Source organism: Lycorma delicatula, chromosome 7 (genome assembly GCF_047948215.1).
Source record: "Lycorma delicatula isolate Av1 chromosome 7, ASM4794821v1, whole genome shotgun sequence".
Classification (NCBI taxonomy): domain Eukaryota; kingdom Metazoa; phylum Arthropoda; class Insecta; order Hemiptera; family Fulgoridae; genus Lycorma; species Lycorma delicatula.
The window spans coordinates 114974129-115118307 of record NC_134461.1 but is presented as its reverse complement, the minus strand read 5'-3'; the positions used below and the strand labels follow the sequence as shown (position 1 = coordinate 115118307).

The 144179-nt window shown below is 32.5% G+C and overlaps 1 long non-coding RNA gene and 1 pseudogene across 1 annotated transcript in view; one reads left to right on the top strand and one right to left on the bottom strand.

Moving 5' to 3' along the window:
• The window catches only part of LOC142327888 (uncharacterized), a 5707-nt gene extending 2748 nt beyond the window's left edge, over nucleotides 1-2959 (top strand). The window contains exon 2 of the long non-coding RNA XR_012757116.1: nucleotides 2654-2959. This is a non-coding gene — a long non-coding RNA (uncharacterized LOC142327888). The remainder of the gene's footprint in view (nucleotides 1-2653) is intronic.
• A 19935-nt stretch (nucleotides 2960-22894) lies between these two features.
• LOC142327717 (charged multivesicular body protein 3-like) lies at nucleotides 22895-117561 on the bottom strand (annotated as a pseudogene).
• Between the last annotated feature and the right edge of the window lie 26618 nt (nucleotides 117562-144179).

Sequence of the window (144179 nt, the reverse complement as noted above, 5' to 3'; positions counted from 1 at the left end):
AAATAACAGTCCATTCGGTGATGTCATTCAAATTCATCAAAGCTAAACAAAATACAAGCTGAGTCGGCTCAGACAGTTTTCTGGCCCAAAAATAGTGCCCTACTATTAAATTTCACAGACTCGGGGAAACAGTAATCAAAATGGAGATGTACTGTGAAATTTTTTTAAAATAAGGTAAATACTTAAAAATCAATGCTGTCACCAGGATTTCTTTTCTTTATGATAATGCATGCCTGTGCTGATAAGAAGTTTCATTAATACATTTGGGAAGTTTTTGATTTAACCTCACAGCTCAATCCAGTGGTTTAAAATCAGCACCATTGTAATGAAATCTTGACAGATTTTTTTTAATAGGGTGTTAAAATGCTTGTTTCTTTCTAAATATTATAAATACATAAAATATTTAGGTGACTTACTAAAAATAGATGCGTGTACATATATAGACAGGTAAACCTTTATTTTTTTTTTTTACTATATTTTCCGTTTTTTTGGCTATATTTTTTCTAATGATTTATTGAAATGTGGCTCATATTAAATACAGGTATGAAAATTTAAATAATTTTTCATGTTCAAAGTTGTGTTGTTGAGTTTTACGGGTGTGTCATTTCAACTACAAAAGTTATATTCATGTGTGATTATGCAAGAGGCAAAAAAAAAATGGGAAAATTTAAAGGATAAAAATGAAATGAAAACCTTTTTTAATTAATTTTATTTAAATCAGATTTAGGAACAAAGTTATCCATTCCATTTTCGTACTAGGTTTTAACAATTATTACAACTTAAAGATTATGTATTCAGATGTCAACTTCTTATAAGTATTGATTATTAAAACCTTTTTGCTGAAGTTTCATTTAATTATCTGTGACATTTCAACAATAATGTTTGTGATCTCTTTACTAAAGTTACTTTTAAGTCCATCAATACTTCAAGGTTTATATTGTAGACTTTAAAAACCTTACAAAAAGTAATTTCATGTATTTAAATCCACAAATTGTGTTGGCTATCTATAGCCAACAAAGAACTGTTGTACTGTCTTGTTGAAATCAAGGTGACACAATGATTTGTTGTAACGGATTAATTAAAACTATTTTGATTATATTGTAGAATCGGACTGCATTAGCAATATTTTATATGATCATTCTTGTTATGGTCCAATTTTTAGTTCCTTGTATGAAAGAAAGGGAATTGTGATCTCAGAAAATTTTGGTTTTCAGATTTCAATGTAAATTTCCATTTTGACCATCCCTGAATCCATTTTGACTAGTTTTGGTGTAACCCCTGTATCTCGCATTACTCAAAAATGATTAGTCGTAGGATGTTGAAATTTTGGACTTGGACTGTTGTAACAGCTAGTTTTGCACCTCACCTTTTGATTGCAATTGATTAATCAAAAGTTTCCAAAAAAGCAAAAAATATTTGTATTTTGGACTTTTTATTAACTACAATAATAAGCCCTCATGTAGTTTTTCAACGATATGAAAAAAGTAGGTATCATAAGTAGTCTTTATTTTCATCGGTTCCAGAGTTATAGTCAAATGATTAATTTTAATTAATGAAATATTTAGATCTTTCAAGAGGAAGGCACATCAGTTCTAATCAGATTTCATCTCCATTTTTTGTATAACTTTTTTTTTTTTAATTTAAATATATTAATTTATTAATAATTATTAACCTTTGATTGTAAAAAAATTACAAGTAGATAATTACTCAATAACAATAAAAAAAAATGAAAAAATATGAGGTTATTTATTAGTAAAATAAAATTTTATGTACTTCTAATTTAAAAAAAATGCATATATGTAATTTAATAGATGTATGTACAAGGAACTCATGTAGTGTTTACATCAAAGTTTTTCAATTATGATTAGGTAAAACTTATGAAATTATGAATACATTTTTTGTGTAAAAAAGCTGCTCGTGAAGCTGTTATAGATTTTCTAATGTACAGTATTGGAAAATTTAATTTACTTACAAACCATTTAAGCCAAAATTTGCTTCATATGACATACATAAAAACATAAATTGAAAAGAAAAGTTTACTCATTTTGCAAAAACTTAACACACAAAAATTTTTAATGATTTTTAATTAAGTAATTTTTAAATAAAGTAAAATTGATCAGCTAAAAATGCAAACCTTTTGATAATATTCTTCGTAAACTTTATATAAAGTTTTGTTAACTAATCTCGAATGACTTTGGTCATCAGGTTGGATTTAACAAAACAGGTGTGTAAACTGTTTTTGCCTTACTGGTAGGAATTTTTATGCTGAGGATGTTCTTTCAGTACTAATCCAGGTATTTATTACATGACCGGTAAGTTTATGATTATGAAGATATGTATCTGTGTAAACTCCGCATAAATGACTTAAGAACAGTCACCATTTTTTAATATGATTTGCTGTAAATCATATAAAAAATTTTTTAAAAATGGCAAGTTGTGCATCACTCTTCACGTCAAATAATATCAGCAATATGGCTGTGCAGTGGTACATATACAGACACACCTCCATAATCAGTATTGCCAACATTGCACGTACAATGTTGGCAAGACTGAAAGATTACCTGGTTTTTTGCTTCATCATGCATAATATTATAATTGTAATTAATTTATTTTAGTTTCTTAATGCTTTATATTTTTTTATAATTATTTCCAGGCTGGATATCAATAACACCAAATGAAGGACAACTTTGTAAATTTCGATGTTGGACACCGGATGGTCGTGGAATATACGTTAGAAAAGTACCGTTAATGAAATACGCTGTTACCATTCACGGTCAACGCATTCGAAAAACACCAGCGTACTGTAGAAGATACCTTAAGGAAGCTGCAGACGATATTTAAATTAGAATTAATTTTTATAAAATTTAGTATCATACATATAAAAACTTTTTTACAAAATAGTTTACAGATTTCATTTGTATTATTAATTTTGTTAAATAAATTTATTTAATAAATAGAATTATTAAATAAGTGTTCATTATTTTTCAATTAACATTTACATTTTAGCCTGATTATACAATTACTAGATACATTTTTTAATGTACGAGAAATAATGTTGAAAGCCTTATCAGTAATCCCGATCAGACTTTCAGATGAAAGGCTGAGAGATAGAGAGAGTGAGAGGGAGTGAGAGAGATGCTACTGCTACAGCATAGAGGTTTGAATATATTGCATACATATTATTAACTTGCCAATATCTTTACTAAAAAGTTTTGATTAAAAGAGCAACATTATCTATCTATCTCTCTCAAAACGGATAACAGAATTGTTTTCATGTTGACTCAATAATACATAATAAAATATTTCATGTTTTACATGCATCATGACCACAAGAAAGACTGTGACAGATACTGTCACAGTTAGAGTTAGTACGTTAGAATGTACATAACAAAGTTATGTACATTCTACCTTATCTTTTAAATGAAAAAACCCCGTAGTTTTTATAACATTTTTGAATACACAATTCTTAAATATCCTTCCCAAAACCTAACAGTTAAAGAGCTATACCTCATTTCAAAATGTACCAGTCAACAATATATACGATGTAAGTAAAACTTAAGTCCACTGTTGTAATTTTACGAGGGTAAAGTCAGTTATTATCCGCAATGTAGTTATAAATTTTATTGCAATAAAAATAGGAAACTTACATGTACATCATTTTTCAACATAGTTGCATTTTAACGTATTTGGTCTATCGTTGCACAAGCTTCCTGATACCCTCATAAAAGGAAGTTTTCGGTTGAGCTGTAAGCGTGGAATGCACCATTTCTTTCACTGTTTCGTCTGAGGTAAATCGACAGTCCCTTAATGCCTTTTTGAGTGGACCAAACAAGTGGTAGTGAGAAGGGACAAGATCAGGACTATGCAGAGGACGAGCCGGTAATTCAAAGTTGAGTTTCTGGAGCTTATCAGCAGTGTGTGGATGGGCATTGTTGTGCAACAACACAACACTTTTGGACTGCAGTCCTTGGCGTTTGCTTCGAATTGCAGGCTTCAGCTTGGCAGTGAGCATCTCACTGTAACGCGCACTGTTTATTGTCGTGCCCCTTTCCTCATAATTTTCCAGTTCTGGGCCTTGAGTCCTAAAAAACCGTGAGCTTCAGTTTTCCTGCGGACGGTTGGGTCTTGAACTTTTTTTTTGTGGGGCTAATTTGGATGTTTCCATTCCATACTCTGCGGTTTACTCTCCGGCTCGTAATGATGGATCCGTGTTTCATCACCAGTGATCATTCTGTCTAAGATGTCCCATTCATTACCGTAGCAAACCAAATGTTTTTGGCAGATGTCCAAGCGCGTTTGTTTATGCGACTGTGTGAATTGTTTTGGAACCCGTCTTGCACAGACTTTATGAAACCAAAGTCTGTTGTAGATGATTTCATATGTAGAACAGTGACTAATTTTCAGATGTGCCGCTTTATCGATAGTTACTCATCTGTCTAAGAAAACCATGTCACGTGCACCTTCAATGTTTTCCTAATTTGTGGTGGTAAATTCTTAATTAATAATAATAATTAAAGAATTTTAAAAAACCTGAATTTTCTGAATCCTGTTTAAAATGCTTTATTTTATATATTTCATATCTTCATGCATTCATTTTAAACATAATTTTTTTTACGTTTACATTTTAAATGATTATGTACGTTGTGATCAACATTTTACTACAATATCCCTTGATCCATCCAGACAAATAACGGGGCAGTTTATTTACTTTGTGTAATAACAAATCTACCCATTCCTGAGGCGATCTGAATTGAATAAGCTTGAATATTTTATATATTTATTAGAGAAATTAGTCAGTAAATTTGTGGAAACATGTGTACCTATAATGATTCCTCAATCAGATCTTAAGATACTATTTTTCTTTTAAAAAATACAAAATTGAAAAAAGAAAGAATTTTTTATTAACATTTTTTGTTCTTTTGATGTGATGTAGAATACAAAATTGAATCAGCCAGGAATATTATTATTTCAATATGTATGTATGAAAGCCTTGGGAAAAACAATTTTGACGTAACACTAATATTATGTTTTACATGCATCCTGACCACAAGAAAGACTGTGACAGATACTATAAAGAACAAAGTTATGTACATTCTAACTTCACTTGTAAATGAAAAAACCCCAGTTTTTATAACATTTTTGAATACACAATTCTTAAATATCCTTTACAAAACTCAACAGTTTAAGAGCTATACCTCATTTCAAGATGTACTGATCAACAATATATACAATGTAAGTAGAACCTAAGTCCAATGTTGTAATTTTACGAGGGTAAGTCAATTATTATTCGCAATGTAGTTATAAATTTTATTGCAATAAAAATAGGAAACTTAAATTTACATCATTTTTCAACGTATGATGATTCTGTCTAAGAAGATGTACCATTCATTACTGTAGCGATCCAATGTTTTTGGCAGATGTCCAAGTGTGTTTGTTTATGCGACTGTGTGAGTTGTTTTGAGACCTGTCTTACACACGCTTTATAAAACCCAAGTTTGTTGTGGATGATTTCGTAGGCAGAATCGTGACTAATTTGCAGACGATGTGCCTCTTCATCGATAGTTACTCGTCTGTCTAAGAAAACCATGTCACGTGCACCTTCAATGTTTTCCTCATTTGTGGCGGTAAATGGTCGTTCGGCTCCTTCGTCACTTAATGACCATTTTTGAATTTTTCAATACGTTCGTAGACACTCCGTTGCGGCAACACGCTGTTCCTGTACTGTACCAAAAGTACAAAGACAGATTATTTATATTAGTACAAGACTAATGAACGTTGCATCAAATATTTTTTTTTAAGATGAAGTTATCAAATAAACAACTAATAAAGAACGAACAAAATGAATTAAAAATATGTTTTATTTAATATAGGTAGTTTATTATTTATTATTAAATATATTTTACCAGTTTACCTCTTGGTTGTTTTTTGTCAAAACATTTAATCTTTCAATTAATTATTTCAATTAATAAAATTGCAATTAATTGTTATAATTTTGTTTTGCTCATGAACTAAGTATAGTATTTTCAATGTTTCTCCTTTTATTGTATCAACTTATATGTCTGATCTATTACTTGTTGCTGGGTTGCTACGATGCCATGTGGCACCTTATAAATTATCTGGTAGCCCTAGGAAGGGTCATTGTGCATTTGATAAGGTAGCTCTGAAAAGAGCTGTTGAGTCTGGTCGCTGGTGATATTGGCTTCAGCTTGATGGGGAGTAGCCGGTCCCATTGGAATTGGACTGAGCATCCCCTCAGCGGCTGTTGGGTTAGCGTCTTGCTTTGGCATGGCCGAGGTGGTTCTCGTCTGGCTCCGACTTCATCACTAAGCCTCCTGGCATTAGCAATCTTATCTTGGTGTTAGTAGTAATAGGCTGGCCAGGCTTGCTGTTCCTGCAGGAGTGTGGCCCTCCACCGGCAAACCCCATTTTGGGCTGCCGGCCAGGGCGGTTGAAGCCAGACAGGTTGGGTGTAGATTTGGTGTCCAGTGGTTTCCTCAGCAGGCCTGCTGCTCTTAAGGGAAAGTTTGCATTCACCAGGAGATCCCATGTTGAGCTGGACATGGGACTTCGTTGCCACTTATATAGCCGCCGGTGTGTGGCAGGGTACTGTGTGCTCAGCAGCGAAGGACTGATTGATTGGTAGGGGAAGTGCATGATAATCAATTATTTTTAAGTATTATATATTAATTATATATAATTTATCAATTATATATTAATATTTTAATCCAAGTGGATTCAACAAGACTATATTTCTTTTAAAACTGTATAATATTTGAATTGTACTGAATTTTGATGTTGGCAAGCAATAAATATAATGAAACTGACAAATTATTTTTCTTTACAATTTAAAAAACAAATATTATTACTTCAGACAATACAAAAAAACTGTAAAAATATAATTTATTAATTTAAGAAATTACTGACAAATAATTAAGTACAGGAATAAAATTTATGAAAATAAGCTCACAACCATCTGTAAAAATAGATTAGTCTAATTTGTTTCAGAAAAAAAAAGTTATACAATGTTGTCAACAGAGAAAACTAGAGATGTGGCATATCTCGTAAACAGTTGTATCCAGGGGAAAATGTCTTATTAGATGTTGTATCATCTGTAAATGTTACAAAAATTGGGTATTTCCATTTAAAAATCATGGAAATATGTCAGATATAAAAATAGGAAACTAGGAATGTCAAAAGAGTACTGTTTAATAATGCATTCAATAATCGAGAAAAAGTTCCTCGTTTTAATGTTTTCTGTAGTTTTTCTTGTTTTCGAAGTCTTAATGATTGTACACTTTAAATTACAATGAATTATACAATTATATGAATTATTGCAATGAATTATACAACAAAATGTATAATAAATGGTAATAATAAAAAAAACAACATATTATTTTTAAATAAAAATTATTTTAATAATATAATTAAATTAAAATACATATACCAAAATATATTTAAAATAAAAGATTACATTAAAAATAAATAAACGACTAGTACACAATTATCCTGTAATCCCTGCAAATAAAAAAAAACTGTTCTCAGCTTTTAATGAACATAAACGTTTATCTTTACCTAATTCTGAATATACAAAATTACTTAATGGAATGAATAAATAAATACCAAAAACCTTATGTAATAAAAATTAAAAGATTAAACAAAAATGACTCATATAATTTTAATTATCTAATAATAATAAAGTATGATGGATAGGAACAGGTGATTTTGAATTGTTCATTACCAAACTGTAATTTCAGCTGGCAACACTGTTATAATGCTACTTTATACCCCAGACAGTGCTAATTGTTTAGTTTCAATGTAATAAATAACATTAAAAAATGTTAAATAAATGAAAAAATAAGACACTACAACACAGTTATAAAACTAAAGCTTTATAAGGCAGCATCTTCCTCCTGAATGAACAATCAAAGACATCAGAAATCAAAAGAAGAAATGTAAAAACCTGCATCAATAAAAAGTACCAGGAAGAACAACAGTGATAAATTGTGCCCAACAAAGTCGTGTACAAAGAGTTAGAACAAGTCACTGATACCATGCGTAATAGGAGACTAGGATTCTTTGTTCATATCATGAGGATGCAAGATTCAAAACTTCTGAAACAGTACAGTACAATCTCGACTCGAAAAACAGAGACTGGAAGCAGAGAAATAAGAGAGCTGAACCAAATTGGACTTACATCACAGATAAAATAAAATTAAACAATAAAACTTGTTTTACACTCACAGGAAAAACTCACAACACGAATATTTTCAACACTAGAAAGGGCACAAAAACTGGAATGTTTGAAAAATTACTGGGGAGAACTGTAAAGTCCAAACAGTTCCATCGAAGAAACTTGGATAATCGACAGACTAATGTGATCCTATGCGGTCATAAAAGATAATAATAACATTAATGAGAAATGAATTGGGCTTTTGTCGTGAAAACATTTTGTAAGTCTGGTTTTATTAGTTCATACTTTATGGGAATGAATTGATCATTTTGAAATAATCGGTTCAGTATCGACAGAGTAAAAACATCCAAGCCCAATAATATAACCTGGGTTAATCAACTTGTTGTATTAATGTTTTGGGCAGAAGTTTTACTAAGATCTTATTTTAAATGATTCAGGAATTAAACATGCAGTTTATAAAGGAGAGGAGAAAAATTCCTTAAAAGTCTTAATGGGTTCAAAAGAAACCTGACTTTTAATAAATTAATTATTATGTAAAGAAAAAGGTTACAAATGTGGTGGTAGAATCATCAAAACAATTTATAGTACTATTTTTTTTTTTTTTAAATTAACAACAGTGACACGTTTGGTACTTCATATGGTTGATAACTTTACAGTGGTAAAGAGCAACAGAACTGAAATATATTTCAAAGATGGAACAAGATAACTAATAAGAAAACAAAACCTTAAAGTTTCTCATTATAATAAGCTGTAACCAATGATGAAAAATATAAATTATCATTTAACAAGTTTTTTTTTAAAAATGGGTATTATGTTCTAGCAGTTAATGGAACAGCTGCAATATGATTTCACATGAAGAATTTAAAAAGAGTTACTCAATATTTTTTAACACAACTTACAACTAAATTTGCTTTGTAATATATAGTACCCTTAATACTTATTTTTATATAAAATTGCTAAAATAAATGACATAGCTTTTGGCCTTTAACAACCGTCAATATAAAAATAGCAATTTTCTGAAAAATCTGTTCCTTTTACATCACTCCAAATTAACGCTAAGAAAAAAAACCAGTATATATTAACAATTCTTTATTTAATAATAAATATAATATAATAAAAATAGGTTTAAGATTTTTTCTTGTCGGTTGGTTTTGTACTACCTCCCCCGATGATCTTCTTTCTTTGACTAACCATGTGAAGATATAACATTGGGAAAACTGTAAATATAAAAAAAATTGATATAACAATATGTGAAAAATGTACATATATATTCAATAGTTAACTTATATGTTACACTTAATGAAAAAACTTTACTTTAACATTTACCGTAGTTGTAAGAAAGAATCGTTATAGTGAACATGAATAAACTAACGTAATTCTATAAGAAACAAAGCATAATCCAAAACAACCCAAAATTTTAAAAATATACCTCTTAGCAGTATAGATCCTGACCACCACCACTAGCGATAAGTCCCCGACGGGGAGACTTATTCTTTAAGACTTTGGGGGTTGGTGTCCCCACGGGCCTAGCCTCTGCAGCTATTCTTCCCACTATACAGTGAGCAGCAGAACACTTTTCATCATACACATATACTACACCAAGAACACTACATAAATTACAACATACACACTTACACAACAATATCCTACACTGATATTTCTTACATTAGCACTTGGTGGTGTTGCGACATCTTACGAAACGCAACCGTAACCCAAGGTGGGAACAAATCGTGCCGATGGGTGAATGGCTCTACGTAGTGAGTCTCGAACGATTTCCTCTGGGCACCAGGGCGAACCCAGTTGTACTTAGCTCTAGCTCCAGTAGGCGTGCGCTCTGCTGGAGTGGTCCATTTTTCGCCGGTACTCGTGGGACAAAAATTTCTGTTCCTATATTAAATTCCAAGATGGTTGGTGGTCCATCTGAAATAACCACCAAATTAAGTCTTGTGAAGAGACCTCGATCAGCTTTGTCTGACGAGGATAAAAGTCCTACCGAAGAGAACTGCAAATCTTTAGACTTGAACTCTAAAAATATTAGATTTGTTCTCCGAAATAGTCAGGAAGGTGGCTCCCTCCAAAAGGTTTCACCTTTCTTAATAAACAAAACTGTAACAGATGCAAGTGGCTCCCCGAAGAACATCAGGAAATTATGTGACGGATCGATTCTGATCGAAACATTCAACGACGAACAGAGTCGGTCTATCTTATGTCTCCGTAATATGGGTGGGATTAATATAAGTGCAGAAAGCCACAAAACTTTAAATACGAGCCGGGGTGTAATTTTTGGTCGAGACCTTTTAGATATAGATATCACTGAAATAGTTGACGAGCTTTGCCACTAAGATGTTGTTGAAGTGGAACGTATTATGAAACGACAGAACAGAACAGAAGAACCGACACCGTCTCTTATACTAACATTCAATCTCCCTGTTCTTCCAGAGAAGATTAAAGTGAGTTTCCTCTCGGTTCGGGTATGACCATTCATACCCAACCCACGGCGATGTTTCAAATGCCAAGGTTTTGGTCACACTACAACATCTTGCACGAAAACTGAGATCTGTGCTCGATGTGCTAAAGAAGGTCACAATGACACTAACTGCGAAGAAAGTGAAAAATGTGCAAACTGCAGTGGTCCACATACAGCCCGCTCCCGAGATTGCCCAATCTTTAAAGAAGAAAAGGCAATTCTCAAAATCTGTACGGAGCTAAAGCTATCTTTCCCGGCCGCACGAAGAGAATACAAAAAGTTAAATAATTCACGGAACTTGGTTAAACCAGATGTATCTTTTGCCAGTGCTACATCGAAACAAACTCTTACAAACGTTAATAATCAGCAGTGCGGATCCTGCAATGAACTTAAAAAACTTGTTCAGATGCTTTCTGATCAAGTAGCTTCACTTACAGCCACTATCTCAGAGCTGACAAAGATGAATAAAAAGTCTTTTGTCGCAGTTAGTGAATCCAACAGTGTGATACATACGAAAGTTTTTGTTCCCAAAGTCTTACCGGCACGAGTAGCGACTATCACAGCTGGCAGTAAGCCACCTAATAAGCTCTCCGTAAAGGGAACCCACATAATCATCCCCTCTGGGATGTTAACTGCAGCATCCCATTCAAATAAATCTCCTTCACCATCACCTCATATACTGGAGGATATGGTTGAAGAACCACCCGACCCTACGGCATCGGAGTTCTTTAAAATAAAAACCGAATCACGTACAGCTAATTTTTATATAATTTCCGAAATTTTATTATTTATTTTTTTTACACTTATGAACATTATTCAGTAGAATGTTAGAGGTATTCGGTCCTGTATTGAAGATATTAGAATACTAGCGCTCGCACATGATCCACTAATCATGTGTTTCCAAGAAACTCACCTTCTACAACATGACCCAATTACACTCAGAGGATACTTTTGTGAGAGATACGACTGCCTAGTAGACAGTAGGGAGAGTGGTGGAGTAGCGATTTTCATGAAGAATGGGGTGTTAGCTAGAAGAATTCAACTAACCACTGTCATTCCTGCTATCGCAGTAAAGGTCTCTATTCCCTTCAAATTGCATATCTGCAATCTGTATCTCTCACCGAACACTGAGTTCAGTGCTTTAGATGTCTCAAATCTCCTCACGCAAATACCATCTCCATCGTTAATAGTAGGAGACTTCAATGCCCATCATATTTCCTGGGGCTCAACCTTCTGCTCCACTCGAGGAAATATGATAAACAGATTGAGACAAGACTTTGACCTTTGCCTACTGAATAATGGATCACAGACATTCATGTCCTTATCATCTGGTACTGTATCTAACCTTGATCTCTCCATATGCTCACCGAATGTGCTCCCTCATTTTAATTGGTCTGTTTTTGTGATGACTTTCACGGCAGTGATCATAGACCAATTATTATTGGTTTCGGTGTAGACTGCGAGATTAAAAGAAGGCCACGGAGATGGATTGTTGAAAAGGCAGATTGGAACGGATACCATAAAGCATTCCAATCGCAGTATGACGATGGAGCGAACATCCTCGACCAATATTCTTCTTTTACGTCCATGATACTTGAGAATGCCAACAGATATATCCCACAAACATCGGGTAATCCTAGACGTCCTTTCGTTCCATGGTGGAACGATGATTGCAAATATGCTATTAGGAATCGACGGCAGGCACTATGCAAATTTAATCGTAGGCCTACAACAGAACATCTAAATTTATTCCGCAGGGCTAGAGCGGTGTGCCGTCGGGTATTCTTGGACGCTAAGAAGAATTCATGGACGAAATACGTGAGCACTATCTCACACACTACTCCCACGTCTACTGTATGGAAGAAAATTCGTGCAATTTTCAGATCACCGAAACAATCTATTCTCGGTCTTATTGATGAATGAGAACTCCTTTCATCACCCTCGGAAGTGGAAAATAGTCTAGCAAAATCTTTTCGCTCGGTGTCTCTCACCTCATCATATAATAACGATTTTCAAAGGTACAAGATACAAATAGAAGTATTATCGTTAAACATTGGTGATTCGGTTGGTGAATTAAACACTGCATTCGTATTTAAGGAATTGTTACATGCACTTAAAAACTCACGGGACACTTCCCCTGGACCGGACAACATTCGCCTTTCCATGCTTTCACACCTTCCTAATTCGGCACTACAACAACTTTTGAATATTTTCAACAGTTTATTCTCCGAACAAGTCTTCCCACCCGGCTGGTCAGAAGCATTTATTATACCAGTACTAAAACCTGGTAAAGACCAAACCAACCCCTCAAGCTACCGCCCTATTTCATTAACAAGCATTTTGATTAAAATAATGGAGAGAATGGTAAACCGCAGGCTTACAGGGTACTTGGAGAAACATAGCTTTCTATCGCTAGAACAGTGTGGTTTCCGACAAGGACGATCTTCCATTGATCATTTAGTGTCAATAGAAACAACCATACAAAGCGCTTTCCTAAATCGCCAGCACCTCGTCGCTATCTTCTTTGATATAAAAAAGGCGTATGACACAGCCTGGCGATGTGGTATTCTTAACACTCTCAAAGAATGGGGAATCAAGGGCAATATGCTTGCTTTTACCCAGGGATTCTTAAATCACCGAACGGCTCGTGTTCGTGTGGATGATTCGCTCTCAGATAGTGTCATCTTGGAGAATGGAGTGCCCCAAGGTAGTGTATTAAGTGCCACCTTATTTTCTGCAGCCTTAAATGGTATTACCAAATGTGTGCAGGCTCCTGTCTCATGTTTTCTATTTGCTGACGATTTTGCTATTTACATTGCAAGCCGTTCAACACCTACAGCAGAGAGACTACTGCAGAACACTATATCTCACCTTGAAGCTTGGTCCAGGATAACTGGTTTCACATTTTCATCCGAAAAAACAAAATGTGTAGTTTTTTCTCGGCTATGAAACCCTTCTATTCCGTAAGTTTTTCTGAACGGAGAGACTATTACTATTTCTACCTACGTCAAGTTTTTAGGTTTATTTTTTGATAGCCGACTTATTATGGTTGTGTCGCCTACTCTTCAGCTCGTCAAACCGTACTTAAAATGCTGGATAGTGTACATCATGCTTTCGTTCGGCTTGCCACAGGCGCGTTTAGATCAAGTCCTGTCGCAAGCTTACTTGTAGACTGTGGTGAACCATCACTTTGAAATAGACGAGACCAGCTTTTATTATCTTATTTTGCTCGTCTCAGAGGACAGCTAAAACACCCGCTTCTTGAGTCAGTCTTTAGAAATCCTAATCTAGGAAAGTATGAGGACCATCCACATCGTACTGCACCTGTAGGTGTCCGTACCCAGCGTCTGCTGCAGCATATAAACGTTGACACACCGTCATTCTTTCCTACCTATCCTTGCTCATATCCTCCATGGAGAATAAACCTTATAAATTTTACTTTTGACCTTACGACATACACTAAACAATCAACACTACCTATTGTCTTCCAGCAAATGTTTCTGTGTGTTCTCTCCAAGATGAAACCAGACGCGGTTGTATACACTGATGGATCGAAACAAAACGATACCGTTGGCTGTGCATTTGTTGTCAATGAAAGAACTTATATGTTTGGTCTACCCGGTAGTTTTTTTTATTAATTATTTTAGCTTTTATGTTTTAATGACTCGGTCTGTGATATTAGTTTTAAGTTTTATTTAATTACTTTATTTTAGTTTTAACCTAGTTCTATGTTTTATGTTTGTTGCTTATTTTTTTAAAACTTTTTTGTATCATTTTTGTGCTCTTGTTATCCGAGAATGGGCCTTTTACACCCATCTCGGACTTTGTTTAATTGTTTTGCTTTTATTATTTATTTTTATTTTAAGTTTTAGTTTTATGTACTAGTTTTAATTACTTTTATTTTTTTTTCTTAAAAAAAAAATACCCGGGCGTAAAGATGTTTTTCGCCCTCCACAAAAAAAAAAAAAAAAACTAGCGATAAGACATCCATCTTATGGTGATTCCAGTCATCACATCATCCCCTTACTTTCTAGCCCTGACGATTTTTACTGGACGATTCTTACTGATATGGAAATGTCTTGATAAACGTTTCATCAGTGATTTTAGCTAGCTATTGCCTGTTGTAAGCTTTTTTGGACATCTTTACTCTTCTATCCTACTTAGTAGCCCTCACAATTGTTTAACCAAATCTGGTGAAGTGTGATCCACATGTCACTCTGACATCAAATAAGATTTATTAAACAAAAGCAAACAATCTAGACTGCAATATCAAATTTTACAACTGAGTCTAAGTACCAAAACCTTAGCCTCACACCTAACGAAACTAGGTGAATGCAACAGTGGCAATGTTGATCTGTAATTGTCGCCCCAAGATCTATTGATTGTATTATAATTATAATTAATAAATAGATGGAAACAAGTTGGGAACTCTTTTCTACAAATGTATCTCCATTCAAAGGTAATTCTTCGCAAACTTTAACTAACTGAACCTCCAATCTGATCCGCTTTTAAAAGCGAAGTCAGTGCCTTCACCCTCGCACATCGCATCTCCATCAGAGTTCCCAATATTGATTATAAAACAGATTTATCTCTGGTCGGTCTGGTCTTGTAACGTCAGTGCCTTTACCTTTCTACACATACCTCCACTGCAGGAAAGAATAATTGTTATCTGATCTTATCGGGGCTAGAATGCTAATTCACCTTCGGCAAATAAATGCCAAAACGGATCTCTAGTTACTCGACCGACTACTCTAAATTGAACATCATACCCTTTCAGCAATTCTCTGCAGTGCCAGAAGCCTGAGGAAGCCACCAGCCATTCTCTGTGAGTCTTCTAACTGACCTGCAGATCTAGAATTAACTCTCTTGAACTCCCTAACAATTCTGGTACGTCTTATACTTTGGACAAGCATACAGGAGGTGGTCTACAGTATCATTGGCCCTACAATCCGGGCAAATGCCCTGCATCAACCAAATCAAATCTAGCTAATTTGATAATAAATGCATCATATACAGACGGGAACTGAGTACTATAACGATTGGAAGAAACCCATCTAACAGCTTGCAGACAAGTAACATCCTGCAAAATACCACGTATGCAATGATCACTAGACGATTCATTTTACCTGCTGCCAAGATTAAAAAACTCAACCGCATTAGAAAGTCAAATACCACAAAGAGGAAATTCCCCCTTCTTAGCAAGTGCAAGTACTACGGTCAGGCTTTGTTTGTTAAAGGATGGTATTTCATTGTAGTTACAAAAAATCAAGCAATTTCAACAGGTATTATTTGAAAATATAAATGCAGTGGGAAGCCGATTTTCTTAGGTCCAATAATCTGAAATGTTTACGTCCACACTAGGCAATTTAGAAAAAATTAATGTGCTATTTAAAAAAATGTAAAATACTGTTAAAATAAGGCTTTGCTTCAACAGGAAATTTTATCAATTTGTTTTTAATGAGATTTTAACTGACTTTTAACAATTTGTATAGCATACAACATCAATAAATTTAGGCTGTATTAAACTGATTATAAAATTAGCGTTTGAATAGATTGATGGAAACACACTAATTTATCAAGCATGAACTACGATATGACTTGCATCCAATCCAAGGTTGTCATAAAAAACCTCATGAATATTTGTCTATTACTACGGACTAGTTGAAGAGACAAATAGAATGTGATTCTACACAAATTCTTTGTTTAAAATGATTACATCATCTTGCAGCTCATAAAAGAAGAACATTAAAGCAAGTAAATATTACAGAATATTTTAAGAAGAAATTGTGTTCACAAGGTATATTTTGATTATTGGCTGTAAAAAAGTTTTATTCTATTACACAAGCTGTAATTTTTTTATATTTTTTGTAATATTTTAGAAATTATAGTTTTTGTAATAAGCAAGTTTTAGTTTTTAAATTATAGTTTTTATAATAAGTAAAATAACCCAATTTTTCTTCAGAGAACATTTTTGTAAAACAGTAAGGTAGTAGATCTAAATTTCTTTTGGACAATTTTTGTAAATTCTAATATTTTTATTAGCAAATTTCCACTCTTAATGATTTTTTGTAACTTATTATTGGATCTGTTTTTTTTTACATTGTACGAATGTTCCTAGTAGCTTTTTAATTTTACTACATTACTTTTTTCATATACAATTATTCATCCGGCTTGGCTTTAGTTTACTGTGCAGTTTTGCCTTTTAAAATGTAATGTTTGATCACATAAAATTCTGTTCAGTCCAATTTTCAGAAATCACAATGTATAATCGACTCAAACAATTGTAAAAACAGAATTATGAATGTATACGCATATATTAACGCATATATGTGTATGCATGTATTAAATATGAAGCAATTTCCATACTTTAATATCACTGTGCATTTATAGTCTGAAATATATACGAGGTGCTACCAAAAGTTCAGGGAATTTTACAATAAAAATAAAATACCTTACCATAACTTATAATTTCCACTGTCTCCTTCCAAATAATACCCTTGGGCATTGATACAGTAATCCCAGCGTTTTTCCCATGATTCCATGCATCCGAAGTCTGCAGATGTAAGTGTTCGAAGCACGTTCTGCATTTCTTACTGAATCTCCTCAATTGTGTTAAAACTACGGCCTTTCAATTGAAATTTTATTTTCAGAAAGAGAAAAAAGTCGCACAGGGCAAGGTCAGGTGAATAGGGTGGGTGGGGAATCACTACCGTCTTTTTGGAAGCCAAGAAATTCCGAATAGCTAGCAATGTATGCGCGGGCGCGTTGTCACAGTGCAGAATCCAGATGTTGTTAACCCGTAGATCTAAACGTTTGCGCCTAATGCTTTTACGTAATCGCTTCAAAACTTCACAATAGGAAGTTGCTTGTTTCACCAACAGGAACAAATGCCTTATGGATAATGCCTTTGATGTCAAAAAAACGATGGACTTCATGTTGCTGCGAACTTGGCATGCATTTTTTGGCCGCAGTGAACTTGGCGACTTCCACTGCGACTACTGCTGCTTAGTTTCATTGTCATACACGTACACCCACGTCTCATCACCGGTTATGATGTTGGAGATGAAGTTAGGGTCATCTCTTGCTGAATTTTTCAATTCACTACAGACAGCTACGCGATTTTGTTTCCGGTCACTGTTCAAGTCTCGGTATGAATTTTGCAGCAATGCGTCTCATGTTCAAATTGTCCGACAATATGCGTTGTGCTCATCATCATCGACTGTTGTTCGTCCATCTTTGAATCATTTGTACCACAAAAAAGTTTTACTTTTACTCATAGCATTGTCACCAAATGCTTCCACAAGCATGCGATGGTACTTTGCACCTGTTTTTTAAGCATGAAGCAAAATTTGATGCAAAATCTGCCATTAGATCTCTTTAAAATCTGCCATTTAGAACTTCGCCGAAGCAGTAAAACATAACGTTACACAACCCCACGAAAGTCAAAAATGCAGCCTCTCAACGTCACAGCTGTTGGAACACTGATTCACAAAGAGTACTGTTAGCCACATCTAGCGGCAGCAGGTCATACCAGCAATGGTTCGTGTGCGAAATTCAAATTCCTCGAACTTTTGGGTAGCACCTTGTGTATATATATATATCTCACACATTTCTATATATATATATGCACATAAAAACTTGGCTTATTTTTTACATGAATGACGCTTCATGTGTTCATATCGAGGCAATTTATGAATGAAGAGCTATTCTCTGACTGCAAATTCCCTAATCCTATATTTTTTGATTGCAATACATTGTAAATCAGGCTGGCTCATTTGGGTATACTAATGCAACATGGTTTTCTATTATTATTCTCTCTGGTCATTATTGTAACAAGATACATAAATGTAGTAGGTATCTAGTTTACAAGTATAATACTGTACAATGGTATAGATACCATTGTACAAAACAAAATTAATTAATAAAGTAAGTTTATACAATACCAATTCTAACAGTTGTTTTAGCAAACATAGCATTTAAACCACATTCTTTAGGAATTAACCTTTATAGTGGTCAACCAACTTCAACTAAAAATAATTCAACTAAATAACATAAATAGTTGTATGTGTAATGAAACTTTGTTTATGTACTAACTACCTTTGTAAAGTAACCACACACGTAATTCAGCTCTCCGATCTTCTAGCTAATTTTTGATTAATTTCTTTTTTTTCATTATGTGCATTCCAATTTCAAGGTTCTAGGTGGATTGGAAGTGGTCAGTAGTTTTTAAGAGTATATTTTTTGATGGTACATATTCATATGTCCCACCGATTGAGAAACATGGATAACAATTAAGAAACTATTACAATACAGACATAATCACTTAGTCTAAACTGTAACTTTTGACGAATAATAAAATGACGATAAATTGTTTTATTTACATAATTCAATTATGGTAGTTCATAATTTTAATCGTAATTATATTCCTCTTGAAGATGGTAGAATAGCCGAAAGTGTTCAAGAAAATTAAACTGGGATCTGGTAAGCTGTTTTTTAAAATTATAAATAATATTAATTTGTGCATGTATACAGGTGATTCAAAGCTATATGGTAATATCTCAGAAGGTAATTCTATAGCTAAAAATTGGAAAAAAGTTGATATAAACATAGGCCTGAAAACACTTCATTAGCGTGTTACGACTAGGAAAAGATTTCACCCAGATTTCAGTTTCCATGGGGAAATCAAAACCACCTGAAATTCTGGGAAGGTAAATTACGGGGCGAATTTAGTTGTTTCTTATTGTTTTTGACCTGAAAATATTTTTAAAATGGGTCCCAGAACTATACGAAAAATACCTGACATAAACACAAAAATTGGGGGTAAAAGTAACACGTTTTGGGTTTAACATCAGAAAACTTTGTTAAATCGTTAATTAAGTTGTATTTTTTTTCAATTAGTAATGTAGAAAATTTAATTCTGAAAAAATTCATGTAAATTACAGAAGAAAAACTAAAATTTAACTTAATATCACACGACTTCCTTGTACGCCTATTAAATTAATATACACATTTTTTTTTAAATGAAAAGTAAATTTTTTTTTACAATCACAGGTTAATAATTATTAACAAATCAATATATTAAAATTTAAAAAAAACAGATAAATTTAGTTACATTCAAACCGATGTGCCTTCCTCTTGTAAGATCCAAATATTTCTTTAATTAAAATTTTATTTGGCTTTAACTCTGGAACCAATGAAAATAAGTACCATTTACGATATATCACTGAAAAGTTCTCAATGAGGGCTTATTACTGCAGTTAAGAAAAGGGCTTATTATTGCAGTTAGTGGAAGCAAGCCTGACCCAGCTATGTTATCTATGCTGAGGGAGGATATCAGCAACCTCCTTCTTTTTCTGTTTAGCCTCCGGAATCACCATAGGGTATTAGTTCAGAGAATCAATAAGGTTGCTACCACTTCTGCCACGGAGGTCGACAAAACATCAAAGAACACTGGTATCCATGATCTGGTATTCAAATCTGTATAAAAGTAACTGCCTTTACTAGGATTTAAACCTTACAACTCTCGACTTTGAAATCAGTGATTTCACCACTAGACCACCCCAGTGGGTCAGGATGCCAGCACCTGAAGAGCCAGTGCATTTTTCAAGCTGACTGAAGGACTGTTCTTTGTTCAATGGCTGCACAACAAGCTTGATGATGTATTAATAAATTTTGTTTCTGTTTGATAATTTTATTAGATTTGAATAGTTTCTGTTCATTTAATATTAATGTCTTATTTCTATAAATTTGAAAACTTTATAATAATGTTCAGGTATGTTAGATGTAATAATTTTGCAAAAGTGTAAAATATCTAGTTTCTTGTAAATGTGGAAGTATTTCTATTTTATTCCAACGAAAAAGTAGACAGCTTTCTTACTAAGGGATATTTTCAAATGGAAATTTTATCTGATTGAAGCTGCATTCTTTTTGTTCAATATAGAACTTTATGGTGCCAGAACAAATAATAACTCCTGACTGTATAAAAATAAATATTTTATTCATATCAGAACTTATACAATGCATAAACCAAAGATTTTAAGTTTAGAGTAATTCCAAACCAGTTGAAATTTTGTGGTGCAGGTTGTTCTTATTCACAATAAAATTTGTTTCTTCAAGGAAACAAAAATGGTCAGTGTTTTTCCTTTATTTTTTTGGTTCTTTATTTTTTCTTATAAAATGTCTAAAAAGATAGCAGTTTTGTAAATAGCTCCAGCCATCTATGCACACCATTTTATATTAATATGTTGTACGGAATAACTATGAGGAAATAGATAATAGTGATATACTTGAAAAATAAAAAGATTGTGTTAATTGTGAAATATACATATTAAGTACAGAGAAAATTCAATTTTTTTCTAATTATTATTCAATAATTTGATTACCAGTATATTGCTTTCATAAAAGATTATCCTTTAGTTTAATTAAATAAATTGATCAAAAGATATATTTGCATCATTACTTAATTTATTAAAATTGAAGCTGAACTGTAAAATGGCCCTTTTCTTAAGCTAAGCTATATTATCTTCTATAATAAGAAAATAGTTTTGCTCTGATTTAGTATTTTGGTTTGATCCTTTACAACAGTACCATCTCCGAAGAAGGTAATAATATTTTTTGCTACACAGAGGGAGTTCATTACTCTTTTAATTCTTTTATATTTTAAGAAAGGTTTAATTTGTAAATAATAACAGCTTAGGACTGAACATTTTTTCTGGAGCACTTGTATTTTACATTTGACTGAGAATGTATTTTTTTATGGTTTTATTAAAATAAATTAGGTTTTAATCATTTGCTAATGGTCAGTATGTTATGACAAACAGCTGTAAGCCACCACTCAATAATTATAAACTTTTTCATCAATATAAATGTGGAACTAACAAAATTATTTGTTAACTGAGGTCATAAAAGACAGAAACTTAAAATAATTTCAAAAATTTGGAAGTACTGGAAAAAAATTTCTAGAATTATGCTGACTAATAAATAAATAAATATATTTTTCAAAAAAAATTTAAGTCTACTTTTTAATTAAAAAATCATAATTTATAAATATAAATAGATGGAAATATAGTAATTATTTAAAAGATGGGGGAATACTACTGGAAGTGTTAAGGCAATTGAGAAATACTTTATTAAAAAATAAACTTGTTAAAGAGGAATGAATCAAACAAAAATACTGAATTTCCAAAACTATTGTCAAGTTTGAAATGGGTGCAAATTATTATGTATTAGAAATAACAGAAGATACATTGTGTCTTTAGTGAGGTTGTTTTATTAGTTTTGTTACAAATACAATTTTATTTGTACTGATTCACCTTTTAAATTCACAAACTTTATATTTAAGTTGATACTGTGTAGAAGTACACAGTGAATTTAATGAATCTTGTATTGAATCATTTTTCAGCTGTTAAAAATGTAAGTAACATTACAGGATAAAAGAGCATAGCGTTCATAATTCTTTATATTACTGTTAAATGATTATATGTATTATCTTTATGTACGTGATGAATTCTTTTATTTAACATGGTAGCAGAGAGTGGTAATTAGCAATTGATACTTTTTCAATTTTTCTAACAAGATTTTATGTTACCAATGTTTGATGGTGTGCATTATAATAAATGGAAATTCTGATTAAATTTATTCTTAGAAATGAAAAAGTGCAATGAAATTACTGTAAATGAAGAATGCTCAAAAAATATTAGGGAAGCTATTATTGGGATAAAAAAGAAAATTAATATATCATTAATAGCATCACGAATACTCAACTTGAATTATTTCAGAAACAATTGCTAAAAAAGTGCTTAATTTTTGCATTTAAAAAATCAAATAAATGTAAAAAGAAATTTTAAAGAAGGGTAAAGATGTCACTTATAATTAACAAAAAAAATTAATTATGATTGATTATTGGACACTAAAGAGTAAATTAGATAAGAAATAAAATAAAAAAATAGACTGTTATAATTATTATTATTAATTTACTATTATAATTTATTACTTACATATTTATTTAAAAATAAATAATTATTGTAAATATATTAGTATCTTTATAAATACAGATTTAGTTATATCATAAACATAATATTGTTTTTAAATATGAAATATACACTGTTGTAAGTACAAAAATAAATAAAGAAGTAGAAATAGTGAAGTAAAAACACTGATGCTTTAAAAACAAAGTGAAGTAAAAACACTGATTTTATGACTATGAAATAAACTTCAAGCTGATCATAAATGTTTACAAGTAATATAATAGTAATAAAAAATAAGTAAACAAAAACAATAAATATTTAATCAGATTAACTGAGAGCAATCATTTTTGTGTGTAAGGATTTCTATGAATGATATAATTAATTTATGAACAAGATGAATTTCTATTAAAGCGTAACAATATGATGTTACATGTTATGTAATTTTCTTAATTAACATCCAATTACTTCATATAACAGCTATTTTGTGACATCAATGATAGAATTTATACATACTTAAAACATTCAGCAAATAAAACTTCTTTTAATTTCCTTTCTCTAAAATACAAAAATTCTGGTTTTAGAAAATTAAAGAGGGGAAACGTGGATAGAATAATTGCTATATTGACAGAAAGAAATATTCTGCACGATATAACTACAATTTAAGACGAAAAACTACAAATTTTATAATGAGAGCTTAAATTTCAAATCAAGAAAGTTATATCATTCTCAAGAAAGTTATAAAACTACTGATTCTATTCTAAAATGAAATCATAACAAATGGTATTACTTGTCAAGTCTAAAAAGCATAAAAACAAAGATATACAACTAGTTCTGTTTGGAGAGTCTTAAGTAAAACTGAAACTGCTAATAGCACAACAGAAGGGATAGTGTACCACAACATGATAAATACATAGCAAGAAGCCAATCTCCAGTTGATAAACAGTATGTGCAACCAACTGAGTTTTCTAAACTTGACAACAAGTGGTTAACTTGACAAGACTGGTTAATATAAAAATAGATTATTTCACGAATGAATAGTAACTATGAAGGATATATTCAATACTGTCAAAATAGGAAAATATTTTGTTAAAAGAGGTTATGTATGTTGATCTAACAAGTAAATAATTGGTAAAATTTCTGCTTTTCATTTTGAAGGTTCTTGGGTCAGATACCAGTCAAGCAAAATAGGAAAGGAAAAAAGTAATTGGACATCAGCCTATATTTACTTAAGTGAATAAATACTAACCAAAATGGGCACACAGAAAAAATAAAATTAAGAGTAATATAAAAATAACTCACAACATTACATTAACATTAAGCTATTTTGTCAACAAAGTCATGACTGATTAAAAGTATTAGTCAGATGTTGACTAATAGTCATCTGACAAATAGTTTTAATCAGTCATGACTTGGGTGACGATGTAATTTAATGCTAATGATAATTGTGGTATTTTAATAACCGATGTTGTATCTGTAGCATTTGAAAAGCCTTATTAAATTGAAGGTAAGAGCATTCTTGCTTTAAATGTGTGTATCTGGTGGTTTATAAATACTAATTATAATTCAACACACAGGACAACATGTTTAAAAATTTAATATATATATATAAATATGAAACAGAATGAAATTATATACAGACATAGAAGTCATTAAATACCATTAAAGAGTAATTAAATAAATACAATTGAATAAGTGAAATGAAGAACAGAAACACAATTAACTATTCACCATGTTAATAAATAAATATAATGCATAAAACAAAACTTATGAGTTTGTGTTAATTAATATATAGGTAACAAATCTGAATTAACAATTAATACTTAACAAAAATTATAAATAAATATTCTCACAACTCTAAAATATTAAGCGATAGACATTATTTCTACAAATAAAGATAGAATAAAATATGCTGAAACGGAATAAAATGTACTCTAATGTAGATCACAAGTTTGGCCATTAGCTGGTAAACTAAGGCACAGCAGGATGACAAAAATCTGAAAACAACAAAATATTAAATTGAAAACTATTCCTTAAACATTTATCATTACAGTTAGTAATGAACTGTACAATTTAATGCATGTTTAATGCTGTGCTATTTAATGCATGTTGTGTTTGACTTCATTACAGGCAAACACAATTCATAATCAATTATCATAATATAAAGATAAATGTATATTAAACATACCTACATTGTATATTTAAAAAGAGAGCCAAAAGTAACAAGCCATTTAAGAATTCTCTAACAATCTTCCGCATAATGAAATAGGTAGATTGTTATTGTTCTGGTTTTTCAAAACGTTTCCAAGGAAGTCTGGCAATGTAAAGAACAAACTTCTTTTTTTTTTGGGAAATCAGCTGCTAAAACTATTACTTTTAATGGGCGTGGCAGTGAATTAGCATTTGTAAAGAACAGATGCAGTCTACCATTGATGAAAGGAGAAAATGGAAATATCTCTATCTTGCAACCCTTATTTTACCACATTCATGATAAAAGTGTGGAGCACTACACATTGTGCTTCTGCTTCAAAGTATATAATAAAATAATGAAAGTTAGGTGACCATGCAAGAAATGTTTAGGAATCATTGTAATAATCCTCATAACAATCCATAGCCTTCTGCCCACACAATAAAAACATGGATTAAAAGCTTAGAGGAAATAAGTTCTACATTGAAAAGAACTGGAAGCATTAAAAGCATGTGTATGGCAGGAAATTCTCTGAATGGAGCTGTCTATAACAAAGTTCACCTTGTGTGCATGATGACATGCAGTATCACTAGGTGTTTCTGACCACAGTGTAAGGAGAATTTTACATCAAGATCTACAGTATCATTCGAATAAAATTAGGATTGTGTATGCACTGATGATGTCAATCATAATTTACAACCCTCAACTATTAAATTTAACAATTCGCAGAAGTGCATTCCCTGCATCTTCCTCTAACACCAAAGGTTTCACACAAAAACCTTTCCTATATCTAACTTCACTTAGGATTATGCACCCCAATAATTACTTGACTGAGTCTTTGAACACCAAAAATACTATCCTTATACCAAAACAAGTGTTGATCATAATGACAATTTTGTCCTATAATTAAATTTACTTTAAGTCCAAAAATCAAGAAAGATTCTCAAATTTAATAAGCCTCTAATGAAAACATACCCTATCTCTCTCTCTCTCTCTCCTCTGGTCCGCCTCCAGGAACAAGGCCTATACCCTCCCACATCGCAGCTTCATCACAGAGTACTCCACACATCCATCTCATCCTAACAGCCAACAATTAAGCTAACTGAAGCTCAATGCTAAAACACCTATCTTGGTAAAGTAAGCACCACAAGGTTGGGCCCCTAGCCACCTGGGTAGCTATTCTATAACAGCATCAGTACCCCCTCAGCCATCTTCCACAAGGCTAAGAATCTAAGGAAGCCAGCAACTATGCTCTAATTCCTTTCATTTTTCCAATTAACTAGCACATCAAAACCACAACTGATCCTGGCAACTTTGGTACATTCAACTTTGTATCTGGGGTAAACATACAAGACATGGCGCACATCATCAGTGGCTCTACACTCTGGATGCAAGCATGAATTAATCAAACCAAATCTGGCCATCCTCTAAAAAAGCACCAAGTTCAGAAAGAAACTTTAATATGCCAACTGGGATGGAAGAAATCACCTAACTACCTGTATACTTCTCACATCAGGAAAAATTCTATGCATGTAACGGCCATTGGGCGATTCAGTTCACCTGACCTGCCATAAATGGAAACCCTGGTAATCATTTCTTTTGTGCACCCAGAGGTAAGTTGGCCCACCTTCTTAGCATCATAATGCAATTAACGCTCAGTCACAAGAATATCAAAGGGCTTAAGAGCAGAAATAACAAAGACCACCTCTTGAGAGACAGGACTGTCTCTCAAGGCTTATAAAAAACACGCATAGTTCTGAAATTATGCCCCCAAATGTGGTTAACTGCTTTCCCCAAACACAGAAGAAAGCAGAACAAGCCTTTTTGGCAGCAAACTGAAAGTACTCCTTGAATCAAAGAATCTCGTGAAGGATAACACCTAGATACTTCTGCAGCAGGACATACCTAATTTGATGACCCTGCCATTGATACATGAATGAGGTCATTGTCTAACAGCTAGTCTGCCTTTGAGCAACATCATCATTATTTTCTCTGGGCTAAACACCATCTTATGTTGCAAACTCCACAATTGGGATATCTTGCAAGCCTGGGTTGCCCTGAATTCGATCTCATTCCTTGAATCTCTTTTAACCAGTAAAGGCCTGACATAAGCATACACGATGACACAGCATCTACTGGGTAATCTTGACCACATCAAAAAATCAAATTCAACAACCTAGAGCAGGTGTTTAAAACATTACCCTTGGACAACTTTTAGATAGTGTTTTCCTACTTCTCAAACACTATCTCGAAGAACAACGTTTTGATTGTTAAAATAACAATATAACACATTTAGCTCATTCCACGTCCAATACAATACCTTCTCAAAAAACTTCTAATAACTGGTAGGAGCGTTAGAGGCCTATAAGAGGAACTCACGATGGGGGTCCTTGTCATTCCTTAAACAACAATTTTACAACTTTTTTCCAGCAAAGAGCTGACAAAATAATATTTTTCTTACGTTTATGCCCTGGGACTCTATACACAACACCCCAAGGATCCTTATTTCCTTACTTGCTAACAAAAGTACGCAAAGAATAAACACCCATTTTCCAAACACCAAAAACATATGACAACCAGTATCTTAAAGAATGGGCAGATCCAAGAAGAGATGTCTGCAATTCATGTGCCATTGTGAAATATGTGATGGTAACCTATGCACAAGACTACTGGAATATGAAGCAAAATGGTGACCATCCTTGAGATGTTATTTTTAAATAATTGTAATCAATGTATTTTCATTTCATATAAAATAGAGTGGTGAAGTAATATTTTTTTTTACCTACTTATGGTATCTATTTATTGGCCCACTTCACTGCTGCTCCTTGTGCTTCATGAATTGTCAAGCAAAAGAAAGTGTATACGTGATGCTCATATTATGAGCATGGTAAAATGGTGTATAAGTGAGCATGCTTGTAAACCAATGTCCGGCCAACATTCAACAAAAATGACAACAATAATGAACAAGACGACCACTTTTGAGATTTATGAGATGTCTAGTTTGTTTTGGAATTCATGTCTGTTATTATTAACAGAAGGTTTGAAAATGAAATGTGTTCCTACAAAATCTGCTACTTATTTGTCGACAAAGGATTAAATTATTTGTAAACAAGCAATTATTTGTGCATTTATCACAATCAGAAGGAACAAGCTCAAATTAGCATTTCCAACAAAATTTGTTATCACATGAGAATTTGTGCTATCATTACAACCCCAAAAAAAGACATTAACATAACAGAAAATGTTGAATTTATCAAAATCCAAGAAGGCCCAACAAATCCAATGTTTGACTGGTTTTTTCATGATAGAATCATGCACCATCTAATGTTCTTCTAGGACAAATTGTGAATCAACAATTTTACCTAGAGAAGATGAAAGTTCTTATGAAGCGTTGAAAGAAATTACCAAACATGTGACAAAAAAGTGGAGTAGAGATGATTGAATCCTTCATCACCATAATATAATAATAGTAGCCTCAAGTTGACGCTTTTGTACACATTATAACATCAATTTGATTTGATAACATGTAGGGCTGTTACCTATTAATGTCAACAAGTTTTGTAGGTTCTTCAAAGTTTTCATTTCAAATGCTTGTTGTTCTATCACATTAATCTGTTTTTAAATTTCTACCTGCATTAACAATATTGAGTACTTTATTTACCACTTGTATCTAATGCCAGACTTATGAAATATCTGGTCTGTGTTGCAAACATTCTGTTTTAGCTCACTAGCAATCCTATGTGCTTAATCAATTATCACCTAAAATTTAAAATAACATTCACCTTGTAAGAAAAAGAAGACATATAATTTAGTTAATTTGACTTTTATGATACATCCATTTGAGCAAACAGAGTAAATTTTGCTAGTTATAGAAGGATTTTACTTTGCTTGAAAGGCCGATGGTGATTTAATATTGTAGGTCCTACCTTACAACATCTGGTAATGCACTATGTTTTGTCAGAATTCGTCCCAACTGATCCCGTAATTATATATATATATATATATATAAAAAAAAAAAAAAAAAAAATTTTTTTTTTTATATATTTTTATATATATATATATATATATATATATTATTAAAAATTACAAAAAAGGGTATAAATTTTATTAGTTTATAAATAATAATTTAATTTCTTACTTTGTTAAATTGTTTAATTAGTTTGTTAATTTGTGAATTTTTTGGTTAATTTGTTGCTGCTTTAAGATATTTATCTCAATATTTGGCTGAGCCTTTAATATATCAAGCACCTGAGGCACTACTCACAGTTGCTTTCTCTAGGATTATTGTTGTTTATACAGGCAGTTTCTGAGGATAATAGATTAACAATATTACTTGTTGGGCTGAATATAACTCGCACTTCAATGGGCTCTGCATGCTGATATGAAAGAGTATATCTGACTTAATAATGAAAGCAACAAACAACCACTTCAATCTTAATTTTCTCTTAAAGTCTTGCTGTTTGTAATTCTTAAAATTGACTGTCATTCTTTAGGACATTTCCCAAACATCAATTTAAAAAACTATTTCAACCACAAAAATAATGGCTTCAGTCAACCATTAGAAAGTTCTGATGTTTTTATGTTTTAACAAACACTATAAAATAATTTATTGCTGTCAAAACAAATAAGTAATTTAATATCTACAAATGAATACTGTTTCCTTAATCCTGTTTATTCAATGATGCAAAGTCTAATTCTAATATGTTTTACACAGTAGGAGATTTTTTTCACAAAAAATCAAATCACCAATAAATTTATCAATCATTAATACCATGAAAACAGAATATAAGAGAGAAAATTTCATTCATGACATTCTCTAAACTAAAGATTAATTTCAAATCAGAAAAAATAAAAATAAAAATGGGAAAAAAGGTTCACTTAAATTTCAAATAACATACCTGAATATATTACAGCATTACTAGCTACGCAATGCTTGCAGACGACTTTGCATCTCTTCTAATTCTTTTTCATCTTCTATTTCTTCAACAGGGGCAGCCTCCTCTCTAGAAGCTCCAGGTGGAAGATTATCTGTAACTGCAGCTGGAGCTCAGCCAAGGGCACCTGATGTTAACTCCCATAATACCTATTAGAAAATAATCAAATACTCTGATAAGGACAATGTACAAAACAAATGGATTATTGCAACTAATGCAAAGGTGCATTAATCCCATTGCAGTTTTATGTATTGTATGGTTGATATCAGCCAATTATGGTGGATGACTTCTTTTTTTATAAACTGACTGGCTACTTTTTGATTATTACTTTTACTGTTTAATTACTTTAGGTATGTTACTTCTTAATTTCAATTTACTATATATATATATATTTTTTTTTTTTAATTACAACATTCTGTTTAACTTTATCTTGTTTAAATTTTATTTCTGTTTAACTTTATAATTAATTAATTACTCTTGATTTTTTTTTTATAAAGAAAATCAAATTTTAATTGTATGTTTAATTGCTGTTAAACATTGGTGATTTATAGGTTTATAGATTTCATAACCCAATTTATGTTCCTGATTTGAGCCTGTTCTTTAAAATTTTCTTCAATATAATACAACAAATTTACTGGTCGCAGAAAAGGCCTAGTTTATTATAAGCATACTTATTATATCCTGTTTTCCAAAATTTAACTGAATTTAATCATCTAAAGAAAACGTTAAATTTCAAATTAGTTTGATATTTCAACAGGTAAAATGTAAGTGGAAATTTCAACTTACTATTTAACTATTTCACTCTATGCTGCATCTTACCAGGATAAGGTATAACACAAGTTGCATACAGTTAAGACATAATCCTATTCAACATCAAACAATTGCATGTCCTTGCTTACTTGCATCACAATGTAACAATATCTTTAGGAAGGGAAACGCTTATTCATTCTTTGTAACTAATATAGACATATAATACTTATAATAGGTACTTCAAAATTTACACAACCCCTTTGTTTGACAATGTGAATTTTGTTACAAAGATATTAATGTTAATAAAATACTTAAACAAAAATATTCAAATTACCTTTAATAACTACAATAAATGTTCAAAATGATTTTCTGTGATCCCAATGCAGGTTTGTACATGTCTCATAACATTTGCAGTCACTTTTCATAATGTTTGCTCGTTAATGCCTGAAATCTCACTTTCAATGTCAGCCTTCAATTTAAGTGTATGATGATTGTTTTTAAAAACTACACTTGTTAAATAACACCAGAAGAAAAAGTCTTGGTTTAAGATCTGGATCTTGGAGGCCACAACCCTTCTGATATCTAACAATGGCTAATAAATTCCCGTAACATATCCAGTGTTTCATTAGTAGTATGACACGTTGCGTTCTCCTGCTGGAACCAACATTCTCGTTTGTGTAAATCTAGCATGGCAATATACTGTTAGATTAAGTTACAATAAACCACAGATCTACAAAAAATAAAGGCCCATTACATGACGCCGGGAGATCGTATAACAAACACCAATTTTAGGTGCATGTAATGATCGTTCATGAAACGTGTGAGGATTTTTAATGATCCATATTCAGCAGTTTTGGCTGTTGCCATCCAAGTGAAACCATGCCTCATCGCTGAAATAAACACAATCCAAAATTTCAATACTGTTGTCATCAACAAGAGAACAAAACCAATGACAATACGTTTACATTATTGTCTACTTCTTTCAGTTCTTGAATGACATTGATGCAATAAGCATGCAATTGTAAATTTTTAGTAGCTCTGAAATCCATAGATAGTGAAAGTCCAGCCTGTGAAGATAACTTTCTGAGCGACTTTCTAGGTGAGCGGGTCAAACGTTCTTTCACATCCCCCAGAACTTCTACTGTTAACAGTAATGGTCAATCTGTGCTTTTCCGATCACGTACACTCCAAGTCTCATGAAATTTATTAATCAAATGCGATGTTGTTGACGTATTAGGAACTGAAGAATTCAGGAAATTTTATCCGAAACTTGTTTTTCACTCATTCGTAAGATTTATACGCGCAGTAAATCTCAATATTAATACATATTCATCTTGGAAAATGACATAGTTAACACAATGCAGACAAATTTATACTGATATAGCATAGGTGCATAAGAAGGACATTTCAATTGTTACAAGCTGCTAATCTTGAGTACAGGGTTGCCAACTGACACGTAGGGAGAAATAGAATTTATGTAAGCATGACTTCTACCTTCTTAATCTTAGGATTGCATCCTTTTTGAAACACCCATTATTTAAATTCTATTAAATAAACCACCGTCTACAAAATACTGTAATATTATATGTATATATATATATGTGCTGCTTAAACAGATCCACATGATAAGCAGCCATTGCTTTAGGTTCAAATAATGGGGCAGGTAAGTTGCTAGGTTCTTGTTTATTTTTCTAGGTTCTTATTTGACTACAGTTACAGTACAATGATAAATTTTTAATTTCTGCAGTTAATTAAATTAATTTAAAATACTTTCATCTTGTAAAAAATCCATCCTTTCTCTATTTTTTTATTATCCTATCCAATTTCTATAATTATTTCTGGAGTGATTTATATGTTCTAGATTCATTACAGTGATTACTAACCATCTGTCAATAATTTAAAAAATTTATTTCCCAAAACCAATAATTATTATCATTTGGTTTTACTATTTTATATACAATCGAAAATAAAGTTTAATATGAATTTTTTGTACAAAGATATTAAAAAAAACATTATTGCCATTATTTTTTCTGTTTAATAGCTCATTCATTTAGATAAATAATTTATTCTTAGACTTAAAAATACAGTAAAAACGTATTATTGCTTTAAAAAAAGAAGTCGGCAAAGGACAGAATAACTTAAACCAACTTTATTGTGAAAGTTATGCAACTCTAGCTTCACCCTTGATTGGTTACTATTTGGCAGGAAAATGAAATGTTACATTATAAGAATGTAATGGTACATTATTATAGGATATAAGTATCCAAATAAAGAATTTTGGAAAAAGGTTATTTTACTTTGAGTAAAATTTTGAGATATGATGCACTGGTGACCATATCATCCCACTCCATTGACCAATTGTAACCGAAATTAAATGTTGTTAATGACCTATATTCAGAAGTCACTGTTAAAATTTCATAAAAAGATTTGTACAAAGTCTGACCTCTCTCTTTTCCTGTTTAGCCTCCAGGAATTACCATTCAGGTATTACTGCAGAAGATGAATGAGGATGATATGTATGAGTATACATGAAGTGTAGTCTTATACAGTCTCAGTTTGACCACTCCTAAGATACGTGGTTAATTGAATCCCAACTACCAAAGAACATCTGTATCCACGATCTAATATTCAAATCCATATAAAAACAACTGCCTTTACTAGGAATTGAATGCTGGAAATCTAAACTTCCAAATCAGCTAATTTGGGAAGATGTGTTCATCACTAGACCAACCCGGTGGGTTAATATATATAAAAAGTACATATATACATTAACGTATAAAGTCTGATCTGTATAAAATGAAATTTATCCTTGATGAAAAAAAGCAAAACAATTAGGCTTATTATACCCTGCTCCTGAATAAAATATCTCAAATACATAAAGCAATAACTGAGGTAATGAAATCATCTACTAATTATCACAGAATTGGAATTAAGTCCAGACATGACAAAAAAGGGGTTTTTCCTCCACCTCTTTTAGGTAGGTTTAAATAGGATCAAACACTATCACAAAGTACTAAGAAGCATTAAATATATAAAAATATTTACCTAACCTATATTAAAATTTTGACATCTGGGACATAAAAATATCTCCCAGATCCCTTGACTAATCGTGACCAAAATTAAATGGCATCAATGCCCCATAAATCATACCATCATAGATCCAATTGGTATGAAATCATCATACCAAATCGATCTGTTCAATCTGGAGAAATCAACCAAAAATATGTAAATTTGTATATCCATATTTGTTCTATTATGCTGTATGCTGCACCACCTCTCTGGGCTCATCAAATGTTATAGGAATAATTTGTTGAGAGCCCAGCATCTCTTATTGTTATCTGCGATTGGTGTCATTCTCTACAGATACCATGTCTACTCTAAAACACAATTGCCATAATCATCTGTATTGACATTGTCTATTTATCTTTAACTCTGACTGGAGATGTTATGTGTTGCCATTCCATTGACTGCCGCTTTGATGCTAGTGATGTGAGAAACCCATATCTCATCCCCTGTGACAATGTGGTCCAAAAGTTCATCTCCTTCCTCATTGTACTGGGTAAAAATGTTAAAACACTAGACATTCTCCTTTTTTGGTTGCTTACTTCAGAAAAGAGCCTGGGAACACAATGCAAGCACAGTTTTCTGAACTGCAAGATTTCAGAAATGATTTTGTGTAGTACTGACGTTGAAACTTTTGGGAATATCAGTGACAATGTGGAAATCATGAATCGCTGGTCTTTACGAATTTTTGTATCAACTTCGTGCACCAAATTATCTGTGATTACAGAAGGTTGACCCGATCATGATTCATCATGGACATTGTCCCACCCCTCCTTGAATAGTCTTAATGGCATTTATACAATTTTCTGTCACTCATTGAATTAGGCCTGTAAACCTCACTTATCTGGCAATGAATGTCCACTGCTGACACGTTCCTTGCAGTCAAAAATCGAAATGTTAGATTGTACTTCACAATCGGCAAGCCACTCACTCAATTATTTGAAAATTTCAACTTCACAATATAAACTGTACACAGTGACGCTACAACTGCAAATGGTATCTGCATTTGTGCAAGTTGTTCCAGGAGCTGGGGACAACCATGCTAAATTTACATAGCTACAGCCAATCGGATCTTACTTAAAAAATACCCCTCATACTTAACCTTTATTTACAATATCGCTAAATAACTGACAGAAGACTCATTTTATTTCCAATCAATTTTGCTCTGATGAGTGCAATTAAATTCTAAAAAAGTATAAAAGGAAATGCAAAGAAAATCCTTTTTTCTAATTATGTTTATTCAGCTTAAAACATATGTAGAAGATATAAAAAAATATCTCTCAACTTTAATTTCTAATTTTTTTTTCTTAATCTTTGCTAAATTTGAGTTAGCTTCAAGCTTCACCATTTCATATTTGATTACTATTTTCTGAGTATTGGTAATTTTCAGATGATCTATCAACAAATAAAAAGTTGCAGTGAGCGATTAAATTTCAGAGTAAATTGTTTTACAGGTTAAATCAAACCTCTACCTTAAGAATGGTTACTCTTAAAGTAGAGGTATAATTTCAGAAGAAGATTCTGAAACATATCAGAAGTTTTAGAAAATTTGTTGGACAAAAATTTAATCTAATTAAACTAGGAAAAATTTATTTAAGATCCTTCTACATTCTTAGATGGACAAAGGCACTGGATACATCAGATTTAATTACTCACATTAATAAATATAAATAGCAAAACAATAAATATAAATAATAAATGGCAAAATTCAATTAAAAAACATTGAAAATAAATACCATGGGCAAAAGAACTGAAATCAGTATAGTTTACATTATTTCACAAACTTAAAACGTAAGTACCTTGTCAACTTCCTCCAGTGCTTCTTCTTCCATTTCCTCAGGATCTTCTATAGAGCTCATTGTATCTTCCAACATTTCTTCAATAATACCAGCCTAAAATTTACCAAACAATAATGGATGTAGTCAAATATAGCATAATCAAGCTGGACAATTGATTTCCCAAAACAACTAACCCATTCACTATATTTCTTATTTACATTGATTTTATCTTACTAAGATAACGATTCATTTCTCCTAACCATCATTTACATCACACTTAATAAAAAAATGTTAAAATAGAACTTAGATGACAGTATAGCAAGTTCAAGAATGAAAATGTTTTGACATGCTCTTGTGACCTGATAAACCCTCAATGTTTCAGGGAGAAACATTATAAGAGTGAAAAGAGGTTAAGTAAGAATGCAGACACCAATGGCCAAACTTCCATTTAAAATACCAAAAATCACACATATCATGAAACGTTTATAATTAAAAAGTACTACTGTTATTTGTTTTTTTTAATAATAATGTTAGTAGTAAAGGCATACAAAAGAATTAACGGTCTATTTCTAAAATTAGTTATTGCAAGTATAATAAAGCTTTAATTTCCTAAGCATTAACACCATTGCTGTTAATACAATTGTATAAATTAAAGTTTCTACTTACCAATAATTTTTAATACAGGGCATTTCATAATATTGTTTGGAGTTTTGAAAATTCATTAACAAAAAACTATTTCACTCATAAGAATAAAACAAGTACTGCATGAAAGAGTACTTCCAATAGTTGTTTCCACATATACTAGGCAGTTAGTAAACCATTTGCTCGCTAGGCGTCGACAGTAGAAAAAATGGCTGCCACGAGAAGCGAAAAGTCGTTTTGTGTGTTAGAATTTCACTTGTCAAAGTCAGTCATTTCTGTGCAACGTGCGTTTCAGTTGAAATTTCATAAGGAGCCACCAAGTAACAATTCAATTCGTACATGGTATAAACAATTCAGTGAAACTGATTGCTTGTGCAAGCGAAAATCAACTGGTCATCCATCAACCTCAAAAGTCAATGTCGAACGTGTGTGTGCAAGTTTCATTCGCTGCCCGTCAAAATCGACTGCGACTGCAGGCAGAGAATTAGGAATTCCTAAAAAAACAGTGTGGAGAGTTCTCCGTAAACATCTGTTATGCAAACCGTACCATCTTCAATTAATCCAGCGTCTTTCTGATGGAGATAAAACACGTAGGCTCGATTTTTGTTTACAGTTACACGAAAAGATGTTGTTAGATGAAGGTTTTCTAAACAAGATAATTTTCAGCGATGAAGCTACTTTCCATATTAGCGGCAAAGTAAAGCGTCATAACGTGTGAATTTGGGGAACTGAAACCCCACATGTTTATGTGGAACATATTCGGGATTCTCTGAAAGTAAACGTTTTTGTGCGATCTCTTGTGAGGCAGTATATAGGCCGTTCTTTTTTATGGAAAAGACAGTAACCGGCATGATATACCTGGATATGTTACAGTTATGGATTATGCCACAGGTACTCAATGACTTCATTTTGCAGCAAGATGGTTGTCCTGCCCATTTTCATAACGAGATTCGACAGTACCTTAACACAACATTACCTCGGCACTGGATAGGACGTGCGTCTGAAGAAGATAAACACATTATGCTGTGGCCACCAAGATCACCAGACCTTACGCCATGTGATTTCTTTCTCTAAGGTTAAGTGAAAGAAATAGTGTTTATCCCCCCAATGCCACACCATATCGCTGAGCTAAAGGATTGCATAATCAACTCTATCGAAAATGACATGTTAGAACGAGTTTGACAAGACCTAGACTTTCGTGTTGATGTGTGCCGTGTCACCAGAGGAGCACATATTGAACATTTATAGATTTTAACAAAAACTGTTTGAGTTCCTGCATAACCTTGTACATTTTTCATTTAGGTAAGTGAAATACCTTTTTGTACTGAATTTTTGTAACTCCTAAGAACATTATGTAACGCCCTGGATATATGTCCTAGTACTTTTAGAGTCACAACTCCATCATCAGGGATTTCTTAGAAGATGCTAATTCAAAATTTATATGTGTAACTTCTCTATGTATAATTACATTTTTAATTAAAATTGTTATGTTCATAATAGTCGATCATCCAGAAATAAAAAAATAATTTATACGTCAATAATAATAGTCGTTAACATCTTATGGACATGACGTTACATTCCTATTGACATAAAAATGATTTTTTTGGCAAAATTTAATAAGTTACTATTACAAACACTTCGGACAGAAAACCTAAAATTTATGAATAATTCAGAATACGTAGAAGATTTACATACGCTTCTGAAAAATAGTTTCCTCACTTTCGAATAACAAAGAAGACTCTTCAGTTTTGTTCAGTTGAAGCAATACAATTATAAAACTCACTCTTCAACTATGCACTATGCATTTCAATCTGTCCCTGCAAATCTTGAAATTAGTGGTGAAACAGAAAAACGTTCCTAGGGTGCAAAATTAAGAGTGCACAGTTCAAGAAGAGCTTCATGGAATGGGGCAATGGTCAAACTAAATCCTGACTTCCAAAAGCTGTGATTACCAAACTTCTGTTGCTTCTGCAACTGAGCAGTATACTTTCATAAAATATAATTGTAATAAAAGTAAAATCAAATTATTCTGTTAATAAAATTAATGGTAATAGAATTACCATTATAAAGTGTTTATTATTAGTTCAGTTGCTGTTTATCTACTTGGTGGAAGACCACAGTGGGGTCAATATATATATATATATAAATACATACAGGTGCCAAATTGCATGGCAATCTCTTGAGAGAAGATTCTATAGCCAAAAATAAGAAACAAAGTTCATATAAACAAATATCAGAAAATCATTCGTTAGCAAGTTTTGGCTCCTGAAAAATTTTTTTTTTTTTTTTGTGGAGGGCGAAAAACGTCTGTACGTTATCATCGCCCGGGTATTTTTTTTTTTTTTTTATGAAAAAAATAAGTAAAAGTAATTAAAACTACTACGTAAAACTAAAACTTAAAATAAAAATAAAAAATAAAAGCAAAACAATTAAACAAAGTCCGAGATGGGTGTAAAAGGCCAATTCTCGGATAACAAGAGCACAAAAATGATAAAAAAGTTTAAAAAAATAAGCAACAAACATAAAACATAGAACTAGGTTAAAACTAAAATAAAGAAATTAAATAAAACTTAAAACCAAGTTAAAAAAATAAAACTTAAAACTAATATCACTAGAGTGTTAAAACTAATAGCACAGACTGAGTCATTAAAACATAAAAGCTAAAGTAATAAATAAAAAAACTATATAAAAAATAAAATTTAACAGATTCGGATAGGGAGTGTAAAAGGCTCCCTCCTCGGTTAACAAAATCAAATCTATTAAAAACTTTTCTAGAATAAGTTATATACCCGACAATGTTAAATTTGTTGGGTTAACCCTACACTACGCAGAAAAAGGAACATCCGGTTTAAAACTTCATTGTCGTTGCACAAGACACCACGAATGTTTCTGGGAAATTTAAACTTACGATGCAACGCCACTTAACATATGCAGTCCACGAGTATTGTTGCATAGTCATGCGGCAGTTGCATCGTGTGCATAGGGGTGCTTGTTTTCTTGTCATCAGGTGCCCGTGTGTGACCCTGGTGTGTCCTATCTGCAACCGACAGAGGACTACTTCCTCACGCCGAGATTTTCTACATGAGGAGTCCCATGGCAACACAGAATTTTTAATCTGCCAGAGTTTATTATCTACAGTAGCCGTCCAGTCACCTTGCCACTTTGCTCTTAGTGATTGTTTTACATAATTAATAAAATCAGAGGTAGCAACTCGGGTGGTGAAAGGAGGCTGGTTACATGCTTCTTTGGCAGCGGAATTGGCATGTTCATTACCTAAAATCCCTACGTGGCTTGGGACCCAGCAAAAACTTACTTCTGTGTTGCGATTATTAAACTCAGCGATTGCGTTGTAAATTTCAATGACGATAGGATGTGTGGAATAAAAGTTTTTTAAGGCTTGGAGAGCACTACACGAGTCACTGCAAATAAGAATTTTTCTATATTTTGGGTTAATGATGTTTACAGCCTTATTTATAGCGTATAGTTCAGCGGTAAACACACGTAATACCGGGTAGACCAAACATATAAGTTCTTTCATTGACAACAAATGCACAGCCAACGGTATCGTTTTGTTTCGATCCATCAGTGTATACAACTGCGTCTGGTTTCATCTTGGAGAGAACACACTGAAACATTTGCTGGAAGACAATAGGTTGATTGTTTATTGTATGTCGTAAGGTCAAAAGTAAAATTTATAAGGTTTATTCTCCATGGAGGATATGAGCAAGGATAGGTAGGAAAGAATGATGGTGTGTCAACGTTTATATGCTGCAGCAGACGCTGGATACGGACACCTACAGGTGCAGTACGACGCGGAAGGTCCTCATACTTTCCTAGATTAGGATTTCTAAAGACTGACTCAAGAACCGGGTGATTTGGCTGTCCTTTCAGACGAGCAAAATAAGATAATAAAAGCTGGTCTCGTCTATCCCAAAGTGATGGTTCACCACAGTCTACAAGTAAGCTTGCGACAGGACTTGATCTAAATGCGCCTGTGGCAAGTCGAAGGAAAGCATGATGTACACTAATCCAGCATTTTAAGCACAGTTTGACAAGCTGAAGAGTAGGCGACACAACCATAATCTAAACGGGAGCGAACAAAGGAATAGTAAAAACGTATCATACATGACCGATCGGCTCCCCAGTTGGTGTTAGTAAGGACTCGCATCATATCTAGAAGTTTGGAACATTTTGTTTTTAATTCTTTTATATGTTTGACCCAAGTAAGTCGGCTATCAAAAAATAAACCTAAAAACTTGACGTAGGTAGAAATAGTAATAGTCTCTCCGTTCAGAAAAACTTGCAGAATAGAAGGGTTTCGTAGCCGAGAAAAAACTACACATTTTGTTTTTTCAGATGAAAATGTGAAACCAGTAATCCTGGACCAAGCTTCAAGGTGAGATATAGTGTTCTGCAGTAGTCTCTCTGCTGTAGGTGTTGAACAGCTTGCAATGTAAATAGCAAAATCGTCAGCAAATAAAGAACATGAGACAGGAGCCTGCACACATTTGGTAATACCGTTTATGGCTACAGAAAATAAGGTGGCACTTAATACACTACCTTGGGGCACTCCATTCTCCAAGATGACACTATCTGAGAGCGAATCATCCACACGAACACGAGCCGTTCGGTGATTTAAGAATCCCCAGATAAAAGCAAGCATATTGCCCTTGATTCCCCATTCTTTGAGAGTGTTAAGAATACCACGTCACCAGGCTGTGTCATACGCCTTTTTTATATCGAAGAAGATAGCGACGAGGTGCTGGCGATTTAGGAAAGCGTTTTGTATGGCTGCTGAAACATTTAGTCCTGCTTTCTGCTCCCTCTGTGAAATTAAACTATACTAAAATTCTTTGTGTATAAATCACTTGTTTCTTATTTTTGGCTATAGAATCATCTCCCGAGAGATTTCCATGCCATTTGGAATCACTTTTTTTATAGTTACCCATCTAAATAAAATGTTACATATCTAAAGTGATAAGATTATTATATACTGAGATATTAGTATAATTTTTCAATTCCAAAATATTTAACTTTTTTATTATATATAATTTTAAAAACAGCTTTCCAATTCCAGTTTAATTTCCTCAAGTGCTTTCGGCTATTCTGCCATCTTCAAGAGGAATATTAATTATGATTAAAACTACCAAAATTGAATTATATATAAAAAACAAATGATCATCATTTTATTATTCATCAAAAATTAAAGTTTAAGTCTAAGGGTCTACGTCTGGATTGTAATAGTTGAGATTGGTATGAAAGATTAACTTTTTTTAATTTAGTTTTGACAGTACAGCAGTCAGAATCTGTACAGCACAATTTAGTACAAAAATCCCACAGTTCTTACTGCACAAACTTTAATAAGAAACAAATATGCATTTCATTTTATGGTTAACTGTTTTAACCAATTTTTTATACTTAAAATGAAAAGAGGAAGAATAAACTTAATGCTTACTTTCATCATTTCTTTAGACATTTCGCGCATAGTTGCTGCTACTTCAGGTACTCTTATAAGTCTCTGCATTGCTTGCATTACTTCTGTAGATTTTTGTAGTGAACCAGCTACCCTCAACGTAGCTAATAAAAAAAAAAAAAAACATAGAAAATTAAAAGTATTTTCAAATTAGAATATATGTACGAAAACAAATTATTGATTATCAACCACCAAAACAATAATTAAACAAGCACCTCACCAAATGAAAGGTACCCTTTTAATCCTTAGATCAATTTCAGTACTGAGAATTTCAATAAGGAATTTGATTATTATATAAAGCAATAATAGAATTTTATGAAAAAATAGATTTAAATGTGAATTAAATACACCATTAAATAAGAGGTACATAAATATGTACCTTTAAAATTAATCAATTTTACAATATTAATGCATTTTATACTTACTAATTTTTTTTAAAGTTTATTTAAGATAATTAAATATTATATCTGATGGTGTAGTCAGTCCTCCATTTAAATCTTTATATTCATCATAAAATATATTTGTCACCGGATTGATCTGACAGCATGTGCAACCTTATGAATGACCTGGTAGCCATGAAAATGGCTGTTTGGGGCTCTGTAGTGGTAGCCTGAAAAGGACCACTTGTAAGTTTGATGAGGTAGCATTGAAAAGAGCTGTTGAGTCCAGTTGCAGGTCTCAGCCTAACAGGTAGTAGTCAGGGAGTTGCAGTTCATTCATTGGATTTGACTGAACTTCCCCTCAGCATCACTTGGGTCCTGACTATAGCATGGCAATGGTGACCCCTCCCCCAGAACACTGCAGTGTTGGTCGACTTCTTCGGCACACCCAAGGCCATTTTCACAGAGCGGCATTCATCCAACTCCATCTTCACAAGCTACATCTCCTGGTGTTAGCAAGCTTCGTGCTAGGCTGGCCTTGACACTGCACCAGCGGGAATGTGGCCCTCTCGCAGATGATCCTACTTTGAGCTGGCTCCTGCTGGTAGGCCACCGCCCAAAGCGCTTGAAGTCCAACAGGCTGGGGTGGAAATGTGGTGTCCACATCTAGCAGCTCCCTAGGTGGACCGGCTTGGCCTGTTGCTCCAGTAGGGGTGTAGGCAACTGCAGGAAGGTCCCACGTTGGACCGACCAGGGGACTTCTTAGTTCTTCTTCAAGCTTCTTATTTTCTTGGTGGTGGTCCAAGGGCGAATGCTTTCCCCTTTCTGAGTCACTGCTTATATAGCCACCATAAGTGGTGGGTTCTGTGTCACCGTGGTAGGGTGCTGTGCACTCAGCTAACTTGGTGATGGGAGCATGTGTGTAGGTGCTATGTGAACTCTGTAGCTCCCCCTGACATCTTACCTGCTAGTCTCCTGCCCACCAATATGAACCAAAGCATGTGGCAACAATACAGACGTACTGGGTATTTTTGTATGTATGTATTGGACATGTACATTGTCCAAAAAAAAAACTCTGGGGTTCATAGAAAAAATATAGTTTAATTTTACAGCACTCAATAATGTTTTAATTATTAAGACAACTAATTTTTAATTTACACATCCTCTGTCAGATAGTAGCTGCATTACAATTACACTTTTGCACAGGATAGGCTGTTATGAGTCTAGGCTTCATATCCACAGCATTACCAAATATGACAGTGTATGTACTAGTTCACAAAAAAAAAATCAATGACTGTCAAACAAAGAAATTATATGCGAGTCTACAATAGAAATTTTCTATTAAATAGAAGTGTTTTGAAAGAACACTCACCAGGGTAGGCCTAAAACAACTTAAAAAACACACAAAAAATTCAATCCAAAAATAAAATTAATTAACCATGTTGAATAAAAGAAAAAATTACAACTCTATAAAAAGCAGAAAAAGAAAGAATAAAGGGAATAGACCTACATCTTCATTTAAAAAATCAAATCAGTTTGTTGGAAAGAACTTTATGGTCTTATACTGGCGACCAGAACCAAGAAACCGAGGAAATCTAGGTACAAACCAATGGAAGTTACAAACTCAAGCAATATGATTCATGCTACCTCATCTGGGACAGTTGATGTGTCAGTATTGTGGAGCCAGGATGCTGGTGAGAAATGGGCTACTGGCCACCCCCAATTCAAGTCCAAGGCGGTCATACCAAACAGGATTCGCTTTGCTATGTGGAAAGCATGAACTGGGCACCAAGTTGGCCAAAAAGAGATCATTGTCCAGGAACTGACAAACTGCAAAATCACTACTGCAGCACTATCTGATCTATGTCTCACTAGATCTGCAACAATGCTTGTCTCATCAGCATCCGCCAATGATAACCAGATGATACTTTTCTACTTAGGCAGAACAAAACAAGAGGCTGGCATTGGATTCATAGTGGCCAAACCTGCGGTCCAGAGCACTAACGCATTTCAACCAATATCTGATCTTCTGGGAATTCCTACCAATACCCACGTGTTTGCCATCTATGCAGCAAATGAAACCATCCCACACTCAGCCAGCCAAGGGCAATTTTTACACTCAGCTCCAACATTCATTGGATTCCATCCCACAGACTGATGTGATCCTTCTGGCCAGCGACTTCAATGCCCATACAGGTGTTGATAGAAATAGTTGGGAATGAGCAATGAGTCACTTTGGACATGGAGTGATCAACGACAATGGACTGCGTCTCCTGTCCTTTGTCAACACCAGTAACCTAACTGCTGGAAACAGCCAGTTCCAGGATCCTCAGAAACATCAACTTACATAGCAAAATCCAGTTGCAACAAGTTTTCCAGGGCACAGAGGAATTCAATTGGGAGAGGATAGTTTTCTGACTTGATGTTTGCTGATGACAGTGGCACATTCACCAACATGCTGAGGCAACTGATATTCTCTATATCTCCCGCACTGCCCAATCTTATAGCCTAAAAATAAATGTGGATAAGACACATGTACTAACAACACAAGGCTCACGCGCCATCATCCAACTGGATGGTGTGCAAATTGAACAAGTGCCAGAATTCAAATATTTGAGCTCACTGGTCTAGGAGAAGAAAGTAGCTACTACAGCAAAAATCCACAGTCAAATTAGTCAAGCAACTGCCGCATTAGCTTCCCTAAAGTGGTGCTTGTGGAAACAAAGCAACATTTTGCTGAAGACCCAAGTTCATCTTTTCTGAACCCTGGTCCTGCTAATTTTATTGTATGGAGCAGAAACGTGGACACTACTTAAGACAGACCTGAGCAAACTTAAGTGTTCCAAATGCGACACCTATGCCAGATCATCAGAATCTCACTTCGCAATCACATCCGAAATGAGGATAGTTGCCATCGCTGCAAACAACAGCCAGTAATCAAGGGACAGATTCAAAAACAAAGACTGCGATGGTTTGCTCATGTCTGCAGAATGAGTGGAGACTGACTACCATACTCCTTTGGTATGAACGACCCACCCATTGGAGAGTCCAACGAACAGCTCCAAAGAAAACGTGGTTCAAGCAGATTAATGATGTTACAGAGTGGGCCATATTACTAGGACACATTTAAAATGCATTTATGGAGCATGTTGAAAAAACGTTTATTACCAACTATGTGGAATACATTGCCAAAGGATGTGAGTTTTGCACTGTGTTCAGTGTTTGGAAATTACATCCCTTATGGGCACCACCTTGATGAGAACATTCTTTAACCCTAAAAATCATGTTCACCATAATTTGCCATAAGGTTTCGGCAGGGATGGCTGCTATCTCCCTCTGTATGCTGTCCTTCAATTCATTGATGGCAGTGGGCATTGTGATGTAACCCCCACATGAAATAGTGCGGTGGAGTTAGATCAGAGGATCTGGATGGCCAATGGATATCACCAAATCTGGAGATGAGACGTCCTGGGAATGTCGTCGAGAAGTTGTCATTGACACTACTGCAGTATGAGTGGTGGCACCATCCTGCTGCATCCACATGTCCCTTAGATGAAGCCATCATCAGGATCATTCATTCAGGAATGAAAAATGTTCATAAAATTGTGTTGTACCGCTCAGCGGTGACAGTGTTGGTGTCATTATGGTTTATCTCAAAGAAACTAGAACCTATCACACAGGCATGACTCAGAGCACACCACTCAGTAACCTTGGCACTGTTGTTTCATGCAACAGTTGCAGATTTTGTCTAGCCCAAAATCGATAGTTTTGTATTGACATAACCACTGAGGTGGAAATAAGCTTCGTCAGGTCAGACATGATAAGGTATTGCACAAAGTCATCACCTTTGCTGATTGCCCGATCAAAGAATATGGTTCGTTGAGCCTTATCTTCATTAAACAATTTATGAACCACCTGTAACTTGTACGAATACATTTTTGTAAGTCCTTTTTAAGGATTCACCGCACACTGGTACATGAAATATGCTCTGGATGACAAAACTGCCAAGTTGACTTCTTTAATCTGTGGTCCATGGCACCGGACACACGTTCAATGTTTATTGTACTATGCAATGATCGAGGTCTCTCAGGGGACCGTTTTTTGTTCGCATTTGTGGTCACACAGAAGTTGTGAACAGCATGCTGTATGAGCTTTCAGAATGGTGCTACCCGTTTCTTAAATTGCTGTTTTAAATGCCATTGTGGTGTGATGGAGCTTTTCCAACTGAAGAACGCCTCCACAATGCACAAAATTTCAATGGCGGTCCACAACACAATGATTCCCTGCCACAATAAAAGAAACATGCATCAGTAACTCCCATTCTTACACTTCCTGTTAAGTTATATGAAAAACATGAGTGACTGTTACTGCTCGCAGTATTCAAAATATAAATATATCCCATCAATATCGCCCATCCTATATAAAAAACCACAGGTTAAACTTTAATGAAGCCACGACAACGATCATGGATATCATGCATGGAAGCATGTTGTTAGTGAAATCAGACAACTATTGGCACCCAAAGCAGTGTACAAGCTTAGGAATTGATCCAATCCAAATGTCAGCTAGGAATCAAAAGAAAAAAGAACAGAAATGTCCTATATCCTCTCTTAATGCTTATGAATAATCTTCCTCAAAATATCAGCCCATTCTCTTTTATTCTCTTTGAAAGTAATAATGCAGTTATTTCTGAAGTTATACGGAAAAGATCAGAAATTGCTAACTCCTAATTAACTTTTATAGTGGTAAGTAATTTTAGTACAGACTAAATGGAAAAATTAGAAAAAAATATTCAAAAAACTGAAAAAAAGGTTAAAATTTTTAACCATGGTATTAGTAAGCTTTGTAAGTCTGTTGATCTTTTTTCTCTTAAAATTGATTAATTTATTGTAAAGATAAATAAATTTCAGAATGAGTATTGCGAGATAAAAAGGTAAAACTAGAATGTGAAACACAGGTTCTGGAGCTCCAGCAATATAGCTGTTCAAATAATCTAGAAATTCATGGGATTCCATTATCTAAAAACGAACACATCTCATATATACTGAAGGATACTGCTAAATGTTTAAATATTTCCAGTGGCATTAATGGATCATTAACACTGCTAATAGAATAAGTCCTACTAAAAATAAGGGTAAACCTCCTATCATAGTTTTTTCTAGATTTACTAAAGAGCGATTGCCTATATTTAAATACAGAAAGAAAAAGGTAATTTCTTGATGACCAATATTAATAGAAATACTACTAAACAGTATAATTTTTTTTTTTAATCATTTAACTTGTTATTATAAAACTTTGCTGTAATGTAAGGTTTTTGCGAAAAATAATTTAAAATATTGCTGGGTTAATAGTGAAAGAATTTACATCAGAAGAGATGATAACGACAGAGTTTACAGAATATTTGATAGTGTTTAAAATACATTTGTTAATTCAAATTTTATTATTTCACTGGTTTACTTTTATGTTTTAATGTTCCATTAAATGCTAGATGTTGATAATTTTAACATTCAGACTATCCAGATTAAAGATAATTGCTCTTTCTTTAGGTTGGATGATATGAAATTTATTTGTTGTAATCTTAAAACGATAAATTGCCATTTAGAATAGTTACTTATTTTGTTAGAAGATATTAAATTTATTTTGACATTGTAATTTTTGATGAGACATGGATGAATCACTGCATTATCCAATTTTGAGTTATTGTGAATATATTTTTGATAAAAGTCAGAATAAATGCAAAGGTATGATTATATAAGTTATGCAAACATATTAGTTACGATTTACAATGTTTATTTTTTAATACGGATATTATTCAAAGTTGTAAGTATGTATTTATTAAGTTTAATTCTTGTGGTAATACCATAGGCTTTACAGTTACTTATAGATTTCCTAGCCTTGAACTAGAACTTTTTCTCATCTGTATTCCCATTTGAAATTTACTGTTTTTTTTTTTTTTTAAAGTACACATTCTTTGTACCAATAATTTAATGGAGAATGTTTTAAAAACTTTTAAATATTATGGCTGGTTTTGCTTATATATCCTTTATTAAGAGAACTACTGGGATCACTGAGTATAGAGTTATTGTATTGATCAGCCCAATAGTTGTCTCTAAAGCATAATGGCTATGTTTTAGAGACCACCACTGATTATTTTTCTAATGTAGGATCATTGGAGACTGTAAAAAAAATGCTGTTGCTGGATGTTATAATGGTGATAGTTTTATCTAAATAGGTAGAAATTGTTGTATTTATATTGATGAGATGAAACTGATGGCTGACATTGAAAATGAATGTTGGACTACTATAACTTAATGCTGCGATGTAGATGGGGGCATTGGATAATTTTCATAATGTTTTGGAGAAATATATTAAAAATGCATCTTTCATTAAACTTATAGTCATCATAATTTTATTGGATTAAAGTCATGGATGTCTAAATGTTTTTTAACATCTACTAGAAAAGAGAAAAAATATATAATAAAATTAAAGGACAACCTTTTAATATCTCCATAGTTTATGAATACAAAATCTACGTAAATACTTTGCACTCTGATTAGATTGTCCAAAAACAATAATTATTCTAAAAAAAATTTAAACGCTACAGGCAATAGTAATTTAATTTGGAATTTGATAAATGAAGTTACTAATTCCTCCTGTAAAATAAACAGTATATTTGAATTATATGTGAAGGGTGGAAAGAGCAGGTGATTCTTTTTGTAATGCAAATTTTTTCAATTTTTTTTTGTTAATGTTGGTAGATCATTAATAGTAATCTTTTTACAAATTGTGATGAAAGTAGACCCTTATGAGGCCTTATTTTTCTTCTTTTTTTTTCAGCCAGTTACATCTGATACGCTTTTTAAATTAATTAATGAATTAAAGAATAATAATACTTTTGTAATTCATGGGATATCTAATGACATCCTAAAAAGTGCTTAATTCTTTTATTTGTTTGCCTCTTGTTCATATTTTCAACTAATGTTTTGTGAAAAGCATTTTCTCTCAATTTTTTAAATAAGGAATGGTAATTCTATATTGATAAATGGTGACAAAAGGGACCAACTATGTATAGACCCATAGCTACAGAGACCTTGCCTTTGTCTAAAATTCTGAAAACTAATAATTTAAATTGGCTTCATTTTTTGAAAAATAAATATTTTTAATGTAAATCACTTTGAATTCAGATCAGTCATTGGAACTGATAATGCCTGTTTATTCTTACAAATCTGAATCTGGAAACACTGGATGATGGTTACCATGTCATTGGGTTTTTTTTGGATATAAAAAAGTTTTTGATTCTATCATTTACTTATTTTGAATAAAATGCATAATACTGGGATTAAGGGGAATGTTTTGAATTTATTGAAGTCATATTTAAATAAGAGATAATGTTGTAGATTAACAGATTATGTTTATGAAATTGGTTAATGATTGGTTGTGTAAAAGTTTTTGTGCATTATGCAATTATAGTAGTAGTTTTTTAACAGGTCAGCTTAATATGAAAATTTGTAATTGTAATATGTAACCTTTGTTGATTTTGTTAAGTAATTTCGGATAGATTTTGATTGCAATCTGAAGTTTAACATCCATATAAATAAGGTTAGGAGGCTCTTTTACAAATCTAGAATTCTTAAGCATATTTTGTCTTATACCCAGCTTAGAATGGTTTATTGTACATTTGTCCACCAGGCATTACTCTCATAAAACATTTTGGTTTGGGGGAATGCATTTGACTATGTACTCCAGCCACTGTTAACTCCTTAATAAAAATTTGTCTGGTTAAACCATACATTTTTCTTAGTAATTTGCTTTATTTTTTGTTTAACGTTGATAATCTTGAGATTTATAGCTAAAAAATGTATTATTATTATTTGTTTATAATATCAACATTTATTTAAATTCTATTGCAATCATTCCTATATAATTAAACATTCTTTGATGAGTAATAATTGTATACCTCTTGCCAAAAGAATTCTCTTTAGAAGCCTATATAATGCAGCTAGTCAATTATTGTTAATGCTTGATATTGATTTGGGAAATTTTGTTTCTATTAATTCCTTAAAAAGATATTTGAAGCATTTTTCTGTAAATGATGACTGTGATTTTAACCAAGTATATTAATTAATTTAATTTACGTATTTTTGTTTTTATTCATTGATGAGAGATATTTTATTATTATCATTTATTATACGGTATATGTATTGTATATGATACATTACATTGTGTGTGCATTTTATTTATTATATTTTGTTTCCTATAAATTATTTCCTTTTTAGTTTGAATGTTATTTAAAGGAATATTGTTTTAGATGTAAATTATGATTTTGAAAAGATTTTTTGTTTGTTCACTCTAAGTTTATTATTACTCTTGTTCTTAGCTCAAGTATTTACTTGAGAGCAGGGTTGATGTATTATTATTAGAAATTATTAATTGTGTCTCTTAAAGTGAGTTTTAAAAAATAAAAATTTATGAGATGATGTATATATGTAAAACTGACCAATATTTCTTTAATATACCCCACAAACATATCATATTATGATTTTTCAATAAGAAATTTTAATAAGTAATGATTTTTAAACACAAATATAGCCTCAAATGAAAATTAATTTATTTTAACTACAAATTCTAGAAACATTAATTTTTATATCAATTTACATTACATCATACTGAAAAATGTATTAAATTAAATAATTTTTAATATTTTCAAAAGTATATTATTCAGATATATCATTTTCCACCAAAAATAATTTGCACTGCTAATATATTATTTAACAGTTAATTAATTTCAGTTCTTATAGATGTATTAAAACAAAAACAAGTTTTTCATGAAATGCTAATTTAGAAAAAAAACAATGAAAATACAGACAAAAATTACTAATACATGGAAAAATTACACAGAATAATTCATAAAACAATTTATATTGTTAATGAACATTATGGTATAGAATTTCAAACCTAAAAATCAACATTTATTAGTACACAGAAGACTCAATTACTTATCCCCTTTTCACTTATCTGTGAACAAAACTTCTATAAGAAAAAAAAAACATGAACAAATCATATCTTGTTTGATTTATATCAAGTAAGGTTTATTGTAGTAAGAATGCCATAAATTAGCAGTTTGTATTTTGAAAATACCTTTCTGAAACAAAATTATAAAGATAATCCTGCTTAATAATAGTATTTGAGGGTTTTAAAAATTCATCTTCAGTTATTACAATATTACTGATGGTGCACTGTTTTACATATATAAAACCTTCTTCTGTCAAGCATATATGAATTTTATGTGATACAATAATGATGACAGGTATTTCACACTCAACAACATCAGTCATACTAACTTGCTAGTTTAAAATCCCTCACATGTATTTTGGTAATTCTATATTATTTTCTAAATTTGATGTTTTTTATGTTAATTTCAAAGTAAACGTTCTATATGTTTAATACTTGTTTTGTATATGTGGTGTCAAATGGTATCAATTTAAGATTACGTTTGCTTAAGTGTAACATTGTGTGCTTAACATCTGTGCTGTTCATTTTATTCTCTATCATTTTAATTGATTTATATTTCTGAATACTGAGTGACGAATATGCTGGTCCTTTCCGGCTGATAGATGATTGTTTAAAGATCTCAGTGTGAGTATGGAGTACTCTCATTCAAATGAATTAGACAGAATTCTATATGACTGATGAGAAGGATAAGCTACCAAAAAATAGCAAATAATGAGCGAAGGGTTTTATTTTAAATCAGATTCAAATAATGAAGTATGAAATAAAATTATTTTGGCTGATTTGTTAACATTTTTGTAAGTGATACTGTAGTGAAGTAAGTGGTGCAATTACGTAAGAGAATAGTATGAATTAAAATCACCTGAATGATAATAAATATTGATGAAGGTGAAAGTGTTCCAGTTATTTAGTTACATGATTGCGAAAGTCAAAAAGCCTAGATTTCAAAAAAGGGCCCTATTATTTTAGAAACTTTTTTTATGATGGTTTTCATGAAAATATCTGTGAAATGATGGAAAAATATGCTCACCACGTTCTCGTTACTATTAAAAAACAAAGACATTCTGAAATAAATAAGTGGAAAGATCTTTCAATAAGTGAATTAAAGAGTAGTTTAGGCTTCATTTTGTATAAGGAGATTATAGTGTTGCCTCAGCTCCAAGATTACTGGAAAACAGATCCACTATTCAGGACAGAGTTTACAGACTATATGAGTAAAGACTGTTTTCTTTAAAGAAAACAAAACTTAACCAAATGGATGATTTTATAAAATACAGTAGACAATCTATTACTGTTGGGATCAGGGCTAGGTCAGATAACAAAAAAGGTAGGATAATATGAGGAACAAAAAACTTTATTAAAACACAAAAAAAATTGTTTACACAATAACTAATATAAACTTTGAAAAAATGTATTACATACAAAAACGTTTTTAAGAAAAGTAAAAAACTTTTTGTGCAAATAGATAAAAATTAAAAAGAAATACAGAACAACACTTGTCAATTGAATTATAAAAACATCTGTGATATTTCTTTGTTTCCATTTTGATGTGCTTTGGCCACTATGTCTCCATTTTTCTGTCTACAAAACATTCATTGGTGCTCATTCACGTTCATTCTGCTCCATTACAGATGCGATAATTTGATTGTCATTAAAGTATTAATTGATTCTGCATCATAGTCACCTCCAGCCAGCTTTTCTTCTGCATCTTTGATCTCTGTATCATATTCCAGTTTGTTTGGATTGTCTAAAATTGTAGCCAAGTCATTATTAGTGTCAGATGGGTTTTCGATAGATTCAGACAATGAATTGTTGTCTTCATTTGTATTTTCAGTTTTCATGCTTGGCCAAACTCTTTTCCATGATTTTTCAAGAGTTTCTCCTTTCATTACTTCCCATACTTAAGGAATTGTATAAATTGTATCTTTAATACTCAAAAGTTTTCATAGCCTGGAAATTATTGCAACTTTTTTCTGTTTTTCTAAAATTGCTTCAACATATTTACCTCATATATTATTTTCCTTAATCACTCAATGACACCTTGATCCATAGGTTGTATGAGTGATGTTATATGAGGAGGCAAAAACAGTGCTTTAATTTTCCTTTTTTCAGTTCCTTTTCTCCTGGATGGATACATGATTGTCTACAAGACGAGATGTATAGGAAGATTTTCTGATTTTAAAGTTTTTCAACTCCAGGGACGAAGCAGTCATGAAACTATGTCTAAAAAGATACTTTCCATCTATGCAAACTTCTGTTTATGGTAATAAACAAGTAAATAACAGGTAATAAAATGTTTAAATTTTTTAATGCTCTTGGCTTCTTATATTTGCCAATTACAAATAGTGTTAATTTACGGGTTCCATTTACATAACTACAAGGTTCATCTTGTCTTTCGTCAACTTTTCTCTGGGTACATTAGCAGTCTTGAAAACTAGTCTTTTGCAGAAGCATTTTGAAATTTAAACCAGTCTCATCAATGTTATAGAATTCATCTGGTGTCAATTTATGTTCCTTTAACAAGTTCTCAAATTTCATACGAAACTGTTCATCAGCTTCCTCTACTAATTTTTTAAACATAACAATTGCTTTTTCTTTAACTATTGGGCCAGATAAAGGAGTCATTTTTTGCCTTAGTAAACAGACCTATACCCACAGAGCACTGTCTTAACAGTTCGGATTTTGGTTTTAATAGCATTTTTCGGTCTTTTAAAACCTTTCCCCTTCCACTGTCATTGTACTACAATTAATATTCTTCCTATTTCTGCTCCAGTCTTTAACTGTCGTAAAACCTACTCCTAATTCTGAAGATAATTTTTAAACAGACTCACTTTTATCAAATCTTTGGAGCATTACCGTTTTTGATATAATAAGCACAGAACATATTTTTGCTTCCCTTTTGAGAATACGCTTTATTTTTAAAAAAAACAAAAATAAACATATTAATTTAATATAATAATATTCTACATGTTTTTTAGAGAACTGAGTGGCCCACGACTGGTACGTTGCTATGGAACTCTGTATTCACAAGCACGAGTTGATGCATTAGATTCTCTGGATACATTGCCTCAACTTCACGATGCTGTAGAACTAAAATCTAAGATACTTTTTTCAGTGGTTGTTGTCAGTATACTTTTTATTTCATAAACTATCAGTTCTAATATTAAATTGTATTTCCAAAATAATCTATTTATTATTTTAAGATAAATTAATTGCTGAATCAGTTGGGTTTAATATGTAATACTTGTATAAACAAATCTCTGAACTTTTACAGTGAGATTGAACTCTTTTTTGAAATTTTTGTAACTTTAAAAGTCAAATGCAGCAAGCGCTGATTCAAAACAGAAGATCATACCAAATAACAAGCAATAATTACAAATTTCTTTTTAAGAATAATTGATAATTTTTATTCAGTTCATACATTAATTTTAGAAGAGAAAGAACCTGACAGAGATGAGCAAAATGAGGTTACATTATCACAAATAAACATACTTTTTTCTTAAATGTATCTTTAAATGCACTTCTCTCATAAAAAAGCATTGTTGAACATCTTTACTGATTAGTAAAAATTTGGAAGTCAATCTGCACAGTTCACAGAATGTATTCTAAAAAATATAACCAAAAATGTATTTGAATTCTAATCTTTTTATTGACATGAGTATTTATTCATTTAAAAGAAAACAAGCTCACATCCCAATTACATCTAATGAAAAACAAATTTTTTGCATTTGAAAAATTCCACGACTAATTAGCAGATCATTAAAAAATCTATCAAAATAAAAAAAAAGATACCACTCCACCACACAGATTAGCTAATATTAAAACAAATATTTTCATAACAATAATCAAGGTTATATGAAAGATATACCTACATGAAATCAAATATTTACGTTATGGAAAATTAGGATTGTAATTATGAAATTTTACTCTCCTTTTTATTGATGTTTTTGCAGTATTGATGGTTAAATAGGATAGCATCAATTTTTTTAATTGATTTTTTGATAAATTTTTAATCATTTTTTAAAAATAAGTTTGCTCTCAAATTTTATTAGACAACATGGAAGCACAATTTTTTCTGTACAAGTAATATATATTCAGATAACTTATAAAAAGAAGTGTGATAGTATTAATACAAACCTGACTATTCCTCATTTTTTAAATATACAGAACTTTCTTACATATTTATCTATACATTATGTACATGTACTAGATGAATGTAACAATATACTTTTCTACGGAAGATATGTTAACTTTACTTAACAACTAGAGCAAGGATAAGCATACATTACCGTAACCAATAACTAGAATTAAAGTTTAAGGTGAAAATGTTCTGATCCTCTGCAAAAAGATTCTAATTCTCAGGGGATAAAAAGATGCCCCTGTTAGATTTTCCATAAACCAGTGATAGATTAATTTTGAAGCTAAAAAAAGAATAATATTGTATCGCCATGCTAAAAGAAATTGGTCTAGATATGAGGCTTTATTAAACAAATAAATCATATTTAGTGTATTTTATTCATTAAATTTTACAAACGTCAATTTTTATTTTTGCCAATAGTTTTAAATTACATCATAATGTAGAGTTTTATTTTTTCTGCACATCAATGAAAAGTTACTTAACATATTTATTTTGATTTAGCTGGCTTTCCGATCAGCACAGGCTTTATTAAATAATAAAAGAGAGCAGGTATGTCGTTTACTGCTGTCAGCTACACCTCCTGGTCCAGCGCATGCTGAGTTAGTCAGCAATTGCAACATTTTTACACAGGACGTTGATACATTTGATCTTAGTCATACCATTGAGGTAACATATACATATTTTTATGTATGATTCTTGACATTTAATTAGCATTAAACTGAATATAATAATTAGTCAATAATTAGAAGAAAAGTGACAAGTTACCATGTAAAGAGGAATTAACACTCCTCTGGTAACAATTTATTTTGTAACTTACATTGTGTGAAAGCTTAATTCATAAAAATAACTTGAAAATTAAACAAAGAGGAAGTGACTAGGTACAAAAATTAAAATAACAGGAACAAGTTATTTTTAACTTCTATAAGAAAAATAGCATCTACTCAATTCCAAAATGGTTATCTTATTAAACAACAGTCCAAAGAGAAAAGGGTGTAGGTGTTGCATATTATATTAAATAACTTAAAGAAGAAAAGTCAACAGTACTTGAAAACATTTGTTAAAAACACGATAAAGTATAAAGCCAATTATTTAAATAATAAAATACTAAATATGCAAACTAAGAAGCTCCTATTCAGTATTATATAATAAATTAAGCATTTCATAACTCTACCTTTCTGGAAAGAATATTGCTCTATTTATAGTAAGAGATATGTTACTATGAAATAAGAATAAACTACTGAGTTTCTTCCATTGGCTAGAACTCAGTTTTTCAATCTAACACGATTATGTCTTGATCCAGACAAAGAGTACAAAAATGGTAGCTTCAATTATTTTATTACTGAAATATTCTCCATAATTTTATTGTGTATTATCTTTTACTAATTATTATTAATCCATGTTTGTTTTAGTTACTTATTTTACTTACTGTATTTTTTTGTTTAATCTTTAGGCTTATCGATTGCTTACCACCATCATTTTGTCTAATCATTATGCTTGGTTAATTATGTGGATAAATATCTTGGTAATGGATAATTTTACTTACAGGCCTGTAACAATTTTTAGGATAGATCTTTTCTTATGAAGAACACAAAAGTGCTCTATTCCCATCAAACAACTTGAAACTACACAATTGATAAATGCTTATACAATTATAAATAAATGTTTTATAAAGAAACAATGAAATATTTTTTATTCTCTTTGCTATTAATGATAAAATATACATTAAAATAATGGATAGTTATTATGAATGTAACATTTCTTTTTATCTTCATTGTAAAAGATAAAGATCTTTTCAAAACTATACTATGCTTCCTTCCTTTGTTATTCAGATTTATTACCCATTTCTGAAATGGATAGCATTTATGTACATATTTTTAATGTTTTGCAAATTGTATCTAAAATAAAATTTATTATTATTACATCCAACAAAAGATTGGTATATACATTTGACAACAAAAATACAATTTAATTTGTAGTTAAAGATTTTAATTTATTTGTAGCAGAAATTTTACAACTCCATAAAACTAGCATATTATTAATTGTGGATAAAATGTTACAGGAAGTAACATCTCAGTTGTGGGCAACATTATATGATTACCCTTGTTTAAAAACATGCAATGGTTTGATGCAATACATCAGAGACTCAGTGTGATTAGCTTGGGCACTTGTTAACCAGGTAAAGTATTAATGCTTTTTTTTTTTAACAGTAAAAAGGGAATTATGTTTAATAGAGTCAATGGTAAGTGAGCACAGTGTTGTAACACTGAATTGTAATAAGAACCTATTATTCATGTCTGCAGATTAACATTACTTTCATGCTTATTCATTCATTTAATTAAAACTCCACAAAGAGCATTTCACCAATCTTTATAATGACATTTAATATATAATGATTAAGTCAGTCTTAAGTCCCATCTCTGTAGATGATTGTCCCATCTCATGACAGGTGATTGTCAATTTGTAACACCAAGTTAATTCATAGTTCTAGATAAAAATAATAGTAATTTCTTTCAAGACAATTTATCCAGTGATCACTGTTCATCACTTACATTAGATGTTAGTGACAGATATTTACAAAATGAGATGAAAACAAGATGTTAGAGTGCAGTACTAAAAATATTTCTATTAAGGTAGATTTAAACATACAGTACTGTGTGCTTACTGTACTGCTATTGTAGCTAAAGTGCCTATGATAACTTCAATTTAAATATCAATATAATCACTAATCACTGTTATAATCACTAATATAATCACTGTTATAGACAGATTTGATTTTCTAATAGGGCACTAGGATCAAATAGCTTTCATTGGCAATTATGGATCAAGCAGAGAAAGACCTAATCATTACTTGCAGCTTATGTATACTTACAAAAGAAAAAGAAATTTGTTGGATCCTTAACTTATGCCGAGCTAATAAAGAAAGCCCAATGGGCTGGTCTAGTGGTAAACTCATCGTAAATCAGCTGATTTTGAAGTCGAGAGTTCTAAGGTTCAAATCCTAGTAAAGGCAGTTACTTTTATGTGGATTTGAATACTAGATCATGGATATCCCATGATCTAATATTATTTGATAGTTGGGTTTCAAGTAACCATACAGCTCAGGAATAGTCGACCTGATACGATACAAGACTACACTTCATTTACATTCATATACATATCATCTCACTCGTCCTCTGAAGTAATACCTTACAGTGGTTCTGCAGGCTAAACAGAAAAAGAAAGAAAAGGCTAATAAAGAAGAAGGAGGATTTTGAACTATTTTTAATAAATTTAATGATTTTCCATCATACTTTAGCAAACTTAAATAGTAAAGAAGGAAAACTGAGTAATAGATATTTATTGGTATTCTTGAATAAAGAGTGAATCTGAAAACTAATTGCCATCAGCAGTTAACTTTCATTCTGAACCACCAGAATCTGAGCTAATCATAAGACTAACAAATGGTCTAGATTAGTTTTAAGGTATAGCGGTCTGTAGCAGTTAGATTACACCACTACTATGTGTGTACCATTCTAGTATATTCATTATGTCAACAAATATTAAAGGGGTAGACAAAGATGGCAGTCTGCATAGTCAAAGCACTACAGATTAAACAGAAAAGTGTATGCAATTCAAGTGAGGTAGACCATGTTGCAATCAAAATAATCATGACATGGTAGCAGTACAGTAGATGCACTAGTACCGTTAATGTAAATGCATTTTTATTAATTTGCTGAAAAAATAAGTAAAAATATATATAACTTCATTAAGCAAATAATACTTGATGTTTTGAATAATGATGATGAATTTTAGTAACCCTTATTTAGTTTAAATTATTAAATAGTAAAAACAAAAGAATGATACTTCAAAACAGTGTCACACTTGTGACTTAAGAATATCTGATCGCCTGGCCTTGAGAAGCACAAAACAGATGATGAGCTTTAGTAAACTGGCTTATGATGATATTTTTGTGAATATGTTGGTCGTACTACAAAGAATATTTTGATGGGATGGGGAACCATTACAGGCTGATCTGTCATTATTTCATGAATACATAAAGCTTTTTTGTGGAGGTGTATTATACACACAGATTTTTTTCAAGAGTGTAATAAATCTTTCAAGAAATTTTGTGACAATAATTTAGGTGCATGTCATGCACCTTGTGCATGACATCATCAAATAGTTTCATAAAGCTGAACTGGAAAAGTTTTCAATAGGAAAATAAATCAATGACCAGATCAGTGTAACCAGTATTTCTGAAAGATATTACTGAACATCTACTAAGATTACTGCAAAATATAGCATTAAAATGAAATCACTTTAATGATTTATTAAAGTGATTTAATAAATCATTGTGTATAATATATTTTTAAGGAATGACCAAAATTTTGCATTTTTAATTTACAAAACAAGAGTTATACAAGAATTAAATTCATTACAAACTGCAAAAAATAAATATGCTATTGCAATTGGTTTATATGATTTATTCTGAATGTTTCCACTTTCATGATCTGTCTTTTATTAAAATTCATAATTTCCTTCCACATAATCTCTTAATAAATGCACCATGGTCTCAAGAAAACCCAGCTGAGCTGCCCCAACTTAAGGGAAAAATAGAAATGTAGTGTTTGATTTTATTATCAAAAACATCAGCCCTCTTTTCTTTGGCATTACTGTAACTTCTGCTAGTTATCATAATAGTTGTCATAATACTTTACAACACTAGTTCACTTTTGAATGAATTAAAAAAATTAGGGTGTACTACCTCTCATGAAACAATGACATTGAGAATTTTTTGATCTCACAACACCTCAAAGAATTTTTCCTCACTTCTCACTTTCTAATATGGCTTCCACTAATTTTTATTTATCGAATTTCCTGAAAGAAAGACTCTTAAAAGCAATCCTTGTATTACTGATTATCTAAAGTATAGCATTGACAAAGCAATGAAGAAAATCATTCATAAAATACTTTCTTAGGCATCTTGAAACGTGAATCAATGATGGAACTAAGATATTCGTGTAAAATGTTGATACCTGCAGTAACTTGATAAGAAAAATTGTTTCAGAGATAAACTAAGTTAGAACTTGAAATAATTTTGATTTCCTAGATGATTAATTTGATATGTAGATTTAACTTCATTTTGAATTTTGATAGTATATAACATTAATCAAATAAATGATTAATCCATAAATAATAGCACTTTACGTTTTTCCTACTATCTTAAAATTTTAAAAATAAATGGCCATGTTGCTCAAGAAAAGTAAATAAAAATATTATATTCCTGCAATAAAAAAAACCTTGCGAGTTGCTTACTCATTAGATAATTACTAACATGGCTCTATTATCATAAAAATCATCAGCCTGATTTGATTTCCCTTAATTGAAAATTGTAGGATATAATTTTCAGTCACTGAACAAATAGATTAATATGTGATACAGCACAACTATTTGTATAGCTGCAATGGTTGTTAAAAACATTTATCATGAGTCACAAGTCATTCCTGAAAAAGAGTACAGCCATATTCAAAAACAACAAGCACCTTATGGCAGGCGTGCTAAATTAATTGTGGGTAGTGATTCCCGTTCTCCAGAAAAATATGCCATTTAACTTTACTGAACAGGTAAAATATCCACCAAACTTGCCATGCAGTTGTAATTTAATGAATTATTTACATACTTTTCGTATTCCACCTAGTTTTCAAACTTATAAGTCAAAAGTATGATTAAACTTTGTTCTCTTTATCCTGATGGTTTGACAACATCTGGAACATTTCTGAGAATAATATCCTGGAAGTTGAAGAATGAGAATTAAGGATAAAATATGAATTACCAAAGCGACATTATATATGGTTAAATATTTATTAATAAGAGATGATGGTTGTAAAATAATTCACTTAACATTTGTTGAAAACAAAGGTAATATTTTATTTACCTCTTCATAACTTAACTTTCTATTACTTGGTCACTGGTCTCTTAATTGTTTAGATTACTTTCTTTTTAATGGCCATGTTCACTTTACTGTCTGTAGCAAAATAATGATGTAAAACAACACTGTAACTAATAATTAATAATCTATACTGCTAATATTAATTGCTGTGAACAGAGGCATTCTGCAAAACATTTTAATTTAGCTAGCTCTACATATGAACCATATAATCCAGCTCAATGTGTGCATCCAACCCATATATACTAAGCAGTGGTCAGAGAAATATTCAAATATAAATATTATAAACTATTTTCTATAATCTCTAATGTTAAACAACATTGAGTAAATATTTCCTACGTACTATTAGCAGATAATAAAGGCTAATGGTCATAGCAGTTGATCAACTAAAATGTAAAAAAGGTAAATCTAGACTTTTGAAATGTGTTACTGCTACACTGAAAATTTGAGATGATGAATGCTGGCTTGTTAACTAACAATTAAATTTTATAATTTGTGGATAATGTATAGTTCACATAATATTTAGTTGTTTTCCATAAGTGTGGATTAAATAAAAAAACTGAGTCTTTGATTTTAGCGATACAATTCTTAAAAACTTTCTCTTGCTCTTTTTATTTCATGTAGCCAGAATGTACCATGAAGTTTCCCCAGGACTTTCATAACCTATTCTATTCATGAAAATAATGGAAAAAGTTTGTACAAACATATGTCCTCAAATGCTTCGTTTACAAGTTACAGCTAATGAAAAATTTCACTTGCCCTAATGAAATGAGGTCATGCTGAAATTTTTAGGACATTAATTAAGAGGCAGGATTAATGATTTCTTCTTTTTTTTTTGACTTTACGAACCGAATAAAATAAATCCCAGAACCGTACCTGTAGTAGTTTTTGAGAAATCTGGGGTCAAACTAATAAACTGGTGTAAAAAAACCCTGTTTTTTATGTTTGACATACAATAACTTGTTAAATTGGTAATAAACACATAAAACTTTTTAAAAAACCTTATTGAGAATTTAATTCTCAACAAAAGGGTTTAAGATAAGTTGAATAAAACAAAGAAAAGTAAGAAAAATTTGAATTTTATTTAGAAACTGTATATTAGACCAAAGTGCAATATATGTACCAGACTTTATAATAAATGTTCAAAAGTGAGCCCGCCATTTTCAACATATTTCTTGGCACGCTTCTGTACTGCTTTTTTTTTTCTTCAGGACTATACTTCAGTTGCTCAGCCACATTCATAATGCGAACAAGAATGTATTTTTGTTTTATATACAATATTTATCATCCATCTTCAGACTTACAAACCTAAAGGTGTTAGATCAGGCGATCTTGGTGGACAGGAATGTGGTTTCCACGACCAATCCATTTCTCAGGGAAATGATGATTTAAGTGAGTGTAAACGGCACAAGAGAAGTGGGGAGGCGCACCATGCTAGAAGTATACTAGAAGATATACGATATACGAGATGCTAGAAGTATACTTTATGTTTCAGTGCTAGAGTTATATCTTCAAGCACCTGTAGCAATTCTTCTTGAAGAAAGTACAAATAGACCTCAGCATTTAAGTGGCCAGATAATATGAACTGATTTCGTTACTAATTGTCAGCTAATTTTGAAGTCGACAGTTCTAAGGTTAAAATCTTAGTAAAGACTTACTAAAGCCTTTTAAGACTTTTACTAGGCTTTAGTAAAGCTTAGTAAAAACTTTTATATGGATTTGAATACTAGATAGTGAATACCGGTGTTCTTTGGTGGTTGGGTTTCAATTAACCACACATCTCATCTCAGGAATGGTCGACCTGGGACTGTACTAGACTACACTTCATTTACATTCATACATATCATCCTCTGAAGTAATACCTTACGTTGGTTCCGTATGCTAAACAGAAAAAAGGGAGAGATATTATGAACGGCCCAAACAGCTTATTGTGAATAAAGTCGCAACATATTGACGCAAAATCAGTGTTGAAAACTGACTTCCACTGTTTCATGAAGATTTACTTCTGCCCACGTATGCTCATTGCGTTAAGTTGTTGAGCCATCTCGAGTGAAATTTGCCTTGTTTTAAACAAAACATATTTGTAGAGTTGTCGATTGTATTTCACCATTCATAGAACTCCAATCAAAGTGGACCGTCTTCGGGGTGTAGATGTTGGAACTGGTTGTTTACGGTAAGGATAAAACTTGTTTTGTTTAAGTATCCTTCAAACCATCAAATGTAAAACTCTGATCCGCTTAGAAAAACGGGTACTGCACTGAATAGCATCAATAATAATTTCATCATTAACAGTATCGTGTTGATCACATCTTTCAAAGCTGGTACGAATACTAGGTAGTGAACCTGATTCCCGAAGATTTTGAAAAGTCACAGTAATTGTTTTGGGATCTGGAATCCTGCGAATCGGAAAATGTACTTCATATTCTACTGCAGTAGCTGTAGCAAAACCATTGCACACATCCGAAATGAATACCATATCAGCGTACTTATTTACCTTTGTTATAAATAAGTACGGGGCATAACTTCAATAGCAAACCGATCACGTTCTAACTAAAATTCACTGATAAATTTCGCTAATAACAGCACAGTTATACACGATATATTTAATGATTTAAACACTAATACATACAGTGTTACATCAGCTGTTGTTATTTTATTACAAACTTTGAAATAATAATTTCTCAGATAATTTATTGTATTTTGTCATTAATAAAAAAAATGATTACCTAAATAATTTATTTTAATTTTATAATGGTGTAATTTCCAGTTCTTATTTCTATTTTTTAACAATAAATTTTGTTTTTACAATTTTTTTTCCTATCACCAAAAAAGAACTTTGTTTTTGTTTACGTTATATAAATACTTTTCTGATAAATGTTGTAATGTGCTGTTTCTAAATAAAATTTGAATTTTCTTATTTTTCCTTGTTTTATTCAACTTATACATTAGTTTATTCAGAATCAAATTCTCAACAAGTTTTTTAAAATTTTTATGTTTATTACCTACGTCAAACATAAAAAACAGGGATTTTTACAATTTATCAGTTTCACTCTAAATTTCTCAAAAATTACTGCAGTTATGGGACCTATTTTATTCGGTTCTTCGAGTAAAAAAAATAATAAATCGCCAATTCTGTCCCGTAATTAATGTACTAAAATTTTCAGCATGACCTCATTTCATCAGGGCAGCTGAAATCTGAGCGAAATTTTTCATTAGCCGTAACTTGCAAACAAAGCTTTTTAGGACATATGTTTATATGAAATTTTTCCATTATTTTCACGAGTAGAATAGTTTATGAAAATCTCAGGAGAACTTTGTGATTCACTTTGTAGAATAAAAACATATCTCACAATTTTATCTGCTATACAAAATATAGAACTTAAAATTAAATTTAAGAGAATCCTCTAACAATTTTACGTCTAATGTAGATCCTTGTATAAGCATTTTAAATGGAATTTTGACATAGCCACAATTTACGATTTACAATTTTGCGTGTATAACCTTGAATATATTACTGATTTGTCTTCAACAAGCTAAACTATATAGCACTAATCTTTGCTCCAACAGCAAATCAAAATTCATAATACTTAGATACTGAGCCAACTCTTTTGAAATATTTCTGCAATTTTCCCAATCTTATTTAAATAATTTTCAGAATAATTTCCTTAGCACATTTCAAATACTTTCAGTTATTTAGAATGAAAACACCAGTAATCTATACTTGTTCTTAAAAGCATTAAAGAAATTTAACTAAACAAATACATTTATATAGGACAGTCCCAGAACAATACAAGAATTGAAAAATTCTGTGTACAATAAGAAGCACATGAAGCTTCTTTTATAACATTTTCATGAAAACTTATTTGAAATCCCATTCATGCAATAATAATTATTTACTGCATTTTTTTAAAAGTATACTTTCTTGTTTAATCTATTACTAGATGGAATCAATAGAAATTACTCAAATGTATATGTAAAATAAACTTTTGCTGATTCAAGATATTTCAGTGTGGTAAATTTGGGGTAGTACAAAACATGATACTCACCAGATTGGTCTAGTGGTGAATGCGTCTTCCCAAATCAGCTGATTTGGAAGTCGAGAGTTCCAGTGTTCAAGTACTAGTTAAGACAGTTACTTTCATACGAATTTGAATACTAGATCATGGATGCAAGTGTTCTTTGGTGGTTGAATTTCAATTAACCACACGTCTCATGAATGGTCGAACTGAGACTGTACAAGACTACACTCATACATATCATCCTCATTCATTCTCTGAAGTAATACCTGAATGGTAATTCTCAGAGGCTAAACAGGAAAAAGAAAGTACAAAACATGATAATGATATTATATAAAGACCCTTGTTATATTGTACATTTTGTATTACGATGTTCTGCAGCTATCCTCAGGAAATAGTTTCAGAGAAGAAAGGTTAAGTAAATATTCAAGCAATAAGGTGAGATCAAGTGGGTAGTGATTATAAAATTATAAAGATTAACAGCGACTTCTATTTTTTGTTTCTAATTAATATTATAAAAGCTTAATTAATAAAAACACTTATTTTTGTATCACTACCTTTGTTGTTATGAACTGGTGCATTCTCAATGTTCCAGAACATTGTTCAACAACAGAGAAAAACATTCTCCATTCATCAAGAAAAAGGTAGTGTTATAACAATCAGTGTTTTTGTCCCTCTAAGATTTTTAATGTATAGTTCAAGAATGAATATAAATGCTACAGAATAAAGTAATTCACAAACATTTTCAAAGTTTTGATTAAAATTTTTAATTCGTAATTCAGAATAAAAAGAAGTAATTTATTATGGAAGTGAGCAGTTAGCTATATTCAGTGCAGGATTGTAACATCATTAACTGAATAACAACTAATACTTGTATCTGATAAAATGCTGTATTCTAGCATCTCAGATCTATCTCTACTCTTAAAAAGTGTGCATCAGATACAAAAGAAATAAATCTGAATATTCAGCAATTGTTTTTCCTACTTTATGCTCCTAAAATACAAGCAGAAAAGAAACAAATTTATTGGCTAATTTGCAAAGCATTTCATCCATGAGGCTATCTGAGGACCCCTAAAGAAACTAACTTACTTGCCTAGCTTTGTACCTCTAGTGAGTGCCAGCATTTTCCACCAAAGCTAGAAACATCTACATGTCTGGAAATATTAACTTTGGAGAAATGAAAACATTTCCTCTCTAGGACCTTGCATTCAAAGAGGATTTAATAGCAATATAAATTATTATATTATCTTTGTTGGACTTATATATATATATTTTAGATTCCTTCAGAGTAGTTTGTTTTCAGTAATAAGGAATTAGATTTTCCTCAAGCTACCTCCTACTTTAAAATGAGAATTATTAAAATGAGTTTATTACAAATGTAAATTAGCTCATTCCAATTCTTTGAGTTGTTTACATCAATTATTAATACGCTCGTTATAGGCTCAATTGAGGAGTCTGGTAGTTGAATTTGAATTAATACCGCAAATAAGTTTGAGGCTTACAATTAAGCCAGTGAAGAATTAATTAATATGAGCTTGAGCATTCCAAATGATACTTGATTATCAGCAATCATTAGTGAATATCTGGTCTTTTTGAATTATTTTATCCAGGTGGGTTACAGGGGAATTTCCTATCCAAGTTAATCCCAAGATATGTAATTTTATTAAATGCTCTGGAGGTTTTCTCCAATCTGAAATTTGTTAGCTTCTTAACAGAAAAATATTTATTTCTGAGACAGTACAGACAAATTTTTACCAAAGTACAACAAGGATGTTTCCATAATTATGAGTGTTGAGCACTTTTGTTCAGATTATCTAGCAATCTGTACATAGAGAATCACAAAAGAGGAGAAAGAATACCTTTTTGCTGAAGAATTCCCTTGTTTGCAGATATCTGCTCTAGTTCTTCAAACAGTTCTGCTCTCACCCTCCTGCTGTAGAGTAAGGACTTGATCTAATGACATAAGTAAGCTCTACAACCCTCTTAATGAATCCCTTCTGTGATTGTTGCATAAGAGAAGTTATCAAAGGTTCATCAATATCCAGAATTATATTGTGCAATTCCTTATCATTCAGACAGTCATCGATCATCTCGTCATGCAAGTAGAGTACTGTATCACAGGATTTGCCCATCAGAGACTACAAAGAATTAACTGAGTGAATCTTATTTTAATAAATTACAGTCTCTTTAATTGCAATTCCATAATAAACTATTAGAGGCTGATTGATCTAAAAACCCTTATGGTCTGAATAACCAATTTTATTCTGTTTAGTAATAATAAGCAAAAACGTTTACAATAAGCAATAAAGTTATAAGGTGCCGTTATCATCAGGGAGTTTAAATGGATCAGATTTTTCAAACTTCCATTAAACTGTAGAAATATGCAGGTTGCATACCAACTTCCAGCTCACTAGGAAGCATTTGGCCAGGAACCTGCCACCAACCCCATCAATAAGAAATACTGAATCAGGCATGTGAGTTCCAGAAAACCCTTCAGATTATTTCTCAGTAGAAAGTTTTTTTCGTGCAACCTGTCAGGTTACATATAACAATCTTCTTCCAGTTGTGATTTGAAAGACTTGATGCTAACCTCTCAGTCACCTTAATTATTTTTATTAAATAATTTTCTCACACTTGCTGCTACCCTTATGTTCTCTACTATATCATATGGAGGCAGAATGTTTTTAATTCTCAGTAGATGGCAGAATAGTAAGCATCAATTATGGTTTCCTGTGAAGAAATTAAAGCACCATCAGTGTCAGCAAGTTGCCAAATTCCTCTATCTACATAATCCAACACAATGATACGTCATTGTGGTGATCTATTACCACAGAACTTTTGTCAGTTTTCCTTGGATTCCTTTATGTAAGTTTCCCTAGGTCTTTTTCATTGTATAAGTGTGTGTATTTATGGTCAGATTCAGATTGTTCTTTTAAGACTTGCCATCCTGAAATATATCTACTGACCAGAATTGAGGAGAAAGTGATGTCTAGTTATGACCCTCTTCTCATAAGTTGGAAAGTAAATTTTGTATGTGAATGTTATTAATGGTCAGGAAGTAGAATCAATTCACCTGTGTAGTTAATGTCACTTGACACCCCTCCCCCCCCACAGTTTTTGATGGGCCTACGTCATAATAATAGAGCTAGTATCTGTGAAGCAAAATTGTTGCAAAAATAAACATTTTAACGTATTTTAATTAAAATACAAGTCCGATAATAATGTGGTAGCTTATTTAATAAGCAAAGTTAATAGCATTTGATTCCTAATACAGAGCAAGTTCATGTCCACCTTGAATAAAGTAAGATAGAGCAATCGAAGTCATCCTTCTGGGAGATAAATTCATTTTAAGGGTTTTTAGCCTCTTCATCATGATCCAAAACTATTATTCTAGTCCTTCCCAGGCTCAGATATCTTCAAATCATGAAGCATATAGCTAGAGACTTAATACAATCCTGCAGTTACCAACCCCTGAGTCTCGAATTTTTTCCTAATTTTCTCCATAAATTAAAAACCGTAAAGTGAACAGATTCCTCCAGATCAAAGGAAAGTAACTCCTTACCTGCAAGTTCATCTGTACAATAGTCGTCAGCAAAGAACAAGAAAACTAAGCTTTCTACAGTGCAAGCTGATTCCCAATCAAAAAAGACCTCAGACAAAGATTGAGAGTTCTGGTTAACCATTATTTGCAAATGATCAGTCTTTCTGTAATAAGGTATGGTCATGCCCAACTACAATGACATACATCTAACTCTGGCCAGGAAATCTACCCACAAGAAACTTATCATAACCATTGTAAAAACCATGGCATAAAGTGGATGGTTAGGTAATAAACAGAATAAGGCTTCAGGAAAGCAGATTTGCAGCAACCTCATCCTCAGCCAACCTTCTAATCAAGAAGCAACTCAGAACTCCCACTGCAAATCTTGTTCTCCACCACAAGGATGAGGTAAAGGGAAAACAAAAGATTTAAGAAAAGGCATAGTGTAGAAATATTTTTTAGGATACCAGGTGACTAAGACAGTATGAGAGCAGGAAGGAACGAAACAGACAAAAATTAAGAATAAAGTAAAACAGAAAGAAGCCTACCAGTTCAGCTTTTACTAGGGATCACCAAAGAAGGAAAAGTGGAGTCAGTGAATCCCCAGGTGAACACACAAAATGCCAAAGGATAAGAAAGTGATATTGTGCAATGAGGACATACTGGTTCAGCACATGGGTAAATGCATAAAACTTGTACGTTCCACCTTCTATAACTTGAATTATGGTGTAGTTATTTGACAATTTATTCTATATATTGCTTTAAATTTTTTAATGCGTTGGTATTTAGTTAGCTGTTTATGGTGTAGGTGGTCATTCATAAAAACATTAGTGACATGTCTGGTCAATGATTTTAACCACTTTTAGTAGTTTTGAAATTATTAAAAGTTTCTCTTTGACCATTGATGGTTTATTTGCCTAACTTTTTCACTAAAGTTCCACAAAATTATTAGTTGTACTTTTTTTACTTGAATTTTTTTAGTGTTAAAAATATGTATGTATTTTAATTATTTGTTGATTTGCAACTGTTTTATGTAAGCATTTCTTACCTGCAATTTAAAGTATTAATAATATTTTCATTTTTATGAACAGAAGATAAATAAAACCAATCCAGCAGTGCAATATAGTATTATAAAATCTGGATCAATATGTATGATAAAAAATTAATCACAAAAATATTCACTTTTGAATCAGTTTACATTTTCTTTTATATTGAAAAGATGCACATTTTAACATTAGTACTATATTAAAACTTAAATAAGGTATGTATTACAATGGATTATGATAACCATTCAAGATAAATGTTATTACTAAAGCACATTCATTTTCTCTTCAGTGTAAATACAAACAATTAAAAATGATAAATAAGTTCAGATGTTTACTTAGCAAGATCCCAAACACCACATTTAATGATGCTAGATAACAGTGCAAGAACTAAAGGATTGAATGCAGTTTTTGTTGTTATTATACTACATAAGTAATTTATATTATCTGCAATAATCCTTATGGTCATAATATATAATCTTCTAAAAATAAGACAAGAATCAATTCACTGATTAAGATATATTTCATTTAACAGCTATGATTATACTTTAAATGCAATAAAATAAATTTACTTATATATCCCAACGACCAATTTTTTTCTTTTTTAACAGTTTTCCCTCTGTAAATTTTCTTTTAATATTTTGAACAAATAATTTCATTCTTTTAATACTTAATCCTATAAACATTTTTTTAAACATCCTATTGCTTAACAAAATATTTAAGTTTATTAATCATTATGTACTGTTAACTTCTAAAGAAATGTTAATAAAAAGAGGAAAAACACTGGTAGACTTAGAAAAAGATATTTGTAAGGAAATACAGAAGTTTAGAAGATGGAGATCAGTGATCCATATTCTGAATAAAATTAACTAAAAAAGTAAATTGAAGAGTAAGAGTAAATATTGAATTATTTTTCTTATATTTTTTTATGTGTAATTTAAGAATTATTTTAAGAGTAGCAATGAACATGTTCAAAAGTAATGACAAACTCATTTTTTTTACTTTAAATCACAGAAATCTTTAAATTTGTAATGTCCTTTCAGCCCTCTGCGGTTGATATAACTGCTGGTACTCGGTCTTCTTCCTGTAGTCATGAGTTACCATGAACTAACAGGAGACAGTCATCTGCGAAAGCGTGGGCCATGACCCCTTTGGGAAATGTCGTCCCAAAAACCCGTCAAATACTAGGTTCCACAGCAAGGGACCGAGAACGGAGCCCTGATGGCTTCCCATGGTGACGGACTTTTCCACAAGTAGGTGAGAATCCTTCCACGTAGCCATGCGATCAGACAGGTAGTCACATACTATGGCCTGCAGCGGTAGGGGAATATTATGGCTTTCCAACTCATAGAGGACAGAACAACACAAAGAAGGAAATGCTGCCTCTATGTCAATAAAAATTCCCAAATCATATTTACAGTCGGCACTTTCCACCTCGGCAAGAGCATTTAAGATAATTCTTGGTGCCAACCCTTTAATGAAGTCATACTGGCCTTGATTTAAAAGTGAGTTCATATTGATGTTTTCCCAGAGTCTTTCCACAACCAGCCTTTCAAGCAACTTGCAGACGGCAAGAGGCTGATGGTTCGATAACTGCTGATCTCACTCATCCTTTCCTGATTTTAAGAGCACCCTCACAAAAGCCACCTTCTAACAAGTCAGAAAGCAACCCAGCTTAGGCATCCCAAGAACAGCCTGTCAAGCGACTCTCTTATGACAGGCAGTAGATGAAAATTGTTTGAATTTTTTTTATTAAGGAATATATATTTTTTTAAAGCATTTACTGAAATTGGAATTTTTACTTTTGTTAAGAAGTTACCATTACTGACTTGTATATGTTTTGCCTAGTATTTACAATTTTTTTTTTTTTCAGTATATAATATTACTAGAAGAAGTTAGTCAGATGTCAGTTATGGATGATATGGTCGTCATGAAAGTACTCTACGGTATACGATTCATCTGTGTTACGTGAAGTAAGGTGTATTGTGTAGCTCCAATATTATTGAATGTACTAAGAAGTAAGTAAGAATGTACATTGATGTAGGCAATTCATTTTTTTAATTCTGCTTTATTTGTCTTTTTTTGAAGTACTCTTTTGGGAACTGGAAGAATTTATTTTTAGAACTCATAGACTATAGTTTAAATCCTTTTTTTAATCATATTTTACATAATTTGTATGATTTTTATCTAAAAAATTTAGTTTTTCCAGCCAATGTGGAAAAAGAAGGACCATAGCTTACAGGTGTGCAATGTACAATAATGGTTTAAAATATAAATTTTGTATTAAAAATGTATCAAAAAATTAAAAAGATATGGAGTTATTATGTTTTTCATCTCTGCAACTGTTGTAAAGTGAACTGTTATGAAGTAATAAATCTTCTATACATTTTAATTTTTCAAATATATTTTTTTATCTTTACATCATAGTTTTTTTATCTTAACATTTCTGTGCTGAATTGAACTCTATAAATCTAGTCTTTTGTCACAACAGTAATGTTAATCGTGGCCATACTGCTTTCCGTACCTAAAAATGAGCATCATTGGGTATCTGTTTGTTATGGCCTGAAGAAGTATCAGGACTAAATTCTATTAAAGACTTGTAACACAGTATGGGGACAGTGTTCTACCATATTGGAGTGTCTAGATTGGATTAATTAAATTAAAAAATTTTCATGCAAATGAAGAAGGAATGGGAACAGTTGCATCTTTGGTTTCAACTGATGACAACACTGAGCATTTGTGTCATTATTTTGAAGGTCAGACATGTGATTATTGATGAAATGGTAAACAGTCTACAAGTTAGTTATGATTCTGCCTACAAAACCATACCCGATACTTAATTTTCAAGTATAAGCTGGGTCTCAAAACAGCTGATAATGGTGGGTAAACAAATGCACTTATGTTCTTGGACATCTGCAAATAAAGTTTAACTCTGTTAATGAAGATGATGCGTTTTAACAAAATTATCAGTGGTGATGAAACTTGGGTTACCATTTCAAGGCTTAAAGTAAGCGGTAGTGTATGGAATGGAGATATCCACAATCGGGTATCTGAAAAAATTTGAAAGTTAACTATCAGAAGGAAAATTAATGTTAACAGTTTTTTGGGACTTAAAGGTCCCAGTATTGGAATATTATCAGGAAATTGGTAAAAATAACCGTTACAGTGAAATGGTTTCTGAGAAGCTGAAGCCTGCAATTCAAAGAAAACACTGAGAAAAACTTTTGTTAAGCATTGTTTTGTTGCATTATAACACCTGCCTACATAATGCTGCCCACATGTTTGAAACTTCTCATAAAATCAAGTTTGAGATATTGGCTCATTCTGTGTATAGTCCTGATTTCACTTATTGAGACTGTCAATCATTATTCTACTCAAAGGGATATTAAGAAACTATCAATTCACCTTCAACCAAGAAGAAAACATTTTTTTCTGAGAATTTAAAAATGTGAATTCAGAGAAAATTCTCAGAATTCACAATTCTGAGAATTTCTCAGAAAGTGAATTGTGAATTCTTTCAATTCACAATTGAAATGCAAGGTGACTGTGAAAAACGATGTTTTATTGTCCATTTTTTATTTTCATTGGATTAAAGTTTATAGCTTTGTTCTGGATAATTATTGACTTATCCTCATGTGTTTATATAAATATTATGAATATTTAACCCTGGTGTTCTGTTCGAATTTACTATATTAAAATACTGGGTCAATATGACCTGTGTAATTGTGTATAAAAATAAATTTCCGATTAAAATTATTTAGTATTAAAATTATAGAGTTCAATAAATAATAATACTTATGTATTTATGTTTCAAAAACATCAATAAATTGGATAATGAAATTAATGGCAGTATAAATACATTTACTTGAATAGCCTACTATTCTAATTTTTACATATTTTGAAGCATAATGTTTATTAGAATTTGTAATGGATGAAAACATTCATTAAATGAAAAATAGGCTGTAACTTCCCTGTCAGAAGTTCCTGGGAGAGGCAAAAGCTTATCTTGTCCTCATGTTACTTTCACAATATTTAGCAAATTCAATGTTCAAGACATGTATTTGCTTGATTTCATCTATTTGGTGTCATAAGTGACTTTCCCAATTCTTGTAAATGAAATCTTTTAATTAGTGAATTTTTATTCCCGTTAGGATTGTCTGATGTCCAAAGAAATATGAATTTTGTAAAAAATATTATGAAAAAAATTATGACAAGCATATAAAAAATTATCACTGGCAACCATTTAGTTTTGTGTTAACAAGTTAACAAGCTTATCTCTGCTCCAGTATGTAAAATACTTATAAGTTCACTTGGTGCTTTTTTGGAACATAGTTCACTATACTGTTGTGTTATTAGGAAAGAAGAAAGATGAGCTGTGATTGTTCTTATTTGTTACTTGCACCGGCAATACTTTCCCATTTTTTCTTATGGTCCAAGCATAGTTATTTTTCGTCTTATAAAAAGCTGCCCTAAGTTATAAAATGTAAAAAGGTTATAGTTTGTAACATTGTGATCTCTGAGTCACTAATCAAATTCCACACAACTCTTGATTTGTGATTCGTCTCTGGCTGTCACGTGATTCTTTTCCAGTATAAACCTGCCATTTCATCAAATAAGTACTACTAATTTTCATCAACTGTTACAATCATCATGGTAATATAATTTTGATAGAACTTCTATCCGCTTTTCTCAGAGTTCACGTACAAGAGCTAATTTATCTGTACACCTTCGTTCGTGACATGTTGATCTATTATCAAACGTAAAACTCAAGATATCGAACAAAATCTTTCAAGAGACATAACTGCTCAGAATATGGAACATCCAGTGTCTGGATCCCATAAGCTTTTATTGATTCCCTCTGAGATTGTTTATAAACCCCTGCCAGTATCAAAAATCTACAGTATGCCTGAAATGAGATGTCTAAATTCCTCCATTTTTTTCTATAAACTAAGGAACCCACTAATGTAGCCACTTTTATTACATTTTCGATAAATTTGAAAATAAGATGAAATGAACTCACCAAACATGTTAACCAGGAAGATGCATATCTCATGATACCAAGTGCATTTTTGATAATGATTTGGGCAGCTTGCTGACTGTGTTGTGGAGGCTTCACCTTCTACTGAATCTCTCCATTCGTAGAAAGTATACTTGTGTTTGTTGCAGAATTTCTTTGCCTTGCTCCTCTATCCTCATCAGAATCATCACTGTCGCTATCACTCTTGGCACTTGTATGATTTTCATTCTCTGGCACTTCTTCACTGTCGGAAACTGCTGTTTCCTAGAACTTTGTTTTGTTCTATTTTATTTGCCATACTCATATTGCACTACATAGAACAATGAAATCAGACTAAATAACTGAAGTGACATTTCCAAATGTGACAAAAATTCATGTTTAGACTTGCAAAATTTCAAGTCATGTAAAATTTGTAAATATTTCAGTTACATAATGTTTGTTTTCTTTTCTCATTAATCATTTGTTTCACTTGATTAGTGTTTCATAACTGATTATGCTGATGTAATACATGCAAGTTCAGACATAAAACTTTCAATCAAGCAAGGACACCATATTGTAGATAACAATCACATATCCCAACCCCCAGCGGGTAGAACTACATGTATAATATAAAATTAGCATTGGATCATATTGACCCGAACAGTACATTAATACAAAATAAAAAATAATATTAAAAATTATCATAGGCTAAATTCTTCAACAAAAAAAAAGTAATGTCCTAAAAACCATTTTTAATGTCCTAAACCATAGAAATTCAACTGAGTCAAATCGTTTTAATGAAAATTTCACTTTAGGAAACAGATAGAAGTTGGCAGGGGCTAAATCAGGGTATAGGAGGGTTGAAGAAGCACAGGAATTTAGCCAAAAATTCTGCTATTGGAAAGTACAGTGAGCTAGTGCATTGTGGTGGTTGAAGATCTAATGCTTGTTTTGCCAGAGTGCAGGCATTTACTTTTCGCACAAATGCTGAACGACACTTTTATAGTATTTCTGGTAAACTGTCTGCTTCTTAGAAACAAATTTGTGATAAACATTGACTGCAGAATCGAAGAAGACCCCTAACATTATCTTCACATTTGAAAAACTTTTTTATGCATTTTTTGGTCATAGCAAACTTGGATCCTTCGACTGCAGTGATTGTACCTTTGTTTCTGAGTTATATTGAGAAACTCATGACTTGTTGCCATGTAATTATCTTATTTAACAAATCTGGGTCAGTTTCGACCTGATTAATCAATTCTTAGGGCAGTTCAACTCTGTGTTGTTTCTGCTGGTCTGATAAAAATTCAAAATTAATTTTGTGGACAATTGATGCATGTTCAAATCTTCAGTTGAAATTGACTGAACTGCATAGACTTAAATTTATTTCAAAAGCCATCTCCCTAATTCTAAGTCTATAGTCAGAGCACATTAAATTATGAGCTTCCACAATGTTTTTGTTGGTTTTTGAAGTAAAAGGCCAACTGAACCGAGGGTCATCTTCAAATGGTTCATGGCCATCTCTGAATCTTTTGAACCAGATTAAAACATTTGGTCAGTTCAGAATTTATCCCCAAAAGCTGTTTTTAAGAGTTCATAAATCTCCAAAGCTGATTTCCCAATTTTCAAATAAAATTTGTTGCAAACTCATCGTTCTGTTTTTTTATTCAATTTGTGAAATCAATTCACTGAGAACTGGAAACATGTCTTCACTCAACTAGGATGCCAATCTCTATTGAACAGAGATATTGTGGTGATCTTTTCATGATGATTTAAAGACAAAACAATTTCGCTGATGATACCTGTCTTAAAACTTTCCACCACACCTCATACACTAGCACATGGAAAAAACAAGCTTTTCTGATAACAATGCATATCCATGAACTACTTGATCAATTTTCCATCATCACTTACAGATATGATATCACTTCCCCATATGATTTGTTCATTCTCTTATAATCAAATGACTTATTTTAATGATTCCTTTAATCTGTTAGTTAATAATAACTGAATATTTTCCCACAAAAATGTAATCAAAATTTACATTTACATAATACTATGAACACAGAGGGATGATGGACAAAGGTAAAAAACTCTTTGACATATTAAGTGTTTACTGTGTACAATGTAAGATATGAAAATGTACAGGACAGACCAGAAGCAAGTATTGTGGAAACATGTGTAATTCAGTTTTACAGGCTTACATTTTAGGCTATATCCACAACTTTTCATTGTACTGCCAAAACAACATGCACCTTTTCTATAAACAATTTTACCTTGTGAAAATACAGTGTTACATAATTACCAGGAAAACAAATTATGACGTTAACTTTTGTAAAGGTGTTGGTGAACATTAATTTTTTATTCAATATAATTTTTTTTATAAAAGCAAAAAATGTTATCGACAATGTTGCAGATTTTACACAAATGAAATGTAAAGAAAGAACTAATAAATCAGTGAATTTATTTAAACCAATAACTGAGATATTTAATGAATATGAAAATAAAATTTGATTATACGTCTAAATTTTACTAATGACAAGAAAGCTTAACTCTTAAAGCTATATATATAGAACAACTGAATAAATGGAATTACTGTAACTGCATAGAAAAAAAATTAGTCACAGTTATGAAAAAAAATTAATATTAACCTCATACCTCATCATTTCAATCATAATGACAAATCAAGCTTTTGGAGTCAAAAATCAATTAAAAAAAGCTAGTTTATTACCTGATTGTAAACATTTGCATGCAAATTAATCCTAACATCAAAAACATAGGAAATGTTTTTGTTTCTCTATATATTGTAGCTACACCCACTGACCACACTATGTAGTCAGAGTAATGTGAAATTACAGTCCTTTGATTTAGTAATTAGTGAGTATTAAATAGTGTTTTGTCAAAATTTATTCAGGGCATTGTTATTAATCACAGTTTTAAATTTTCTATAGCTTGTGCATGTGCAAGGATGCAATTTTCAAAGTTTTGGGAAAAACGCAAAGTTTTGGTTTTCTTTAACAGTAAACCAGAATAATACATAAATAGTTTTTAATTGTGATTTTGGTACAGCAAATGCTATTTAAAAGCAATTTAATGAAGCTGATTCCTTTTTTCCTAAAAGAAAAGAGTGTGATCAAAGAAAAAAACTTCTTCATAGGTTATTAAAAAGAAAAAGTAAAATTGACTTTACTGTGAGGAAATAAATCAAGAATTAGTAGCCAATGGAGAAAAATGTACATGTGACAACTATTCACTGCAGACTGCATGAACAGATCACCAAGCACCTAGAACGTAGCTCTTAATGCTGTAATGTACAAATAAGCTTATGTGATCCACACATCACTAATAACACGAAAGAAGGTACTGCAAAGATAATGTTTTCCAATGAGTGACTATCAACCCTTATCCAACAATCCAAGGAAAAAAACATTTGAAGATATTTTACATTCTACAGGCCAATTCATTAGCACCAGAGGATGTTATATTGAAAAATGATGAATACATCATAATTCAGTGCACAAAGGTACAGAAACAAATCCAACAAGATTCAGCATTATGCCACTCACAAAAAATAAAAACATATTTTAAAGAACAAAAAATTTTATATGCAACTGCAATTTATTGACCTCACTAATTACATGATTAATCAAATATTTATTTTTAATAAAAGGATTCTGATCTACCTCAGGTATTGTTTTGACGTTTTTTAATTTACCTTTAATGTTTTTTGATGACAAAGATGTAAACCGGATTCATTTCAATTTATTTATCACTTGAATATTTTACTTTACAAATAAAGCATACACTAATCACAACTATGCACTCACTCATAAAATTGTAAACAACTAACTTATTAAATTAAATATTATACTGACAAATTAATACAATTCAATTATAATTTTAATTAATTAATTTATAACTTTAATTAACTACCTATGATAAGTTAATTTTTCATACTATGAATTCATCACCATCTCATGTAGCAACTGTTAACTCTGGGTCTAAGCCTATAGTTGTGAGCATTGATATTATATTCATGATCACTCTAAATTAGCTGCCACTGTCACAAAGAGTATAGTAAAAACAAAGAAAATATTATGCATAATAATATCATTACAAAGATTATACTTAAGCATACTATACTTAAGCATTTATTATAGTTAAATTTAATATTGATTTAAATTAGACAATTTTCTTTACATATACAGTACAGTACAGTACAATACAATTATTAGCCTATAATTATTATTATTATTTATTATTATACATGCATTGTATTGTATTTGTCATGTAACTGTATGTTGTAAATATATATGTAATTACCCGTTTTCATATTATTGGAAGAAACTTTTATTACATCTGAGCTTTATGTTGGGCACAGCACTGTAAATAAATCAAAATATCAAATTAATTTATATTCATGAAACATTTTTCATAAAAAAATTAATCTTTTATACACATAAAGCAATATTAAATTATACTTCCTAATTGTACATTACATTTTTAATTTTAAAAATGTAATTTAAATTTTAAAACGTGGATATCTTATTCAAATGTTAAGACAAAGCAGCAATCAATGCAATGGCGGCATTCATTATCCCTTGAAGTTCAATGAAAAAGCTTAAGGCTAAGGTTTTTTGAGACGCCGAAGAGAAATTGCTGATTGAATTTCTTGAACGTGGAAGAAAAGTTAATACCGATATGTACTGTAAAACGCTTACAAAACTTACACATTCAATTCAAAACAAAAGGCATGGGGGAATATATATATATATATATATATATATATATATATATATATATATATATATATGTTATGTTCTACTTTGCCAATGGGTGCTGATACCTAGCGAGGGCTAGAGTCCCCACGGCGAGCTTGGTCAGGCGATCTGATCACGCCATATCCTATGTCATAATGCCGCAGGGAGTGGTCATTATGAGGTAGCGACTTATTTATTTCATTCAAGCTCAAATCTGATCCAAGGCAGTCACGTCATACTCTTAAGTCCAGATGAACTTCATTCTTTGTTCGGATGAACGTTAGCTTTAATGTCATTAGCTTTAATGGCTTTAATTAGCTTTAACGTTAGCTTTAATGGTCATTATGAGGTCATCAATGAAAAAAACTTACTTAAACGAAACTTACAACATAAATATCTGTTCCTTTCTAAACTTAATTTACGCCTAAGGAAAAAAAAAATTAAAAGAGGCTTCCCTCTGAAAAGATTGCCTCTAATATTCTTTTTAATTCGGTTTAAAAAATAAATGTTATTATACGATAAAAAAAATATCTGGAGAAAAATTAAACCGCACAAAAAATTATTGCAAAAAATATTTACGTTAAACCGTTATTAAATAAACTTTAAAACAAGAAAATTAATAAAAACAGTTTACAAAAAGAAAAAAGCTGACGACACAGTTGTATAATTTTTCCGTTACGCGATTTTTTCTGACGCACAGTTTACGCACACATACACACACGCAACTTAATTGAAACTATTTATCGTTTTATTTAAATACAGTATTATTTCTTTATTTAATTCAATTACTCCAATTAAAGCGCGCGCGCATACCGTATTTCATTCGCGCAGGTGTGACCGTACTAGCGGCCACTTTAAATAAATTTTTACTCCTTAAACGTTACTCGTTTATTTAATTCCACCACTCGCCTGTGACGTCACAACACATTAACGACTACAGCAGTAGTCCGGCCGTAAGCGGGATGTAGAGTGTCTAAGGCTGGAAGTCGGCAGGGCAAGAACCGCACTTTGATGGGGAACAAATTTGTGGATCCGACGAGATTCAAACGGAAATAACTACGACGAAAAAGACCCGCTGCTTTGCCTTCTACAACGTTTCAAAATTATTAATATTTTTTGGAGTGAAGTGTGCAATTTAGAAAACGGTTTTACACGAAAGATGTTTCTTTTATAATCGTTCACAAATTAACTTAAAAGAATGCAACGAAAATCACCCCTTATACTACCGTCTATAACTCTTCAAAATTAAAATCATTTTTACGGGTGGGGGTGAAATTTTGAAATTTTTTTTACAAGAGTTATTTGTTTATTTATATTCACAAAATTATTGACAAAAACCTGCAACGAAAATCACCCCTGTACTGCTTTCAATAACTCTTCAAAATAAATAAAAAAATCCGTTCTGGAGTTACGAGTATAAGGTGATTTATAGGCCGCACCGAAAACTATTTTTAGAGGTGGTGGTAATTTAGCAAAAACTTTTTTTACAAAATTGTTTATTGATATTCACAAAATTATAAAAAAAATATATATAACTTTAATTAAGCAAAATCGGGAGACGATTTCGTTTTTTCCCCTGTATCCCCCATCCGCTGACCTTCTTAATTGAAAATTTAATAGCACCGATGTCCCTTCTATAATAATATTATAGTCAAGTTTAGTGAAAATCGGTCAAGTATTTCTGGAGATATAAGGCGATTTACACACCAACATGCATACATATATGCGCACATTTTATCGCGGAAATTTCGGTTTTGCGGAAGTTTCGATGCCATCTTTCGGTTTTCTGGTATCCTTAGGGGTCAGTTCGTCAAGACTCGATGAGAACCGGATATGCCCAGTGTTGACCGATTATTATACTTTCGCTTCTATATAGCTATAGCTGCTATACAGACGGGAAAGAAAAAATTAATTAAAATCTAAAACTACATTTTTTGGTTGCTTAACAGTAACCGTAAAAAAATTAAATAAGTACTATACAGTACTTATTTACCGATTTGACCCGGATATTTTTTACCATCTACTGCCTGTCATAAGAGAACCGCTTGGCAGACTGTTCACGGGATGCCTAAGCTGCTTGAAAGGTGGCCTTGGTAAGGGTACTCCTGAAACCTGGAAAGGATCCTGGTGAGGTCGGCAGTTATCAACCCATCAGCCTCTTGCCGGTTCTCGGCAAGTTGCTTGAAAGGCTGGTTGTGGAACGGCTCGAGGAAAGCATCGATATGAGCTGTTTTCTAAATCGAGGCCAATACGGTTTCATTAAAGGGGTTGGCACCGAGGATTGCATCTTAAATGCTCTTGCCGAGGTGGAAAGCGCCGACTGCAAATATGTTTTGGCTATTTTTATTGATATAGAGGCGGCATTTCCTTCCTTGTGTTGGCGTTCTGTCCTCTGTGCTTTGGAACGCCGCAATGTTCCCGAATCCCTGCAAGCCGTGGTAACAGACTATTTGTCTAACCGTACGGCTCTGTTTAAAGATGCGCACCTAGTTGTGGAAAAGTCCGTCACCAGGGGAAGCCCGAAGGGTTCCGTTCCGAGTCAATCTGGCGAGAGCCGCATTGTCGGACCGTGTGGGAGTTCCTCGATGAGGTTGCTATGTTCAACCGTCATCGTTAATTTTAAGGGTTGTGTAATGTAATAATGACTCCTAAGCTCTGTTGTAGGAATCCTTCCTTGAGATAATGGCTGGCCACCAGCCAAACAAGCTCCAAGCGCTGTTAAATGGTGGACAGGCACTAGCTGGCATACAGCGACCGAGGCGTGGCAGCCTAAATTGTTACCGTTTAGATATAAGAACTTCAATAGTTTTAATTGTAACAAGGGGTGCGCCTCCCCGATTTAGTTTTATTGTTGACAAGTGAGCGACAAGGTCACTAAAGCGGGTGCTGTACGGCACCCTTCTTAATTCGCTCACGCAAGTTAGGTAGCTCATTAGGAGCAGATAGGATCGAGGTCGCTATACCGTTTTTTAGAGGCACAGTAGCCGTTTTTTGGCACGAACATTTGGTCTATGCTCTAGGGCGACCGAATGGGGTGGTGGTGGGAGAAATGCCAGCTAACCAAAAGTACTATACAGGGTTATCATAAAAGAATGGTGCGGTTTTAGTAATTCATAGGAAGATTGTAGGGAAATTTCTAGATGTTATATTGATATCCCCGAAAGCCTCCAACCCAAAAGTTTGTTTATCAGCAATTGTAACCACAACATCAGTTCTTGTAGTGTTGTTCCGGTGAGTTTAGCGAGTTACTATGTTCTCGGATAAAGACAAAGCAAAGTGTGTTTTATTGAGGGCCGAATTAAAATCCGTAATTTTAGTTCAACATGCGTTTCGACGTGAATTCAGAAGAGATCCGCCACACAAAAATAACATAACACGTCTGTTCAAACGATTCGAAGAAACCGGATCGGTTAAGAAACAGAAATCAACCGGCAGACCAAGTGTACCAGACGAAACGGTTGAATTAGACAATCGGATATTAGAAGTCCTGGGAAGTCCATCCCCCTTCGAAGCGTCGAATTAGGTATTCCAAAATCAACAGTTCACATAAAAAACTGAAATTACACGCTTATAAAATCCAGATACTACAGGAATTGAAACCCGATGATTGGGTAAAACACGTTACGATTTCGCTGTTGAAATGTCGGACAGAATAAGTGAAAAAGAATCGTTTTTAGACGATATAATTTTTACACACGAAGCTACATTCCACGCGAATGGATGCGTTAACAGACACAATTCACGAATACAGGGCTCTGAAAACCCACACGCAATTATCGAGAAACAACGTGATTCGGCTAAAGTTAATGTTTAGTGTAGTGCGATGAAAAATCGTGTAATAGGGCCTTTCTTCTTTGCTGAAAAAACAATTAATGGAGTCGCGTATCTTGACGTGTTGACCGATTATCGCTTTCCTCAGCCGGATGAACTCGAAAACAATCATAAACTTCATTTCCAACAAGATGGTGCTCCCCCGCACTTCAATGCATCGGTCACGGAGGCTTTGGACGAAAAATTTGGAGATCGATGGATAGGTCGGCAAGGACCCGTTACTTTGGCCTCCAAGGAGTCCAGACCTGACACCATGCGATTTTTTTCTTGTGGACATCAAAAGCGATGTTTTACACAAAAAATTCGCGACTTAAACCGCTTAAAAAACAGGATTAATGAAGCGATGACAACCGTTAACGAAGAAATGTTAACTAATGTTTTGAGAGAAGTCGAGTATCATTTGGACATTTGTCGAGCGACTAAGGGCGCACATATTGAAATTTATTAATTATGTAAAAAAATGTTTGAGACGACAAATTTGAAAAATAAAAAACATAAATTGTAAGTAATTCTGTTTTAATTTAAACCAGGTTCAAAACCGCGCCGTTCTTTATGATAACCCTGTATAAAAAAATAAATCAATTTATGAAAAACGATAAAAGAAATAATAATAATAATAAATAGTTTTTAGTAAACAAGTAATACTTTCGAAACACTATAAAACGTGTTTATACGGTATAAAATGTTTAAAACAGCCAACAAAGAAATATGATTTTATGTAATTTCAGTCGAAGGCGTAAATTTTGATCAAAAGCAGATCAGTCTAGTGGTGAACGCGTCTTCCCAAGCAGCTGATTTGGAAGTCGAGAGTTCCAGCGTTCAAGTCCTAGTAAAGTCAGTTATTTTTACACGGATTTGAATACTAGATCGTGGATACCGGTGTTCTTTGGCGGTTGGGTTTCAATTTACGACACATCTCAGGAACGGTCGAACTGATAATGTACAAGACTACACTTCATTTAAACACGTACATATCAGCCTCATTCATCCTCTGAAGAATTATATAAACGGTAGTTACCGGAGGCTAAACAGGAAAAAGAAAGAAAAAGGTTAGTTCCATTATCGCTACCCTGCTCTTAACCATAGCTTTCTGTTTCTACCAAAGAAGAGCGACGTTCAGCGATCCGGTTTTTTGTGGTCGGAAGGCGTATCAGGAGCCGAAATTCATCGAAGACTTTCGGTACAGTACGGGAACAGTGTGTTGCCGCAACGCAGTGTCTACGAACGGATTGAAAAATTCAAAAACGGTCGCACAAGTGGTACGCACGACAAAGGAGCGGACGACCGTTTACCGCCACAAATGAGGAAAACATTGAGCGTGCACTCGACACGGTTTTCTTAGACGGACGAGTAACTATCGATGAAGTGACACGTCGTCTGCAAATCAGTCACGGTTCTGCCTACGAAATCGTCCACAGCAGACTTGGGTTTCATGAAGTCTGTGCAAGACGGGCCCCAAAATAACTCGCACAGTCGCATAAACAAACGCGATTGTACATCTGCCAAAAACATTTCGATCGGTAACGAACGGGATATCTTCTTAGACAGAATCGTCACCGGTGACGAAACGCGGAAACATCGTTACGAGGCGGAGAGTAAACGGCAGAGTATGGAATGGAAACATCCAAATTCGCCCCGCAAAAAAAAAGTTCAAGACCCAACCGCCCGCAGTAAAACTGATGCTTACGGTTTTTTGAGACTCACAAGACCCCAGTACTGGAACATTATGAGGAAAGGGGCACGACAATAAACAGTGCGCGTTACAGTGAGATGCTTACTGTCAAGCTGAAGCCTGCGATTCGAAGCAAACGCCGAGGACTGCTGTCGAAAGTTTTTGTGTTGTTGCACGACAATGCTCAACTTTGAAGTACCGGCTCATCCTACGTACAGTCCTGATCTTGCCCCTTCTGATTACCACTTGTTTCGTCCTCTCAAAGAGGCATTAATTATTTTTTGTTTTTTGAGGGCAAAAATCGTCTATGTGTTATAATTTTTTTATGAAAAAAATAAAATAAATTAAAAACTAATCTAACGGAGGTAGTAAAACTTAAAACTAATATCACGGGTAAACACAAAAGTAAATATAATTTAACAAGGTTTGCACCCATCTCGGGATGGGTGCAAAACGCCCATTCTCGGATAACAAAAAGACAAAAATAAAAAAATATAAAACCGCTAACATAAAACTTAGAACTAGGTTAAAAACTAAAATAGTAAAATTAAATAAAACTTAAAACTAATATAAAATTATATAATAAAAAATTAAAACTGAGTTAAAAGCAAAAATTAAAACGGTGAAATAAAACTTAAAACTATTATATTTACAGAATTACTGACAACTAATATCACTAAAATCTTACAACTTAAAAAAAAAACAAATAAAATTTGAGAAATTCCGATAGGGAGTGTAAAAGACTCCCTACTCGGATAACAAAATCAGAACACAGAACCAACACATATAAGTTCTTTCATTGACAACAAATGCACAATCAACTGTATCGTTTTGTTTCCATCCATCAATGTATACCACCGCGTCTGGGTTCATCTTGGAGAGAACACACTGAAATATTTGCTGGAAGACAATAAATAGTGTTGATTGTTTATTGTATGTCGTAAGGTCAAAAGTAAAATTTATAAGGTTTATTCCCCGTGGTGGATATGAGCAAGGATACGTTGGAAAGAATGACGGTGTGTCAACATTTATATGCTGCAGTAGACGTCGGGTACGAACACCTACTGATGCAGTACAATGTGGATGGTCCTCGTACTTTCTTAAATTAGGATTTCTAAAGAACGAGTCAAAAGCCGGGTGATTTGGCTGTCCTTTGAGACGAGCAAAATAAGATAATAAAAGCTGGTTTCGTCTATCCCGAAGTGATGGTTCACCACAGTCTACAAGATTTTGGGATTTCTGTGCCAAAAACTTCGTTTTGGGCACAGAAATCCCAAAATTCTACACACCCATCCAGCCCTAACCGGTCGTCAAAGCAGCCCGCTCCCGTTCCGCAAGCCGCGGCCGCAAACCACCACGAACCAACAGGAGACAGTCATCGGCGAAAGCACGAGCCGCGAACCTTTTCGGGAATGTCAGCCAAAGAAATCCGTCAATACCAAACTACAGAGCAGAGAACCGAGAATGAAACCCTGCGGGATTCCCCCGATGAGGACCTTCCACAGAGAGCAGCGCATCTCCAAACAGAGCCGCACGGTTAGACAAATAAGTCTCAAACTACGGCCTGCAGGGCACAGTACCATTGCGGTCCTCCTACCGATAGAGGATACAACTCCAATACAAAGAAGGAAATGACGCCTCAATGTCAAAAAAAATTGCCAAACACATCCACAGTCGGCGCCTTCCACTTCGGCATGTGCATTCAAGATGCAATCCTCGGTGAATCCACCTTCATGAAGTCATACTGGCTTCGACTAAAAAGACATCTCACATCGATGCATCCCCAGAGCCGCCCCACAACCAGCCCCCCCGAAGCAACCCGCCGAAAACCATCAAGAAGCCGACAACCGCCGACCGAACCAGAACCCCTTCCCGGCTCCAAAAGCACCCTCACCAAAGCCACTTCCCGACAAGCGGAAAGAAGCCCAAACCAAGGCACCCAGAGAACCGCCCGCCAAGAGCTCCCCATGACAAGCAAAAGGCGACAGAAGACATCCGGGTCAAGCCAGCCAACACCCGGCCACCCCCAGCGCCATTCGCGAAAACAGACGGTCCACAATCACGGGACCCACAACCCGCACGCCAGGGACGGCGTCCCACCCTCCCCGACGCCGACCACCACACCATCTTTCCGAGCATCCGGAAACAGAGCATCCAGGAACGCCCGGTAAGTCGCCTCAGACGTCAACGTATAGTCCCGACCATCAAACTCGAGCGAAAACCGGATTGTACGTGCAATGGCTTGGGCCCATAACATGATTTCGCGAGCTGCCAGGGGTTGCGCTGCAACTCGCGCATGGAATCTCTCCGAAACACGAGTGTGGTTTCCTTGATGGCTCGTAGGTCTTCACTGCGGACGCGCCGGTAGATACGTAGGACCTCAGCGCGCACGTCATCAACGATAATCCCCGTTAGGGGGCTACGCTTGGGCCTACCTACGATCTACCCTTGCACCCAGCACGCTACGTCTTCACTGCGGACGCGCCGATAGATACGTAGGACCTCAGCGCGCACGTCATCAACGATAATCCCCGTTAGGGGGCTACGCTTGGGCCTACCTACGATCTACCCTTGCGCCCAGCACGCTTAGATCAGAGGACCACCATCTTTTTCCGGGCCGCCGTCTGCGATCAACAGACGGCCTCCCAAAAGCGAAGGTCATGACGGCTACAGACACTCTCTAATCAGCGGACTGACTACGATGATGGGACCGTCCATTAGCCTTGGCCGCCGTAGGACCCTATCGCAGCCAGTCTTGATGGCCCAGCTGAATTTTTCAGCCATCAATTCCACCTGCCCACTGTGTTCCATGCGACATTACAACCCCTGTAAGGCAGCCGCCAAGCCCATGCAATTGCGCGCACCGTCCAGCCCTCGGCGCGAGCCAGGCGGTCGTGACCACACGCCAACATCCGTGGCGACTCACCAGGAGAACCCGGACAATCTGCCTCCAGGCGCTCCGGAAGATGAAGCAGTAGTCGGGGCCAGAGCGGGCGAGACCCCATCACGAGCGAGCAAGCCGCAGATCTTGTGACCACAGACCGAGTGCCCTCCCGAATGGCACCGAGAAAGGACCGGGCACTGACCAACGAGCCCCGGACACCCTCCACCACCCGCCGCCCGTCACAAGAGAGCCGCCCGGCAGGCAGCTCTCAAGGCGCCCCAGTCGGAGCGGCTATCCGACTTGCAGGAAGATGGCTTTGGTGACGGTGCTCCCAAAACCAGGAAACGACTCTAGTTAGGTCGACAGTCATCAGTCTCGAGATGGCCATCGGCAAGCCCCCCGAGAGGCTATCCGTGGAACGGCTCCGGGAATGCTTCGATGTTAGATGTCTTTTTAGTTGAGGCCAGTATGGCTTCATGAAGGGGGATTCACTGAGGATTGCATCTTGAATGCACTTGCCGAAGTGGAAGGCGCCAACTGTGGATGTGTTTGGCAATTTTCTTTTGGCATGTTGGGGTCATTTCTTTCTTTGTATTGGAGTTCTATCCTCTATCGGTAGGAGGACCGCAACGGTCCTGTGCCCTGCAGGCCGTAGTGCGAGACTATTTGTCTAACCGTGCGGCTCTGTTTGGAGATGCGCTGCTGTCTGTGAAAGGGTCCGGGTCGTACTGGCTTATCCGTACTATACGTAAAGTAATTTAGAATAGTCAGTTGTTTGTTCGCGTACAGTAACGACCCGGACAACAGTATCACGTCTATTAGTAGACACTCGGCCTGGCGGCAACGTTCTGCCGTCTTGCCTACTACTGAATTGGCGTTCGACTGTAGCAGTCTGAGAGTTTGCCTAACCATACCTAGATAGCATGTCACACTCTATGATGGAATGAATACCACGTCCTTCAGAGAATTTGCTTGGCACAGGCGGGGAATATTGCTAGAATTTCCAGTAGGACATCCTTAATTGTCACTTGTGACAAGAAATCCGTACCGGAACTCTCCTTCGGGAGTGCGGTTATATTTATTTTGCCGCTGGAGGGGCCGGGAGTAATTAACGCATTTTGGTGGGGCGTGGGGCTTCTCGGACCTCTTATTTGCTATAGTTTTTGTGTAACTTTACTAAATAGCTGAATAAGTGGGAAGCCACAATATACGCCTTTTGTTGTGGGTATGAAAAGATCGTTAAGGACCACTCACACACTGTTTACTCTTGCATAATGCAAAGGCATTCCAAGTAAATTTAAGAAATCTGTTTCATATTACACTCTTCCTTCAGTTATGAGAGCCTATTCCAAATGAAGAGGCGTTAAATTTTCCAATTCTACCAGAAACATGCAGTTTGGAAGAAAATGTTGGTGATGAAGACATAGTGACTTAGAAATTAACGAAAAAGAACAGGATCCAAATTCCCAAGATGAGAGCACTGAATCTCACAAATTACTGAACCAGAACCTTAATGATTTGTTTCGTCATGTTAATTTGTTTTAAATGTAATCTCAGAGTTCCTGACTTCAAAATTAGAAAGCTTTAACCTTTGATACAGTGGCACTCAAATATGTTTTCCTTTACTAAGCAGCAAGAATTTCGGCACCTGTTCTCCTTACACGATAAGTGTTCTCCAATGATTTAAATTCCTCACTGGATTTACTATAGCAGCGTCACAATCCTTCAGAATTCAGACTGCATATAGATCCCTCTGAAAATGTTTGAAAACCATCCTCCTTCACATTGGAAATAAGAAAACATCAATTCTCCTTTCCTCTTTAGCACAAATGAAGAAGACATATGACAGTATGAAATTTTTACTTGTGTTGATACAGATGAAAGTTATTCATGGGCGTATATGTAGAGACCTAAGGGTAATAGCAATTTTTTCTTAAGGCTGCATCTATCAGTTATACAAAGTACTTTGGTTTATTACACAAGCAGGACAATAGAAACAGAAAAACTATTACATTAAAACTAAAAAACCGGCCCAAGAGCTGGGCAGAAAAATATTATTTGTGAATTTTGTAAATCTAAAGAATGTCTACCTTCCACCATTACATATAAAACTTGCTTTGATGAAAAATTTTATAAAATAATAAAAAAATAAAGGTTTTACCACAATATATGGAAGGACACTTCCATTGTAGTTCTTCTTTTTTTTAATAATTAAATGAACGTTGTGTTACCTGCAACAAAAGAAAAAAACAGTACTATATGTGATGATGATAATAAATCCTTTTTTCAACTTACTATGTTTTGGTTATGCTAGCAATTAATACATTCGTAACGTAAATATTGTACTCATATTTTTATTATGAAATACGAGGTCTGATAGTACTCATTACCATTCTTCAGCTGTAGGTTAGCTTTTTATGCAGACACTTGGGAGAAAATCACTCAAATACAAGGACATAATATTTCTAAAGATTACCATAATCTTAAGCTGGACCTAGCAGGCATTCAGCCAAAACCTAGAGATCACTAGCAGGAAGAAAAGAATGAAGAATATAGGAAAAGAGTAGAAGTTAGAAAAGAATGATCTAAAGAGGACTGCAAACGATTCCACTCGAAAGAATGTATCTACATCTTTTCTACACAGTGCGTATCAATTTTACTAGTAATCCATTAGATTAGGGCTTCTTCATGTAGGATATAAGTAGATAATTACTGATACGAAATACCTGTAGAATTACTGCGCAGTGCAGGTGAAGAAGCGATTGATAGATTGTACAAACTGGTGTGTAATATTTATAAAAAAGGAAAGTTCCGTAAGACTTCAAAAAGACTTTGGTATCAAAGTTATGATACCAAAGAAAGCAGAGGCAGATAAATGTGAAGAATACAGAACAATTAGTTTAACTAGTCACGCATCAAAAATCTTAACTAGAATTCTATACAGAAGAATTGAGAGGAGAGTGGAGGAAGTGTTAGGAGAAGACCAATTTGGTTTCAGAAAAAGTATATGGACAAGAGAAGCAATTTTAGGCCTCAGATTAATAGTGGAAGGAAGATTAAAGTAAAACAAACCGACATACTTGGCGTTTATAGATCTAGAAAAGGCATTCGATAACGTAGACTGGAATAAAATGTTCGGCATTTTAAAAAAATTAGGGTTCAAATACAGAGATAGAAGAACAATTGCTAACATTTACAGGAACCAAACAACAACAGTAATAATTGAAGAACATAAGAAGCTGTAATAAGAAAGGGAGTCCGACAAGGATGTTTCTAATCCCCGTTACTTTTTAATCTTTACATGGAACTAGCAGTTAATGATGTAAAAGAACAATTTATATTCGGAGTAACAGTACAAGGTGAAAAGATAAAGATGCTACGATTTGCTGATGATATAGTAATTCTAGCCGAGAGTAAAAAGGATTTAGAAGAAACAATGAACGGCATAGATGAAGTCCTACGCAAGAACTATCACATGAAAATAAACAAGAACAAAACGAAAGTAATTAAATGTAGTAGAAATAACAAAGATGGACCCCTGAATGTGAAAATAGGAGGAGAAAGGATTATGGAGGTAGAAGAATTTTGTTATTTGGGAAGTAGAATTACTAAAGATGGATGAAGCAGGAGCGATAAAAAATGCCGAATAGCACAAGCTAAACGAGCCTTCAGTAAGAAATATAATTTGTTTACATCAAGAATTAATTTAAATGTGAGGAAAATTTTTTGAAAGTCTATGTTTGGAGTGTCGCTTTATATGGAAGTGAAACTTGGACAATCGTAGTATCTGAGAAGAAAAGATTAGAAGCTTTTGAAATGCGGTGCTATAGGAGAATGTTAAAAATCAGATGGTTGGATAAAGTGACAAATGAAGACGTATTGCGGCAAATAGATGAAGAAACAAGCATTTGGAAAAATATAGCTAAAAGAAGAGACAGACTTTTATGGGCCACATACTAAGGCATCCTGGAATAGTCGCTTTAATATTGGAAGGACAGGTAGAAGGGGAAAATTGTGTAGGCAGGCCACGTTTGGAATATGTAAAACAAATTGTTAGGGATGCAAGATGTAGGGGGTATACTGAAATGAAACGACTAGCACTAGATAGGGAATCTTGGAGAGCTGCATCAAACCAGTCAAATGACTGAAGAAAAAAATAATAAACAAAGCGAATCGGGCACGATTTTATACTTCCAAACAGATTACAAAAAGATAAGACTCGGAGCAAGCAAAGCAAGCAGAGGTATATGTAAGACTGTAATTTACATTAAAATAAAAAACATATTAGCATCAACATTAAATTACTAAAATTAAAAATTTTGTGTTAAAAGGAAAGATCCCGACTTATTATCTATTCCATTCATATTTTGTTGAGTTCAAGTGGCAAAATTTTGCAAAGGACCTGGATATAGCTATTCTTTGTACTTCATCAATAAATTAATTACAACCAAATTTTTACCCCTGTTTCTTGGAATAACTGAGGTTTTTATATATATTTCATCTAGAAAAATATATATATATATAAATATGTATATTTATAAAACTTAAATGTAACTTATTTGCCTCTTGATTGGGTAGAATTAAATATAATATCAATACATATTTTACTTAATAATATTATCTTTATTAATCTCACGGGTTAACCAATCAACTATACATACCTATCAATTAAATTCACTATTTTTTACTTGTAATTCTTTAATCTTCCTCTGGTGACAAATACACATTCATACAAAATTCTCTTACATAATAAAAAATTAAATTGTCTACCAATCCTAGATAACAATATTTTATCCCCACCTTTGTTGTAATAGATCCCCCTACATATATATATGATTCATCTTATCTTTAGATAATTATATCTATTTCTTTATGTAACCTGATTGCTATTTCTTTATATAAAGGAAATACAAACTACTATTTATATATATATAGTAGTGGAGCTTTGCTGGTTGAAGCACAAACTTTCATGAATTGAATTAATGAACTGTGAGTCTTTATTACTGTGTGGGTTGATTTTGAACTAAATGATTTTATTCAGTCGAATGAATAATATTACAAAAATAATAAAATTAAATTTACATCATATAAAATAATATTAAATAAATTTAAGAAATTTTGTTTAACAATAATGGGCTTCCCGTAGAGATCGCCTGTGAGGTTGGAGTTGTAAGGTACCTCGTTGGAGGCTAGACTGATCATCACCATCAACTAATAATAAATGGGGTGCTCCTGTGGCGCTGTTTTGGGAGCACCTTCAATGTGCTCTCCACTGTCACGACATATTTAATTTCTAACTTGTTCAGTAAAAACAAATAACATACCCTGTACTACATCAGAGCATATCATATTCCCTAAGCGCTCAGTAAAAATCTGAATAACACATCATTAACTATGTCATAGCAGATTTTGTTTTCTAATTTTGCAGCAAAAATAAATAATACAACCTGAATATATTACTACTTAATCAATTCCTTGCCCAAATCCTACTTGCTCGACAAAAAATTAAATACAGCATGCAATACGATAGCTTACATCTATGCTGCTAAATCAACAAGAAGCTTGATAATGCATCCGTAACTGTGTCAAAGTATATCGCATTTGCTGCCTCATCAATAAAAGTAGTTAGTACACCCTGTACTATGTGAGAGCAATATAACATTTTCTCTCGTTCAGTTAAATCATAAATAATATATAAATTATTTATATAACAGTTACCACTTACCGACAATCGTTAATAGTAATGTTCCAGCGCTTTCAGATTATTAATCCATCCTCAGGAACAATGATGTGTTATACTTTATTTACGTCACATATCATTAATTATACTGAATTGAATTTTATAAAACTTTGAATATTGGTTTGATTAATATTATTCAAACATATATTAAACAATAATTTTAATTCTCAGGTCGGTAATACTGCTTCATACTAATAAACATAACAATTGAGACCTTCCTACTGACATGATGCATAATGTTGACTTTATTTTACCTTTTAACGATCGATTGTTATAATTACATTTTTATAAAATTTAATTTAGTATAATTAATGACATGTAAAGTAAATAATTATAAAGCATAACACATCATTGTTCATGAGGATAGATTAATAATCTGAAAACGCTGGAACATTACTATTAAAGATTGTCGGTAAGTGGTAACTGTTATATAAATAATTTATATATTAATACCAACGGGTCTTGCTTAATAAAATTCATATAAATAATATACTCTGTACTAAACCTAAGTGAGCTTATTACATTTCTAACTTTTTTTGTAAAAATATAAATAATATACTCTGCAATATGTCAGAGAATAAATAGGATGTACTAGCTGCTTGAACTGCAAGATTTGAAAGAATAAATCCTGTAATTTGCCAGAGCATACCGTACTTCCTACTTCTTCAAAAAAGTTAAAAGAAAAATTAAATACTATTTAATTTTTCTTTTCACTGTGTCAAAATATAAACCAAAAAATGTTAGTAATAAACTTCGTACGATATCTAACCGCAAGACATTTGTAACTCGTTTAATAAAACCCTACATAATAACCCTGCACTGTGAAAAACTAACTGATTTTCCAACGACAAAGAAAACAGAACTCAAACTCAAAGTAAGTAACTTTCAGAACCACTCAGGCTAAATCAGAATTCGATTACTAAGCGAATTTGCAAGCAAATTGGTCTTCAAATTTCTTATGAAAAAAAAACTAATTGACTTTCCAAAGAAAAAGAAAAAAGAACTAAATTCCTTAAAATTTCTGACATCAACAAAGTAAGTAGAGTACAAAATGTAAATATTTCGGAGAAATCATAACATCAAATATAATTGAAAAATGTGTGGGATGAGGAATACAGTACAAAAAATCGAAACTCCCTATCATCTCATAAAGAAAGTTAATCATAAAAATTCCCTTTTATATAACTCCAAATTGAGGCACTAAAAAACTGCAGTTCTACCAGAAGCACTGTATGGAGCAGAATGTATGCATTTTTTTTTAGAACAAAAAATAGCAAAAGTAGAAATAAAAATCTTAAGAAAACTCAGGGACAAAAATATGTAAATGAAATTTATAAATTGAAAAGTAATATAGAAATTTACAAATGTACAGTAAAATTTAAGGTTCTTAATCTGAGAAAGAAGATTTTAGTTTTATGGTCATTTATACAGAATGAAAACCAAAGATTAGACAAAAATGTATGTAAAAGTATTAAGTAATAAAATCATTTATAACTGAAATTATGGCAACTTTACCTGGCAACTTTCCATTGGTCTTTTTTTTCATTTAAGTACCATTCTTCTTACGATAAAGAAATTAATTGTAAATTTTCAGAATAATTCTGATAAAATACTATGCGATGTAAATTTTAAACTAAATTCATATAAAAGTTATGAATGCAATCGTTTCCTAAAGTATATTTTATTTCAGCAGCCATAAAAATAAACAGATTCAAACGTTCAAGTATTTGTAATTTTCAAGTATAATCAAATTGAAGTATTTTTCAATATATTTTTGTGCCAGAAAATATTTTTGTATAATTATTAATATTTTCATTTACATTTATATGAAAATTCAATTTTAGTTCCTATAAAATAGTATAGTAGAGAAAAACAACTGCATTCTGTGCTTCATTAGAACAGCTTTTAAAAAGTAGGCTAAACATGCCTAGACAAATTTTTTCTTGTCAATTTAAAATACTCAAATTTGCTATTCAGTACCCCCTATATATGTATTGTTACAAAACTTAAAATCAAAACAATTCTCATAGGGTCATTTAAAAGAATAAAGTATTTTGTTTTTTAGTTCTCAAAGCTCATTGCAGTTCCTATATAAAATTTAATTTTATAAAAATAACGCCGCCATATTGGTTAATCAAGCTAATGTAAAATGCATTATTTTATACTAAATAAAATGTATGTCTGAAAATTATTATTAAATAAAATTAAATGTTAGAATAGACCTTAATAAAATATAAAAATCATCCTACATATCAATAACTCTTACAAAATATAACAGTTTAAGAATCCTGATAATAAGCTTTCTAAAATTATCCGATTACATTTTCAACTCTAACTAAAATTTAATAACTCCTCTTTAATTAAGTATTATTAGCTTAAAAAAAAAAATTACCAAATCTATGTTTCATATATATATATATATATATATATATATATATATATATATATATATATAATAATAATAATAAAGATATATAAGAGTAATAAAGTTATTACTTACTTTAAATAACGTCCTAAATTGTGTTCAAAGTTATTTTTCTAGAATATTCTATAAAAAAAGTTCATCATTATAAAACCCACGTACATACACCAAAACGTTAACGACGAAAGTGAAATTGAAATCGGTAGATGACATCATAAAAACTTTAAAAGAAATTATTTATAATTTTACATATAAGAAATTAAATAATAATAAAAAAAATTATATAGCTTGAAACACACACTTTTTGCCACTGTTTGTTCAAAAAATATTTATGATAATTAATAAATAAACAGAATAAAATTGTTTCTAAATCTTATTAAGAGATTGAAAAATGTATATACATTTTTAATTATGATGCGTTTACAACAAATTATTCCTCGAATTAAGATTAAAGTCAGCTAAAAATGTTTAATATCAAACAAAAACAAGATCGATAAGTAATAATGTATTAGTTTATTATTAGTTGTCAGCTAATTAAAAATATCGTAGAATTCAGCTTGGGCATAATTATAACAATTATTTACTAGCACAGTAAAAGTAAGAACGTGTAAAAATTTTGATTTATTAATCATGAGGTTTAATAAATTTTTGAATTTCACTCATTAAATTGCCGTTCAATAAGTCTTAATAAAAACAACTTGGTTTTGTTTTTCTAGGTTAAAAAATTTAATCACTATCTTCCGTACAACTTAATCTTGAATTCTTAATAATATTTAAAAATGCATTCACAAAATATACAAATTTTTATAGTTAATTTTTCTTAAAGAGTGTGTGTCTGTGTGTGTGTTAAACTTTTAAAACTGTGTAATAAAAAGTCCTATTCTATACCGTAGCAGAATTGCAACTGTAAAACAGTTAAAAGTTAAACCTTCAACACGCAGCAAATCGTCTTGCCTTCCCTCTCCATGTCTAACCGCAGCATGCACGTATATCTTATATAACGTACTTTTTGCCCTTGAAAATTAACTAGAGCGCATTTTTTTGTTTCAGTCTGTTATGACTTACTTAATTCAACTACTTTTTAAAATGTGAAAACCGAAATTTTTTGCGATCACAATACTTTCTTTACTTAGTATAAGAAAGTAAAAATTCTCAGTATAAATATGACTAAAACAACAATACAAAATATTAGATACCGATATAATCAGTTTTGAAACTGTACAATTTTTTTTATATTTCAAATTAGTTAGATAACCTTACCTGTCAATTTATCTTATCCATGAAACTGTACGACTCTGTGCATTTGTCATTCTTTAATATCAGACCAACTTTTAAAGCACAACTTGAAGTACAAGATTACAGTTCATCGTTAGCTTAAACGAATACCTTTATAAAATTAACAAAAAAATGTGAATATTTCTCTCTTAACTCAATGACAGAAATTTTTATCACAAATTCATTATGAAAATTTACCGATCAATTTTTTTTTTTGCAATGCGTTCCAGTACATCGATCGGTCTAAAAATCTATTTTCTCCAATTACTAATAGGAAAGTAGTTAAAAATAAAATGTTAACAAAAAAAAGGATTTTTATAATTACATGTTTAATGAATATGTTCAAAAGATCTTGCTTTCCCCCTTATGCAATCACGATGGCATTTACTACAAAATTACACATTTTTTCCCTAAAACATTTGTCCGATTTATGAAATCAAATAAATGAGTTTTCAATCGACTGTGAGTGGTAATTCAGGATGTTTGGATCTGAAGAAAATTCAAATTCGTCTCTGAAGATTACCTGACCAAAAATCATACGAATGCGGTTACCGTTCCAAGTTGTTTCTCGACATCCTAAACGTTCAAAAAATTTTTGATCGATGTCGTCTGTAATTTTTAAGATCGTAGCGAGTAATATTTGAAAGACACACGACTATTTCTCATAAATTGTCATCGAAATGAATTGTCAAAAATATAAACCGAAATAAAAAATATGAAATTTGCGTATACTTTTAAAAGAAAAAAAAATTATGGATAAAATACGAAACGTTTGAATAATTTAAATAAATTCTTGCACAACTGAAAGGACCTGTCACGTTACCCCAAGTGCAAGAAAATAATTAATTATAATGTATATTCATTATTTAACTATAATATTTTGATTTTTACGTGTCAATTTTGGGATGTACCGTTCTTATTTTACGAGTTTATTTCCTTCTATTTAAATTTTACACGTAAATAATGTTATTTATTTGTGTAAGCATCGTGACAATTCAGTTGTACACTAACGTCGACATTTACGACAAAGAAAGTCACTGGCAGATCTCTGTTCTTCCTTCTACCAGAAAAAACTAATCGTACAACATTCGTAGGGTTTAAGCGAGTGCACGACAGGTTTCAGCGTTTGTCAACCGATGCTTTTTCGGCACCCTACAGAAGAACATGATGGCAGACGGGATTACAGACATTGCTGGCCGTTACCGTTTACTCTTTGTCGAATTAATCTGCAAAACATTTTCAACAGTTAGAAGGCAATTTTTAAACAGTCTAGTCTAGTGTGTTGTATTTTGTTTCGTTTTTTTGTTAGTATTATCATAATAAACATAAAATCAATGCAAAATATAAATCAAAAACTTACTTGCAACGCGATCGAGTGAGGTACGTGCTATTTCATTCTCTGCTCTGAGCATACTCTACGACAGAAAAAGAAAATTATAACAGATCTATTAGTAACATGTTTTTTTTTTTTATTTGTTCGTACAAGAGTTATGTATATAAGATATATGTACTGTAGAGTAAAACTCTTTTTATAATTACACTGCCGCTTGTGCTAAACAAAAAAGAAATTTAAGTTAAAAGTGACAGTAGTCAAAACAAAAAACAGACGCTATTATATGTAATGATTTCAACAGTGGCCACTTGTACGTGACCACTGTTCATACTTGTTTGATACTAGCAGACCCGGCAATGCTTATGTGTGTGTATGTATATATATATATATATATATATAGAGAGAGAGAGAGAGAGAGAGAGAGAGAGATTGGTAGAGAGAGAGAGAGAGAGAGTTTAAATGAACGCAATTGAAAATTTGATAAAAAAATTTAAAAAATGAACTTTATTTGTTAATAATTATTAGTCTCTGATTGTAAACACATATTACGATAAATAATAACAATAAAAAAAATATGGGAAAAAATCAGAAGTTATTTGGGAAATAAAATTTTACGTATAATTTAAAATGTGTATAAGTAATTTAATAGGCGTACAAGAAAGTCATGTGTTCACATTAGATTTTTTATGAGGGTTTCTCGTAATCTATTTATTTACCTACAATTTTTTTTTTTTTTTAATTTTTAGTTTCGTTTTGATCCCACCGGAGCTTACTGTTTTTGTTGACCTATACCGGCTTAGGTCGGAATAAATAAATATTTTCGATTTTTCAACGATATATTGGTACGTGTTGACATTTCCCGGAGAACGTCCACAATTTGCCAGATATCGGTCTTTAAAATAACTGGATTTACTAGGATTTGAACGCTGTAACTCTCGACTTCCAAATCAGCTGATTTGAAAAAGGGTAAGTTATGTCAGACTTCAAAAAGAGTGTTGTAGTCACGATATCAGAGAAAGGAGGAGCAGATAAATGTGAAGAACACAGAACAATTAGCTTAACTAGCCGCGCGTCAAAAATCTTAACTAGAATTCTGTACAGAAGAATTCAGAAGAGAATGGAAGAAGTGTTAGGAGAAGATCAATTTGGTTTCAGGAAAAGTATAGGGACAAGGGAAGCGATTTTAGGCCTCAGATTAATAGTAGAAGGAAGATTAAAGAAAAAGAAACCGACATACTTTGAAAATATAGTTAAAAGAAGAGACAGACTTATAGGCCACATTAAGGCTTGCTGGAATAGTCGTTTTAAAATTGGAGGGAAAGGTAGATGGGAAAAATTGTGCAGGCAGGCGACGTTTGGAATATGTAAAAAAAATTGTTACGACTGGCAATAAATAGAGAATCTTGGAGAGCTGCATCGAACCAGTCAAATGACTAAAGACAAAAAAAAAGATATTAAAAGTATTAAAATCGGTTTCATATATTAAATTGAGGGATATTAGAGGGAATACAGAAGTGCGGATCTATATAAAATTTAAATTATACCACTCCTCCGGTCACATGTCGGAGTAATAGTGCGTCTCAACCATTTATTCGGAGGTCCCGGGTTTGAATCCCGGCCAGATAGTCTACAAAATTTCCGTTTTATATTCCCACGCAGAAGTTTCTATCTTATATGGTGAATTAATCATAAAAAATCTGATGCGGACACTACATGACTTCCTTGTTCGCCTATTAAATTACATATACACAGTTTTTTAAATGAAAAGTACGTAAAATTTTATTTCATTAATAACTTTTGAAAGGTTTTCATTTTTTTTTTTATTGTTATTACTGAATTATTATTTATCGTAATTTTTTTTTACAATCAGATGTTAATAATTATTAACAAATCAATTTTTAAAAAAAGATTAAAAAAAAAGGAGACGAAGTCGGATTCGTACCGAATTTAATTATTTCATTAATTAAAATTTAATTTTTCTATAACTCTGGAACCGATGAAAATAAGTACCACTTATCATATATCATTGAAAAGCTATCGATGAGGGCTTTTTACTGCAGTTATGAAAAAGTCGAAAATCAAAATTTTGTTGATCTTGCGTTTTTTTGAACGCTTTTGGTCCAGTCGGTTGCAATCAAAAGAGGAGGTAGACAACTAGACGTTACAACCAAAATCGTCTTAAATCCAAAATCGTTTTTGAGTTATTCGAGATACATACGTACGTACAGACGTCACGCCGAAACTAGTCAAAATGAATATTTCCGTTGAAATATGAAAACCAAATTTTTTTCTGATCGTTATACTTCCTTTACTTCGTACAAGGAGTAAAAATTAAAAGGACACCTATGTGTCACGATAAAAAATGATTCTGATCAAACTTCTTTAATTTTGCAACCGACAGGTCTAAAAAGGCGAATAAATAAAAAATTAAAGCTTGAATAATCTACTTCTTGGCCGTATACTTCAGATTTCAAAAATCATCAAATTAAAAAAAAGATCGGCGAGAAAAAACATTTTAAAAAATTTTTAAGTATTTCTCCGTGTTTGATCGAGCCCATAGGGGAAATAAAGTTTTTCAGCGACTGCAATAACCCACCGGGTTGGTCTAGCGGTGAACGCGTCTTCCCAAATCAGCTGATTTGGAAATCGAGAGTTCTAGCGTTCAAATCCTACTAAAGTAAGTTATTTTTACACGGATTTGGATACCGGATCGTAGATACCGGTGTTCTTTGGTGGTCGGGTTTCAATTAACACATCTCAGGAACGGTCGAACTGAGACTGTAAAAGACTAAATACACTTCATGTACACACTCATACATATCATCCTCATTCATCCTCTGAAGTATTATCTGAAAAGTAGTTACCGGAGGCTAAACAGGAAAAAGAAAGTGAACTGCAATAAAATAGTTTAAATCTTAAAATTTTACATTTAATTTCTTTTTTCCTATTTTGCTAAACGGAAATGTTCCATTTTAAAGGTAAAAGGCCACTTTTGTTTTTAACTCTGCATATCTCCCTATCTAAGCAACGTAGCGATAAAATAAATTAAAAAAAAGGGTTTTCATCTAGATGATTTAGCTTTAATGATAAATTGTGAAGTCTTTAATGTAGCCTCACAGTTTTTGGCTTTCCTTCATTTTGTGCCGAGGCATTGAAATCTATTGAAAGACTGTGACCGGACCGAGTATCACCCGCTCTCAGCTTAACCTAAGATACGCCATGTTTAAAAATAATAATTGCAATTGCCGTTTAGAAAAAAAACATCTTAAAAACAGTAATTGTAATTATTGTTTTTAACAGATGGTAAATTTAAAAATTTTAGGAGGCTCTCTAGTAACACGGGAACGGCTAGCAAAGCGGTTCCTGACCGTCTTGTTATATTTTTTTATGTGCGATAACACTTGCATCATAATTTTTCATCCTAGTAATATATTTATATAGCTTCGTTTCCTTCCCGTAAAGATTTTATTACAATCTATTTTTTTTTTTATTTTAATGGATTTATTTTTAATAATTATTTTTTTTAAACCGGATAAAAAAAATTGTTTTAGCATGTTAAAATATATGAAAACCTAAAAGCGATTCGAACTTAGAACCTTCTAGATTAAAAGTAGTGTTTGTACTCTACAAACAAAGGTAAATTTTTTAATATTTAAAAAAATGATTAAGCATTCCATTCTCTTCTGGACATTTTTTATTCAATTTTTCCAGTTAAATATCAAAGGAACAATCAAATATCTCCATTTAAATTACAAAGTTTTCAATATAGATTTTATTTTATCCTCAGAAAAAAAAATCAGGCTGAAATAATTCATAAATTATTACTCGAAAACGCAGCACTTCAAGATTCATATTTATGTTTTTTTTGTTTTTTTTAAATTTTAGAACACATTCCGTTTTTTTTTTTTTTTTTTTTTGTAAAACTCTTTGTATATAACAAATAACCAAATTTATTCTACAGAAATCATCATAATTAAAAAAAAAATTAAATGTAAACTACTGGAGAGTAATAAAATGTAAAAACATATGGTAGTTTTTAATGTAGATTATTAATAAAGTAGATAACCAGAAAATAACGTAAATAATATTGTCAATCGTTTTTATAGATTTATTAAAAGTGAATTTTAATGTAGCCCTGTGATCAGCTTTGAACAAAGTGTATTATTAAGAATGGAGAAGAATTTACAGGATGTGTTGTTCTACACGCGTTAATAAAGAAAAAAATTCATATCTCGTACAAATACTTCTTTTTGCAATTATAGTTTCCGAAATCTTTTCCGCCTTAAAATTCATACTATTTTCGAAATTAACTAAATCAAATCTGAAAAAGAATCGATGTGTACACGACATGACTTCCTTGTACGCCAATTAAATCTATATACATAAAAATGAATGTTTGTCTGTCTGTATGTCTCTTATGCCTTCCTATCCCGTTCATCGGATAGCGATGAAACTTTGGAGAAAGATTGGACGCACGCTCGCTAAGGTTTCTGAATTTGTTTGGACCTCCTAGGTGGTGCTGGTGTCGAGATATTTTGAAAAATTGTATTTACGGTCCGATTTGCCTCGTATTCAGAATACGTGTTACTTGCATGGAAAGAATTATCTCTGCAAAAAATGGAACCATTAGCTGGCGTTGGGGTTGAGATATTAGAAAAATTATATTTACGGACCGATTTGGTTCGTATTCAGAATATGAATATTAGTTACGTGAAAAGAAATATTTTTGTAAAAATTATACCCGCTAGCTGGGGCTGGTGTCGAGATATTTACGAAACAAACAAAGAAATATACAAATAGACTTTTTTATTCTATATATATATATATTCTCTCTCTCTCTCTCTCTCTCTATCTATCTATCTCTATCTCTCTCTCTCCCTCTCTCTCGCTCACTCTCTCTCTGTCTCTCTATATAAATATATATATATATATATATATATATATATATATATATATATATACTCAAATCTAACATAGCGAAGCTTTTCCGGGTCTGCTAGTATATAAATAAAATTTAATATCATTTAGCAAAAATGAATGCAGACATTCTAAAATTATATTAAGTTTTCAAAAAAAAAAGTTCTACTACTTTATTGAATTTTATATTAATTTAAATAATTTTTCTAAAGAACAAACTAAATACATAAATTTATATTTTTATTGCATACAAACTATAAATATATCGATATAATTTTTCTCGTAAATTAAATAAATCATAAATTACCCTTTTAAAATCTAAATGCTTTTCGATTTGCAGTTTCCAACTTTTACTTTATAACCACCTACGGCGATATTATAAAATTAATATTTACAGAGGTCGAGAAAAGTTTTAAATAAATCGGTAATAAAAATTTAAAGATTTATATTTCTCTAAAGTAAACCGTTTTAAACGGTTCATACAAAATAGAAAACAATCATTTTACCAGTTCATGGACATTTACTTTGTAAATCGCTGAATATTTTCAAATAAATTTACTTTTGTTAGTTATTTTAATTAAAGGATCCTTTATACTAGTATTATTGGAATAAAATTTTGTTCAAACAAAATAAAATGAAGTATTTATTTTTTTTACATTACATTTATATTACATTTTATACATTTTTTTATATTACAGCGTAGACAACAGATGCGTAGGCTTATTAGTCCGTACGGGTCAACGCTAGATACAGTCCATCATTCATTTATCCGTCTGGTTACAGGAGCGTTTCATTAAAGCCCTGTAAGTAAGTCTATTAGTTATTATTACCAGAATTGTAGGTAGTACTGGTAGACAGAAAGTTCTGGGTTCGAATTCCGGTCAGAATTGGCTTTTATATAAGCTTTATTAAAATTAAAAATAAACGTAAGTGACGAACCGGATGTCGGTCTATTGCCGATACAAATAAATAAATATAAAAATGTATTAGGTACTAATATGTGTAAGGAATAGCATTAATAAAGATAATGTGGAGCGACTTATCAACCGTTGGTAGCCGTGATGCTGTCGAGGTAACACCGCCCTTCCTCTCCGACAAACTAAACGCTAAACGTTAAACGCTTCACTAAATACATGATGCAACATAACTCATATTTTGATAAATAATTAAATCTATAACGTACATTATATTAAATTAAGTTAAAAATTCCAACGGCGACTGAGTTCGAACCCGGGACCTTCCGGAAGATTCCATTTAGGAGATCAGTCGGCAAACGGTTTAGTTGATGTTTGTTGAAGAATTAAATAACATTATATTTTCTGTTCTTATAAACATAAAAGGATTACATAAAGTAGGTCGCTTATAGCGTCTAACGCAACATTGTATTTATGTGGACGTCTCTTACTTTTATTATTAGAACCTTAAATATAATCGAGTTAATTACAAGTTTTACATATTCATTTTTTTACCCTTTAATGCTGTATTTCATTTTATAAATAAGTTTATAACGTTTTATCATATTAAAAATTGATCGATCAGTCGATATAGTTGTTAGCATGTTGGCTGCTAAATCTACCGGTCTCGTGTTTCATTCCTGGCAAAAATTTCACTTTTTTTTAATAACTCATTAATTTTATCGACCATATTCTTCGTTCGTTAAAATACACGTGTAGGGTATTACGAGGTCAAATTGTAAATAAAACTGGAAAAATTTTATCTGTTATTATGTAATACTGGAATCTTTTTTTTTTTAAATTACTTTACAAAACAGATAAACTTTATCGTAATATTTAGAAAAAAAAATTATAAATATTAAGGGAGATTAATTATTATTTTAAATAAAATGTAATAAATATAAAATAATCGACAAATCTTGATTTAATTTAATTATATCGAACGTCTATATAAGAAATGTCTTTATAAGAAAACGTCTATATTAACGTGTTACTCGCACAGCAATACACATACGTACGCGCACACACATGTACACATGTTTACGGTTGTATTTGAATTGTACAACGCTTGTTCAGTACTGTCTGACGGTAGCCAATCAGAGCGAAGGAAGCCATCTGCGTTTGTTAACCCCCGTCCCACCCTCGCCCTCGTGGCATTAGTTAGACTGACAGAAGTTTTTCTTATGCCTCATCCCAAAAAAATTAAATAAAAAAAGATTTACCTCTAAAATTCCTCTTAGCTAAAGTCCTCTGTCACCGTATAAACTATACAATTTTATAAATTATGTTACTGTATTATTTTATCATTAACTCTTGAACTATTTATTTTTTTTTTTTATTTTTTTTATTAAAGCATTTGTTACTATAAGAAATTTATTTTATTAAATATATTTATCATTAAAAATTTCGCTTTAATCAACTGATTTTTTTTTTTAAATCTAGCACAAATGAAGTATTACAATAAATAAAAATACCTTCAAAACTAGAATGATCTAATATACCGGTGATACAGATAGGGTTGATGAAGCTTTCTATTATTTAATCAAATCTAATGTTCAATCTTGTGTAATGTCTTTATCAGTAATGCAAGATTTCGCACGCACACACACACCGCGCGCAAATGAAATCTGTTACTCCATAATTACAATTTTTGCTTTTTAATTTTTATTAAAATACCAGTAGACCCGGTAATGCTTTGCTATTGCTATATATATATATATATATATATATATAGAGAGAGAGAGAGAGAGAGAGAGAGAGAGAGAGATTTTTACAAATATAAAACATATATTACAAAAATATAGTATATATCCCCAACGACAAATGCTTTCCAGCGATTCATCTCAACGCTACCACCAAAAATTTTAATAAATAATAATTACCTCTAAATTTTTTTTTCTCTATTTTCTTTTTATATGATAGATTTTAATCATTATGTAATTATTTCAACGAATATTACGCTACTGGCCTTTTTCATCTATAATACTAACCGGTCACTGCACCGAATACTTCCCGTCTAGCCCTACTGCGTTCATTATCCTTCTTGTGACAAATAACAATCAAAGTATCTTCAATTTTTAAAAACGTCACTGTATTGTAATCTCTGCAGAGCAACAGTTTGGTCAGTACAGGATTCGAAACTTTTAATAATTTGAAGTATACGGGTTTCAAAACAGTCGGTTTCCGTCTTAAAAATAGTAGTTATAGTCGGTTACCTGTCCTCCGTACGGGTAAAAAAATATTTCCTAATATTTGAGATATTTCCATGCGAGAAACTTGCAAACTTATGGACGGAAGGGCAAGAAACGAAAAGGACCTAATCCGGTTGTTACCGTAAGTTAGTTAATCCGCCACAATTTTGAAACGGTGAAACAATTCGTGATGGCATTAATCATATGGTCCTTCCAGGTTACGTAACATTTCAGAAAAGTCGGTTTAGAAGTTTTTTGCGTGAAAAACAGATTCTCAGAAACTACTACATTTATATATACGGTATAATAGATTTTAAGTTAACTTTGTTTTGTTCTTTTAGAACGATCACTTTACACTTTTTTAAATTTTTAAACTTTTTAGAACAGCATTAATTTACAAAGAGAGCGATTCAATAAGGGGGAGGGGGTGGAAGACGGGTTGGGAACCGATTCTAGATCTTGAAATAAAGAAAGAACTTCATATACCAACATATGTCCGAAAACGCTTGTTTGTCGAGTTACGGTTAGCGTGGGTTTCGTTCGGATTTCAGTTCCCCGGTGAGATGAAGTCATGTTGAAATTTTTAGGGGGTCATAGGAGGAGTAAACTTTATGGGTTCTTATGATTTTGACCTGAAAAATCTAATAATAAATAGGTCTCAAATTTGTATCTTCCATAGGTTTTACGAAAACCACAGTAAAACGGAAAAATTTCGTGACAAAAAAACTCGTTTTTTTTAGGTTTGAAGTACAATAACTTTGTTAAATGACTGATAAATGCGTAAATTTTATTGATGTACCGTGTAGAGAACTTAATTTTGAGAAAATTGATGAAACGAAGTCTATGAAAAACAAAAAACAAAAATATCAACTTTTATTATTAAAAACAAAACAGAACAAAGTGAATGAATTTATGAAAATTAAAAACAACTTTTTAGTGTAATAAATTTAGACCGCAAACATCAAATTGATTTGTAGAATTTAATAATCTTCGTGAGAGTAGTACACTTCGCAGCACTCATGTTTCATCTGACGGACCGTTACAAGTTGATGAAAAAAAAATTCTTCAAGTAGTACGGTTTAGTTCTAAAACGGGCACGCGAATAATTTTTACGCCACTCGACATTCTACAAAGTACAGTACGGAGGACATTACACGCTCAAGACTGAATCCTTGTCACGTCCAGAAAATACAACACCTCCAGCTTGGGTGACCGTGCCGGACGAGTCTTTTCAGCGGGTTAACATAATTACGTTTAAATCTTGTTTGTACTATTTTCGGACGAAGATACGTGTATCCGTAACGGCGTAAACAACACGTGAAATTCACGTCGGTGGTGTGAAGAAACCCACATGCTGTAGTCAGATAAAATTTTCGGTGATCGTTTGATGCGGCACGATCGACCAAAAATAATTAGGCCCTTTCTTACTAGAACGTGTCACGGGAAGAGATTATCTGAAATTGTTAAACGATGTATTTTTTTGCTTAAAAATTTGTCATCGGCGAAACAAATCTAAATGTACTATCGACTTGATGGAGTACCAACCAACCCGTTTCTCGAATAAAGTAAGACGGTTTTTAGGTGAAAAATTTACCGGTTAATGGACTGGACGTAGAGGGTTGGTAAATTGTCCGACTAGATCGGTGAACCTTAAACCCCTTAGATTATTGTTTACGGGAACGGATGAAATGAGAGGTGTACGAGAAAAACGTAGACGCACGTGACGAACTGATCGCTTGCATTCTCAGTGCTGCTGCCCTCATCAAGGAACGTCAAGGAAACGAGTTGAAAAGTGCATCGATGTCAACGGTGGAATTTTCCAACATTTATTTTAAATTTAAAAAATATAAACCACAGCGAGTATTTTTTTTAAAAAGTAAATTAAAATTATTATTTTAATTTTTCAAAGGTTAAACGTATTTTACTAAAAAAAAAGAAAACGGTTGTTTTTATTTTTACTAATCCTTAAAGTTGTTTTCCATAGAGTATATTACAACGATTTTCTCAGAATTAAACTCTACAAGTTTGTTTAACAGAGTTATTCTACATCAAACCTAAAAAAACGTGTTTTTCGTCACTGAACTTTTCTGTTCTACTCTGGATATCGTGAAAATAAGGGATGATAGTACTGTTTTTCTTTTATTCTATTTTTCAGGTCAAAAAACATAAGAAACGATCAATTTTACCCCTTATATAACGCCTTAAAAATTTCAGTATGACTTATTTCACAGGGGAACTGAAATCCGAGCGAAATCTACGCTAGCCGTAACTTTACAAAGAAGCGTTTTCGGACATATGTTTGTATGTGAACTTTTTCCTTTATTTCAAGATCTAGAATCGGTTCCCAAATTATTTCCCTTTCCCCCAAAATCACCCTGTATTTACGATAAATAAAATAGAACTGATAGTTACCGTTTATTTAATGTTCCATTTCGGACAAACCTCAAATCAGGTGACTTTTTATTAATACAAAAGTGCACATTAAAACAATCGCACGCGCGCGCATAGAAATTTGATATCGCATATCACTAAATATTTAAAATTAAATAAGTAAAACGAATGAAAATTGCAACAACGGGAAAAGAACTGCTCCTCTGTTACTCTGAAAGTCGTGGGTTGAATTCCCGCCTAGTTATGGTAAACGTATAACAAAACAATCAAAACGTAATTAATAGCTGAACCGACTTAAAAGTGAAAAATAAAATTAATGACTCGATTTCCGTAGCTGAGCGGTACCGTCTCGGCCTTTCATTCAGAGTACCGGGTTCTAATCCCGGCCAGATACGGTATTTTTCATACGCTACAAATTTCCATTTTCACGTTCCCGCAATAGAAGTTTCTTTGTAAGATTTTGCGGTGAATTATTTCATCGATCGAAAAAAATAAATAAATAAATGAACTATAAACATTGTATAGATAGATGGTAACAGTGGCGGATTGAGTAATCACGTACGGCTACCAGGAAATTGTTTGGCATAGTCTAATGTTTGACATAGCTGAACTGCGGTTCAAATTCAGTAAGTCTTTTAGTAAACAATAGTGAACCGTCTCTTTGTAATAGCGAAACCAAACGATCTGCTACTACGTACCTCATATTAAAGCGCAAACAAATCATCCAAATTTTGAACCGGCATGCTGATTCAAAACGTTTTTCTTTTTCTTTTTGTTTGAAAAGGAACTAACAATGGAATAATATGATTTTTTTCACACGTTCATAAGTACGAAATTTACTTCCCCCTCCCGAGAATTATCGAGAAATTAAAAAAAAACAATACCCCATTTTTGACTGATTACCATACTTTTCCTTCTTGCAGTATACCTTTAGATTTATGCCAGGAAAATAGAATGAAAAATATTTTCGATCGGTTTATATGTATATTCTGTGTATTTTTACATTAAAAAAATTATAATAAAAAGTCATTTAATACAAATTTCAAAAAAAACTTATAAGATGATCATTAGAGAGAAATTATCTTAAAAAATAAAAAAAATCATAAAAAGTGATCCATTTTGTTAATAAATAAATAATTCAAAATGCATAAAAAATAGTTTCTTAATACACGTTTTAATTTTAGTTCATTTTTACTTCCTTGTACGAAGTAAGAAAGTATTGTGCTCGCGAAAAATTTCGATATTCAGATTTCAACTGAAATATCCATTTTGACCATCCCTGAATCCAATTTGACTATTTTGGGCGTGACGTCTGTACGTACGTATGTACTTAAATATTTGGCATAAGTCAAAAAAGATTAGCCGTAGGACGTTAAAATTTTGTGTTTAGGACTGTTATAACATCTCGTTGTGCACCTCCCCTTTTGATTGCAATCCACTGAACCAAAAGTGTCCAAAAAAGACCAAAATCTTGTTTCTAACTACAGTAATAAGCCCACATTGAAAGGATTTCAACGATATATCGTAAATGGTATTTATTTTCATTTGTTCCAGTTATAGCCAAATAAAATTTTAATTAATGAAATATTTGAAAGGGGAAAGCACATCGGTTCAAATCCCCTTTTTTATCTACATTTTTTTAACTTTTTTTTAATTTAAATATATTGATTTATTAATAATTATTAACCTTTCATTATAAAAAAAAATACGATGAATAATAATTCAATAACAAACAAAAAAAAGAAAAAATATCTACAATTATTAATGAGATAAAATTTTACGTATTTACATTTTAAAAAAAAAAGTGCGAGTGTAATTTAATAGACGTACAAAAAATCATGTGTTGTCAACATCAGATTCTATGTAGTTAAAAATTAATAATATTTTTACATTAATCATAAATTATTATTTTTTTTTTTTTTTAATCATTTAATGGTATTAATTTGTAAATTTATTACAATTTTTATACTCATTCATTAAAACAAGATTAATTTTATCTTGTGGTTATGTTCAGCCCAAATAAAAAAATTGGTTATTTAATGTTTAAAGAGCATTATTGTTTAAATTTTCCTTTTAATTTCATGGAACAAGGATTATTTATTTGCACTGTGAGTATGAGTGTGTTTTTGTGTGTATGTAATATATATATATATATATATATATATATGAAATAAGAGAAATACATTTATCTAACTAATATTCGCTCCAGTGAATTTTATACGTGTTTATTCTCTCAAAGAATCGGACTTATAAAACATAACAGTATCAACGCATCAGGAACAAATGGTAACATAACATAACATAACACACACACACACACACACACACACACACACACACACACACACACACACCCACACACACACACACACACATATATATATAAAAAAATCGGTTTAGTAGGTCGACTGGATCAAACAACCTGCTAACATGTCGAAGGTTCTGGTTTGATTCCAGGCACGAATTTAGCGATTCTTATCAGCCGTGATTCATCTAGTTAATTATGTGTTTAAGAAGGAATAAAAATCTGAGGTTAAAAATAAAATCTTGAGATTATCCAGGATAAACTAATTGTGTCTTCAAATAACTTACATAATGGTGTAAATTAAATGTAAATCCAACAATTAATATGTAGACTGAAATTTTTCGTTACGATTTTTTAAATGAATCTAAGAGAAAAAAAAATCACATTAGTAGTCGGGTTCTATAACAATCGTCTGATGTTCCTGTGTTCGATTCTGAACTTGGGTTCGGTATTTTTATGCGATTACCATTTCATTTCATTCATTACATACAATAATAAACGACGCGAAATAAAAAAATTACAAAAAACTATGTTTCTTTGGCTGATCAAAGGAGCACTGAAATTAAAAAAAATGTAATTAACAATTTAACGATGTACTTGTATTTTCGAAATAAAATTCTATACGCGTAATTTTTTATTACTAAAAACGACGTAGCGCTTTTCTTTTTAGTTCATCCGCTTTTCTAGAACTACCCTGGCAAAAGAGCTTGAAAACCTTTTGAAGATTCTTGGAACGCCGTCTAGCTGCCTACCCGTGTGATTGGAATGCGATAAGCAAGTGTTGCATTTCTGGCTTAAGAAAAATCCCCAATAATCGGTTATTTTTATTAATCCTTAAGCTTAATGTCAGTAGCCATCCCCCAGTTTATGAAAAAGATACGAAAATCTTTGTACGGAATTGTGCGCTTCACAGTTCCAGCGGCGTTGTGTTTAGCTGTTGTGCGGATGCGCACATAGGAAACTGCCAGGAAGAGAAAGCACTGTCGCTCCCGCAGAGCCTACCCTGGCGTGCCGGCGGAAGATAGTTTTTTTTACGCCACGTGTTTTTTTCGTTCCTTTTTATTTATTAACTTCCTTTTTCGTTCGCTTCTCTAATTCGATCATCTGCGGAAGGAATACGAAAGTGTTTATTTGTCTTTTCAGTAGCGATCAGAAGACTGCTGAAAGCAAGGACTCTTTGATCGCCAAATCAGAAGGGCTAAAGAGAAGGTAATTAGTAAAAACTAATAACGTATTTGTTTCTGCGTACATAGAAACTGAAATTAACCGCCGTTGGAGTATAGTGTTTTTAAGCGGACATTTTATCGCCTAATATTACTAAAAAATATTATCTGTTGACATTTTATTATTTATTCGATTAAACCGAATAGGCCTTTTAAGCGTAATGTGCTTAGAAACGGTGTGCCGTATTCTTGAATGTAATAAAGTGTAGAATTAGATTATTATCCTGCTTTCTGCTATCGATTCATTCTTGTTTTCGGTTCTTTTATTTTACAAAAAAACCGCGGCCTTGAAAAGCCTAAGAAAATCAACCTAGTTAATTTTAGCTACGAACCGCTACTGTTCGTGTCTGTTTCTAACCAGACGACACGATTTCAGCGATGAAGAATTCCAGAAACCGGGTATCTCTCAATCGGATGGACCGATTTGGATGAAATCGGCACGATGATTTTTTGTACGTGACGGCGATTACTTTGTCACGATAGGTGTAGCAGGCAAGGAGATATGGACCTTAAGGGTCCTGTATCTCAAAATTTTATTCAAAGGGCAGAAATGTTTCCCAGCGAACATATTTTCCGGTATTATTCAATCCCCTATAAAGGAATAAAAATATCCTTTTTTCGGTTTCTCGCGCGGTTGGCGAAAGGACCTGTTGGTCTGCCTAAATTATATTTGAACTATATTTCGACGAAATAGACTTTTCCATTATCGGTCTAGAAATGTTAATCGCTGAAATTACTTAATTTTTCATATTTACTTATAATTCTAACGTTACATATTTGTTAAACTGTTTACGCCGTATCAAAACAGTACATACTGAGAATATTATTAAGCGACGTCAGGGACTGGGTGGAGCGAAAGCACGGGAACACAGGCTACGAATTTACCCGGCTCCTGTCTGGACATAGATGTTTTCGGGAGTCGTCGCTCCTCGATCACCCCCTGGGGACGCCTTCCGGTCATACGGATTCGGATAGTAGAGTGCCTGTGTGATCATGCAGGGACTGTACATATCATATGGCTTAGATCCGGGCCCTGCAGGATAGGGGGGCAGGTTTTTTTAGCGGGGGAGAACCCCGCACTGCCGTCAGTGCTGGCCTGACGGCGGCTGGCAGAGATTTTTCCTCCCCCTGCGGAAAGAGAAAAAAATGAATATTATTAAAAATACTGTTATCAACATTTTATTTTTATTAAATTTCAACTCTACCCGTATTCTATTTTCCCATTTTTGACAGCTGTTTTTAAACGCTGTACAGAGAAGTGAATACAGTATAAAAAATTAATGAAACTTATAGTAAAATTCAATATAAGTTACGTAAATTAGCGAGCGATTTAATAAATAAAGCTCGAAAATGAGAAAACTATTTCACAAGAACAAAATATTTTTTTACATTTTCTAAATATAAAAAGCATACAAATGCTGCATAATGAATATGTACAACTTTATCCCGGTTTCAAAATCGCCACAATAAACACTTAAATTACTTATATACGCTATTACTATCTCGTATCAGACATATATATATATATATATATATATAGGTTATCCACGTTAAAAATGTACATTTATTTCTACTGTGGAATTTTTAATCCCCATAATAATACTAGAAAGGCAACACGACATTTTTAAGAAATTATACGCTTAATAACTTTTAAGATACGAGTAATAAATAATTTCTTATTTTTTACCGTATTTTACGATAATTTATTCGGTTAACGTAGTTTCTCAAAATTTTTGGAACTCTGCTTCAGATCGTGCTTAAAACACAATTAACGTTTCGTTAATTATTCCGTTATATTTAATAAACGGATGTAGAAAGTTTAAACATTTTAAAAGATTTATTACGTTTTTTAACGGGATTTAAAAAACATTCAGTAGAATAAATCCATAATACATCAGTAGATCGATTAACTCATCGTAATCAGGAAAAGGAAAGGTGGATATCGTTTTGATAATAACCGTAAATTAAAAGAAGTAGTCCATCTTTGAGTTAATGGAGTTTTTATTTCTGTAAACTACAGGTACGTAAAACTAATAGGCAACGGTCGTAAACGTATCAAACAAATATCACACCTTTATAAAACAATGCAAGCAAAACCGACATCAAAATCCGTTCAGCACGCAACACCCGGTCGGTTTACCGAAAACGAATTGGATGGATTTCAATTAAACAACAGATTTTTCTTTGAAATTACGAACGGTAACGTATTCCTTATAAAATTATAATCATTTCCGTCTTCATTTTCTCAATTATCCACCATCGTGTTATATTAGTAACGTTTTCATCGGTTTCTTAACGTCTGCGAGTAAACTGTAATTTTATTTGCAATTATTTCTAAATTCGGAAAATAAAATTAGGTTAGAATTACGAACAAAATTAATATGATAGCTGCCGTAATTACAATGAAGTTAAAGTTAAAATAGAAAGCAATTGTAATGTTTACAAGCCGTAAATTTTAACGATAAATATTGTTCGAACTGGTTGTAAGTAATAGTTTAGATGAAGAATTAGATATTATTTGTAAATTACCCGTCAAGATTGCGATTATTATTTTAAGATAGGTAAATCGGATTCATATTTTAAGTTTTTTTGTTATTATTTTTTTTATTTTTGCGTAATAAAATAAATGTTATATCCGTTGAAATGTCATTTTTAAAACTAACCTGTTTGTTTTTTTTTTTTTTTTTTTTTTTTTTTTAGAACGCTGGATGGGAAACACTGTTGAGTTAAGTAAAAATCTTGGAGGTAGCAGTACATCATATCTCGTTAAATTTATTATTTTTATTTATGTTTTTTTAGTAAATTAACCGGAGGCAGGTGCAATTTTTTTTTTTTACCTTTCTTCACCCCTTTTGAAAAATCTAAGTCGGTTGTTATTTATTCGCGTGAAAATTACACACATCAGAGATCAAATAGATTTACTGCTGAAAGAAAAATCTGAAAAATTATAAATACGGATTCTATTATTTATTATAAAAAAATGTTACGCGCTTTTTAAGTATGTTAATATTTTCCGTTCGAAAATAAATTTTTTTAAATAATAATAAACGTCCTTCTGGTAGCGAGTGATCTTTATTTTAATATTCTACGTTACATTACACAATTAACGATTACCAAAATTAAATGCATTAACAAAATTCTAATAGATATTTCACTAGTAATAATTTTTTTTTTCTTTTTAACAGGTGACTAATTAATTTTATCTAAATCTAATGTTTTTAAATTCATATAAAATTCTGTGCGTCGAGTCTTATCAAAACTTAGTTCATTATCGTTTTGGATGCCCGCGACTTTCATCGCATACTGTGGGTTATTTGTTTATATAATTTTACCGTTATTAAGATGGATAAGATATATTCCTTAAAGTGTTTTAGTTATTTTTTACTTATAATTTACAACTTTTATTTTTACGTAAAAGGAAGTATTGTAATCGCGAATAATTTCGGTATTCAGATTTCAACGGAAATATCCATTTTGATTTGTTTCTGGTGACGTCTGTACATATGGATGTGCTGCGTACGTAATTACCTCGCGTAGCTCAAAAACGATTAGCCGTAGAATGTTGGAATTTTGGATTTAAAACTGTTGTAACAGATCTAGTTGTGCACCTCCCCTTTTGATTAGAATCGGATGAACCAAAAGCGTCCAAAAAAAGCCAATATTTAAAAAAATTGGATTTTGGACTGTTTCTTAAATGCAGTAATAAGCTCTGATCGAGAGGTTTTCTACGATATATCGTAAGCGGTACTTGTTTTCATCGGTTCCAGAGTTATAGCCCGCAATAAAATTTTAATTAATGAAAGAAAGCGACCCCACGCACTCGCGGGTAAGATTACCTTTTGCGGGCCCAGTTAAGGATTAAATTAAAAAGTTGATTATATTAATAATGTGTACATCACGCGAATTTATTTTATTTGTTTTTCCGATTTACATTTAAATTACGGGTTCGTTTATTAACTTCATGTAGTTTTTAACTCTTAAGTAATTAACCGTTTAAAACAATATCTTTTTCACGTGTAAAGAAGGATATATTTTAGGTAAGAGGGCCGTATTAAAATCACGTGTTTTCGCGTCCCTCAGTTTTCTGTTTTCATTAAATATTTATTAATTAAATATTTACTCGATTAGTATTAGGACATAGAGTATATTTTTGTGAACATTTTCAAGTGATTTGATCAATTTTAGGACGATTCTGTGATTTATTGTAGAATTTTACGGTTTTTAATTTTAATATTAATTTTTAATAGCCATTTAAATGATGACGCTATCTTTCTCGTTGAGAGTGGGTGTGTGCTGCCAGGCCAGCTGCGCTTCCCTACTCTGTTGCTATTGGTGCAGATGGGACACGTGATGCGCCATGCTGCTCTGCGCATCTCAGTCATTGCTATGTAGTTAGTGCAAGAATTATATAAAAATAAAAAACCTAGACTTTAACGTAATATCTGTTAGAATTACTACTATTCCAGGAATACGCTTGCATATGCTAAATACTAACTCCTCCTTCCCCCAAAAATACCCGGGAGCTGCTGATTACAATACAATACATAAATACGAGCCTTATAAAAATTTAATTCGCTAACGTCTAAAAATCTGGATTCCTGCAACTCTTTCTTGCGTAAAGTTGTGGGTTATTTCTATATAAAATTTTACTATTATTGGGGTCGATGAGATGCGTTCCTATTCCTTAAAGTCTTTTCGTTATAGTTTCCTAATGTTCTGAGAGGATCTGATGGTCTGATCGGGTAGCGGTTACGAAAGATAAAAGAAAAACATAATAAATCGCATAAACGCTATTTAAAGTTTGTTAAATTTATAATTATATACCAGGATCGCAAGAAGAGTTTACGCGTCAACTATAATAAAGGAAAACAATACGGTAAATAACATTTACGCTACAAGAACAGAAGACTAAACAGAAAATATTACACTCTGCATCGAATACACATTACATTCGCAAATACAAAAATAATAAAATCTAATTTTACCTTTTTTTATTATATTCCGGCAATCCAGAAACAGCCGCGAACCGTAAGTAAGAATTAAATAAAATATTTATATAACGTAAATCTTGTAAAGAGCTTAGCGCGATGATTTATCGATAACAAAAGATTTACACTCCACAACCGATGTTTATGTACTCGCCTCACGAACAGAAATGCTTGATAGATTGGTAACATCGTCCTCACCACCCATTATTATTAATAGTCTTGCGTGTGTAATTCGTTGGTAAGTTGTTTATTACAACGTTCTCATTTGTTGACAAATTCTAGCCGGTGCCGGTATTGCGAAATCGACAAAACTGCTGGCGACGTGTGTCCTTGACCACAAAATCTAATAATTTTTATTTTTTCCTTTACGGCACACTTGACAAAAAATACTGCATCTCTGTTATATCCGTTTAATTAAATTTTAATTAACATCTAAAGAAACATATTTACTATTCTTACTTGTGTATCGCTAGATTAAATAATAAAATCTTCACAATTTATTTCTCGATCGATATTATTTCAAATGAGCATAAATATTTCCATTACTTTTTGTTAGCACTATATAGGGAATCTTGGAGAGCTGCATCAAACCAGTCAAATGACTGAAGACAAAAAAAACTCGATTTTCCTAATTCTAATTTTTGTTGATACTATTCCAGTCGCATAAAATATCAGTTACATATTATTCATACAGTCGATTATTCTACTCTCTTTTTCTAAATAAGATACATCCCATATATCGTTTATTTTTTGAATTTTTAGTACTCAAAATCGTATTTAAAAATTTTTTTAATTAACTGAGATTACTAATTTTCCCTACTCCAATCCTAATAGCCCAGTCAAAGTTACACACCCGAGCTCAACACTATATCGAACAAAAAGGAAAAGGAAAATATAAGCGGATTTTTCCAACACTTTTAACCAAGCAGCGGCTTGGTTTGACAGTGGCAGAAACACGTTTGACATTCGTGTATCCTGACGCGGTGAAGTACAGGATCTTAAATCGATTTTATTCTCGAGTAGTTTTAATTCCTATGGAGTTTTTCTGTCCAGTCGTATAGATTCTTTTTTCTACAATCGATGAACGATTTACCACACAAGCTTACAAAGAAGTTATTACGAACGAATGTGAAAGTGGAAATTTTTAGCGTAAGCAAAATGTTACACCTGACCGGTATTCGAATCCGGGACCTCCGGATGAAATGCCGAGACGCTACCACAAAGCCACGGTGATCAGAAGAGTGGTACGCTTAATTTCTTATATCGGTATATTTTTTTAAACCTTTGTTCGATTTCTAAACGGTTTTTTAATTTAATTTTTTTAATATTAATCTATTTTCTTTTTTAAATAAACCTTTATTTAGCTACTTAATTTTTTATAATAAATCAAAGTATTTATATATAAAATTAATTTTAAATTACGTTTAACGCTTTATATTAGCAGGTAGTTTTAAATAGACATTGAGTGTATCTGTGAGGGCGCGCGTACGTGTGTATTTGATAATAAAACCGTTAACTATACGTTAATCTATATTATATAAATTAGCGTCCTGTAATCATACACCGAAGATCTCCGATTCTACGCGGAGATTGACGATCATGTATAATTAACTCGGTCGACCATCTGTCCGCTTACTGTTACGGGCAATAAGGTGTACGTATACGTTTCGTTAATGTGTGTTATTTATTTATACAAAAGAATCGTCTTTATTTTAACATTTTGGTATGTTTTTTTTACACATAAGGATATTAATTAAAAAAATTCAATACGCATATATTTCATTTTTAAGTAGTCATACATGTTTCGCTTTTTAATGATATGGTTAATACAGAATATAATGTATTATGTTATAAAAAATAGTATTGAATAACTTGTTTCAAACCTGGGGTTGCGTGCGTGCGTGCGTGCGTGTGTGTGTGTTTGTGTTTGTGTGTGTGTGTGTGTCCTAATCCTTTATAATAATCAAATTATAGTTGATTTTTGTGTGAGTTTGCGTGCGCGCGCACATCTGTGTGTGTATGTATTTAATTTATTCTTAAAACTGATTGTTAAACGAATGGATTTCGACTTTTTTTCATAAATCAAGCATACCTTAAAACACTAATTATGATATATTTTTCAGTCAACCGGTTGTAAATTATTTTTTTTTTTTGTCTTCAGTCATTTGACTGATTTGATGCAGCTCTCCAAGATTCCCTATCTAGTGCTAGTCGTTTCATTTCAGTATACCCTCTACATCCTACATCCCTAACAATTTGTTTTACATATTCCAAACGTGGCCTGCCTACACAATTTTTCCCTTCTACCTGTCCTTCCAAATTTAAAGCGATTATTCCAGGATGCCTTAATATGTGGCCTAGAAGTCCGTCTCTTCTTTTAACTATATTTTTCCAAATGAAGAAACAGATATAGATGTTTTTATAGCGAAATAGTATTATCCCCTATAAAGACTGTAAAACGGATTAAAAAACCGAAGTAAAAAACGATGAATAAAAAAAATACGTTGATTCTGATATACTCTTTTTCATTATGTTTCACTATAATTGTGTAGGCGTTAATTTTTTAACGGGTAACAGAAAATTTAATATTTTACGTATTTGATTGATTGTTCAGATAACAGATATTAATTTTAGCCCGACAGGAATCGGGTATTTAAGATTTATTATTTAATTGTGTTGTTATTATTGCTATTGTGTTTATTTTTCATTTCTCATGAGACATGTTAATGATGTTAACTTAACTATTTATGCTATTACGCCTTAAAATAATGAATTAGATGATTTGATAGCAAATGACTGCTACGATACAGTAGAAGTAAATGATTTTTTAAATTTTAATCCTTGATTGTATTTTAACCCTAAACGTAATTCATATGAACATAAAAATTACAAGAAAAACTTTTGATGGATTTGTTTTTTACTTAAGTAATAGTAACGTTAAGTTTCAAATTATTATATCGACCGAACTTGGATCGGTGATGACATCGAGTTTAATTTAGATTAGGTTATAACGTACTGATTCAGAATAATAAATTCACCAACAGTGACGGTATGTTTGACTGGTTTGATGCAGCTCTCCAAGATTCCCTATCTGGTGCTAGTCGTTTCATTTCAGTATACCCTCTACATCCTATATCCCTAACAATTTGTTTTATATATTCCAAACGTTGCCTGCCTGCACAGTTTTTTCCTTCTACCTGTCCCTCCAAATTTAAAGCGATTATTCCAGGATGCCTTAATATGTGGCCTAGAAGTCCGTCTCTTCTTTTAGCTATATTTTTCCAAATGCTTGTTTCTTCATCTATTTGCCGCAACACCTCTTCATTTATCGCTTTATCCACCCGTCTGATTTTTAACTTTCTACTGTAGCATCGCATTTCGAAAAAGCTTCTAATCATTTCTTTTCAGGTACTCCGATCGTTCAAGTTTCACTTCCATAGAAAGCTACGCTCCAACCGTATACTTTCAAAAATCTTTTCTGACGTTTAAATTAATTTTGTGATGTAAGCAAATTATATTTCTGACTGAAAGCTCGTTTCGCCTGCGCTATTCGGCATTTTATATCGCTCCTGCTTCGTCCATCTTTAGTAATTCTACTTCCCAAATAACAAAATTCTTCTACCTCGATAATATTTTCTCTTCGTATTTTCACATTCAGAGGTCTATCTTCATTATTTCTACTACATTTCATTACTTTCGTTTTGTTTTGTTTATTTTCATGCCGTAGTACTTGCGTAGGACTTCATCTGTGCCGTGATAATATTTGTAGATAAGAATGTTTATTATTATATTATAATTTATTTTTATAAATTTTATTTATATTACATTTTTTTATTTTATATTTATATAAAAAAATATTAACACGAGATAATGAAAGAGTTACACAAAGTGCGAATTCAGTTGATATTAATTTTAGAATCGATAACAAGAACAACCTTAAACCGATTGCCGTTATCGATCGCCTTCAGGGAAACGGCTTAGATTCTTATTTACAAAATATAAAGACGGATGATTACGTATTTTTAATACGAATTTGAATATTCACGATGATAATAATAACTTGATAATTGAATTTCTTGCTATTATGCGACTATATGAATTTAAATTATACGTAAACAAATCTACACGTTTACAAAACAGTCCCGATGACGTAATTCCGTCTACCGGCTGCACCGACCATATTTTCAAGAAGAATTTAAAGTACCTACTTCGAGAGAAATAAATATATGTCAAGAAAGTAATACTACACGTAAACAAATATAAAAATGAATTTAATTTTAAAAATACACCGTACAATACTCGTTCGGCAGGAAAAAATACTTATACCGCATTCTTTTGAAACAACAGTTTGCAAACATTAATTTTCGTATTACACCATTATGTTTTCTAAAGAAGGCCCCGACCATTTTAACGTCCAAATAATAAAGAGTAATCCAGTAAAATAAATAGATGAACGGGTGAAGCACAATTGAATATATATATTAAATTACCACATCGAAAGAGAAAAATAATCCGCAATAATAACAATAAATTTAACATATTATAATGAATATCATACGACAAAATAAATTAATACTACTTAACATTAAAAAATCCACATAGGCAGTATAAATTCATAATTGTATTCCGTTGTCTTTTAAATATTTATTGTTGTGTTATCATAGTTATCTTGTTTTTTTTATTTTTGGTTTTATACAATTTCAATGTAGATTTAAATAATTTTACATTCTGATGCTATGCATTTTTTTTTTTACTTAATTTTTCAATTTAAATTTTTACGTATCATGTATATTTATTTAGGTAATTATTGTATTTTTCATTAATTCCTTTTTTAATCTTCCTGTTATAATAATATGAACTCGCGGATAGCGCACAAGGTTTCTTTTGCTATCTGCGTCAAAGATAAATATGTTGAATAAAATTGTATATAAAAGATGTAGATGCGGTTTTAATTTTCTTTTAGTTTTTTCGCTAGTAGTGAAAACCTTATATATTACACCGTATTGTAATACAAACTTGTAAATTTTCGTCTTCCAAGTAAACGTTTACCTTCTGTATACTTTTACAATAACGTTTAGCGAAAGTACATTTTCTGGTAACACGTCTACTATCCCGGAAATAATTCGTGGATTTCGTTCCTTCAACTACATTATTGCAAATTATTCTTGGAAATATACCGATCTCATTTCTTTTGGGTGTATTATCCTTCCCCTTCAAAAACTAAACGCATCAAGATTTTCTTATATTTAACAAACTGTAATTATACGCGCTATACTTTTTAAATTTCAGTTTTATCACGTTCTCGATTGTTACACGACTGCACAAAAAATAATGTAATGTATTTAGGGTGTATGTTTGTGCGTATGTATGTTCCATCTTTGCAGCTCAACGGCCGAACCGATTTAGATGTACGGCTCCACGTTGGAATCCTTTCGTTACCGGGAGCGTCATAGGCCAATGATTCCCATACTGTGCGCCGCGGCCTCTTCACAGCGACGCCGCGAAATATTTTAAAAGTTTCATAATTAATTGAACGAAGACATTTATAATTGTTAATGAAAAAACAAAAAATTAAATAATGAAGATACACGAGTTTTTTTTATTTTTCTCTTACATACGAGTAGTCATACTTAGGGTAAAGCGCCGTGGAAAAACGTTTAATTCATAAAGGACACCGCGGCTCGGAAAATTTTGGGAACCACTGTCATAGGCTCGCTCTCTCACTCTCTCTCTCTCTATTTATATATATATATATATATATATATATATATATATATATATATATATATATATATATATACAAATTTTATATATTTTTATAAATATGTATGTAATAGTATTCACGTGCGATTATTTAAAGTAATCTGTGGGTTAAAGTACTCAGTATTTCGTATAGTTTATTATTTAATTACTATTTGGAATTATTTTGTATTAAGTTTGTTACTTCTTATTTTTATCTTAGCGTGATACGTAATGTTTTATCAAATTTTCTGATTATGTGCATTAAAATTTTGGCGGGATATGATGTACTTACCAACAATATGGAGCAGTGTGTGCGTGTGCGTGCGCGCGCGCGGGTGTGTGTGTGTGTGTGTGTAAGTGTATATATAGTTTTTTTATATAATGAAGGATTTTCCTCTAATATTCTCCGTTTAGTAGGTGACACGTTAGATTACTCTCGTCTATTATTGTCAGTTGTAGGCCCGTTCGTGCTTTGTGCCGTATAGTTTCGTTACTTGCAGTCGGATTTTTCTAAAATGCCTATTCGATCGAGGAAAAGCTCGTTAAAGGGGAAGCTTATGTGCGTTCTGGATCCTTTCGAGAAACGCGTCAAATATTCGCGAAAAATTTCCGATCGCCAGTATTCCGGCAGAATAGCGTACACGGTTCGGTTAAAAAATAATGTATAAGGGAATCGGTTACAAACGCAAAACGAAACGAACGAGCGATTACATCTTCCGTTTAACCGATTTATAGATATATTTAACGTACGTGAGAAGTCGGTTGAAAATAAAAACAAGCGAATGATGGGTTTATTTTTTATATAAGCAAAATAAGAACCTTTTACATAGACGGCCGTAAATTGTTTAGAATTTCTCTTCGAAAACCTTTGAGTTAGCCTCTAATATGTCAAAATATTATTTATTATGGAATAAAAGAAGACGGTTAGTATGGATTAATTTTTATATCGTGTAATTTATAAACATTACAGATCGATTTATGTCGGTTTTGTTTTGCTTTTATTATTAAGTCTTGCTGACAAGTAAAAAATTATATTCCCACACATTTTCTTATTTCTTCATTTAATGTTTCTATTTAATGATGTGTGTCTCTCTCTCTCTCTCTCTGCGCGCGCGTGTGTGTGTGTGTGTGTGTGTGTGTGCAAAATAGTTTAACCTTTGGTTTTTTTGTTGTTAGATTACGGGCATCGACTACTATCGTCATTTAGCCCCGACCGAAATTTGTAGCGTATGAAAAATGCCATACCTGACCGGAATTCAAACCCGGGACCTCCTCAACATTGATCTGTACATTTTTAAAATTACAATCGGGCTTGAAATTGGAAAGTAATAAAAGTACGGTATATCTATATTGAGATTCTTTGTTTAGCGTAAGTACTGAAAAAATAATTATGTAAATTCATTTTTAGACATTTTTCTTTAACTTACCTAACCTTAAAAATTTTAATTCGATAAATTTTTGTAACTAAAGTTTTAATTTATCGACCGAATATTTATACGAACAGAAATGAATTTGTTGTTTAAATAGTCCAAATTAATGATGCTATCAAAACTACGTTTTATAGAATTTTATGATGCCGTTCATCGGAATAAAATGGTGTTATAATATTTTATCGTAAAACCAAAAATATAATTAAAAAAAAATTGTTTGTTACATAACATTCTAGTTAATAATATAATTAAATCGATTCAATTATTTAATAAAATTAAGGTTGTGCTCGCGATTTAAATTTAGCTTTTTATTTCGATCGGATTAAAATATGTGTTTGTGTCTATATATTATTTCTACGTATGAGTAGCTGTGACTAGAGTTATCGACAAAAATTATGAATATTTATGCATACATATATATATATATGTATGTACATATATATCTATTACCGGAAAGGTGAAATGACATCTCCTCGACGAACATCAGAACGTCTCCGCATCTTGAATTGAAGAACAAAAAGAGACAAAGAGAATCTCGGTCGGACAAAAGCCGGTGCCAACGAACGTGGAGCGATTAGGAAGAGGGAATCCGTATCTTAAACCGTCGTCAGGATGTCGGTTAAGAATACAGAATTAATGTTAACGTCCCGTTCTGAATTCATCGATAGAAAATCTTATCAGGTCGGTTATCGTATTTCAGTTAACGGAATTCGGGATCTTAGGAAAAAAACTTGGCTGCGATACGATAGAAAGACACTTTCGGGAAACTAAATTTAAATAGTTTTTTCGATGAAGCCGCCTTTACATTTAACATATTACTTGATTTGTACGCTAAAAATAAACATATTTTATAACTTTACAATTGTACTAACTTAATCGGTCGGCTTTCCTTATCGTTAGTGTGAAAAGACCACCACTCCGATCCATATTTAAAAAATAAGTCGTTTCAAATTTTCATATCGTATTTACTTTTTTTTTATTCGACTAAAGAGAGAAGGAAATCTCGTTTGAAATAAAAAATGAAACTAGTTTCTTTAAGTTTTTAAACGACATTCTGAGCAGGTAAACCGTATAATAAAATCACTGGAGTCACAATAAAATCAATGGAGTCAAATGTCGAAATTGTTGATCAGAAATATCGTAAACCGTTCGTTACCGTATCTGTAATTATATTCTGTGTACGTTTTGATCCTAGATATCTTTTAGTAAAATCCACCGTGCGCTTGTAATAAAATTGACGAGCGATTTTTTATTTTTGTTACAGAAAAAGCTATACGATGCCGAAAATTTAAAGGAAAGTTTAAAGGTAATTCAACTTAGAACAGCTAAGACCGTCATCCGTACAAGGAAACCTGGAAGGTGTTAAAATTGCACTTGAAGAAGATATTTCATATAAAACATTTATAATTATAAATAATAACCGTAATAATACAAAAGATAATTTAGCGAATTTCAAAATAAGATCAAGAACGATCGATTCTATTTCTTTTACGATTAGAAGTCTAAAAGCGACGAATATTACGTTAATAATAAAGGAAATAGTCAACAAATTTCTGTGATTTACATTTTAAAATTTAATTAGGAATTTTTGTTATGTCTTGGAAAATAATGCTGCACAACTACTCAAAATTACTTTAAAAAAAGTGAAAATATTTTCTAAAAGAAAATAACATTTTTTTGTTTTGGTTACTGTGTTTATTATAAAAGATTCGTTCGCTTTCAACACAAATAGAATAATAAATATATTCTACGCCCGGTTTACGATAGATTATTCTAAGTTTGAAAGTAATAAATAAAAGAATTTTAGGCGGTTCAGAATACTACTGTTTTTTTATTTTTTAAACCGGATATTTTTTTAACGACGATTAAAATTATAGTAAAGTCTTAAGCTACAATATTTTCATGTAGCCCACTCTCACGATAAACAATTTTTCGGGATTTTTGATACGGTTAAGCAGGATAAAAGATAAATATACCGTAAAATTTGTTAAGTTTTAGTAAAAAAAATTTTAGAATTTTCAAGAGGGCTCCACCGCTGGAAAAGATCGCTCGAGACAGTTTTTTGTAATATATGACATCAAAACCTTTTTTTGGGAAAGAATCCTTAACGGTGAAATTAAGATAGATTTTTAACGACTTTACTGGAAAAAAATTGTCAAAATTTCAAATCGAGCTTTCTTTCCCGTATTGGCGAAACCTTTTTGAGGTTTATTCGCTCGGGGTGCACTTACAAAATAATTTCAACGGAAAATTCAAGCCAACATAACCGGAGACTACATTCGAAGGAATTATCTTTTCGTAATTTTAAGCCGGATTCTACTTTTAGTCGCCGATACAAGAGCGTTGTATTGTTTTAGCTGTCAGATTCTAACCGAAAGTGTGTTGTAGAATTTTGGATCGCATACTATGAGACGATTATATTTTTCGTACTTGCAGTAGAACCGATTGCAACCCGTACATAAAATTTTATGAAAATGATTAAACATTGAAACTTTAAATACTACTAAATTTCATTACTTTTAAGCAGTGCGTATGCCAACCTAATACAAAATACAAACGTGTAAAAATATTTTATAAATAATTTTTGAATAAAAATCGAGCGAAAATGGATCATCTTTTTATTTATTTTTACAGTATTAAAAATAACGAGTAAAAATACGTTTAATCTGGGATTTTAATAATATAATCATTAGCGGTATTGAGCTTACTTTTACACGAAATTATCTCTATTTATTATGTATATATTTGCTTTAAACTGAGATTAAACGGCCCTTATTCAGTAACTAAATAATAATAACATGAACGATTAAAATATCATAATCCCGATTTATTACTATAAACTACGACTCTATGTTGAGAACATACCGATTCCAGTCGAATGAAAAAAAATCTTAAAAAGGTAAACGAAGCGGTAATCTATTTCTGTTTTCTTCGAGTGATTATTTATTTACGAGCTGAGATACCGTTATTAGAAAGACAAGAAACTAATAAAAATTCCGAAGAACTGTCCTACGATATCGGCATGAAATTTGATCGATACAAATTGTTGATTTTTTCTAAAATCCATTCTGAGCGTGTAATTTTGTATATGTAATCGACGCATAAAAATTTTTAACCGGAATGTTACAATGAAAGCACGGCCGGCCGCATGCCCAGAAACCACACTTTTTTTGCATTTGAGATGCAGTGTTTATAAAAGCGTATTTGGCTAGATTAAATTTCTCATTTAACAATTCAATTTTTTTGCACACTTTTCCCCAGGATAGTGCATTATTCATTACCCAGTAGTGTTCACTTTGGTAGAAAAAATTAGGCCAAGCAAAGCCAGTCCAACTAACAGTTTTATGGCCCAGTACAACAAATCAGTGCCGCCTAGGCTTTTCTTTTAAGCTATGAAACGTTCAAATTATCTGTCAAATTTAACTGGTTATTAATAGCGATAAATTTTATGCTATTTTACAATTTTAGATTGTGCCACTAGTCTATCGCAAATTTCATAGTAATCGCTTCAATTTATGCAAGCTACAAGTTATTCGTCAAAATTTTATGAAAAATAAAAGAAAAAATATACAATATCTAGTTATGTCGAATAAGCTCGATGAATTAGTATATTGAGCATGTATACGTTAAATGACGCGTTACAAAAATTTAATTAAAACAAAGATGTCGTCGTGAATCACGGCTTCATCCAAAAATACATTTTTTGTAAAATAGAAAATAGAATTAAATCCCAAGAAAATTACATCGTTATAAAAAATAACAAAGCCTAATTACATTAAGGAATTCATTTTTAAATAAGTTTCAGAATCAGTGCGGTATTTTTAATTTCGCATAATCATTGCAAACTACGGACAACCACGTGCTGGTGCCTTTTAAATTAATTGAAAATACTTTTAAAAACTATGTATTAATATTTTTTCTCGCATAAACAAACGTCGCATTCAAATAAGCTTATCCTAATTTTATCTTAATTCCTAGTAATTTTTACGTAATATCTACAACGACGATGTCATCCCTTCGAAAGTTTTATGATCGCGTTACCTATTTGAATATCTTTCAATTTCGGGACGTTCCGCACGCGAAACGACTATAAATGCCGAAGCCTATTGCGAATTTCTATGTAAGTAACGGCGCCCCACTTAAAATCGCCGACGGGGTCGCCCTGTTGCACGATAATGCACGACCACATGTTGCGGGTCCGACACGTGATTTACCGAGAACATTTGGAAGGGAAATTTACGATCACCTCCATATAGTCCGGAGTTAGCTCCTGATTATCATTTGTGTGGGAAATTGAAAGAATTTGTAAGCGGTAATCGATTCGTGGGTGACGATGAACTTAAAAATGGCTGTTAATCAGTGGCTAAATGGACTGGCGGTACTGGAATACGCCGGGGGTATATTGAAGCTGGTGTATCCCTACGATAAATGTCTTTTTTCATGTGGCGATTGCATAGAAAAGTAGTTTAAGAGAAATAAAAAATATTTATAAAGTTTTCAGAATAAAGGTTTTTACAACGAAACGGTGTTACTTCAGAGATAATCCCTTGTAAATGTCTACTTCATTAGTTACTTATTTTCTTTAAAACATTTTTAATTAAGATCTCGAATCTATCACGGGGGCCCTCCACTCCATGTCACTTAATCCCACCCTTCCATTATCGATATGGTTCTACCATTTCTGTTTTTAGTTTTCTTTTAATATGTTAGTCTTTTAATAATCTTTTCCTTGTATTATAGTCGGGTCAGCTGTTTTAAGTTTTTTTGTACTTCTTAAAATTTTTTAAACTGCTGGCTTTCTTTTATTTACGAGATACTTTAAGGTTGTTTCTTAGCTATTTTTTTATCAAGTCTCTTTCGGTTCTATAAACTTCTAAGTCCGGTTTCTTGTTTCCCTTAGTTTTAAAACTTTGTTATAAACGGTTAAGAAATGTTTTTTTTTTGTCTCAAGTGTTGTTAATTATCGATTAAACCTTTCGCGATTAGTTTTGTCGCTTGTTTTCTGTAAACTAGAGTTTGATATTTAAATCGTCTACGTAGATCTTTTCCTTATATGTGGTTTTTGTTTTTTTTATTTAACTGCAAAAGCACTTTTCGTCTTTTTATAAACCTGAAAACGTGTAGCTTTGTTAGCCTGGACTTGTATAAGTTTATAGTTCTTAAGCGAAGTCGGATATATATACTCCTATCAGGTATTCAAATAGAAGTGAATTTAAAAATAATAACGTTACTGCGTTACGTTAAACATCGTTAAAGAAAATTTTTAATTTTATTGCTTTGTTCGTTTTTTTATTTAGTTCTAATGTAATAAAAAAAAGCTAACGCGATTGTTTCTGATGCCCGGCTTACACGCAAATTAGTTTAAAATATTTATCGCTTTATTTAAATACAATATTTTACCTTTATTTAATTCAGTGATTCTATCTTTTGCTCGCGCGCGCATACCGTATTTAATTCGCGTGGGTGTGTCGGTACTATCGGCGACGGTCGGAACTAACTAAAATAAAATAATATCACAACTTATATAGAACAAATTTTGCTTGTACGGTCGGCAGACCGGTGCAGCCGCGAGGCCTAACGCACAAGGTACCGAGTCGACCGGGCGATCGAGTTCGGGACGAGTACTATTTACACTTTAAGTACTATTCATTTATTTAATTCTACCGTTCATCTGTGACATCACAACATCAGAACACTACAACAAAATTTTTCGGGGTGGGCGTGGGTTTTTGAAAGAAAATTATTTTTTGCAAATATTGTTATTTTTTAATCGTTATACTGAGGGTGACCTAACTCTACAGCCTCGACTCCCTGACTTTTTAAGTTAAAGATTGAATGTCATCAATATCCCGTACTTAGAAGTAATCTGACCAAGTTTGGTAGAAATCGGTCTAATAGTTCTGGAGAAATAAGGCGATTAAGAGACCAACAATAAACACACACACACACACACGTACGTACGTTCGTACGAACGTCCGGAACCTGAAGATCGGGTGAAAACCACATATAACCGAATCGGACCGATTACAATATAGTCCCTTGTAGAGCTACAGCTCTGCTATAGCCGTACGTAGACGTGATAGTGAAAACGCTAATATTATGCGATATATGAGCGCATAAATATTTCCTACTGAGTTAAACCGGTATATATAATCGATCGTTTCAAAATAGAAACGGACACATTTACATGTAGCGTTGCACTATTTGTCCCGATCTCTTTTTACGACTGTAATGTACGTAAAAATAACAACGCGCAAGAGACACCGGTTACAGTAGCCTTCTCGGAGAGCAGTGATGTTTACTAAAAGCCGGTCCGTGTATCGAGCGTAGTGAAAAGTTCATGTCATCTGAATATTATATGATTTTTCTGTGGACCGGCACGTTGATATGTTTGACTCGAAAAAGAAGGAGATAGGAAACATTTCAGTTTCGCATTTCTTATTAAATCTGGCACGGGATGCTTGTTATTCTTGAGGACGGCTCTACCGGTTTTAGAAGTAACTGTGATTCGTGTCAGGTCATCTACAACTTTATACCCTTATGCGATTTCATCATACGTACGAATTAACAACCTTATTTGTGTACAATATTACACCAAATATTAAATACATTTTATTTGTTTTACACGATATAATAATACACGAATGTAACTGTTAAAGAAATATAATAACGCTACGATAACAAAATGGCATTTAAAATCGGTATTAGTAATATTCATTAAATTTTTCAGAAAAAACTGAAAACGCATTTTTGAAAATTCACTCGGTTAAATCTAAAGATTTTTTTTTTAAATGCGGCTTTTGGTCATTCGATAAAATTTTAGTCAAATTTTGTATATATACTCAGCATAAGGAATGCTGAATATAATATTAGATGCAGTGTAACATTTTTTATATGATATTATAGGCAGGAAATGCATGCAACATAGAAACCTGGCTGAAATGTGTTATTAAGCTTGTAAATAATACATCTTGTTAGTACGATTCTGAGGCGGGTATCTTGGACCAGGTGGAGAAAAATTCTGTTTCGCTATTTACTAATTAGAAAATAGTTAATTAAAAAAGGTTTTATTATGTCCAATTCACATCGGAAGAAGTGTTAAAATTGTTGTCCTTCTGTTGTTATGAGTTCATACAACATTTATCTGATCAAGAACATAACTTTTATTTTTAATAAAGTACCATTATGATTTATAAAATCAGGACAAATATTTAAAAGCTTAAAATTGTTCAGGTCATTTGTATTTAAAGAAAATACCGTGTTTTATTTTGTCTAAAAAAAAAAAATTGAAAATTTGCAAAGCGTCAAATTACACGAATACGGTAGCCATTCAGGTTTTCCTTTGGTAGCTTAAACACTCATAAAAAGTTTGATCGAGTTATTATCTAATTTAACCCCTATCTAGCTCAAAACACAGGGAGGGGTCTCGAAACAAAGGGATGTTTAAAAATAGGGTTTTAAAAGGTTAAAAATAAAAATAAGAGTACCTTGTACCATTTCATAATCTTCATTAAAGAAAAATTACAAGATGGTACAGGATTAGAGTAAGTTAGGAAAACTCGCGCCAGCCTGCGTGGTGAAACCCACCGGGTCGGTCTAGCGGTGAACGTGTCTTCCCAAATCAGCTGATTTGGAAGTCGAGAGTTACAGCGTTCTAGTAAAGCCAGTTATTTTTACACGGATTTGAGTACTAGATCGTGGATACCGGTGTTCTTTGGCGGTCGGGTTTCAATTAACCACATATGCCAGGAACGGTCGAACTGAGAACGTACAAGACTACACTTCACTTACGCTCATACATAACATCCTCTGAAGTATTATCTGAACGATAATTACCGGAGGATAAACAGGAAAAAGAAAGCCTCCGTGGTGAGAGCGGTAGCGTCTCGGCCTTTTATCCGGCGGTCCCGGGTTCGCATCCCGGTCAGGTATGGCATTTTCACACACGCTACAAATCATTCATCTCATCCTCTGAAGAAAAAAGAAAAAAAAAGTTAGGTTAATGATAGCTTAACCGACCGGATCGATCTAGTGATGAACGCGTCTTCCCGAATCAGCGATTTGGAAGTCGAGAGTTCCAGCGTTCAAGTCCTAGTAAAGGCAGTTAATTTGTAAAATTTATATAATATTACTATTTTGTAAAAAAATAAAAATATTTAGTTCATTTGATTTTTTAAATTCCCGTTTATTCAGTTAATAAATTAACGTTCTATTCCGCCATCATATTATTTAACGCCATACTATTTTTCTTAGCGCAAAATATTACTTAAATTACTTACAGAGTCGGGTACAAAAATCATTTTCTATATTGCTTTTTATTTATATAAAATACTCGTATGACGAAAGATAAATTATAAGCAAATACGATATCCTTCGAAACGGTTTTAAATAGGCGACAACTAGGCGGTAAATAATGCACACCCAGCAATTACTCAACATAGACTGTTATTCTCTTCCTTTTTGGTTTCATCACCGTAATCGCACTACACAAAGCTAGCCCGCACTTTTTTACTATCTTTGTTTTAAAAACATTTTATTTTTTATTTTTTTTTATTTTACTTGTAGTTCTATATTAACGTTGAATTATCAGGTTTAAGTCTTCAAGTAAATATTTCATTATGTTGTACTTTTAAAGTATTTTCAATAGTAATATATTTAAAATGGTATTACTTATTTAATAAATAAGTTTTACAGGCTGGTCTAGTGGTTAACTTGTAATTCAGTTGTTTAAAGCTGATGTTCGAAGTCAAAGGTATTCAGGTTCAAACCTACTAAATGTTAGTCGCTTTTATACGGATTTAAAAACTAAACCCGTGCATACTGATGTGCTTTGTACCATATGTCTCGGGAATGGTATGCCTGAGTACCATTACTTGGGGTGATGATTACTTGGGGTGATTACTTGTGGCTGAGTAGGCCATTACTTGGGGTGATAGTGCGATACTCATTGATATCTGAACGTTACAGTTTTTAAGTAATACTAACATGGTAGCCGATTACTGTTGGGCATTAATTCGGGATGTGCCTGAGGCTATTTACAAAAAGAAAAGCATCAGCAAAATCATTCTAACACGTATGGCCATGCAAAATTATAAATTTTACAGATTTTAATTATATTTTCCTTTAATTTTTTTTAACCGTAATTTATTTAAAACTAAGGGTGATAGAAAAATTGTATTTACAGATTTGTAATGTACGCAAAAATGCAATTTAAGAAATGGTATCAGTGTAATCTAAGAACATAAATTTAACTATAACCTAAGACAAACAAATTTCTAGTCAAATTTAATGATTTCAAGAGGTTGTTATGATTAAATGCAATGAATATTTGGTTTCAACATAAATGCTTGTATTTCTGAAAGACAGAAACTGATAATAGCTATGGATAAATGTGACTAATAATTTTTAAATAATTTATCAAGAGGAAGAAATAATTTAAATGAATTATTTTTATCATGATTATCACCAATTTATATTATCTCTCTCATTCTGTGTTTTCCAGTAAATTAATAAAATGGGTTGACAAATTCACCTAGCCAAAAGAATAATCCAAGAAATAAGGGATTAAGGGTAAAATAGAAGGTGGTAATGATCTACTCAGGAGAAATGTGATAAAATAAACCCACTAAAAAGAATGCTTCAAAGTACCTTCTTGTAGAGATAGTATTCTATACCCCACTCACAATTGGACTGGACTTCCACCAGTCACCACATTCAGTACATTCAAACAGATGGAAAGGCAGATACTGCTATTTTAGAAAAGTTGGTAAAGGTACAATGATCACCAAGCACTTAAATCCTATTTTATGGAATATCAAACTTTTTGGATATCAAATAATACAAAGAAGAGGATTTTCAACTTTTTGTTGCAAGTTGTTTCACAAATGGATCCAAAGTCTTCCCCATAATTTAAAAGTAGAATTAGCTCTATGGAGGAGTTTTCAAAGAAATTGTCTAATATCTTAGATCGAGTAAGAAATGATGATATCCTAAGAAAATGGACGGAAAATCTTTTTCAGTGGATAAGAATTACACAATAGAAAATTTGGTTCTTGATTCTTGCTAGAAGGAGAAAGAAGGGTCAGCTAATGATTGTTCTAACTTTGTGGGGAAACAAGTACCGAAGGATGAAAACACTATAATACAGACCTATGGTATTTTGAGTTGTGGTAAACAGCATTCTATACAAGCTAGTGTATACGAAGCTATAATACTGTATGCTGTACCTGTCTGTGCTGATCAAGTGAGCTACACATGTTACAGGAATAGTTTGTTAAGAGCCCAGGATCTCCTATTTTTGTCTGTGATTGGTGCCTCTCTAGGCACCAATCACGAGAGGCACCATCGAGAGACAGTCCTCTGACTGTCTCTCGAGAAACAGTCCTTGTTATTTCTGGTATTAAGTCCATTGATATTCTTGCAACCCAGTGCCAATTACATAATTATACCAAGAAGATAGACCAACTTACTTCTGGGCACATAAAAGAAATAGATGATCATGGTTTCCATTTATGGCAGGTCAGCTGGACTTAATCATTTGATGGCTGTTAAACACATGATATTTTTCGTTATGTGAGAACTAAGCAGGTAGGTAGGTGGATTTCCCCCAGTTGGTATATTATAGTTTCTTTATGGACATGGTGCTTTTTAAGATATGTTGGCCAGATTTGGTTTGATTGATTCAAGCTTGTTCCTGAGTGTAGGCCCACTGATGATGTGCGCCATGTCTTATATTTCTGCGCCAGGTAAGATGCTTAATGTACTAAAGTAGCTAGAGAGCTTGTGAGGATCAGTTCTGATTTTGATCTACAAGTTAATTAGAAACCGAAAGGGAATGGAACATAGTTGCTGGCTTCCTTAGAATCTTAGCCCTGTGGAGGATGGTTGAGGGGATCTGAAGCTGTTGTAGATCTATAGGTAGAATAGCAACCCGGGTGACTAGAGGTCCACCGGGTGCTTACTTAGCTTACTAAACACTCGCCAGTTGCTTACTTCCACTACAGGGGTCAGGATGTTGATAATAATTAAATGAGATTTTTTATTATACAGGTGATCTTTCTGATTACAAACTTGACTCACATTTAATAACACTCAGATATATAAAAGCAGCATCAACGGAAAGAAAACTCAAAAGTTTTCAGTGGATGGTGCAGCTGTCATATAGTTATTGATTTCGTCACTAGGGCGATGGGAGAAAAAATAGCTGCCAGGGAAGACTTTTTATGTTCTGAATTTTCACGTCTGTCAGTCTTTTATCACTGCGCATTGTAATTTTGTAAGGAACTTTGGTAAAGAAGCACTCAATGGGCCCAGGTGTCAGTAAGTGGTATTCCGACTTTAAAACAAGGGGATGCATCTGTAAGCAAAAGTCAGCCAGCTGTCCACCAATAAGCAAGGCAAATATGGAATGTGTGAGAGAGTTTCATATGAAGTCCACAGAAATCACCACCACAACCAGCAGAGATTAGACATCCCCTAACCAACTGTGGAAGATTATGAACTTTAATGGAAACCACCAAAATGATGGATTAGGTTTGTTGAATAGTGCAACTACCAAAGAGATAGATTGGGCATGCTGCCCATGACAATAGTGAATGTTTGCATTAACCTCCATATTCCCCAGACTTTCCACCCTGAATTTTTCTCTGTGGTTTTATCAAACAACACATGTATCAGCTACCAACCAGGATCTTTACAGTTCGCATCAGAAAGGCCATTGTATTAGTGGATCGATCAATGTTACAACCTGTATTATAGGAATTGGACTGCAGATTCAATGCGTATCGCATGATAGAGGGAGCTCACATTGAGCACATGTGTTGTGATATTGTGAACCAAATGTAATACAAAGCTTTTTGCGTAATAATCCTGAATTATGTTAAAATTTTATTTTATGAAAAAAAATTCAATCGATGTATTTTTTATCTTAAATATATGTAGATTTATTGTTTTAAATTTGACCGACTTTTATTAAAACAGATTCTACTGTAATTGGTTTTCAGGATTAGATTTAATTTAAAACTTTCCGATTAATTTCATTAGGATTTTTATTCCTCTTCTGTTTTGTTGTAATAAAAAGGTAAAATTAATACTGTAGTACTGAAATAGTATAATTAAATATACAGTAATAATCAAAGAACATAAGAAAGAAGCCGTAATAAGAAAGGGAGTCTGACAAGGATGTTCCCTATCCCCGTTACTTTTTAATCTTTACATGGAAATATCTGTTAATGATGTTAAAGAACAATTTAGATTTGGAGTAACAGTACAAGGTGAAAAGATAAAGATGCTACAATTTGCTGATGATATAGCAATTCTAGCCGAAGTAAAAAAGATTTAGAAGAAACAATAAACAGCATGGATGAAGTCCTACGCAAGAAAATAAACAAGAACAAAACAAAAGTAATGAAATGCAGTAGAAATAACAAAGATGGACCGCCGAATGTGAAAATAGGAGGAGAAAAGATTATGGAGGTAGAAGAATTTTGTTATTTGGGAAGTAGAATTACTAAAGATGTTCATAAAATATAAAACAGGATGAGATAAAATTTATTTCATCTACCTTTATCCAATAAATTCAATAACTAATGGACTGATTTACCTAACATTTTTATTACATCTTTGTTTGAATATTTTGATAGCCAGAATCCTTTAGCAATAAAATAAATTTTATTTATTTTGCCGTAGTAATACAAGAGTCAAAATACAACATAAACCTTTATTTAGATCTGTAACTGGAGAAAATCAGGAACAGGAAAGACAATAACCAGGTCATTATCACCACAATGGAAAAGATATAGGAAAAGGATACGTTTTAAGGACTGACAGTCATACTAACGGTAGCTAAGTGCAAAGGCAATAAACATTTATCAGACTAGCCTACATATCATAACCTAACCTAAAAGTACTCAGATAAAATAATTAACACACTGTAAATACATTAATAACGATTTAAAAATTCATTTACATCCACTGACTTATTTGATAAAAATCATCCATTAATAGCGTTTACTTCATAAAAATTCGAGTTTTTTTATAAAAAAAGTATAAAAATTTTTATTTTAAACATACCTCTCCATTCTTTACCTTCAATCGTATCTCTCCCCACTCTCTTAACCATGTCCCTTTATTTCACTTAATTCATTAACAATCAATTCTTATCAAAAATTTCAGTCCCTAAACAAAAAAAATTGTTCTCAAAGTACGCCATTGAACGCGACTAAATAAATATTATTTCATAGTCGATATTAAATAATCGTAATTCGTTGAAGATCGATTAGATTTTATGAGTCGACTAAAATTCGGATTAAGTAACCTATTTTAGATACGTAGCAAAGAGAAGTATATATTTGAGAAGTATAAATAACTTTTTTTTTTGTCTTCAGTCGACTGGTTTGATGCAGCTCTCCAAGATTCCCTATCTAGTGCTAGTCGTTTCATTACGGTATACCACCTAACAATTTGTTTTACATATTCCAATCCTGGCCTGGCTGCAAAATTTTTTGCTTCAGCATGTCCTTCCAATATTAAGCGACTATTCCAGGATGCCTAATATGTGGTCTCTCTTCTTAACTATATTTTTCCAAATGCTTCTTTCTTCATCTATTTGCCGAATTTACAGTGTGTTAATTATTTTATCTGAGTACTTTTAGGTTAGGTTATGATATGTAGGCTAGTCTGATAAATGTTTATTGCCTTTGCACTTAGCTACCGTTAGTATGACTGTCTTTAAATAAAGCCCAAGTTGTACTTTCTACATATTTAATATTGAATTAAATACACCATCTTTGACCAGCTCTTTTAATTGAGGACCAATAAATATTCCATCTTTAATTTTTCCTTCACTTACATTCAGAAATTTCTGCCTGATATACAAAAATTCAGGGCTATCCTTCCTTCATTGCTTTTACAAAATTTTTCATTAGTCCTAGCTTGATATGGAGAGGGGATGAAAATATTTTTTTTGGGTTAAACTAAGGGCTCATGAATAATATTTTTCCCATTTGGATTTAAGTTGTCTCTTTTCTTCCACTCTTTGGTAGCTAATGTTTATTTCTGTCCCATTCCCAAAGAAAACACATGTACTTAGTATAGGCTAACTGCGTGCTTATGAAGTTATAGCTAGTCACAGTTATAGCTGTTAAAGCCACATTATAGCTGGTCACCAAATCACCATGTAATGTTCCAGCTATGTTTTTTATAATTTATTTTTTCAAGAACGTCTTTCATTACATCGTATGTCTGTTTCAAATTAATACTATAAGCGATTGGTTTTGAAGGATATTTGTTACCGTTGTGTAGTAGAACCACTATTAAAATATACTGGACGAATCTATGAAAAGACCCAGACCTAAGGTTTATGAACTTCCTAAGTGCAACATAAGCTCATGCAATAAACCAAATTATTTTCATCAATAAAGTACTGAGAAAGTTTTCTCTTTTGTCGGTTTCAGAAGCCTGAAATTTTTGTATTTTTTAAAAGTAAATTCCAACCTTGCAGTCTTGATCCCAACAGTTCAGCTTCCTTATTTTTTGTAAATATTTTTTCTGTTAATTTATCTAATTGTTTAAAAAATATAAATTTTAACAATATAATTAAAGTTTTGAAGCCAAATAAGAATAAAATTTCTCAGATACCAGAGGATACACTCTGGAGGAGTGTATCTTCTGGTATCATATTCGATAACCTCAGTAACTTCCTGTTCCTGGTAAGGGAAAAATTTATCAATCTGTCATGTTATATGCTCCTCCATGAGGATGGGCAGACAGCTAAAGTCCCTCGTGGCTATCTGATACGCCCCCCCCCCCCCCACCGAGTTGGTTCTTGTCTAAGTTCTGGCACAACTCACACCACTTTTCTCCTTTTGCACATTTTATTTTGTAATACATCAGTCTTCTGCTTGCCAGGTAAGCTTGTTCAGCTACCTCGTACGCAATCCTGCCGATCGGCCGTAGCCTTTGTTTTATATGCCTATCCTGAAAAACCCATCTGAGCTCGGCAGTTTTATCAGACCACGTGTAACCTTGCCTGAAATTCCAGTCCCATGTTGGTATCTTTGACATTTCGCTACCAATTAATGTCTCTGATATTTCAGGCAATGATTGGTGTTCGTCAGCAGTCTTACTTGTAACATTCGCCACAATTACATCAATCTGCCGCTGCGCCAACCTCAAGAGAGATGTTTGTCCAACTGTAAAGAACGCCGGATCGTCAATTGTCAGTAAAGATGCAAAATTACCACTCATGGTCTCACCGCTCAAGACCCTCCACAACTACCTGATGTAAATTAGTCATAAAAAAGTCCACTAGCTCCATGATTATTATCAGAAATTCTAAAATCTGTAATCAGCCTATACATTTGATTGTGTTATTACCCATTTTAGATTAATATTTTATTTTTTGTACATCTGTTAATGAAATTTTGTACTACCACACTACTACTGTATCAATCTCAATGGCTTTGTGGTAATTCCTGTCAGGCTTGGCCTTTATCACATGTTACAAAAATTCATCTCTCCTTATCAATAACTAAAACTGGGTCCTTTTTCTGTAGTTACTTGTGAAAAATAAATAAATAACTCTATTTTAATTCTTGTTCTTTTATACTTATTAAAGTATATTTATATTATTTATGACAATATTGACTTCCTTAGGCAGTTTTTATGTGATTAAATGTCACTATTTTCAATGTATCTCTTTTAAACGGTCTTCTGTATGTAAACTAATAATATGAAAACAAATAATTATAAATCCTGGGACAAATAATTATAAATTGTGAAATTTTCAGTGAAATTGAATGATTAGCTTTTCAGTTATTAGGGCATACACAAAACAAAGATTGTCTTTTTTATTTATATAGATACAGGTTTGTTGAAAACTGTTTTGATTACATGGTAAAGGCTCCAAATGAACATTCTGTTGTGGTAAAGCTGAATCATGTAAGTCATTTCTTATGTTTTACTATTTTATACTTTGTAATTAAACAGTTTTAATTTATAAACTTGTATTATTTAATATTTTGTGTTAATGAACTTGTTAAGTTTTAATATCATGTTTTCTTCTTATTCAAAATATTGTAATGGTAGCTTGTTGTTGTAGTTACATTTCACGGCGCTAGGGTTAACCAGACATGTTCACATTTTTGTTACTTGTATGGACACACACGTTGCAAGATGTTATGTAGTGGGACGGTAACATACAATGCATTTAGCAATTCAATCATTCATTTACGTTAATTCAATTCAATATACTTCAAATACTCAAAACATTAGATGTATTATTAATATTCAATGTGTTATTACTAAACTGAAATCAAACTACAACAAACAAGACTACCAGATATATCTAATCAAAAATGTATTCTACAAATGAATAAATACTACATAAACTTAATATGGATTCGTCTACTATTCAATCTTCAACCTAATCCACACATAACTCTTAATTTTTACTGGTTTTGTTTTAGGTGTATTATAATGCCACCTTTGGTTGGTTTTGATAATCTTAAATAACTTACAGGCTCGTTTGAGTTCTCATTTCATAGAAAACCACATCAAGTTCGTCACCCAACATTCATCTTGGATCGATATGGCTTCCATTTGTAATGCGACAAACATCTCTCCTGAAGCCGATTTCATTCCAGACTGTAGCCAATAAGTAGTGTGTTATCTTTGCTGCTGCAGCGGTAATTCAAATTCATAGCTCAACAAGATCAGCAGGCGAAGGTGGTACACATTAAGCCAATCTTTAATAAAACCCCACATGAAAAAAGGTAAATATCGGGGTATCGAGGTAGTCCTACCTCGATACCCTTGTATAAATTTTCCCTCTTATGTAACGTTCAATCATCAAGAAAAGAGTTTTTTACTTTAATACCTCCTGACGCATTGTAAAGATATGCAAATTGATTATTCAAAACGAGAATATTTATCGCATTAATTAAATATAAATCGCCTTAATCTGGCTGGTAGCCAGACATATCTCTCTGTTAGCTTCCTACAGCAGCGCAGTAGGAGTCTTTTCCCTTAGGTAAACTGCTGATGTCGGTTGAACAAAGCAACCGCATCAAGGAACTCCCACACGGTCCAACAATGCGGCTCTCGCCACATTGACTCGCCGCTTGTGGTGGTCAATTTTCCCCTTGACCTCTTAGTTCCAGTGTGGCCTAAGTTCTGGCCCCCCCAAGAGCTGGGCAATCGAACATCATGTGTTCGTTCGATTGTACCTCTCCGCAGACGCACAGCTCATCAACTGCCAGGTGGAACCGAAACAAGTATTGGTTTAAATTTACATGGTTGGAGAGCACTCGGGCTTCCGTTGACCTTAAAAACGAAGGATAGGCATACCATCCCCCCAGATCCTGTATAAATCTGTAATAGAACCTTCCCTTAGTCGTGGCGTGCCATTCTTGCTGCTATGCTTCCATCGCGAGACTGTAAAGCCTCCTCCGCAGACGGGAGATGGGCAACTGTTCAAAATTTAGTGTGCATTGAGATCACTGTTCCGCTCCGGTACATGGCCGGCTCGAAACCGCATCCCAAATACCTCGGCCTCTTTGCAATTTCTACATGGCCGCCCGAACTTTCACCACTAAATCGATTGGGAGAGCCTTTCCCAATACAGTAGTAGCCTTGTAGGAGGTTGTTTTAAAAACACCAGTGAATACAATAAAGGCTCTGCGCTGGGCACAATTTTGAATAAGCGCTCAATTTCTTTCCAACCGATGCGCCCAAATGGACGCCGCGTAAGATGTCATACTTTTGAAGAAACCTCGGTACACCATGTACAAATGACGGCCTGACAGTCCGTAATCCTTCCGAGCAATCCTCCTAAGCTTGTGCATCACAGAGACGTCGTCTGCCGCTATGCCTAATGTGTTTGCTAAACTGTACTCCCTCCCCACCAAACCGCTTGACAGTGATGAAAACTCAAGTCGTACGGGCGGTGACCATGTAAGTTATAAAATGACACCGCATTTACATTACTGAGACTTAAATCAATTGCTAAATTCATGTTTAGACCAAATTGCAATCACTCACAAATATACAAATAGTATGTAAAAGCTATGTAATTATATAATAAATCATAAATTCAAAACATATAAATTGCAATTACATTCAATTATTTAATTATACAATGAATCGTAAAGTTACAGTTAATTGTACAAAAAATCATAAAACTCATATATAAATCAGTTTATATAATTAACTTAATCAGCATGTACCCTAGCATTGCACGAATGTAGGATTTCTTTATTATGTTGTTCGTGATGCATTACATGTTAACATGAATCCATTGGCCAGGACAATCTGATGCCAATGGAAATTTCGGGCGATGATAACATCCAGGCGTTTTTCGCCCACCAAAAAACAACAAAAATGGAAATTAGTATACATTTACTAGGGTAGACTAAACCTATAGATTGGTTGTATCTACCATGCTGTATATGCTTAATAAGTTAAATTTTATCACAGAGATCTTGTAATTTAAGCTCAGATACTGCAGGTAGTTTCAAATTTGATACGTCAGCAGTTACCTATAATAAGTTGAATATATAGTCAAGGTACATATTTAACATTACGTAACCTTTAACATTATTAAAAATTAAATTATTATTTTTAAAATGATTTAATTTTATCTTTTATGTAATTTATAGGTTGTATTTTGTTTACCCTTTTTGGTAAATTGACTATTTTATTACTGATATTTAATTTCATATCTTTGTAATTGTTATAGTAACTCAAAACCTGCCAGTGAAATAAACGCTGTTCTTAGTCCACCGTCAAATTCATTCAGTTTCATGATGTGACGGTACATCATATTTATGACATTTTTTGGTATTGCAGCAGTGTACGGATTAATGCTTGACTTGTATCATTCATTATCTGAAGCTGGTTTAATACAACGTAATGAATTAATTATCTTAAATATTATTTTCTTATTATTTTTATCAATTACTCCATTTAATAACCTTTTGTTAATGTCTACATTATATAACTGAAGTTCAAATGTATTAATACCATTAGTAATTGTAGAAGTAACTATATTTACTTCAACTAGTCATATTTTGAGTATATTCTTAATTAACGATGACATGTTTTATGTGTAATAGATGTAGATGTTATTGTTCATAGTGTAATTCCTCATCTGAAGAATAACTGAATACAATAATACATATTAAACATAGCTAAAGGGCAGGTCAGTGAATCCATTGATCAATGCAAAAGTAAAAATCAGTTATATGATCCTTTGGTTCACGTCAAGCCATAGGTGCACCAAATGGCAAAGCCTTCCGTTTACCTTTCAACCATCCTGTTAAATATACAGAACAATTAGTGCATACTATAATATAAGGAGCCCATGTTGTATCCTGATCAATTTTACACTGAAAATACAAATGATATGCTTTTTTAATTAAAGGTGTAATGTTTTTTCAATTTAATTTTACAGTGAACTTACCACACGTACATAAAATAAGGCATCCACATCATTTACACAATTTTGAGTCATTGTTAACAAACTTTAGACAGCAATAAGACTGAACAAAATTAATTCATTCCTAAATCCAATGCTTAATACAAACAACACAACAGTGCTTTCAGCTATATATTTTGACCAGCACA